This window comes from Ambystoma mexicanum, chromosome 7q, assembly GCF_040938575.1.
Source record: "Ambystoma mexicanum isolate Mex_15411 chromosome 7q, UKY_AmexF1_1, whole genome shotgun sequence".
NCBI classification, from domain to species: Eukaryota; Metazoa; Chordata; class Amphibia; order Caudata; family Ambystomatidae; genus Ambystoma; species Ambystoma mexicanum.
Window position 1 is genome coordinate 229,869,379 of NC_090941.1, and position 144,179 is coordinate 230,013,557.

Genomic DNA, 144,179 nt, shown 5'->3' on the forward strand with positions numbered 1-144,179 from the left:
GACATGACATTGAGGCGCTATTACCTAGAATAGTTTACTTACAGAAATAGTAGTATTCACTAATATATTATAAATTTCACAAGACATAGTAAAGATATTTTATTTTTGCTACAGTTAGTCATTCAATACAATTTGTTCATTAAGAACATATCACATGTACTGAACTGATACAATGTATCTTATGTAAATAAATTAGTTTAATGTTTTTACAGAAGGCACTGAGGATTTCAATTAAAAAAATCAATACAGTTGCAGTGAAGACCAGTTTCCTGAAAAGAAGCAGCCGAATTCGAAGAAGAAAGAAAAACTAAGAAGTTACCTGTTAATTTAAAAAAAAAGTAAGTAAAATATCACCATAATATTTATATTATTAATCAAATATACTATAACATTAATACCAGCTATTTTGGTTTCTTAAAATAGAGATTTTGTACCATTTTGTCCAAAAATGTCCATGTCGTAAACAGCGATTTACAACCAGAATGGCTCACAAATTTCTATTTTTGGACACACAAATTAGCCAACTGAACCACTACAATTTTCATATTATAGAACAAACAACTGTTTTAATTGTATACATTAGATTTACTATTTGTACTTTTCCACACCGCTAGCTTACTTTTTTTTTGTCATCTGAACCCCAGTTTAGTGACACATAAATTCAAGAATACCTATCCCTACTAGTTTTAGTTCCCAATGCACAATCACACACCATTACATACATCTTTATCATCTTACTCAAACACTCATGCACACAGCACACATACATTCCAGAACACCCCAACCCATATCTTCTGTATTTTTTTGAACAGACCCTAAAGAATGCCTACCAAAAGACAACTCCGTAGAAAGCAACGCAAAATTAGAGCAAATGAAAATAAAGGAGTCCAACATAAGCATCCATCTCTAGCAGAATTTGTAAAAAAAGTTGAAACAAAACAGCTAATGCAATCATTTAGTGAAACACAAGAAGTTTCAAGTACAACAACTTCGCTTCCTCTATCAAAATGTAAAACAAATCAAAAAACAATTAACAGAAAATCAGCTATCAGTACAGATAAAACTACTTCTTCAAATTTTAATGTAGTGCAAAGTAAGCATACCAAGAAAAGTATTTTAGCCAAAATATACCGTCACAAAGTCCTTCAAAATCTTATAAAAACAGGAGAGAAATCAAGTTCAAAGCTTAAAACCTATCGTAGGAAATTAATCTTAGAAGCATTGATGGACAGTGCAATTCTTTTCAAAAGAAATTTATTTATTTTATTGTTAAACAAAATGAAACCACTAACAAAACTAATAACTAAATTACAAAAAAGACTTCTCAATAAGCGAAATGTCAACAGAAAGAACTTCTTAAGTATCTGCGGAGGTGAATGGAATCACACTACGAGCACAGAACCATTTTTTAATGAAGAAGCGTACAAACAAAAGCAAACAAATACAATTGCCATAAATAGCAGTGGTCGAGGTTATGAAAAAGTAAATAATACCATAATGGAAGAAGAAGTACTCCTTACAAAAATATGCCCTGAAAACTTAGAATTACCCCTCCATTCAACTGAATCAGAAAGTCTAGTGTACAAATGGCCATGCACGTCAATGTGTAACATTCCCAAACAATGTTTCAAATCTTTACACCAATTCCTCAATAAATATGTAAAAAGCAAAGACAAAATCAAAATTAAATTACTGCAAAATATAGATACCTGCCCAGTGCGCAAGTACACAGGACTACAAGGACATTCATTGGCCTGCATTACAGGACCTACTTGTAAAACCACTTTCCATGATATCAAAAGGATATCAACACATCATTCAACTATAAGAAATCTAGTCTATAAACTGTACTATGCTAAAAGTCCTGCTTTAGCACTAGCAAAGTTAAATAACATCCTTCTACATGGTACAGCAAAAGACCTACTTGAAGAAATTCACTATATCCAGAAAAAATATTTTGGAAGTGAAAGCCATTTACAGAATGAAATAGCTTTAAACCAATTAAGCAACAATTCTACACATGGCAACCTTTTGCTAAACACATACAAAAAAGAAATACTAACATTTAAAAGTACATCAGCTGAAGTACCAAACCATGTATGTGTATGTTGCCGTAGAATTTTTAATAAAAGTAACACAAAAACTGTGGACCTATCATACAAAATAGAACACAATGAAGATTCTAAATGGTTTGAATTAGCTCTCTACCTTCTAGCAGAAAACAAATATGAAATAACTGAGCCCTTAATACTTTGCAGTTATTGCACTACAAAACTTGACAACAACCAAACTCCTTCACGTTCTATCACAAATAATTTGGAATTATACCCAGTACCAAAACCTCTACAACAACTTAATTTATACGAGAGCATCATAATTGAAACAGTACACCCATTTCCAGCAATAATACGCCTTCAACCAAAAACAGCAAAATTACCTCCCTCTGAATTGGTAAAAGGCATTTGTGGAAAAGTAGTTTATTTACCATTAAACCTAAAAGAAAATGTGCATACTCTAGGAGTGCAACGTCCAATGCAGCAATCTTTAATTATATTAGTAAATGGAGTACCTACAAAAGACAAAATAATATGGCAACAGCTGGTAGATTTATATAAAGTTAGACAAGACTTCCAATATCTTAAAGAGAATAATGAATATTACAAAGAAATTAATATTGAAGAAAACTTGAAAGATACAACTGAAATAATTCAAGAAACACAAGAAGCTGGTCAATTTGAGCTACTAGATCCTGCTACAATATCAAATACTTTAGACCATTATACAATTCATCCTTTGCACTGTAATGACACCGTACAAGATGTACTAGAAACTTACCAAATGCGTCAAACAAAAGGATCGCCAATCAGTATATGGGAAAAAAGTATAGAAGCACATGCTTTTCCTCTACTCTTTCCTACTGGCAAAGGAGGAAGGTATGATGATAGACCTATTCAAATATCAGCTTCAGAATACCGCTCATTACGGATGTATTCTGGAGATCCCAGATTTAGACAAAATGTGGAATACATATTCCACCTACTCTTTGAAAGTGAACTAGCAAGTTTATGTTACGGAGTTGCACACATATTAAAATCAGGATCACACTTTCAAAATATGACAGCTACACAATTATTAGAGAAAGTACAACAAAAGGATGAGGTTTTACAATCAAATATTACTAATCTTTTAGCAAATATGCGTGGTACTAAAGAGTACTGGTTTTGACGTCATGGAGATGTACGTTGTATGATCAGAAACCTTGGCCCACCCACTTGGTTTGTTACATTAAGTTGTGCAGAATATGCATGGGAAAATTTACATGATTTCCTACGCATATCAAATAAAAACAAAACAAACATAGATATTCTAACACCTGGAGAACTTTGTTCTTTGGATCCTGTTAATGTTTCAAGATATTTTCACCATCGCTTCATTGCTATGCTACATTTTATTTGTAATAAAACTGTTCCTCCCCTTGGATAAGTGCAACACTTCTTTTGGAGAAAAGAATACCAAGCCAGAGGAGCACCACATATCCACATGCTTTTATGGATTAAAGATGCTCCTAAATTTGGTCAAGACAGTGATGCCACTGTTTTACAGTTTATTGAAAAATATGTCACTTGTGAAATTCCATCAGAAGCCACAAATAGTGATCTTGGTGCACAAATTTTACAATTTCAAAGACACAAATGTGGAAAATATTGTCGTCGCAAATACAAAAACAAAGGCAAATACTACACCAAATGCCAATTTGGTTTCCCTAGACCAGTTACAAATACAGGTCAAGTAAACAACCTCATGTCTTCAGTTAGACATACTGTTAAAGGAAAGTCACCTAAAAATACATATTACATAAAAAGAAAAGAAGAAGAAAAATATATCAATGATTATAATGCAATCATTGCCCACTTATGGAATGCAAACATAGATGTGCAGTACATTGCAGACAATTCTACTGCAGTTGCACGATATGTCACAGCATACTTAACTAAAGCAGAAAAAACAGAGCTCCAAGACCTCTGGAATGACCTGTCATCAGATAAAATAGTATCTCAGAAATTATACAGCTTGGGCATAAAAATGCTCACCCATAGAGAATGTGGATCTTATGAAGCAACTGATCGTTTAACTGGTACTTCATTGTATGGTAAATCTGAAAATATAGTATGGCTAAGTCTTGGTCCAGCTAAATCTAGAAAAAGAGTTCTAAAATCATATGAAGATATAGAAACAATAGCCAAACATGATCCCAACAGCCAAGACATTTTAAAAAACAATTTATTGGACACATACTACCCAAACAGAAGTAATACTTTGGAAAACATGTGTCTATACCAAATAGCCCAAAACTACACATATAAAAATAATATGAAACCCGATGAAAAAAAAGGTAAATATAGAGTGACAGACTGTGAAGGCAGCTTAGTTAAACTCACTAAACCAAATTTAATTAATCATATCAAATTGTCATTGAAGACTCCTCAACATAAAGAAGTATATTACATGTCCCTGCTACAACTCTTCAAACCATGGAGAAAAGAAGAACAATTACTAGATATCTATGACTCATATGGGGATGCTTTCAAAGCAAATGAAAGCACTATAACTGATGTAAACTTTACACTGTACAAAACAATGTTGTACAATGAACAGCAACATGAAGAAGAACTCCAAGCCCAACTAGATAAGGATACTCCTGACAGTAGTCAATCTTCTGTAACAGGAAGCCAAGAACCACTGGGAGAACCACTAATAACAAATGAGGCAGAATTAGCTATGATAGAAGTAGGAAACACCATGTGTCAGTATGAAGATAAGGAAGACTTAACTATACTACAATCAAAACTAAACAATGAGCAAATTAGCATTTTTCAAGAAGTAACAAAACAAATTGCACATGGTGTAAAACATGAAAATAAAGAATGTTCCTGCCATAATTATAAACCTATACTACTGTACGTCAGTGGTGAAGCTGGTTCTGGCAAAACATTCCTAATCAAAATCATTAGTAAGTTCCTTCAACAATTGACAAACAACAAACTGTCAGCTGTTGTCACTGTCCCCACAGGTTTAGCTGCCTACAACATAGGTGGTGTTACATTACACTGATTACTACTATTACCAGTAGAACACCAGAACAAATTAGACTATTACAAACTTTCTGCAGAAGCTGCAATGGAATTACGCAGAGTATTGAAACAAAAGAAAATGCTACTAATAGATGAAGTGAGCATGGTCTCCAACCTGATGTTAGCTTTGATTCACCTCAGATTACAAGAAGTACTCAAAACAGACTATGAAGAGTTCTTTGCAGGAAAACACATTATTGTTTTTGGAGATCTGCTTCAATTAACACCAGTAAAAGGTGAACCTATTTTTAAAACATTAGGGCACAAACTCTGCCGTAAAACTGTTAGCAGCATTGGAAATGTCAACCTTTGGCAACATTTCCAATACAGAGAATTAACAGAAAACATGCGCCAATCAGCAGATCTAACTTATGCCAACATTTTAAAAAGTTTGAGAGTTGGTATACTTTCTAAAGAAGCAGAAGCAACATTGAAAACCCGGCACATTAATGCACTTTATGGCGATAATGCATGTGCTACAGATGTCATGGAACAATTAGCCCACAAAAATGTCAATTGTATGGCCTTAATGCCAACTCTTGCAAGCTGTTTCAAATTCAATGAAATCATGCTAAGTAAAGAAATGCAACCAATAATGAAAATTAGCGCCACAGACAAACTAGATGTACATGGTATGACACTACCCATGTGTGCCCAAGCCACAACAAGACTAAATAATTTAGAAAAATCAATCTCAAACACAGCAGGCTTAGAAAAGATGTTAAAATTATCCTTAAATTGCCGAGTAATGCTTAAACATAACCTTTACGTGGACCAAGGACTAGTTAATGGAGCACTGGGTACAGTTGTTGGCTTTCAAACATACCCACGTGACAACAAAATTCAGTTTGTCAATATACTCTTTGACAAACTTTCAGAAGTAAAATGGATAGGACGCTCAACAGCTAGATTCCTTCTCTTCAAAGATATGTATGTACGCAGAGAACAATTTTCTCTAACTCTTTCATACGCAGTCACAATTCATAAATCACAAGGTCTTACCCTAGACAAAGCAATGATAGATATTGGTAACACAGTCTTTTAAGAAGGCATGAGCTACGTAGCACTATCACGCTTACGTACACTTGACGGTCTATTTCTAATCAACTTTGATGCAAGTAAAGTAAACGCTGATATTCCTTGCATTTTAGAATATAATAGACTTCGCTCACTATACACTCCCCATCTAAACACATATTCTGTTCCACAAAAACTAAAACGTTGTAAAAGAAAACTAAATCAAACAGAAATGCAACAGGACGTCACTGCAAATCCTCCAAAGAGAGTAAAAGAAACTAATACTTCATCAAGTACCACAAACAAAAAAGAATCAATTAGAGAAAGCAAACCAGGTACTTCTTTAAAGAAGGAAGACAAACTCCAAAAAAGCAGTTAGATACAGTACTACCTGGACCATTTAAATTCTCAAATATAGTTGGTGTAAATTGCTATGCAAATGTAGCAATGAATATTCTATTTCAATTACCACCAATTGTTGACAACATTTACTCACACAGTACAGACCCATTGTGTTTGCAAATGTTAGTACTTCACAGAAATGCAGCAAACAATCCTGACAACACATATAGTGTTTTTGGAATAAGACGACAATTGGACTACTCTGCTGGAATGGTGAAATTCACTATAAACTCACAGGAAGATCCACAATAATTTCTAATGTACTTACTACAAGTACTGGAAAACAAAAACATACCTATAAATGAAATCCTTCTGATTTCATACATGTGGGAACATACATGCACTCTCTGCAACAATGTGACACAAGAAGAAATCCCCAATGAACGCTTCATATATATATCAATACCAAATTGTGAATCCATTCCATTTCAGCGACTTGTACAAAATGCAAACCATGGTAGATTATGCTCCACCTGCAATTCAGATAATCGCTCCACGTTAGTAATACAAACACATAGTAAATACGTAATACTAATGCTTCTACGTTACAATTCAGATGGTACCAAAAACAACTGCAAGCTGACTGGATTCACACATGGTCAAATATCACTTGGTAAGAAAACCTTCACAACAATAGGTATAATCTACCACGCAGGAGCCACAACCAATTCAGGGCACTACACTGCATACATAAAAAAGAAATGTGGATGGTTTGAATGTAATGATAGTACCATTACTCTAAAGCAGAGATTACCAGCAAATCTTACAAACGCTTATTTGATGTTCTTAAAACCAAAATTTGATAAATAAACTGTATTTAAACCTTTAAGTAAATTTGTGTTACAAAAATATAAACTGTTAGAATACTCCAAAAGCTATCTAACTGCTCAAAGATTCTACAACAACTAATCAGATAAATGAATACCACTAAATTAGACCAAAAAATACACAGTTAGAATATGCCAATTGGTATCTAACTGTCCCAAAATTATAAATTTGTGTTAAAATAATATAAACTGTTAGAATACTCCAAAAGCTATCTAACAGCTCAAAGATTCTACAACAACTAATCAGATAAATGAATACAACTAAATTAGGCCAAAAAATACACAGTTAGAATACGCCAATTGGTATCTAACTGTCCCAAAATTTAACAATATCCAAATAGGTAAATCAAAACCACTAAAATATATTAAAGAAATAGACTGTTAGAATACGCCAATTGGTATCTAACTGCTCCAAAATTTTATAATATCAAAACAAATGAAGAAGCTGTTACTGCTCCAAAAAAAATACAACAAAGCAAAGTATAAAGCATTAGCCAGAAACAACAAGTGAACACTGAAAACAAACAAACAAATAAACTGTAGCATAATAGAAAAAGGGTTTTTTTTAAATCCAACATGGATTTTTTTTTCTCCCACAGACCCAATGATTTTAGCAACAAATACAGAAACTGAGCAAATTGCACAGTACTCTGATTTGTACTCTACTAAATATGAGGGTCGAAAAAAAATAAAAGTATATTGCTTATACAATGTAATAAGTCATTACAAAATACTAATACTAACATGCTATTTTCTTTTATCACAGAAATGAAGAAGAAAAACATGGACTCCCATTACTAGACCAAACAGTAAGTATACAATAATAAGGACAGCCATAGCAGCATATCACATCCATAGTATCTAATACCTTTGTTCCTTATACATTTGTTTTTCACCCAAAGTTATAAGCAAATATGAATGTGATATGCTGCGGTGGTTGTTGCCAGGGCATAGAGTCTTGGGTGCATGGCCAAATGGCCATGCACCCAAGACTCTATGCCCTGGCAACAACCACCGCAGCATATCACATCCATAGAGTCAAACATTTCAACTATGATCTATGGGAAACTTTTAATGTCCGCGAACAATGTGAGTGTTCTTACAACACTTTCAACTTAACAACAAACAATACAGACAGCGTCCTAAGGACACCCCCTACGAACATCCCAGGACACCGGGTGTGTTCTTAGAAGCGTCTTCAGAACACCACCATCTTGTTTATTTGCGAACATTTCAGGACACCGCGAGTGTTCTTAGGACACATTCAACTTGACAAAGAACAATACGGACAGCGTCCTCAGGACACCCCCTATGAACACTCCCCGGACACCGGGAGTGTTCTTAGAAGCGTCTTCAGAACACCACCATCTTGTTTATTTGCGAACATTTCAGGACACCGCGAGTGTTCTTAGGACACATTCAACTTGACAAAGAACAATACGGACAGCGTCCTCAGGACACCCCCTATGAACACTCCCCGGACACCGGGAGTGTTCTTAGAAGCGTCTTCAGAACACCACCATCTTGTTTATTTGCGAACATTTCAGGACACCGCGAGTGTTCTTAGGACACATTCAACTTGACAAAGAACAATACGGACAGCGTCCTCAGGACACCCCCTACGAACACTCCCCGGACACCGCGAGTGTTCTTAGCAGCGTCTTCAGAACACCCCCATTTTGTTTATTTGCGAACATTTCAGGACACCGCAAGTGTTCTTAGGACACATTCAACTTGACAGAGAACAATACGGACAGCGTCCTCAGGACCCCCCCTACGAACACTCCCCGGACACCGCGAGTGTTCTTAGAAGCGTCTTCAGAACACCCCCATTTTGTTTATTTGCGAACATTTCAGGACACCGCAAGTGTTCTTAGGACACATTCAACTTGACAGAGAACAATACGGACAGCGTCCTCAGGACCCCCCCTACGAACACTCCCCGGACACCGCGAGTGTTCTTAGAAGCGTCTTCAGAACACCACCATCTTGTTTATTTGTGAACATTTCGGGACACCGCGAGTGTTCTTAGGACACATTCAACTTGACAGAGAACAATACGGACAGCGTCCTCAGGACACCCCCTACGAACACTCCCCGGACACCGCAAGTGTTCTTAGAAGCATCTACAGAACACCCCCATTTTGTTTATTTGCAAACATTTCAGGACACCGCGAGTGTTCTTAGGACACATTCAACTTGACAGAGAACAATACGGACAGCGTCCTCAGGACACCCCCTACGAACACTCCCCGGACACCGCAAGTGTTCTTAGAAGCATCTTCAGAACAACCCCATTTTGTTTATTTGCGAACATTTCAGGACACCGCGAGTGTTCTTAGAACACATTCAACTTGACAAAGACCAATACGGACAGCGTCCTCAGAACAACCCCTACAAACATTTCAGGACACCGGGAGTGTTCTCAAAAACGTCTTCAGAACACCCCCATTTTGTTTATTTGCAAACATTTGAGGACACCGCGCGTGTTCTTAGAACACATTCAACTTGACAGAGAACAATACGGGCAGCGTCCTCAGGACACCACCTACGAACACTCCCCAGACACCGCGAGTGTTCTTAGAACAGTTTCACTTTGCTTGCGAACAAAACGGACACATATTGACTCCTTAGAACACCCCCTAGTCAGTTTATTTAGAACATTTCAGAACACCCGTGATGGCCGCAAACAAATCTAACACAAAACGAACGTCTAACACATAAAAAACACAACTTTCATCCTATCTCATACACTCCCACCCTCCCCAAACACTCCTACACACCAACACACTCTACAAAATACACATTTTGAACAAAGTTTCACCGCGCTGTCCAGGGACGTCCGCGAATCCAATATGGCGGGCGCTACCGAAAAATCTGACGCGCTTCACGCTCCACGCCGTCCAATCAGCAAACACGTCGCATGTCCGCAGACATGACGGAAGCCCATGGGCCAATCGGGGTGCTGTCCGCGGAGTGAACAGGGAAGTCCGTCCGCGAAGCGAACGCAGATATCACTAATTTTTTTGCCTTACATTTTGGTCATTTTTAAAAAAACTACTGGACAGATTTACACCAAATTTACAAAAGCACGCTTTTGGGACCAGGCCGCCGCTCCTGCCGCAAATTTGGTGTAAATCCATCCAGCGGTTCAGGCTGTAGCCGTGCGCAAAGTTTTTTCCCATTCAGTCTATGGGAAAAAAAAAAGTTTTGGGACCCCCCCTATAACTTTTCCCCCCCTGGACGAATCCTCACCAAACTTTGCAAAATAATTCAGAGTGACCCAACTACTTTTTTTGCAAAGTTTTGTGAGGATCCGTCTAGGGAGAGCGAAGTTATAAGCCGCCCAAAAAGTGCTCTTCCTATGGAAACAGCAACTTAACCATAACTACATGGCCACTACCGTGGCCATGTAATATATCACAGCCACCACCGTGGCTGTGTAGTTATGGTTAAGTTGCTAATCCCATAGGAATAACACTTTTTGGGCGGCTTATAACTTCACTCTCCCTGGACGAATCCTCACCAAACTTTGCAAAGAAAGTATATGGCCCACGCTGAATTTTATTGCAAAGTTGGGTGAGGTTTGGTCCGGGGGGGCAAAGTTTTAGGGGGGGTTCCAAAATGTATTTTTTTCCATATACTGAATGGGGAAAAAACTTTGCTCACGCCTACAGCCCAAACCGCTGGACGGAATTTCACCAAATTTTCGGCAGGAGTGGCGGCTTGGTCCCGAAAGCGTGCTTTTGTAAATTTGGTGAAACTCCATCCAATATTTTTTTTTAAATGACCAAAAAGTAGATCACAAAAAATGAGTGATATCCATGTCTGCTTCGCGGACACACTTCCCTGTTCGCTCCACGGACAGGACACTGATTGGTTAATCGGCTTGCGTCATGTCCGCGGACATACGACGTGTTCACTGATTGGATGGTGAAGAGCGTGAAGTGCGTCAGATTTTTGGAAACGCCTGCCATCTTGGATTCGCAGACACCGGCCGGTGTCCGCGGACATCACAGTAAAAACATATTAAAAAACACAACATTGCACATGTCAAACTTATCAAATAATCTCTGGGGAGGTGAGGGGTGATGAGGATGGGATGGGATATGGCTGCAAGAAGCAAAAAAACTGGTGTTTTTTTGCCACCAATGTCTGCAAACAGTTTGGATGTTCGCGAACAGTCCTGAAAAGTTTGCGGACACCTCAGCATTACAGGGTTGGTGAAATGCAGTTCTTGGATGACTTATAACTTTGGCACCACTTAATGGAACTGCAGGAAATGTTGCATGTATATTTCTGACCTGATTCTGAGTGAGTGTGCAAAGTCTCGTGGGATTCTGTCATGAGGGAGCAAAATTGTAAAGACTTATAAATGAGGTGCCATTTGATGAATCTACACGTAATTTGGGAAACCGATAATACATTTAAATATGAATGTTTTTGCGTAGTTTGGTGGGATTTTGTGAAGAGGGGGCGAAATTAGAGGGGAGGGTCCCAAAATAATGTAAAGGCTTATAAATGAGGTGCCATTTGATGAATCTACACTTCATTTGGCAAACTGATAATAGATATAGATATACATGTTTTTGCGAAGTTTGGTGGGATTCTGTCAAGAGGTAGCAAAATTAGAGGGGGGTCCCAAAATATTGTAAATGCTTATAAATGTGGTACCATTTGAAAAATCTACACAAAGGTTTGCAAAAAGATTATAGATCTAGATATAGATGTTTTCGTAAAGTCTGAATGGATTTTGTCAAGTGGGGGCTAGATTATATGACGATTGTGTGTGCATACATTTGACACATTTGAAAAAATAAAACATGGGTGGATTTCCAGCAAACTTGCGTAAGGGGCATTGGCAAGGACCTACAAGCATGGTTTTGCAAATGTGCCAGTGTTTTAATATTTGACAAGTGTCATAATGTAGCTACAACAAATAGCGATATACCTTTAGTGACTGAGGGGTAGCCTGTGGCCATGGGCAGTGGCCAAATTGTCTGGGTCATGGAATATCCACCTGGGACTGGCTTTGTGGTAAAGTTATTCAAAATTAATATAGATCTGAAAGGGAAGAAAAATATGCTTGTGGTAATATGGTCATAGGGTTCTCTTTTTGCCCTCTGCAGGCTGCCATGGAAAGCAAAGAGGGGTCCTGTATGGATCCCTCGCCTTCCCTTTCCATGGTGGCCACCTTGGAAAAGGATTTTCCTTCCTAGACCGGGACGCCATAGGCGTCCCAATGTAGGAAGAAAAATCCTCTTTTTTAGCACCCTGGGTTCCCGCTTTGGGAACCTAGGGTGCTAATGGCCTTAATCCCCCATTTCAGGGGCTGGAATGGGGGGATAATAGTCCAGAGACCTTGTTATCCACCCTCGCTACGCTTGGGCTGATAACTTGGGCTGTGGGCCAGTATCCACCGTTCCAGTCCCTGGAACGGAGGATGAATGCCACAATATTCCCAGTAGCATAACACAAAATGCAATGGAAATGTTGGAAAATCTTACTGAGTCTATGTACTTTACTGAGAAATATAACATAGATAGAGTCTATACATGTTTTATTAGTTCTATTTTTTAACTGTGAAAGGTGGTTCATAAAGGAATATGTCTTTTGTTGTTTTTGGATGTATTTTTTGGCAGGATGGCTGAGAACGAAAGGTAGGGAGGGAAATGAGGGAAGAGGAACCAAACACTAATATGGAGGGGTAGGTGGACAAGGGAACATGTTGTGTGTGTGTTCTTTCTAAGGTAGGGGGCAATGTTTCTAATGCTCCTTGATTACAGCAGTGGTGGTGGCTCTTGGGGAGGAGGGATGGCATTAGATGATGTCATTTTAAGATAAATAGCAGTTTTGCTAAAAGTATGTACTGTGTACTAGATTGTTAATGGATAATGAGTAGGAATAGGTGTTGGAGCTGTGCAAGGGAAATTTTGAAGTTGAAAGTTCCTAGATCAGTAGAAAATGCAGTTCTGAACTGTCTGCGAAGCAGAGATCTTATTGTGAAGTGCGGACAGGTTCTCGGACACGTCATCATGCCGCGCGCCAGCGTATGGTCATGTGGCACTGTCCAGAAGGTCCGCTATGAAGTCAGATGTTCGTAGACGTCTACAGATGCAAAACTATTTGAAATAGTTGCAAAAAGTGTATGGAATTGTTAAAAATGATTCCAGGAAGGTAAGAAATGGCAGAGTTTTAAGGTGACAATTTGTAAATTGGACACAAACAAGTAAGTATGATATTAGTATGTTGTAGGAAAATAGCATGAACCGATAAAAACTATTGAAATTCACTGAACAAAACTTTGTTAAAGGGGCGTTATTGTTAAGTTGGTATAATAAAAACCTATGAAATTCAAAGAAACAACTTTGTTAAAGGGACATTATAGTTTAAAGTAAAATTGAAAAACCCCAGAAATTTGCCAGCTATGGTAAGCTAAACAACCATAACTCACGCCACCACCGTGCACTGCTAAAACTAACACCCAGGACATCAAAGATGACATCACAAATGTCATTGATGACATCTTTGATGACATCACATGTGAAATACATTTTGATGAAAAGTCCCTACAAGGAGATGTGTTTATATTGTTGGTAACAAGATATCAGGGGTGATCGGGATACCTATCACAAACTACTTAATCTATTAAAGAATGTACTCATCTAATATCATTGAATTGGAGTGTTGTCGTTAATACAGAAACCTAATAATATAAAACATAGGCAATGTTTGTCTGTTAATAGAGGGAATACTGCAACATACTGCATTTCCTGAACAATGCCTGTCGTGATGAATAGATCGCACATCATTCTGGGGAACAAGCAGCAGCAGCGATGGTGATCTGACAAGGTAAGAAGTAGCTAGTTCAGGGGGTCGAATGGGGGCAAAGCATTTTAGAGGGAAATGCCAAAGCAGTTGGAGAGAGGGGGCAGGGAGCTGGGTGAGCGAGCCAGTCTGTAGAAAAGAGTAAGTTGGGTGGAGGAAATTGGGGCAAAGAGCCTCCAGAGGTTGAAGTGTTAGAGTGACCACAGGCCCTAAAAAGTGCACACTGTGCCAAAGGCAGACCTATGAAATCAAGGCTTGGTAAACATGATCTGTGGAAGAAAAAACACATGGATCTCTTTCTACCATGCAGCAACCTAGCATCAAAAACATTAAATCAATAGTCAAATCTGTCCCCCAAAACTAAACCATAGCTAAAACCAACTTAAGTCACTTCTAAGTCAAATCCTAAGAAAGTTTTGCAGACCTTTTTTTAAAGGATCCCAAAATGCAGGATCCATTCTGCGAAACAGAGCATGTGCTTCTAAACCTTCAGCTCTGATCACTGCTCTTGCTCTCAGTGTTCTCCCTGCCAGAGGTCAAGTCCTAAAAATAAAAGTGGGGGGACTCTTTAACTTATGCAGTGGAGTGTGATGTCAGCAAAAATGTGCATATCAAGGTGGCATGCAAATTTCATTTAATTCACCTTCCATAACTGTACAAATTGCACGGGATGAATGGCATTTGCCTTTCATAAAATCAACACCCACAAAAACAAAGAGGATATTTTCTTCCAATAGTGTTTGAAAATGTTAAAAGGTGTGCATGTTTTAAACACCTAGAACCAATAACAATGTTTGCCCTGGAACATGCTGTACCGAAATATGTCATTTCAACTTCAGTTGTATTTTATTTTTCATCCGGTTATATGGTGCAGTGGTGAAGGGCCTGGCCTGCGAACGTTGTGACTGCTGTTCGAATTCCCAGGTCGACATAGATACAAAGGAGAGAGTCGAACGTTCTCATTTTACAAATTGATCCTTATTATAAGTTTGCCAGTCTGGGACCTACGGTACTGGTAAGCATGCCGGTACCATAGTTCCCAGACCGGCAAACTACAAGTTCTACTCGCGGGTGCCATTGCAGCCGCCAGGTCTGGCATGGCGGCCGTAAAGGCACCCGCGAGCAGAGCATGTCGGGAGCACCGGCACTGTTTATAATGGTGCCGTTGCATCCAGCTTCCCCATTCCCATTGAGCCCTATGGGGCTCAAATGGGAATAGGGAAGAATTTTTTCTGGAGCCCAGGAATGGGCAAATACCGGGTCCGGCAAGTCCATAATGACCCGGTAATTTCCCATTTCTTCGTGCCGGAAAAAAAATAATACCGGCGGCAGCCTCGTAATGACACCCGTAACCTCTAATATACCCAGGGGGACTTCGTCCACCCTATGAAGAAAGTGGGTGGTCTCTGTCCACCCGCGTATACCCTCGACTTGAGACCTGCTCCTGGCACACTCTCCCCTTGTACTCTTGTGCACAATTCTGTATGGAAATGCTCACGGTTCAGATATGTAAGAAATAATTTAACTTTAAAGATCAATACAAAGTACATTGTGACTTTCCTGAACATTGATGCCTGTGTTCTGACTTTGTTGCTGAACTGAAGTTGGAGTACTATGTGGTTCAGAAGAAACACAACAGCCAAAGGGGCAATCAAAACAACTCCCAGCATGTAGCACTGTGTTAAGTGCAGAATAAGGAACATCATTTATCCCATCTACTATACCAAATACAACTATTTGACAGCTACTTGACCTCTGGAAAATGACCATCAGTGATTTCATCCCTGTACGATTACATTGTGATTCCTGTATTGCAAGGAAAATGAAAATGTGCAAATAAATTAAGCAGATGCAGGCAGAAGTACATCAGTGGAAGCAGCAGCAAAACAATCATTAATGGTCTCTCAGACTGTTCAACTAAAAACTTGGTGGTCTGAGCTGCGCAGAACGTATACAAATGCAGAAAAAAACAAGGAATGTATCACTTTTACATAGACACCATCTGTGCTTCACCAGCAAGAGTAGAAAACCCTTGAAACATTAGCTTCTTGATTTAAGTATTCATTCAACGGTGGGGTAGGTCAGAGCAGCATGCATGAATCAGGGGAGAGGTCAGATCGGTAATGCTAAATTAACTCTTCAAAGGCCTGAGTGTCTCTTACAAATATAATCACTGTCACCAATGCCCTCAAGACTCCAAATCTTTATCATAAGTTTTTGGACACTTAGAATACAGACATGCATGTTGGGAGCACTCAAGTCCTACAAGAAAATCTAGCAATCTCTATGAAGCTATGCACACTGATTTTTACAGTGACCCCTGAATGATCTGCAGAAGGATAATTCTCAGGCTGCGACATGTTTTCTTGAACAATTAAGTTCTCATTTGCTAACTATTGTGCTAACTTTTGATAAGGGCAAGATGTAGGTGATACTTTAAAGGTTTATTTTTCTATGGAATAGTCTGCGACAAATCTTTTGGAAATTAAGCCATGATTGGAAACAAACCTTTCAGAGAACATTCGTTTCCAAACATGAGAATGTGACAGGATTTTTTGAATCCCCAATGAGCTCACATTGGGCTTTAAGGTTTCATACAATTATTTATTATCCAGTCCTGAATGGTAGATCTTGTGATTCATAATAGGTTTATTTGTTGGCTTAGTGTACCAATAGCGACACCTTTGTATGACTCATCAGGTTTGTCTAAATTTGCACAGCTAAACAGAGGGGAAACATCTCCTTACAGAAATATGCGGCCCAGCACACTTTATTTGTGGGTTTTAGTAGGGGTTCAGGAAGGTAATACACAAGGTAGACTCACACTTGTAGTGTTGTTGGTGGTTTTGGAGAGAACATCTCTGGGTGAGAGCTTTCTGGATCGTTACATAGTATCTTGTTGTTTAGTGTGTTTATGAAGCCATGCATCTGTCCTCCTTTGTCTAATTGTTCATTATACAGTGTGGTGGTATCTTCTGTTAGTTTACATTCATGTAAAATGGAAAACAACATGTTGTATCTTTTCCTCTTTTGCCTTTCCCCTATAGTCTCTATGTATATGTATAATACTTAAAAAATCCAAAGAAATTCAAAACGACTGTCTGTTTCCTCAAAACAAAAAAAAGCACAAACCATACACTTCCCCTCTGTATGCCTGTCATTTACAAATGTGTTATAGTGCACTGTAGTTGTAGAGTGCAGATTGTAGGTTGTAATTGTAGTTTGCTTGTTCCCTTTTTTTCAATTTGGGATTCAGTTGGTTCTCACATAAATGGTTATTGGCCTTAGTGATAGCTGGAATGGCATCCTGGCTGCCATCTTGATGGAAGAAGGGAAGAAATCTGAAGGGAGGTTTAGGATGAACAGCATTACTCCTCACAGAAGAAAGAGCACTCCGATCTCAGAGGAGGAAGAGGATTTTTGATGGTGATGGGTGTAACCTTCTGCACTTTGTGGGCTCCAGTTCAAGGACCTGAGCCACATGTGACTGCCAATCCTCTGATACATTGGGTGAGGCAGAGACATTGGAAGAGGCCTGTTTAGGGGGCACAGAGGAGAGATGTTGTCTACACATAGTAGGGAAATTGTGCCACTGGGGATGAGGGATAGGACTGTCAGAAAGGGCCCCCGTGGGAAGACCAGCTTGCAGAGGTGCCACAGCAGGAGAGGAAGATACAATTAGGTGGTGATGGTGGACTCCTAGGGACCAAGGCAATGAAAAACCCAAAGTTCTGGTGGCACACGAAGATATATAAAGTGCACTTCCTCAGAGGCCAGTGATTAAAAACATGGGTAGATACCATACAAGCGGCAACCAAAGAGGCACTCCAGAGGCTCCAACAAACCAACAGTCTTACTAACCCTCTTCCCCTTCCTGCTCCTCCAACATAACCAACACCACTACACTAGACCCTGGGGTAGACAATTTACACATAAAGACACCAAGAATCAATTATATGTTCACACCCACCATCTCTGAGATTCTGGAAGCACACCTAGAGTGAACCAACTGCCACGTTGTCCATAAAACCATCAACAACACAAGTACACACTGAAACACCAGTCATACTGCAACACCCACCTGCGACTCTAGATCCACTATGGACACAATCCAACCAGGACACACAACCACAAGCCACCTAAACATCACACAACACTCTAATAGCAACACAAACACTAGCACACACCCGAGGCACTGAGTCTTCCCCATACATTTACAATGCGCAGGGCCTCCCACACCAACTCCCACATGCAAAACAACACTCACAGATGCCAGTTCCTCCTGGGTCTGAACCTATCTTCTCATCCTATCCTCACTAACCTCCCAACCCCTTGCCCCCTTTTGCAGAGCCACACGAGCGCCTGGAGACTGCCTGTGTGTGGTAGTGGTGCGTGGTAGAAATCAACATAACATAACGGCATCCACCACCAGCCTCTTCAGTCATAGAAAAGGGGTGTAGCACAGAAGTGGCATTAGGGAAAAGATGCCAAACCTGTGAACTCCTCCAGCCTGCCTAATCGGTAAAAGTGACACTGTCATATGGGGCTGGCAGCTGGCCCATTTTTCCAGCTCAACCCCACAAGTGTTTGGAGTGAGGATTTTTTGGCAGCACCCCTGGATGTGATCATGCAGCATTGGGGGGGCCTACCTAGTTTAATTTGGGTAATTTGGCAGTGGTGGCTAGCTAGACTAAGCAGTGCTATCCAACAGCCTGATCAGGCATATGTAGCCAATGTAAAAAGGGACACTCCAGGTCACCCTACACAATATGTGGGTGTATATGGGCTGACGTGTGGGGTAAAAAGGCAGCCCCAGGGTGACAGAGATGGAGAGGCCATGCTAGGTGCCATTGTGAGAGTGAAGCTGGATAAATGTGGAGTTCCATTGAAATATAAAAGCCAGTACAAAACAGTAATTTCAACATGAGGCCTACTGAATGAGCGAGAGTGGGCCTCCCTCAATTTTGTTAGAATGTACAGGCACTCAGCTGAAAAAAAGTGTGACTCAGAACTGTACTATTACTAACATTGTCCAGCGGATTCCAAAAAGACATGTGGCATCCTAGATGCTGACTCCGTGTAAAAAGGGAAAATGCCCACTTCGACAGATTCTAAACTGCAACAGTGCACATGGAAAGAAAAGATACATTTTAAACACCGGTCATTTGGATGTGAAAAAGGAGGAATGATGCCTTACATTTAAGAAATAAAGTAGAATGACAGACTGCGTTTTCAGGAATAAAGAGACTTAATTTCAGCACATAAAATGACAACATGTATAGGGAAAGGCCTATTTTGTTTATTGTAAACGTGAACGCTGGTTTCTTATGTAACTATGGCCTATCTCTATCATTTCTGTCCTGGGCAAACTACTGGGAAAGCTGGCCATCTCCCAGATTAATCTTCACACCAATTCTGTGGGTTGTCTCCCTGACCATCAGTCTGGCTTCATAGCAGCCAGAAGCACGGAAACTGCTCTCCTGCACAACCGTGAAGACCTGCTCTCTAACCTTGATTCTAATCTCCCATCTGTCCTCCTTTTACATCATCTCACTCCTGCCTTTGACACGGTCAACCATGCCATCCTGCTCAACTGCCTTAGTGATAATATGGGTATCACTGATCAGGCCCTGGCTTGGCTGACCTCCTTCTTCTCTGACTGAACCTCCCAGTCCTAACTTGGGCCCTTCCGTTCATCTATCTCACTCTATACTTGTGGTTTTTCCCGATGGTTCTAACCTCTCTACCTGGCTTTCCAACCAATACCTGGCACCCTTGGCCCACCACGTTGCTGCTCTCTGCTCCAATTTTGAGTCCTATGCAGATCACACTCAGCAGGTTTTCAGGCTCCCCTCTGCCACCTCTTCTACCTCACTCAACTCTGACTGTCTGTCTGCAATCCAGGAGTGGCGTGCCGCCAACAACCTCTGCCTTAATGCCAGCAAGACAGATATCCTTCTCAGTGGCACATCTGCACCTTCCTTTCCTGCCACTCTCTGGCTGGCCTCCCTTGGCCCTCTCCATGCTCCCATCTGTGAGGCTAAGAACCCCGGGGTCATCTTCAACTCCATGCTTTCCTTTTCTCTACACATCCCTGACATCTCTAAGAAGTCAAACTATCAACGTCACCTCCTTAGAGGTATTGTTCCTTTCCTCTCCTTCCCCCAGAAGCTGTCTCTAGAGCTCTGGTTCTCTCGAGGCTGGACTTCTGTAAGAGCTCTTTCTAAATCTGCCTACACCTACTCTCCGCCCTCTGCAACTCATCCTGAACAGGACTGCAAGATTTGCCCTTGGCCTCAAGCCCATGGATCGTATCCCTCCAGCCCTGAAATATCTTCATTGGCTCCCAGTGGCAGCAAAGAATATTGTTGAAGACCCTTTGCATTGTCCACTAAGGCCAACTGGGGCCTGGGTTCAAAATGCCTTCAACACTCCTTTCGGAAATACCTTCCTACTCGAGCTCTTTGCTCCTCCACCTCCAACTCCCTCAGAGTTAGTTGCTTCTCCAAGCAACAAGTTGGGGGTAGATCTCTTTCTTCGGCTGGGGCCTCCCTCTGAAACAGCCTCCCTGCCTCTCTGAAACTTGAGGAGAACCATCTTCGGTTCCAGAAGTACCTCAAGACCTTCCTCTTTGCTTCTGCCTTCGCTCTTCCTCTCACCTACTGATCTCTGTCTGCTTTGGCACTCAACACTTGGCTACCCTCTGATTTCGGGCCTAGATCACTGCCAAACCAGCCACAGACCCACTCTGCCTCCTGGCAACCCTTGTACTTGGGTCTGTATCTGCAACCCTACAGTCCCCTTCCTGCACTTATTGAACACCCGTTGTCTGTGCTTTATTCTTGCACTTACCACTTACTGGCCGCACTACCTTTTTTTTGTTTTGATCACATGTTCAGCACTTTCCACTGCTCACCTGCAGCTTGCCCTTTCCCCCTTCCCTCGCTGCTGGACTTGTGCATTCTCAATGTCACTGGGCCTAGTTTTTTTGTCCTCCCCTCTACCCCCCCCCTTGTCTCGTCGAGCCCTGAACACTTGTGTATAGGCTTGACTATTGTAATGTACTCTTCCTAGGTACATCCAACAAAAACCTAGAGAGGTTACAAATCATTCAGAATAGCGCTCTCCGGGCAGCCCAAGGCATTGCCAAACGAGAACACATCTCGGAAGCCAGAAAACGAGCACACTGGCTCCCAATAAAAGAAAGGATCATCTTCAAAACTCTTACACTGACTCACAAGTGCTTTCACCTTACTGCCCCCGACTACCTCTCCCAAAGGATCCACCCCGTCTCTACTACGAGGCCAACCAGATCACCATATACTAACATGCTTTCTGTGCCATTAGTAAAAAAAGCCAGAGCTGGCGGCTCCAGCTTCCCATATCTCGCACCCACTCACTGGAACGCCCTACCTCCTATAATCCGAGGTGAGGCCTCCCTTTGCACCTTCCGCAAATCCATAAAAACCATCTTATTCACATAAGATTCCTCGCACCAGCTGAATACATCTCCTATGTTCCATTGCATAAACTGTTTGTAATGACCAACTATACCAACCAAAACAGCAGATCTATGCCTGTTGAATACATAATGTACTGATGAATGCTTCTTTGCCTGTAACTAAGCTCTTGCAAGTAACAGCGCCTCAATGCCCATGGGTTACTTGCGCGCTATATAAATTTAAATAAATAAATAAATAAATAAATAAATAAATAAATATAAAAAAATTTCATATATCATATCATTCAAATACCGTCAAATATGTTTCTGGAGAAAACCTACCAGTTGTCTATCCAAGCACCTGGTGGTGTCATACTAAGCTTGATTCCCACCAGTCTTCCATGCTACCACCATCATACACCAGTGAAATAGTGAACACGTCCAGACCCTGGCTCTTCTTGCTGAGGTGCATGTCTATAAATTGTTGGGTTTCTGAGGGTTAAGAGAAGAAGTGAGCTTTATACATCTATAAACATAGGTTTTGTCGGATAAAGCATTTTGCATTGAGTGTTATGTTACTGCAGAGATGTATTGATATCCAAAAAGGTCTAGTGTGTTTCTTGGTCTGGAGGGCTGAAGTTGGAGAACATTCTCATCTGTGCACTGTAATCTTTGATTTCAGCCAATTCCCTTGCATGCTACAGATTCAGGTTGTGATCCCTATAGCTAAATGCTTATCAGCCTCGAGGGTTGACCTGGAGCTGGCTTGGGCCCTGACGTTCTATGCTCTCTTTCAATGTGGAATTGCTGGGAGAAGACTGTTTTTCTAGCACCTCATTTCAGGCAAGAGCTTCTCCATAAATGGTTCTAGGGGGCCATGGACTACTGTTTCATGGATCTAAAATCTAAATCTTTATGTTTTGCTTTGATCTCAGCAATGTCTTTCCTCAAGGATGTTGGTGTAACTGTATGTGCCTCTATTTTGGGTTATGCATCTGCTATTCTGCACTGTGCCTCATTTAAAGGTGTGCAGATCTGCACTACTTTATGTTGCTATGCTTCCACTCTCAGTGCTAGTGTATCTGGTTTCATGTTCACTGATTTAATTGTGGATTTTAGCTCAATGAAGAGTTCCATCAGGCAGTCTGTGGCACCTGCGGCCTCTCGCTTTGTGACAGGTTGTGGCAAGATGATTGTTCTTGGCTCCCTTGATTTTTGCCCTTGAAAGCCTGGCTTTGTATCTTTAGAGGGACTGTCTAGAGTTTGGATTACTTTTCGGCCTGAGTTGCACATGTTGTGGGCTGGAGATGTCTGCATTAATTAGCAGTGTGCTTCACTCTTTCCTTTCCTCGTGAGTTCTTTGCGATATTGCTAAGGGGTCGGTTCCTCACGCTTCTCTGCCTTCCTTTACTTTGATCCTCAAAGATGCTGTGCAGTGGGGATTTGTCAGTCCATCTGGAAGCAAATTGTGTTCAGTCCATCTTGTTTGATCATTGAAGAAGACAGCATCTCTAGCGCACAGTAGCAGATTCCTGAGGGGGTCTGTTGCATGCCTCTGTGCTCCATCAACTGCCATCTCGGGTCTGGCAATCCACTTACTGATGCGCTGTCTCCCTGGTAACAGTGGTAGTCCCAAATTATCCTCAGTTCCAGTGAGCCAGTGCCTTTATGAATATTCTCTGTGTTGGGGGCTACCTGCACAAGGCTGCACCCGCCGAGTTAGCCTGCCAGCCCTGTTTGATCATGGCTGATGCTTCACCCCCTCTACCTACTACATCTTGTTCTTCAGTTCCACTCCACATGGTGTGTCTGCTGCACTCAACAAATCAGCCTGCAGCCTCTTGCTCACACCAAGAAGGATGTTTGTTCATGTGAACACCCAGCTCCCCACCGCCAGCCTTGTAGCACCTGCATCACTGGCGACTCATTGTCCCCAGCAGCAGGGTACTCTCTGGGAATCTTCAGCTAAAGGAAATCATGGCGCAGGCTGTCCAATCGCTCAGGACAGTGGCAGTTGCATGGCTTCTCTAGACTTGGTGCCGCAAATCTTCATACCATGCTGCCCACTGACTAGAGGCTGACTGTACCATAGGTTTCGCCCAAAGGAGCACTTCACCATGCTCTTCATTGTTCCTCCGTTCTTTGCTGTCTTACTAGTCTCCTTTGAGGATTTCTCAAAGATATTAGGATGATTCTATTTGGGATGTGCCACGCGAGTGCCCCTCCTTAATTGCCAAACTTTGCCACTAAATTCTAGATTAATTTGCCAAGGAGTATTCCTACTCGCTCATTCAATAGACATTGCACATCCACCAGAGATGCATACTGATCTGAAATCATTATCCAATTGCATCAGGCATTTTCATTGGCTGCACTGAATTGTGATGACCTATCCACTTGAATCATATAGTCTTAAACACCCTGTGATGCTGGAAATGCATTGGAGGGACATGCCCTCTCTGTCCTTGTCCTGTAGTCCTTTTTCACTTATCGTCTGTATTGTTTTCTGCCCCAGAGTCTATTTGGGACTCCTGGCAGTGCAGCTCTTCCTGTTTTTGGTTTGGTGTACAGATCCATGGGATACCCTTATGGCACCCATGGGTGGGGGTGCAACCCTGTGCCCCTAGTGTGGCCCACAGAGCAGAGTATGGGCTGCTGGCAGCTCCATGCTGAATTTGACAGGTGCTCTGAGTATCCTCCATTTTGGGATACCCAGGCCCTGCCATTGGAATCAGTTGATTCCTGTTAGGAAACAAGATGGCCCCTGTGATCTCGCGCTTTCTATTGCCTGTTACCTTGTTTTCCCAAAATCCTGGGAAGCCCTGACTCTGTTCCTTCCCCCTGACTGGCTGTTGGGTGGAAGGTCCATATATGGTGTTGTTGTGAAGTCCAGGCCAGACTGGCTGGAGCCTTCCCAGTGACTGCATGTTGTGGGTACACCCTGTGGGTGGGACGAATATGCACTTCTTGTTGTGGCTGTCTGGTTTCTGGCATGAGAGACAAAGACTGAGACAGCCCTGCCCGAAACTGGTATGAATGCAGTGTGTAGTGTTGAATGACTGGCTACTTGTCCCAATACACATTCCTTGTTGTGAGTGTTGAGAGGGAGAAGTATGGCCTGAATGCACTGTATGCCTGATTGGCTGAATCACTGCATGAATGCCCTTCTGTATGATTGGCTGCTGAGTGTGACCCAGCAGTGTGGATGAGAGGCAGAATAGTCTATCTGGGGACCTCTCACCACTGGAAATTGTTCAGAAGCTGTGTCTGCACTTGAAGAGTAACTGGAACTGCTGATCCTCGACGTCCAGCTGGAAGAAGAAGAACTGCTGCTGCATTTGCTTTGACTGATCCGAAAGCTGTTGTGTTCGTCGAGGACTGATCTGAGCGAGGACCTGGCTAGGCACCCTCTTCCCGTGCCCTGAGGGACCATCGAGCACCGCTAACCTTTGCCGAAGCTCTCTGGAAGACATACCCTAGAAAGGCTGCCGACCGGAGACGGGGACCGCCGAGGAGAACGAAGTGAAGCACCCGGACATCGATGCCGTCGAAGTCCATTGCCATCGACAAGGGTTCAGAGTATCACCGTAACCGCTGGAGGCACGTCGAAGCCGCGTTGCCCAGGAGAGGGGACCGCTTGACGCCATGCCGACGACGACCGGAGCAGCCCGCTTTTTTGCCTAAGACTGTTGAATCGAAGGCCTCCCTTGTCCGCATCGACAACCGCTTTATCCCACCGGAGAAAGTCGAGGACGCCGACACGCAGAGGAGAATCCGCCGGTGGGTTTCCCGCCACCCAAAGACCACAAAGAATTCGATGACTCGACGCCCTTGTTGGGCCACAGTTCTTCAGAAACTCTTTGCGGTCCTGAACTATCCAATGCCGAGGTGCCCCGCACACCTCATCCTCGCAGGACGTTGCCGACGAGCACCGCCTGGATTGACGCCGTGGTTTTGGCACCCTCAAACTCTTTATCGACGCCGTCGACACAGAGTTCACCTTCTTTGACGCCTCTCGATGATCCGTGGCTCCTGCTTTAAAGGGAGTCACTAAAGAAGAATCTCTCAACGCCTTTTCGAAGAATTCTGCTCCACCAGTTACATTGGGGGGGTAGAAACCTTATAGGAGGAAATAGGACCTATAGAACAATATATGGACTGGGCTTGTGTCATATCTTTATTTCCAGGTTGCCCAGGTGGGGGGATCTCCACAAAGATCTGTGCCTAGGTGGTAGGGGTCAATATTCTGCCAATTGTTCTAAACTACTGCCTTCCTCCTATATTTATTGTTGGTTACTTTTATTCCTTGATCTGCGTGACATTTAACCAGAGTATAGTTGATGCACTTTAATGAGATCTGATAATAATTGTGGCACCACTTTAGAACTGTATATATTTGCCATTGTAGATTTTCTGAGCGCAAAGTGAGTTATTGTGATAGTGTACATAACCTTGAATCTTAATTATATAAAGACTGTGTTTTCCGTAATACAATGTGTGGACATTCCTTTGTGGGGGATTGGGGACTACACTGTACTTAAGAACCAGCCTGCATCACCTCCAGTGAAGCTAGGACTTGATTGCTCGTCCATTGCTACTGTAATAGAGAATCTTGCCTGGGGTCCTCTGTGCCTCTACTCTACCATATAGAGAGCGGAAGTACAGACCCCCCTCCAGTCTTTACACACACATAATGCACATACTGCACAAAAAACAATGTCTTGCTATATGTCTGTTTATACAGCACTGGAGATTGCATGAAGCTATGTGTCTAATTAAAGATTAACGATTTTAGCTTGTCAGAGCAGACAATAGGAAACCCGAACATCCATAATTGAACCTTCCAGAAATGCTCAATGTTGAAATGCAAATGAGAGGGTTAAGAAAGTAAAATGTGTTAGTACTTTTTAGTAAATTATCTACTTGAGTCTTAACTCCCAAAGGACTCGATTTTTACTGATGTTTCCCAGGGGCAAACGAGATAGGATAGAACATGGCACTGCCCCCTGTTTGCTGCTAAATCAACAATACATATAGTGGTAACATCAGCCCACTTTTTCTAGGATGTATATAGAATTACTAAGGGCCCTGGCAGGGTTACATGAAATCCCCATTTAGGAAGGGACTTGTTTTCAAGTTCTCTTCTGAGAAACTATGCAATAATGGGAACTTAGTAATTTCTTACATTTCTAAAACTACAAAAGCTGCCAAGGGTAGAATGGAATGCTCTGGCCAAGTACATTTTCCAAACACATACTTTTTTTGAAGACGGAGCAATACTGTAATTACAAAAAAAAATGACTGCAAATGTAATGTTCTCTTAAGGCAATATGATCGTTTGAATGACTTATTTTCAAATTGAACAGATTATTGTATTGTTATATATGTCTTATATGTTTAAATATACGCGTGAAAAGTTAATCATTGTAACTCACTAAAACAAAAAAATAACATATGATTCAAGACATTCATTGGTACCCATTCTATAATGGGATTGCTTGGCATAGCAATAATAATCTGAATTCTTCAGGAGACAATCAACCGCATTTCAATTGTGATATTCAGATTGCAATTATTTGTTTTCATGACATTTTCGTTTTCACCAGGGGTTCCAGAGTAAAGAAAGATGTTTGGTGAATTACCCACATGGACATCTGGCTGATATGTTTTAAATATTTCTCCTCTGTGAAAGATAGTGAACTGAAGACTCTGGGTAAGTCTCTCATAACCGGGACTAATGTCCGGCAGAGGGACTCTCAGGACTCCCCTTGTTTTTTAGACATGAAGACACCATGAGGAATGGACAATGTGCTGGTTGGGATGATGAACCATATGAGGAAGAAATTGGAGAATCTGATAGGTGGGTAAAGATTGTAAAATGATCAAACAGGCAAGTAGAAATGAGTTTAAGACAATACAACAGTTTCTGCAGGGTTGGTCATGTGAACAGAGTAAAGGATTGGACCAAAGGATAAGCCAGATGGGAGAAATGCACATGCCGGTAAGTGGGGCACTCTCCTGTGTTAACAATTTTGAAGGCAAATTTTCTATTGTGGAAAAGACAAAACAGCACTGGTACGAATAACACCTATGATAAAAACCCGCTGCTCATTCTGAAATATGTGTCTTTTTGCATTAATCCGCAGGTACTGGTCACTTGTGATGTTGTAACCTTGACTTTAACACAAACAAAAAAAAATGCTTTCATTAAAGATGTTTTTATAGGAACAAAAGGCGGCAACATTCTGCGCTCTCATGCCTCAGGGGTCTTGTCCAGCACTTTACAAATAAATTAAATAAATAAATATTAACATTATACAAAGGAATAAGACGTGTGATATGATGTTGCATGGCAGCAGGCTCAAAAGAGTGGCCTTCTTTGCTTAGGAGTGTCATGTTGTTCCTCGCAGGCATTCATTTGATAGTCTTCATATTTTGAAGCAACTGTATGGAAACAAATCGAAAGGCTGCTTCTGTGCTATTGTCTCAAAAACTTGAATATGTTGTTTATGATTTGTACAAATATTGAGTCAAATCCCATACAAAAATGTATGTATCTTACGTGGAGGTCCGATGCTTTTCGTTGATTCATGAAATTTCGCCATGCGGGAGTACTGTGTATTTTCCCATTCCAGTTTACTATTATTGTACAAACGTTTCCTGTTATGTTCTGGATCCAATGTGCATTTTTGTCATAGTGTGCACTGCCAAACCACACAGTTTCGTTAGCTACTTGTGAATGATATGATATGATATGATATGATATATGATATGATTGTTTTTTTATAATGCACCTATACACAAGGTATCGAGGTGAATGTGTAATCATTTACTTAAAACCTTTCCACGCCACATCAAGAAAATGAAGCACATGGAAAAATGAGGGAAGGACATTGATTCTTCAACCACATTACCACTGTTAACTTCAAGAAAGTCCAATGCTGTTGAATTCAAGCTTGACAACAGTAATCAATAACGTCGGCTGAATGGTATGCGGATTGAAATTCAGGAGAAAGAATGTATGACAAATATTGGACATAACTGTTTTATACTGGTGCTACCAGTTTGTTTATTTTGTTATTCTAGCAATATTGGCACCATCCATTTTAACTCTAGTGTCCACGTGCACAAACCAACAGGATTACCCCAATGTCAAGTCTGTTTTCTATGGACAGCGAAGAACACACCTTTTCTCCTCAAATTGAAAAAGTCATTCAATTTGCCAACCAGCTGTTTTTATATATATATAATGTTAATGCAGGCAATAAACACAAATTCCAGAGAATCTATGGGATAAATGCCAAATATATGATAATTGTCACCTCATGGCATGTGTCTATGGCAGCGGTATTCAAACTGTGGGCGCGCCCCTGCAGGGAGCTGTGGGTGCATCCCTGGGTGGCTATGAGAGCCCAGCATGAAATGTAAAAAATATATATATATATATATGTATATATATATATATATATATATATATATGTGTGTGTTTTTTATTTTTTTTATTTTAGTTTGGAAAAAATGGCCAGGGGCAGCTCACATGGTCGGGCTGAAGCATGAAACTGTCTCAGGCACCAATGACAAAGTGGCCCGCAGTTGTAAATGGATCTTCATTTCTTTAGTCACAGACTGTTTCAATAGTACTCAAGGCGGTGCTTTGTGTTAAAATGTAAGTAAATTGTGATATTTAAAGAATTTTTATTCAGCAACAAAGGTCAAAATGACTACCTGCATAGTGAAGTAGCTCATCAAACTGGCCCACATTGGCCAAAAAGGTGGCCCATTTTGACTGGCCCACATTATCATTTTGCATTTTTGGTACACGCATTGCCCTATTGCCCTATAGGCCAGTACGAGCCTGTCAGCTCATCCATAATGGCGAGGGGGCGCCCACCCAGTGGCCCCCTCACCAATTATGTAGGAGCTAAGGGGCCAGCCCAGTGAAACAGTAAGCACTCCCTCAGTTGATTTTTCCAGCTGAGGGAGTGCTCATGGGTTGGCTGAACAGTCAAAGGGAAACACTATTTCCCTTGTGTGAATGATAGAGTGGTTGCTGTATGAATGTGTTAGTGTATCTGTGTGTGTGTGTGTGTTAGTTTGTTTTGATTTACAGATACTATTATTATTTATTAATGTGATATAGCTTAACATAAGCTTTTCACATAGCATAAATCATATTACAAAAGTAAAATACTATTATAGTTTCATACAGCATATTCATAGGAACAAAAACAGAAAAAGACATTAAGTATCATAGTTGACCAAAGAAAGAATGATAAAATTACAGTAATCATAAAATGTCATAATCACCTTATAGCAAAATGTCCAAAATGGCGAATAAATTTAAAATGTCATCATACTGATGTTTCGACATGGCGTAACATTGTACTTAATTCACCTGTATATAGTACATTTACATCAGATTTGTATTAAAACTATAAAATTCTTGCAGATTAACTGCAGATGTAGACGCTTAGACATACAGTACCAAATTTCGTCCCATCAGTAGTTAGGCGAAGGAAACATCTATATAGACATGTCAATAGCTTCTCTATTATCCCAGACACTATATAGAAGTGTCCAGTAGTTTCTCCATTTTCAACCACACGTTGTATAGTGCCATATAGAGTTCCATACCAGTTGCATTCAGCGCCCTCAGCCAAAAGTCTTCACTGCTGATATGATCCATAGGGTGGACAAAGTCTCCATAGCATATTATGTACGTTTTTTGCATCGAAGGGCATCTAGTTAGAATGTGTTTACCGGTTTCATTGGCAGATCTATTCATGCAGAGCCGGCAATAGCAATCTGGTTTGATCAGGTTGCTCATAATTCTGCTAATAGCCAGTACCGGTAATTGATCAATCCTCAATAGAATGATAAAACGTCTCAGTCGTGGTGAAGGGCACAGAGATAAATAACAAGATGGCTTCTTAAAGTTGTATCTCATATGTTGAACAAATTTACAACGTTTCAGATCTTCTAAGTGTGCAAAATTGTCAATCCAGTCGTCCAATTCAGACTTTTTGGTCAAAGCGCAGAGTGCATTGGCTTGATCTCTATAAGGCCTATTGATCCAGCCGATCTTTTCCAGATAGTTAACCATCTGTTTTTTCATAAATGAGAATGTGGCAGATTTATTGATTTCATTATACATGGCATTCAATAGAGAGTTTTCTGCTTGCGGTGACATCTTTAAATATAGTACAGCCCTTTTCCTGAGTACATGAGCTTTCAGCGAGATGAGACCCAGTTCCAGTCTGAGGATAGCCATAGGTATACAGTTCGGCAGACCAAGTATTTTTTCCAGAATTTCCCCTTAAGTATCTGGAGCCATCCCAAGTCCATCTGCTGTAAGTCTTCTAGGCCATAGGTGGTCATGGGGGTTAGGACCTTTTGGTACAGTTGTCGTGCAGCCCAGACAGTATACCCACAGTGAGACATGGAGAAACGATACATCAGGGCACTAATTTGCACAGCACACGTGATTCGAGCTTCCTTACACATGGTGTAATGGCCTTTGGGTTCTATTTCAATGCCCAGATATCTATAATGGTGGTCAGTCAAAATCTCGAAAAAAACATTTCGAATGCCAAAAATGTTGAAAAAAAATCTCCCCAAAAAAAGTGGAATTACTCTTTTTTTAATTATATATTTATTTTGGGGTCCGTGATTTTAAAATAATGGGTAAAAAAAAAGGGGGGGTTAGGGGGAACTCTCCATTTCGAATAAAAAACGGCATAAAAAAATTAGACTTTTTTTTTTCGAGATTATTTTCGAGATTTTGACTTTTGAGATTTTGACTTTCGACTTTTTGACTATAAACCATCTATAATAGGGTGTGTATAGTATTGTAGACCCATGTCTTTTGATGCTCGTTTGGGCTATCTTCTTGCTGCTAAGGACCATCATCTGTGTTTTATCCAGATTAATAATAATAATAATATAATTTATCGTGACTTAGTTTACAATGAAACTTTACACATTAAAATGATTCCTAAATGGGAACAAAAATTATAATGAGAAAACCATCAATAATTAACAAACATTGCATAAGAAATTACCACAAAAGACAATACATTAAATTCTCTAAGTATACATTTCCTAAAAACCATATAAAACAACTTTGTTTTAAGTTCACATTTGCAATAGTTCAGGGACCAGATCTAACCACATCCTACCATATGTTCTCCATTAAAAATTTCAGATGGAATATCAGTCTAATTTCAGTGTTGTTACAGTTCCTATATAAATAGGGGCCTGTGTTAGCCAACATCCCCTCGTGGGTTTCAGCGATGGCTATACATCAACTCCTATTTATTATCCAGATTAATTGTCAGGCTATTTCGTAGGGCATAGGTCCATAGTGTCTCTGCCGAGTTTCGAAGCCCACTGATTGTATAATCCATGATGACTAAGTCGTCCGCATAGGCCAGAACCGAACAATGGGTCTGGCCTATCTTAGGTGGACAATTGTGGACTGCTGCTATGGCTTTAGGTATGTTGTCAATGAAAAGATTGTATAATATCGGGGCCATCACGCATCCTTGCTTTACGCCACGTGTTTGATCAATCTTGTGGGTCATATGACCCATGGCGTCCAGTTTCAGAGAGACTGTAGTAATAAAGTGTAGTAATCTAAAATAGTATAGTATACCTTATAGCCCAAGTTCTCAAGTTTGGTCCACAGCAGATCTCTAGGTACTAAATTGAAATCTGCCTTAAAATCAATGAATAGTATATTTAATGGTGGATTCCCTGGAGATCTGGCCTTATTGCGGAGCATGTCCATTAAAATCAAATTATGCACTGTCGAATATCTGCCCCTAAAGCCACATTGGAATTGGTCTAAGATCTGTTCACGATCCATCTTTTCTTGAAGTTTGTATAATAGGTATGTAGCAAACAACTTTCCCGTACAGTCTAACATGGACAGTAGTCGATAGTTTGAAGGGTCTGTCCGGTCTCCCCTCTTATAAATAGGGACCAGGGTTGCTGTCTGCCATGACTCCAGGATCCACCCGTCATTCAGAGTCTTATCAAATAGTATTGAGAGGACCTCTGCCCAATATTCAGGATTGTTTTTTAGTATAACATTGGCAAGGCCATTTGGCCTCTCGAAGATTTCAACTTTTTTATCATGGTAGTCATTGATTCCGCGGATACCTTGAAAGGGGGAGATGGATGATCCAGAGATGTCTTCTCTTCAGTCAGACCTGCTGGGTAATGATTGCGACTTCTCAAAAATTCCTCCTATTGGCCCACATCAATGGGATTATTAAGAGAGCTACTCGTATCACCTCTGGCCTGTCTCAGCAGTCCCCATAGAGAGCGAGAGTTTCCAGTGCAGAGTATCTGGACTGTCTTTTGCCACTTACCTAATTTGGCTGCATAACGTTTCTGCCTAAGCCAATATCTAAAGGCATTTTAGCGTTTCTTACTTGCAGTCTGGTAGCTATCCCATGTGATGGAGTTTTTACGTAGCTTCTTGAGTTCTGCTCTTAATGTTCTTTTGGCATCTCTGATTTCAGCATCAAATATGTTAGTTGTTTTGGCATCAGGGGCTAGAATGTTTATGTTAACGGTTGCATAGTTTTGTGTAAATGATGTTATCCACTCTTCAATCTCGTTGCCAGAAATAGTGTGGAGGGCTTCACAGTCCATAAGTGTCATATCATTCGTGGCTTCTGCTGCTTTCCTGATGTTTTTGTCGGACCAACGGATGTTAGAAGTGGTATGGTTCGTTCTTAGTTCACCAATCGGTCTGGGCTGGGCATGCTGTACCGCAAAATTAAATAATAACGTGAGAGAGGCATGATCACTCCAGTCATTGTTGTTGATCCTCATATCAATGGCCAATTTTGCCATAGAAGGACTTACAAAGATATAGTCTAGTGTGCTTCTAGATCTGGTGTTACTCCATGTAGGTTGACCTGGATAGTCACTGATGGTTCTGCCATTTAATATTTCAAAGTCCCATGCCTTCAAGAAGTTTAGCCAAAGTAATCCCTCAAGGTTCTCCTCTGCTTGCCACATCCTTCCAATGTTCTTCAATAAGGGATTTTTACTTTTCCCCGCTGGACCCACTATGTGACAGTTAAAGTCGCCTGTCATTATTACTAGATTATGTTCAGCATTGATCATCCAGTTAATCAGCACATCGTGGCAAGCTTCCTGGATAAGATCTCGGCAGGAGGAATCAGGAGGGTTGTAAAGATTGATCAAAAGCATCTTGTCCACTTTATCTTTACCGGGGAGTTCTATCTCAACTACGATACAAACTCATCCATATTAGAGTGCACCTAGTTGATTTTAGTGGGTGTAATATTCCAATACGGAGACCTTAGTAGGGTCTTCCCCTGGGTCCTTTTTTGGCTAATTCCTGGTGAATAGAATAGCCGTTTAAAAGGGCCCGGGAGGTAAGCCACGTCTCCTGTAGACAAATGCAGGTGTGACCAACTAACATGGGGGTTGAGCCATCTGTAGATAATAAATGGCTAAAACCACAACAGTTCCATGTAACTAGGCTTTGATCTCATTGGGTAATTGACAGAGCAGGGAGAGACTCAGCGAGCCATTTAAGAACATTCTGTACATCTGCTAACTGTATTGAGTTGCCTTTAGGTATCTGTGGAACCGTAGTTTCACTGGATTTAGTGCATGGCGTTTGCAGTGGCCACTGTGGATCGATTATGTTAGGATCAGCATCTACTTCGATGTCAACTTCCCGGAGATTGTCTTTGTAGTTACGTATCAGATTAGCTGTTGCTAAAAATTTACAGTGTATTGCTGATATGTTGGAATTCCTAGCTTTCAATGGTTCAATGAATTCAAAGTCTTCCGATCTCAGCACTCTCAACTGTGGGATGAAATGTAATCTAGTCATCAGCGCAGATCTCGGGATCCAGTCATGGTCATTATTCTGGTAAATGTTCTTGATAATGCAGGTTCTTCCACCTAGTGGTGATATAGTGTTACTTTTGTCATCTTGTGGCGGCACAATTAACGGAGCAGGTGTAATATCCATTTGAGGTGGATTGGTTGGTTCAATAATTACGGCGTTCAAAGCGGAGTTCTCCTCCGGCTCATTTGGGCAATATGAGGGCTCTAAATCAACTTCAATCGCTAATTGTGATGTGTAGCTGTTGTTTAGGTCTTCCTCCTCAGCCGGGATTACCGCTGTGCTCTTATCGAGAATGAGCCAACTTGTCAGCTTACTCTCCTTGTCTGCAATACATTTGTTTGTTCGGGCCGCTTTCCTTTTGGATTTTTTCTTGTTCAAGTTTGGAGTGCTACCTTTTGCAGGTCTGGATATTTCCTCTTCCAGTTCTGCTGTATCCGGTAGTATTATGGCTGCCACTTGGTGTTTTTTTCTTGCAATCGCTCTTTTGGTCATTCGCCGCTGTTTGCATGAGAAATAAACAACCGCATTCGTTGTTGTATTTAGATCATGCTCTGCAGTTTCTGGGCCTACTGGTACTGTGGAGTTCCCTTCATTTTGCACAGTCTCCAGGTTCCTGCTGTTTTCTGTATTTCCTGCCGGTAGGGTAAGAGTAACTTCCAGTATCCTCCCGCACATCTTTAATAGAATATTCAAGGCACATTGTAGAGATGCGATCGAGGATTGCAGGTACCCCAAAGTAGTTTGGCTTTCCTCTTGTTCTCTGCTACTATCTGGTGCCGATGATTCCAAGTGTACATCCAGATTAGGCGACGCAGATAGATTATCAAATGTTGCTCGTTGGGAGTGAATAGACAAATGTTGGTTGCTATTGATTTGATTACCCTGGTTGCTACCTAGATGAGGAGTCATCGATCTCTGCATAGATAAGCACAGGTCCAGAAGTGAGTTGTTATCTATTGCACTTTCTCCTAGTTCCTCTATGGTTTTATTCATACTTTGGTTTCCTGTCGCCTTTTCCGCAGGGAGCGGTGAAATTGTTATATTTGCAGTATTTGCAGTATCAGGAATCGTGAAAAAGTCGGTGATTGCACCTTTCTCCACAGGTGCTATTTTAAGTCCTTTGCATCCATTCATTTTTGATATCGGTGTTCTGCTTCTTTGATTGTGAAGGTTATATCTCGTCGCTGAGCACTTTTTGACTGTCAGCATTGTGAGTCAAGTGCCTCCACTCAGATCGGTGATCTCTCGTATATCTGTGTAGCATGGTTATGAGTAAAGGGGCAGTATTGCAGGGAGGGCTAGTAAAACCATAGTTTAAATGCACCTTTCCCAAAGTCCAGGCAGGTCCAGGTCATGCTAATAGTAAGGGCCTGTTAACTTTTGTTTTTTTATTTTATTTTTAATCAATAGGGCACCTTAATCCTTATTCAAGTGCGCCTAGTGTCATGCTACAGGATCTGGGATGATGTCAGTAGTCTGCCTGTGACAAAAATCTGGAGGTAAAAGTCTAGAGCTTTGCCTTCAACTATTGGTGCCTTGTATATATTGCCAGGATCAAAGGCGCTGCCCGCAGTCTCCTGGAAGGGCTATCGAGTCACTAATAACCCGTATGCTGAAGTGCGATAATTCATTGCTCCTTTGTCCCTCTAATTTATAATATCCCTGATCCTTCCTCCTTTACCATACTGCTCCAGCTGGAGCCAAAGGGAAGTGACTTGGAGATGACAAAGTGCCTGTCTATAGGGCACCCAAGTCTACTTCTGCTACTCCACAAAGTTGCTGGGATCCCTAATAGCTAGGGTTAAAGATCATCGAGTGGTCACCGTGTAAAGTGCAAGCGTTCACGTAAAATGTCCAGAACTGTTGCCAAGTAAGGTAAACCACCAAGACTAAAGGTGCCTTTTCCAGAGGGGGTACAGAGGGGTTCCAGGGGTTACCGGGGTTACAGAGATTGCAGGTAAAGGGGGGGAATGCAGGATCCAGTAGGAGCGTATGGTGAGCGAGTAGTGAGCGAGTAGTGGCCGTGCTCGTATAGCTCGTATAGCTCGCTTGCGTGTCGCATTCACACGCGTCGCACCTCACCTCACCTTCCTGATGTCCCCAGCGGAAAGCGAGTCGCCTAACCTCACCTCCTCGTTTCTCTTGCTTGAAGATGGTGATGGCACTGGGGGGTAGACGTCTCGTCCCGACAGGCTTCAGCTCCACTTCACTTCCACCTCACTTCCACCTCGGCCTCTGCTAGAGGAAAGCACCTAACGGAGCGTAACACGTGACGAGAGAAGATCGTCAAGCCACGCCAACGAGGTTTCACACTGTAGCCGTGGAAACAGTGGCCGCTTCCGACAATCTGCAGAAATCCCAAGTAGGCCAGTGGGTTTCCCGAAGAATGCAAGAATTAGATATCTTTGTTAATTTGTTTTGGTCCGTTGAGCTGAATTTGGCAAGTGGTGGATAGAGGGGGGAAGGAGGGTTGTACAACAAAGGCATTTTAAAAATGCCTAAATGCCTTTGTTGCACAATCCCCCTACCCACCTGAGTGGTTGCTGTATGAATGTGTGTGTGTTAGTTTGTTTTGTTCCGTTGCGCTGAATTTGGCAAGTGGTGGATTGAGGGGGGAAGGAGGGTTGTACAACAAAGGTATTTTAAAAATGCCTAAATGCCATTGTTGCACAATCCCCCTACCCACCTGCCAAAAAATCAGCTCTCCTTCTGAGGCGCTGTGGAGCCCAGGGGACAGGGATTGTATTTTTTTTACTGGATTTCTATCATAGATGTCCAGTGAAAAATGTCATGCATACCCCCTGGCCCCCCAGCACCAATTGCAAACTGTTTGGCTATTTAACCATTTTTTTTATTTTTAAAGTATGCTCTACAATGCAACATTTTAACTCATTATTTTCAAAAAAATTAATGGGGGGAAAACCCCCCGAACCCTCTGATTGGTTTAGGCTCCCTCACTACACTCGCTTGCTATGGCATTTTTGGGGGAAATAGTTTTGCCCCTCCACTTAAAAAATTCACCAGGCCACTAACCCTCGGACTGTGTTGGGAATGGGATGGGGGAGCACAGGGACTGTGGTGGGAGCAGGATGGGTGGGAACCATGGGATAGTGGTGGGAGCAGGGTGGGGAGAGCCCAGGGTGTGTGATGGGGTAGGAGGAGCCCAGGGACTGTGTATGGGTATGATGAGGGAGCCCAGTAACTGTGATGGGAGCAGTTGAAAGCGCACAATACATACTGTCCATTTGGCATTTTTGGGGGGGGGCCCGGCCTGCACACATTTTGCTCATGGCGGGCACAGGCCAAAAAGTTTGAAGACCACTGGTCTATGGTCTTCATTTACAAAAGCGTTTTTGAATGGGAAAATCTCATTTAAAAAAAAAACTGCTAATGAAGTTCTATGACTGTGTGAATTCTGTACACTATACTGCATTGTTGTTCTTACTTCATGATACAGGTTAGCATAAACACCCATATCACGCTATTGACTGCAGCATGGCATGCCCAATATTACTCTGGAAACAATTTCCACCAATTGTTCTCCAAATGGAGCCACTGATTTGGAACCTGAATAGTCAACTTGATTTTCATAGGGTATTGCATATGAAATAATGTTTCTGGTAAGAACATGGTAATGTTAATGGTCCCCATTTTAGTTGGTATGTGAATTGTTGTATGGCTTTTTGGTACAACCACAGAATAACTAACCAATCTTTCAGGGGCCTACAGTGGACTGCTATTGGCTTGAAGTATCTCAGTTTAGCAGAAAAGCCCCAATCTCAGTATTGAATTACAAATATGCTGTCGAATCATAAGAATCCATCATAGGTAAGATAACATGAAATAGCTCCAATACAATGCAAATGCACATGTTAGACTTTGTCTAATTGCTGGTTGTCTCTAGTTAACTCTGCCACATTCAATTGCTTTAAACTTCAATCTTATGTATGATATTTTTTCTGAGCCTTACACTCATTAATTAGTATGTGCAAACTTCCCAGAAATAGACGGCCTATTGTACTTTTTGATTTCTTTAAAAAGTGTACACTCCCCTTTTCATATATGTTGGCAAGCCTGAAAAGACAGAAATGCCACTTAACAATGACATGAATGGCAGTAAATGTGATTTGAATATGCAACCAAGCACACTAACATAACACTTTCGCCAAAATAATATAGTTGACAATGTGCACATCCCCATACAATAATACGAATTAATAGTCTGCAGAATACTTAGTAAAGTACACACAAAACCTTCCCGATGACCCTAGTGCCCGTCTCCAGAACCAGCCCAATCACAAAGCTCTAACAGCCATTTCCCCCCAATACTCACGTGTATTCACATGAAAACAAGCAGAGGCAACAACAAATTGATGAACAACCTAAAAACCACAGACAAAACTGGCAATGCCATTATACTCAACAGTACACCCACAATTTCACACTTTACAGACACATTCTGACTCAATTCTGGTTCATTTAAGGCAGATGTGCAAATCTCCTTGGAAACAGGGTCCATTGCACCACTTCAAACCTTAATGGATGTTCTACTGTTTCTAAATTACAACACCCGAGACAAGACAAGACCATCCAGATGTACATGGGGGTTGGGAAGGGAGAGGTGTTTTCTTTCATTGCCTGTTTCCATTTTAAAACGAAAGGTTAGACTATGGCAATTCGTTCTATGCAACCTTTGCAAACTTACAATGCCACCAACTACATAGTGAGGAAAATGTTACTGACTGATTTACCTGGGAACTAAGGATACAATGTCATATTTACATTGGTGAATGTCCACATCAATGTGGTATTAAAACTAAATTGCTGGGACTGGCACCTTTCCATAGTGGCAAGCTTCTGTATTCACAAGCACTACCCAAATTCCCCCAACCCATCAAAAATCATTTAGCTGTGCTGGACAGCAAACTCTGGAGCTAGAAAACCGAAAATCTCATCTCAGTGAAGTAGACACTGAAACCATTGGGTCTATTTTACAAAAAGTTTACAGCAAAGCAACGTGAATTTGTACTGCAAAAGAACCCTTTGCACTGCGCTAAAGTGGCCAAATTTAAACAAAAAACATTAAGTAGTTAGCTCAAGCAAGAACATTTCGTGGAACAAATCTACTGCAGTGGGAGTCGATTCATGTAATCAAAAGCATCCAGAAACGTGCAGGGCAAAGAACAATGAGTAGCACCTGGCAGGGGCACAAAACACCACCATGGCAAACAGAACATAGCACTGTAGAACAACTTTTGCGCTGGGGTCATGGGAAATAAGTAATCAAAGATTACTTACAAGTATTCACCATTACTTCCACACCACTCCTGTGACCGACAAGTCCTCGTCCCAGTACCCCCTCTAATCTGTGCTCCTAAATCCACATCACACTATGCCCACTCCTCTACCACAAAGTACTTGCCCCAACAAGGTGCCACATCACAATAATGCACTCCAAATGCACATTACCCAAATGCACACTGTTACTCTTTCAGTGCACAGTGCTGTCACCAGGAATTGGTTGAAATGTGGAACATCTGACTGAATATCCATTGAACCATCTTGCTTGAAGAGGACCATGATGAATCCCCAGTCACCCTAACTAGACCGCATACACTCCACTATAATTTGGCTACAACACTTGCCTGACAGCAGCTCACAGGATGCCCCCCCCCACATCTATTCACTGTGCCTACAAAGTGATAAACAGGCTTATAGACCTTGTTCAGTAAGATGGTGGTGGTTGCCTTACAATTGTTGAAACAGCAACAACACTTGCCAGCTACGTATATTGTATTGCACACCAATGGCCCAGTTCAATGTGGAACACTTAACTTCCTCAACTTATCTGGCCTGCATCTTCCACGAACTACACCTGGCAGACATCCACCTCCAACATGAACACTTGGAAGCAGTCCTGGTGAATCCAGGACAGTCACCTCGTTCATGGATTCCCCTTGGATCCCACTAAGCTGCACATCAACAGCCAACCAAATTGTTACTGCAGCTGCACTTTGGTCCCTTGATGTTCAGGTAAGATAGTCCACATGGAAGGTGTGTAGGCCAGTGAATCAGAGTTAGAATACATCCCTTCTCATCATCCCCAAAGCCAATAAGCTATACCTGTTTTTGAAGTGTGTGTACATCCACAGGGACAACCATGTTCCAAAAGGCCACCTAAACAGTTGTGGTAGCAAAAAGAAACACAACGTCCAAGAAAGTGAAATCCTGAGAAGTGAATGGGCAGAGGTGAATGAGCTGTCAACCAATACCTCAAATATGTCTGCTCTGTGAAACATCTGGCCAGACACCTAAACAAATGAGTACCCATCCTCACTTAGAGAGCCAACACCTCATCATGAAACATAACTCTCATCTCCAAATGTCTCCCTGCATCGCCACCATTAGACACACAATACAAATCATACACAACCAACACTGATACACCAACAGCATACATGCAATGTCCCTGCACAAGGAGCGTAATCATGCAACTATTCCTTGCTATCCCCACCTTTACAAATGTCACTCCCCTACTTGTGAAAGGAACCCGTAGAAAATGTTGAAAAACAAAAATGTGTCGTAGAATTGTTCGAATTTCAGCGGGTACAAAAATTACTTACAGATGGAAATTCTGAACAATTGCACCGTACGTCAGCATTATAGCGAACAGGGGTCCCCCACTTTCTAAAAAATAAAGTTTAGTAAAGAAATGGACTCTGCAGCGCCGATTCCTGTCCATGTATGTGGAAGGAACTTGCGTTGAAGGGAGACAGGGGAGTTGGAGGCACACAGCAAAGTGTGCCGCCAAAACGTAACTAGGGTGAGGGGGAAATAGGAGAAATGGGAAAATGTCAAAAGGGAAATGCGGTTAAATGAACTTCGGTTTTTCCTCATGTGGACTTCTCCCTTTTGACATTTTCATGTATATCCCTTGTGAAACCCACCTTCACATGGACATATGGGCAAGTCAATCAAAGACGTGCCACCATGCCTACCTCATACAACCCCCAACATGACTGAACACCCATAAACACATGTACAAAGGAAGTGCCACCTTAACCACATCATACATGTTTCACACACCCATGCACATCATGTACATTACTGACCAACATGCCTGTAAAGCAGAGCATGTAAGTAGCCAAGCAACAGATGTGAATGACAAAGATGCGAAACGCATGCAACTCCAAAAATGTCATCTCCTCAAATCTACCTTTTTCCACATAAATACATTGGTCTTAAAGGCATCAAATTAAGTATCACACTCACATGAAGAATGCACATATGTCACCCTGCAAATAGGCAAGTACCAACATGATCGCAACGTGTGACCCAATCACATATGACACCAAAGGACATATTTAGTTAGAGTTCATGTACATGCAGACGGTGGCCATGGACAAAGAAGCACAAACACATGCATACACAACAAATCAACATATGTCGCACATGGCACAAAGAGATGGCAAACAGTGGTGTTGAATAATCAGATATAACAATATTGATGCATTGAGTATTGGAGTCCATGCCATCAGGATTGTATCATCTGCATAAGCTAGAACCGGCAACATCTTGTTGCCGATCCTCGGGGCATCAGCTCCGAAGGCCAATAAACTGTTGTGCAGACCGTTTATATTTAGAGAGAATACATGTGGAGCGAGCATGCAGCCCTCTCTGACTCCTGTTTCCACCGGAAATTAAGGTATGCAGTGCCTGTTTGTTCCACTCTGCACACAAACCTTATTCTCTGAATGAATTTTAATTTTAATATGTATTTTCCATATGTTGGAATTTGTATTTTCGATATGTTGGAAGGACATCCCATGGGCCTGAGCACTTCCCATAGTTTAGATCTATTATTTTTGTCAAATACACTGCTCAGGTCCATGAAAACCAAATAAATTAAGATAATTATTAAAACATGTTTAAAATATCATATACATCCCTCCTGGTAAGCCAACTGATCCTCATGTCTGTTGCTTAGGAGATAGCCAATGCAAATAGAATCATAAACTCTCAGGGCACTAATACCCATTAGACCCATAGATGTGAACAAATACTTTCAAATTGTGGAACCTTTCCCAGCACTATAAATTATAACAAGGTCCTCACAATATCTTCCAATTTGAATTACACAGTTCCCTTGATTTATGAACCCAAAAGACCTTCAACCCTGGAAATGGAGAAATAAAATGGATGACAGCGGGTTGACTCTATTAAAAAAAATGGCAGCCTAGACATTTTGAATTACTGTGGAGGAAATCAATACTAACGTGTGATCAGATTTACTGAATGCAAAAACATGTTGAAAGAAATGTTTGCCATTTACAACAAGATGTGAGACCTGCAACAAACAGTACTTGATCCTGACACTTACCCAACACTAGCAAATAACATTGTCTCCTAATTGTAAACGAAAGATGCATCTATTCCTGGGTGTGTTGAGAAGAACATAGATTGACCATCAAAACTGCCACTAATGAACTTTAATACCTTTACATTGTCAGACCTGATGTCCTGTTAAGAATTGGTAAAACCATGAAGGCCATTCTTGAGATGTGTATCCATGCCCTGTCTAACTGTCTAACGTACAAAAAAAAAAAACATTAGGAACATGTCCGTACAACTAGCAGAATTATGTATTGCAACCACTGAGGTACATCAATCTTAGAAATCTACACACAACAAAAATACAATTTTCCCAAATACAGGAATTTGGGGAAATTGTAAAGATGTGGTAGCAAACAATATGCAGTGAGGCAGAAACACATTTTTCTTTCTCCTGTCAATATACTCTGCCCTGTGCTGACCTGGTCTAGTGGAACCTCCCAGGTCACTCTGGATAAGAAGGGGTGCTGCTCTTCTCCCACATCCAAGTATCGTGCAACTCTACCTTCTATCTAACTTTACCATCCTCCTCAACACATTGTGTTGGTATTCACTTTCTGTAGTGATCTCAACTCTTCTGCTACATATAATACCCTCTAGAACATCCAAACCAACTATCTCTCAATGCACTAAACAATTTCCTACCAACCTCTTCACTATAACTCTCTCCACATGGTAACTATCTCTCTTCAGTATGACCTATTCACTCCCGCCTTGTTCTCCTAAGACTCTGCTAACTTATAGAACTCTCTGTTCATGACCATGCCCATGCCTGAGCCAGTTCCTTTTTCTAGCACTGACGCTCAGCCTATACAGACTGTTAGTAATCTCTTTCAGAAAAATGCTCTTCCATTGCCTCTAGCTGTTCTCCCTCTCTTACTGTTGATGGGTGCTATTCTTCAAACAACCTCCTTTAGTCTACCTGTCTTTCTTGGTCGCTTGCCTGAAGGAAACTATTCAGTGGTTTCTCCCCCCTTATGATGTTGTTCCTGCTACAGGCCAAACCCCCACTCTCTTTGATGGTAACCTCGCTCCTCCTAATTCTCATCCAAGCAATTCTCTCCTGTTTCCCTCCAATCTTCACCCGAATATTCCCCACTGAATATTCCTCTCTCTCCACTCTCAGCTAAACTCCTTACTCCAACTCCTACTCAAACTAGACACAATCTTTGAGCAACCTGTCTCTTGAAGTCTGTTCTCTCCTCCCATTGGGTGGTGCTCAGGCACATGAATTGCAACTGCATAATATAGTTAGTTCTGCTCTTTGATTAGACTATCTGTCTATGGTTATGTGGGCTGGAAGAAGATCAGTCTGGATTTATGCTAATGCCTGCAACAATCATGAATCAGTAAGCAGCACTGGACATGTTAGTGGTTTCCTTCCATCATCGTTGAGTCCTTTTGACACACCCCAATCTCCAGTGTGTAAATCAATTGCAGGGACACCCCTCTAGAGTAGCTCTGTATGTGACTAATATATTTGCTCTGTGGTATTCTGAAGGGGACTGGAGATTACCCCTTTCCCTGATTGTCATTGATGCTTGTGGGTGGGGTTGTGCTACAGTGACTGTTCCCTGCATCCCAGTAGTTCAGGGATACAGTGGGTATATTCTTGGGATCCCTATATATATACATATATATATATATATATTGCATCTGCCAACGTGGGGTGGACCCCAGTCCTTATCGTCACCCCCCCACTAACTGTACTCAAGGTTAAGCAGACAACTTCGTCACATTCTCTATCGCTAGTTGGAAAACAAAGAAAGAGAAAGAAGGGTAAATATGAGTGCTATAAATAGAGGCAGTAAATTAAATGTAGTTTTACTACATGACTGATCAGCAACAATTTTGTAGATGCTCTAGATGTTCTAAGCCATATAATTGATGTTGGTCATATATCCTACTAATAAACTGCAGCATGAACCCACACATGATAGTCATGTTATTCTGACAGACTCTCTTTAGTAAACTCATGTCTTGATTGATGTGATGGCCTACTTGATTTTGGAGCCACAGGTCTAGTCTCTGGAAATGGCGGTGTCATATCTAGCCATACTTTTACCAGTAACAAACAAGTGAGACACGTGGAGGGAAAGAGTACATGTTGTTTTTCGTCGTGGCAAAAGGCAATTAGTCTTGTTGTGCACTGTATGTAGAATCGAGTTGTCTCACAAATATAGGCAAAACATGGTGATCAATACATTAACATATGGGGGCCCAATGTAAAATCAAAAGCTAGACCCATTCTGTCCTGATGTGGTTTTGTATGCAGTTTCCTACTCATATATATGCTACAATCTGTTTCCAAGGAAATATTAATGTTTTTGCAGCTCTTCAAAAGACATCAAGTCCAAATTCTGAATAATAAACACTATGTTCATGTCCTTCTCAACTTCAGGCATTTGTTATATTAACATATAGAGTTTTTAATTTGCTAATTGTGTTATATGTATAGTATCATAGTAGCGATTAACTTTAGTGTTAATTCTTGACAATGTCACAGCACATCCATGCAAATGCAATCTAATGTCCTTGGATTCATTTTCCCCCAAAACCTAAAATCATAAAATGTAAATGTGTTTTTTTTATGTATGATGAATGTTAGGAAAATCTAGTGGTGACATAAACATGCCTCTGTCCAATGGTTGACCATTAGTAGTTTCAGAAGTATGTCAGCTACAGGCTCCCATTGTTGTAGAACAGTCTCATCCACCTTCATGGTAAGCTGCTGTTTTTATCTCTTTAAAAGTGATGTTAAGGGCCTGTGCTATTGGATAAAATAATGTGTTGGATTATAATAAGCAAGGAGTGTTCTAAATAAGTGAAGATAGAGATATGTGGCAGGAATATCATTGTTAATATATTGTTTCTGCTGATTAATGTAAGTGGCAAGGTATTCAATCGGCAGAGTTTACTTGTCGTTTAGGGTTCATTGTCATTTTGTTGAGGAATGGCTGATAATTAATATCCTATATTGTCTATTCTTCATTTTGGAGTTGAACTCAGATATTATACGCTTCCCTTGTAGTATATTGTGAGGCATAATAAAGTATATGTACTAATTATGCTCCAGCAAATTCATATTTATGTCAGCTATTTATGAGAATGTTTAATCAGCAGCACCTGGTTTAGAAGTTATTTTCAATCTGCAAACGCTGCTACAGTGCCAGCCAACATTACTTTCAGTATCCCAATGTGATTTCAGAGTTCCCTCGGATCATTTAAAGTTAATAGCTTGCCTTTGATTTGGGTACATCATTTGTTCTTTGTTTTAAATATTTCTGAATTCCGGAACCTATGTGCACACTTGCGGGAGATTTTTATCAATTCAAGACCCGGCAGGTATCATTGCAGAGTTAATAATGTTGTTGTTATTAAGTACAACTAGCATGATAGGCCAAAAGATGCTGAATTGTTTGACATTCAGCAGTCAGACGGACAGTGTCAGCTCAGAATGCTGGTAGGATAGGATGGCTGATGGTTTGATCTTGCCTCTTTTACAGTTGTATCTATGACAACGATAAACCAATTGCATTATAACTTCTGGGGCGTATAATCGCCAAGTATAGGGATCCTTGGGGTCGTATTTAAGGAAATCCTTCCTGGACTGATGCCAGTTAAAATGACCACTAGCCCGTATTCTGGCAAACCATACACTGATGAAGGAATTATGTCAATGTGGCATATACACAGACACACCTCTGGTGGGATTTCAGGGAATCCACTCAATATACATGTTGCTCTCCATCCCGAGGATGATAAAATTGCCACTGTACAATTTCTGTTTTGTACAGAAGAGTCAAATAGGACTATTTTATGTGATACACGGTAAAGATGGTGAGATGGACATGAGTGAGGCCAATTTTTCATCCCTTTTTATTTTGTCCATACAGAAAGCATGTCCCCTATATGGTAAGGAAGCAAAACGCTTGCACTTCCATTCTATATGAGAAAAATCTTATGATATCATCAGAGAGCGTTTTTACAAGTGTTTCCTCCACCTTTTGGGCGAGGGTAAAAAGGTGAGTTGTTACATGGTGAACCTTGAAATTACGCTGTATTTACAGATTACAGTATTCCCCTACCTCTGAACGAAATTCTTGCAGACTAATTGAGAATTTGATATGTAGTTGTTCAACGTATATAATTCAAACATCAGTAAAGAGATTGCCTATCCTCTGAAGTATTTTCGTTTCTGTATATAAAAAGAACATTTGTGAATATGTGTGTGTGTGTCTGTTCGAAATATTCAGCATACTTCCCAACATGCTACAAACCTGAAATGTGGCATGTGGATAGGTTCCATGGTGTAGACAATGTAAATAGTATAACATATAAATGTTTCTATTTTAAGCGGTCTGCAATGCTTGTATATGTGTATGTATCTGTTTGAAATGTTCAGCATACTTCCAAACATGCAACACACCACGAAATTGTGCATGTGGGTAAGTTCCATGGTGTAGACAAAGTAAAAAGTATAAAATACATGTTTCATATTTTTTTTTAAAGCGATCTGCAATGTTTGGTTGTATGTGTGTGTCTTTTCAAAATGTTCAGCATACTTCCCAACATAGTACAGACCTGAAATTTGGCATGTGGGTAGGTTCCATGGTGTAGACAATGTAACCTTTTTCGGATTTATTTATTATTTAAGTGGTCTGCAATTATTACCCCTGCCATATGGACACCGTAGTTCTCCTATAGTTCCACGTTCATTGTTCCTAAAGTTCAGCAGTTCATGAAAACATAAGCAGTTCATTGTTCCTAAACTTTCCACACTGTCAGTATTCTAGCTGACATTAGCGGCACTCACTTTTGAAGTCATGCGGGTGACACAAACCAGTGCTTTTGTAGTAATGCGAGTGACAGGAAACAGTGCATGTCTTTTCAAAAGTGTCCGCAGTGACGTTGTCTGTCGCATCGTGGCAAATCTCTCATGATAATTATAGAAACTACATTTCCTACAGAGGTTGATGAATGTGTGCCATCTCAACAGTACAAAGCTTACATGCTTCAGCCGTACATGTACAACATTTATGTTAGGGTTGATGCTGCCTCGGCTGTAGAACTGGACACCAATAATGTTGCTGCACAATCTCATTGCTCCAACTCAAAGTAGCTGGAATCGATTTATGGGATTGTTGCTTTTCTCAGGTCAGCTTTAAGTGGCTCGCTCCAGAGTAAGAAACAAAGACAATTTGTTCACACTAGCTCTTACACGAAAGACTAGCAATATTTTCTACAAAGGAGCATTAGTTTAGTTAATTAAATAGAATTAAAACTAGAACTAAAGTAGGAATTACCATGCAAAGCACGGGTACACCTGCTTGTTTTACCATAACTTTATGTCAGTATCCTGAATATATTAGGCAATGTATAATTTGCCAGGAAGCTATAACTTCTGCAAAATTCAGAATTTGCAGGACCTATTTGTTATCCTTCCAAACTCTGGAAATACTTCTGTTGTCTTATATTTTACTTATTTCTAAAAATTAGATTGCACATGTTGCAGTGGGAATTTGTTTTTCTCAGTAGTGTGTTATTAACTCTAGAAGGCTTACTATTTTCAGCAGTCTCAATAATCCAATTTCATCTGAAGACTAGAGTAGAAATGAAAATTAGAAATATCCCCTCTTTTTCAATTACCTGCTGGTCTCATATATGTATTTGTTGTCCTGGCATTTTTGCACAGTCATCCATCTAGTCACAATCATTATTATCGGAATTATCTGTGGATGGTAGTGGGGGAGATTGGTAAATGAGGTTTCCATTTAGATATTTGGCATGAGTTGGATGATCCCTTCAATTGACCACATGTAATTCTGGTGTCCCCTTTGCCCGCCACAGGTGTAGCAGGAGTGAATGGACCATGACCAGCATGTCTATCTTCCTCTGGCTATTTAGAGTGCAGAGGTGTGCTTCCAGTTGTGTTGTGCACTCATTGACCATTGTGTCACCACCTTCCTAAACTCTCTTTTACTCCCTCAAAGCAAAATTAGGAGAGTGTGCCTCTCACACATTTGCCATCATTTATTTCCAGTTACTCCCATTCATACTGTCAGGTATCAGAGAATGGCATGTGTATTGTCCACTCACTTCCAGAGGCAAATACTGCCCAGTTTGTCACTCAGCTTCCTGCTTCTCAGCTGCTCCCTCCCAGAAAAATCAAGTGAGCGTGCCTCTCCTACAAGTTGCTATCTCCTCCTGATTCTCCTCTTAGGTATCAGCTGAAAGAGCAAGTCTTGTCTACTTTCAATAGGGGTCATACACTGCCTTGTGTGTCACCCAACTCTATGAATCACTACTCCTCCCTCCAATAAGAAACAGATGAGAATGATATTGCCACAAATTGCTCTGTAGATTCACATCTCTATCTAATACATGAGGCTTCCTCCAGCAAAATCAGGCAATCACGATTACACCACAAGCTGTCTTTGAGAATTCCAGCACCCAAAGGTGTCACTCAATGGCATGGGTCCCACCACTCTCGTCAAGAGAAGAAAACTGACTGTTGTGTCACCTGCCTCAATCACATTCGGCGACTCCCATCCAAACAAATCATGACAAAGTGTCCCTAGAAAAAAATGTCCTTAGGAATTCTTGACTCCTACTGCTCCTCCTCTCAGGTGTCACCAACTGTGACGTGTCATTTGCACTCACTTCAAGAGATAAACATTAGCTGGTGTGTCACCTTCAACTGCAAATCACTGTTGCTCCCTTCCAGAAAAATCAGGCTAGTGAGACTCTCTCTTTGAATCACACCTTCCGCCACTCTTCATCCCAGGTATCACCAAATGGTATGTGTCTCTTCTAGTCACTTCAAGAGAGGGAAACTGACTTCCCAAATTTCTGCTGCTCCCTCCCAGAAAAAAAAAACAGGTGATTGTGTCTCTCCCACAAGCTGCCCTCAGCAATTCCCAGCTCCTCCTGCTCCTCCTATTATGTATTATCCAAAAACATTAGCCTGTCCACCCACTTTAAGATACAGACACTGGCAGCTGTTTCACCCTCCTTACTGAACTCCCTTGATCATTGTTGCTCACTATCAGCAAAACCAGGTGAGTGTCAATCACCACAAGCTGTATTCACAATTCTTCATACCCCTCCTCCCAGGTGCCACTTGCTGTACTTTTCACTTCCACTCACTTCAAGAAACACTGACTGGTGTTTCACCCACCTACATGAATTCCTGCTGTTCCTGCAAAGCAATATCAGGAAAGCATGTATCTAACCGAAGCTGAATTCAGAGAATCCAGGGTAGTCCTTCTCATCCTCCCAGGTGTCAGATAAAGCATATTTTCGCGCCACTCACTTGAAGAACAGACACTAACAGGTATGTCACCTGACCTACAGAATATCAGCTGTTTCCACACTGCAAAATCTAGTGAACATGTCTCCTGCACAACTGCCCTCAGGGATTTCCTGTTCTTCATGCTCCACCTCCCAGGCACATGGGTTATCCACTTACTTAAAGAGACAGACAATGACTGGTGTATCACCCACATCGTTCAATCCCAGCTGCTTTCTCCCAAAAAATTTAGTTGATTATGAATCTCCCATAATCTGCTTTCATTGATGTCCAGCTCTGTATGCTCATCTCCAGGATTGTCACTAGACAGCTTATGTCCCATCCGCTCATTTCTGGAGACACTGACCGGTGTTGCCGCAGCCTCTGCAATTCCCTAGTGATCCCTCCCACCAAGGTCAGGCAAACATGTATCTACAACAAACTGTGTTTAGGGATTCCAGGCTCCACCTGCTCCTCCTCCCCGGTGTCACACAATAGCACGTTTCACCCCGTTGGCTTCAACAGCTGGACACTTAGCGTATCATCAATCTTAATGAATCTCAGTCGCTCCCTCACAACAGAATCACGTGAGCATCTCTTTCCCGCAAATAGCTCTCAGAGCTTCTAGATTTTCCTGCTTCTCCTTTCAGGTGTCACTCATTTCTGCTTCTCTTGTTCACTTCTTTGAAGAGACACACAATGACTGGAATGTCACACGCATCACGGTATCAATGTGCTCCGTCCTATCAAAGTGAGGTGATCAGGAATCACCTACACACTCTGTCCTTGTGATGTCCAATCCCAGTCCTCCGCTCATGAGTCACTCGAGTGCATATGTCTCATACCATCACTTCAAGAGACACTGACTGCCTCCTGCCTCCTCAAATACCTGCTGCGCCTTTCCAGCCAAATCAGGTTACCATGTTTCTACAACATTCTTCTCCTGCTCCTCCTCACAGGTGTCAGACATTGGCATGTGTGTTGTCACTCACTTCAAGATACATACATTGATGCGTGTTACTCACCTTGCTGGATCTCAGCTGCACCCTCCCAACAAAATCATGCAAATGTGTCTTTCCCACAAATCACCCAAATTAATTCTCAGATCTTTCTGCTCCTTCCTCTCCAATGTCACTGATTGGGTCATGTTTTGTCCACTCAGTTTAGATATATACAATCAATGGTTTGTCATTGTCCTCCTTGAATCTCTGCTGCTCTTTTCCAAAAAATCAGTCAGGCGTGACTCTCTGACAACCTGCCCTCCTCTCAGGTGTCACCTGATGGCACATGTGTTATTCACTCTTATCAAAGGAGGGGCACTGGCTGGAGCTTCACCCACCTCCGCTATCTCTACTGCTACCTCAGGGCAGAAACAGATGAGTACCTCTCTCCCACAAGCTACACAGAGGGAGTGCAGGCTACTTACACTCCTACTTCCAGGTGTTAATTTGTTGCATGGGTCCTGTCTACTCATTTCAAGAGACAAATACTGACTAGTGTTCCACCAGCTCCCTACACCATCCCCCAAAATCCCTGTTGATAGATTTGTGCTGTTCTCCCACTAGGAAATACTGCATGACCCACACAGCAACATGTATGCAAATCCTACCCTGAATCTAGTTCTCTGGCTATGTCCAAATTAAATAGCTACTATTCCCCACCCTGTTTGAAATTCTCGACATGATCACCAGTTTATTAAGCTCCCTCTACATTTCCTAATCCATCCTCCATCATACTCTCTTACATCTCTGAAAGCTGCCTGAGACTGAAACGGAGCTACAGCCATGTGCCACCATTTAATCTCTTAAAATGTTGTTCTGAATTTGACATTTCGAATCACCTGAACATCAGGTGGGTGGATGTTTGCATGGTAATGTTCATCCAGGGCTTCCTAGAAGTATTGCCTAACTCATAATTGGGCTCAAGGTAAAACGGTGGTATTTATACATATTGTGCATTAAAAATGATGATGACAATCTAATTGCAAGTCAACATGATGCAATTAACGAATGTGTGTTTGATTGGAAAGATAGGCCTCAATTCAGTCGAGATATGGAATCCATCTTCGATGGTATGTATTCAAACAAAATAGAAATGCAAAACATTGCAAACAATGATGCACTTACTCGCGCGTTTGAAATTGCTACACTAGCACCATTATTTAGAGGAACACTTTCACTAAAAATGATATTAAAACACAGAGATAATCTGTTTTCGTGCTACCCTGTTAAGAAGTCTCCAAAGCTTAATTGTCCTTGTTTGCTGCTGCAAAGGTATATTGCGTAGACTTACAATTTCAACCTGGGTGTCCGAGATGGCCAGCTTCACAGAATTAGGTGATATGTTATATTGAGAAGGCTAGCCCTCATCAATGACATCATGATAATATAGCACTTGCTATTGTCACACAGTAGGCATTGAGCGACAAATTGACCAGACCAGGGAATCGTGTTAACAATGGATTGTATTACTAAAGGTATGCAGCATGTGCCAAAATAGACAAATATGGTCTGAATTAAACTATTGTCGGTGGTAGTGCTGTAGGAAAACCTATCCAAAAAAGTCTCTCTTGTGAAAGTAAAGTGTTCTAACAAAGATTCCACTAGTGCTCTGTAAGTTCAAGAACTAGATATTCCCCAGAAAATCCACACAATACTTGTGTACTCACAGTCTCATATCTTAGGTTGTAAAGAGTATCCACACCCTATTTTCCACAGTTCTCGAGGTCTCTTCTCTTGAGTTCTCAGTCTCTGGTCTTGCTCCTTCCAGTCCATTGCCTTGCTTGAGCCCAAGCTTGCAGGGTATGTCTTTACCGGTGCAGCGTTCATTCATCGGCAGTGTTTTTTTTTCGATGTGTTTTTTGCCAAAATGTATCTTCTCAAAAAAATGAATAAAAAAATATAGAGGGTTGTGGGTAAAGGTATATAAGGGGTGGGGGTCGGAATAGTGTACAATTAATACGGGAGGGGGATTGGGGTGGTGAAGCCACCAAATGATCTAAATAAATAAACTCTTTTGATTAAAAAGAAACTGTTGATGAATGAACATAGAACCGTCTTCAGCAGCCTCCTGCGCCCTCCTTGCAGACACCTTTATTTGCCTTAACCCAGCCTACTGCATCCCTCCACCAGTCTGTTGCCTCCTAGTCTCCCAGGCTCCAGGACCTTTGACTTTGTCTTCTGCCTTCTGATTCCCACAGGCTCCATGGGCTTAGCCCCTTTCCTCAGCTCCTTCTTTTACTTTCTCCAGTCAGCACTCAGGGATCTCTTCCTCCTTGGCTAGTACCATTTAATTGAGACAGTGATGTTGTATAGGATTTTTGCCACTTCCTCCAGCTTCACTCATGCTGGTGGAATGAGGATCAGCTCTAATGGTTTTGCATGGGGAGCTTGGGAATCATAGTCCTCTGGGCCTGGATAAATCTGGACTGCAGCTTTCAGAACCATGTCCACCATATTATCATTCCTAACTCCCTCGCTTTCCTTGAGCTGCTGGCTGTCTGACTGTCCTGGGGATATCTCAGTCTAGCTTAGGTCCCTCTTTTTAATTAAGTGGCTTCTGGAGCAGAAGCCGGGCAAACAAACGATGCCGGCCCCACAGGAACACCACTCCTCATCTTTTTTAAAGTAGCAAAAGTTGCAACTTGTATACTCTGATGAAGTGCCCCTTTTCCGACTCTACCATCCACCAACTCAGTCAAACAGGGCACCTTGTCACACTATTCAAACAAATGTAACACAAAGATATAAAGAGTGGTCATTTTAGTAAGGCAGAGGATTCAATTGGAAATTATACAGCGATCTGTTTTTGTTCTTGTCTGTGTTCACTTGCTGTACAGCTATTTTAGATTTGATGACCTAATGTATCAATGCAAACCCGCACATGATTTCTGCTACAATTTGGTGGAGAAATGTAACACATAAAGATAGTTGGTGAACTTTTCATAAATAACCATGGGTCCCATCAGAGAAGGTAAGGCAGTTTTGCTTTAATGGGAAGCACACTGAAAGAAGTGCCCATACATCGTGGAAGCCCTTGATCATCTGGGTGATGAGCTGTCTTCTTATTCAGAGGTTGATTTGTAAAAAAATGCAAAATGTTGACTAGTCTATATTTGTTTTATCATGTCATCTCTGTTAATTATTATTCTGGGAATGTCAGGAAGAGAGCTCTTAATAGCTGGGCCAGGAAACAGCCAGCTTTCACACAAACCACTTGTATCAATACAATTCACTAAGAAGGATTTTTCTACTGTAAAGAATCTGTATTCTTGGGTATTCTTGAATGTTGCTTGGTTGAATGTGTACAAATATATGTGGTCTGTGCACAATTTAAACCAATTGCACAACCTCCGCACCAACCCTGTGAGTACCATCATATGTTATACCCGGGCTTGGTTGTCATACAGGAGTCGTGGCAGAGAATACTGCATGGTTGTCAAATGTTGCCCATGTGGAAGAGTTTATGAGGCTCTCTGTCACCTCTTACTTGCAAAGGCATAGCTAGGATGCCTCGCAGAAGGGAACTTTGGTGAACACATTCTTCCATTCTCAAGTGGCCTCCTTTCCTGTGTTCTGCTAGTGGAAGGTGCATTAATTTCATCCTTTTTTTCTCTTTATGTGTTTAACTGGACCTTATGCCAAGGTCTTATTTCCTCCCTTGCACCCTTGCACCTTGAAGTTCTAAAAACCAGCCTGCCTGGTCTACTAAATTAAGTTATAAAGAAACCTTACATTTTAGGTGTGCATTTTCTCCTTTTGCTCTTTGGGTTTTTTCACTGGCATGGCCAGTGTGGCATAACCCTTAGGTAGCACCCTCATTCAGATTACACATAACAAATATGTCATTTTCCCGTATTAACGAACTTACAGATAAACATGCTACAACATTAGCATTTGATGCAAATGAGGCAAAACATATTCTCTAAATCATTCCAGAGTACCAAACACCCTGACAGATTGATCTTCCAACTGGAGAAGTTAATTAGGAGAGAAATATCACAAAAACTCCACGCTTCAACTCTTGTTTGGAGTATTTCAAATCTCAGAGAATCCCACATGGATTAAGGGTATACCTAAGACCTACACTGTGCAGTGAAAGCAAGTCATTTGTGGCTAAGTGGGACCAAAACCTCAATAAGTGTTCCCTAGATTTGATCCTCCTAACCATTGAGGCACTATCCAAATCACTGACATCATTAGACACTGAAATTACTTCTTTGAAAACTCAACTCTCTGAATACAAGTCCAGCCAGGAACTATCGCAACTTCTGGAAGACATCAATCAGAAACTCACTGGGTATTAATCTGACATTGAACAGAGGAAGCTTAGAAAATTCAAGAGATACATTTGATTACTTAAACAACATCATTTACAACTGGCAAGAATACTATTAACACCGGAATCAAAATAGGAACAAACCATGTAATCCAAACATACCTGATTCAGGTAGTGATAGTAGCAGCGGGAGCATTGGGGAGGCCATAAGACCCGACAGGGCACAACATCAACCTAACAACCAGGAGGGTACATCCGAAGACACATCTTTAAGAACTGTTGACCCGAACCTGAGTAGCACTGTAGAACAATCAGGGGCTTTTTTAGGCCTACGGGACAAAGCAAAAGAAAAACCGTGAGAGGGAAAAAAAAACCAAAAAAAAACAAAAACGAAGGAACAGGTAGTCAAGAACCTGATGGTGAACATCTCCAGTAAACCATTGACAAGCGGACAAATATATATTCTAAACCGTGGGCTTTCCTTTGTCCCAATCAGTAATACTACATTATTTGAAGAAAAAGTTTGTTTACACAGACTGCTGAGAAAACTCAGGCTTAAGATATTTTTTGAAACAAACATGGATGAACGTATCCCTTCCAGAATTGATGATAACTTGGAGATGCGTCCTAAAAGCACATATGATCCACATACCCAGAATTCCATCCTGGATCTTTTCGAAAAGACTGTCTTGAATGATCTAAAGCAGATCAATTATCAAAGAAGTACCCCTATCAACATAAAAAACAACTTATTGGACCACGTGGAATTACTTGCCAGGGATGAATACTTACAATTAAACCTACAGATAAGGATGGTGCCATAGTTGTAATGGATTCATCGTTCTATATTGGCAAATGCTTGGAACTCCTTGGGGATGCAACAACCTATGTTAAACTGGACCATGACCCCATTCTGAAAATTAAAACCGTCATTTCAACAGCGATTGATAATGCAATAGAGAATGGATGGATAAGCGAGAAGACCAGTCAATACCTCTCTAACCAGCATCCTATAACTCCAGTCTTCTTCGGCTTGCCTCAGCTCCACAAGAATCCAACAAATCCCCCTCTACGACCAATTGCAGCTCCAACCAATAGCGTATTTGATACACTTGCTATCTACTTTGATCTCCTTCTCCAACCATTAGTACAAGCCATCCCTACCTATTTGAAGGACACAACAGAGTTCCTTAATTGCCTACTGGAAATCCAAGCCCTCAGCGAAGAATGCATTACCTTTACGTTAGATGTGTGAAGTCTTTATACATCAATTCCGCATGATGAAGGAATTCAAGCAGTTTTATGGTAACTCTCGAATTCACCGGAAATAAGAGGAAACCCCAAATCTGCTGTTGAACCTTTGGAATTGAGCTTGAAAAATAGCTACTTTCGATTTTAGTGTAGATACTATGTCCACATTACAGGCACCTCAATGGGATCAGCAATGGCTCCTGTCTATGCCAACACATTCATCTATCACTTTGAGAAGAAATATGTACTGGACCATCACCAATGGTCACCTCAGCTGCTAACTTGGAAACGGTATATAGATGACATTTTTAGGATTTGGTGCGGAACAAGATCTGATCTGGACCTATTCTTCGACTATCTAAACAAAGTACATGAGAAAATAAATTTACAATGGAAATAGGAACACCATCTCTCCATTTCCTGGACGTTGAATTACAAATTCAAAATGGGCAGATCACCACCTCAGTGTACCATAAGCCTACAGACGCTAACAATCTATTACACTAGACAAGTTTCCATCCTAAACCGATGCTGAAAAGTCTACCATACAGCCAAATGTTACGCCTTGAGAGGATCGTCTCAGACCCATCAGGTCTTGACCTAGAACACTCTAAACTTATAGATCGATTTGGAGCAAGGGGTTACCTGGAGGATATCCTAGATACAGCTGTTGAGAGATCAAACAACTTAAGCAGAAAACAACTACTTACACCTAAGGTTAAGGATAGAAACACACCCCTCCTCTACATCTCTAAATATTCGCGACAGAGCTTCGAGATAAGCAAAATCATGAGAAAACATTGGACCCTACTGCACAACGATCCTTCACTCCTCAAGTTGTTTCCCAGAACACCTACGATGGCCTTTAAGCGAAGGCGCAATCTAAAGGATAGACTAGTCAGAACTGAAAGACCGCTGAAGGACAGTCAATCATTACTAAAGACCAAGAATAAAGGCTCATTTCCATGTTTAAACTGCAAACATTGTAATAACATCATAAAGGGAGATACTATTTCTCACCCTCAAACTGGGAAGAAATTCAAATTACATGACTTTGCAACCTGCCTCTCTGCAGGAGTGATCTATTCAATCAAATGCCCATGCGGTAAACTATACATTGGTCAAACCACTAGACCAGTGAAAGACAGATGGACCGAATACAAGTCCACAATTAGGTGCAAAAACAAACGGTCAGTAGCACATAATTTCCTTGAGAAACAACATTCAATTGCCCAAATAAAATTCCAGATAATTGAGGTTGTAAAAACAAAGGGGAGGTAATTATCTTGCACTCCTCTCTAGGAGAGAAACATTCTGGATTGATCTGTTGGATACTTTACAACCGAAAGGGTTAAATGACGAATGTTCACTGAATTGCTATATCTGAATGTTATACCAATGGATTGAGTGGTCATCAAATTTCAAGGTGACCTAATATATGTACATAATGTAGATTGATTGTAATTCCACCTAATGAATTTGAAACTTATGCAAAACCTATATAGAGTTTGTGATGAATAGGGCTCTATTTTTGTAATTATGTAATTACATATACATATTGTCACATGTCAAGCCGTAGATATAATGAATCTAGGTTTCATTTGTAAATTGTTTCTAGTATGAACGGACTGTAACCAATATGCAAACACAGGTCGGGGAATGTACTTGAGCTAATTCATATTCAATTTTGTTTATGTACAAACATCTATTTGGAAGTTGACATAGACCACTAGCTTGCCTTCTAATATTGAGGGACGTTGAGTCATCATTAATTAATTTGATTACTTATGAAAATGATAAATCTCCCTGTATCTTTCTTGGACCATTACCTTGCCAAGATTTGAATTATGCACAATATGAATTCCTAAATGTATTATTATTGCAACTGCACTTACACCTAAATCACCCGTTATAATTATATGATACATTCTTACAAATTCACATCACACTGTAGACCAGTCTATAACTTTGTCATGACCGTTATATTGATTTATCTCCAGTATGTAGTGACTGCCTGTGACACATTGTATCTAGGGATTGAGTTAGCCTTACTTCTTTTACAACATACAACCTTTTAGTATACTTACCCCTTTAAGCATTTTCCTTATGAACAGACATTGGTTTGATGGCTTCGCTAGTATTGATCTTCATGTACCCACCATTATACCCCTTATTCTGTACTTTATCTATTTCTAGTTCCAGTTTTGCCTGTGAGTGCTCCCTTTCTAATGGCCCATTACACTCCAAGATGGCTGCCGCTGTGCATACTAACCATTGAATCTAGTCCCCTCTCTATTTTTATCCAAAACTCGACGCGCCTATCTGTATACGTGATATCTTTTCGAGCTCCTAGTTGCTATCTCAAAGGACGCATTGGGCATATTTCCTTGGCCTCGCGCCTCATCTCTCTGCGATCCTCCGATCTAGAGGTAAGATCATTAGACATATTTGAATGCTGGCCTTCCAGAGTGTGTTTCCTCGTTAGCTATTTTCGCTAACTGTAGCCCTTTTGTCTTTAAATCATAGTGGATTTGCGTTGTACTTCGGAGTACACTGCTTAGACCACGCCGTTACTTACAGCCCCGAACGCCTGTCCCTTTCACAATCAACATTTTTTGAACACTTACCGGGGCATAGAGGACCCGTCACCTCTCTTCTGGTGAACCAGCACCATGTAAGAATATTTTCTTAACGTTCCTACATCCCGTAATTCTCTTTATTTAAAAGTGTTAGTAGCTACCCCTGTATTTGCTTACACAGCGCCATTTGTCCTTTCAGTATACTGTTGATTTGTGTATTGATGAAATGCATTTGGATACATCGGCATACGACAAGCTGTCTTTCTAAGCCTGTACCTTTCACCAGTCAGACCGTGTGGATGCGGTTAACTTCTTTTTTTCCTTGTTTAAGGTAGGGAATAGTTTTTGTTGGATATTTGGCTGTCCTGTCTTGATAGCCACACGCATTTTCTCCTTTTGTCTAGTCTTTTTTCAACACGTAATGTGGTCCTCACCACCTGTTTATATTCGTACGGCACTGTTTATCCATTGACATATATTACGGCTAATTCATTAATCCTCCCTAAGCTTTAGATAGGTATGAATTATTTGGGAACGAGACCTTATGTGTCTGTCCTCTACAATGTTTTTTTGCTAAATGTATCCGCAGACTCCATCTCTAAACCTTGAGTTAAATATCCTATTTTTCCCTGTTAGGTTCCGAAGTTGAGCCTACTATGCTCTAAAGAGCATCAGCCGTTCTGGTCACCTTCTAGTTCTCTCTACACTATTCTATCTGGGCACCATTAACTAAGTGATTATATCTATTTTCCATTTTCTCTACCGTCCTCTGTTTTCATCTTTTGAACATTCGACCCAGGACCTTACATAGCATCAATGGGTCTTTCTTGACTCTAATTTCCTCTAATGGTCGGCCTTATGGTTTTAACCTATATGGTACTAGTTGACATATATTACTTCCATTAATTTAGTTCTTACCCATTTTTAATACCTGTTCCATATCCTGTGAGACATTCTGAAGATCAACATCCACAAATGCACTTAATCCATCTGGATGAACAGATGCTCAACACACCTAGATTGTGATTTCTTCTTTGCATGTCTTTCTCCCTTAAATTCTGTATAAAATCTACATAGGACAGTACTTATGTTTTAATGGACCATATTGGCCACCTGTCGATGTAATTATGTGATTTGTCAAATGTAAGAATGTAAATTGTTACAATGATCAGCTAACCTGACATACATGTTATCTGATTGTTTTTTTTCTCCAATGCATCCAATTCAATTCAATTATCCACTACTCCCTGTGTATTATCTACAGTTCAAGCCTTGCTTCTGAAGAAGAGGGAAGACCCTCGAAACACGTAAAGCCACAGTACCTTATGTCTTGGATTTATGAATTACATGTTTGCCTATGATCACTGTTTGTGATTAAAAAAGAACTTTGTGTATTTTATTGAATACATAGTTTCTGGAATGTTTTCTCTTTATTTCCATTTATGGAATAGTGCTTATTGAATCCTATTTGACTTATATCTGTATATCTCTACCTAGAACTAGTTACCACCTCTCTGGTGGATTGTTGACAGTGTTTGAGGGATGGGAGGATTCCTATTGTTGGATCCTTTTTTTTCTCTTCATGTGTTTAACTGGACCTTATGCCAAGGTCTTATTTCCTCCCTTGCACCTTGAAGTTCTAAAAAACAGCCGCCTGGTCTACTAAATTAAGTTATAAAGAAACCTTACATTTTAGGTGTGCACCTATTTCTCCTTTTGCTCTTTAGGTGCATTCATTTTAGTAACCCTAGTTCCAGGGGTTTCTGTAACGCAACATCAGGGACAGAGACAGTCTTCTAGTCCTTTCTCTAGTCTATATTTCTGCGGTTCCTATACTAGTAATGACATCTGATCAGGCCTTTTTGCTTTTCACCCTTGCATGTGTATCCGCCTCTCCATGCCTACGCATTCTCGAAATCAATATTTGGAATATAGATTATGTCTCATCACTGTCTGGTGGGGCAGGAAAACAAAGTGGCAGTCATGAGCCATTGTCCGGCCTAGGGGCGTCTTGGCTCAGTTGCATGTTATCTTGTGAAGAGTAGTAAGGACTTCCTTATAGGCCATGCCTTGCTCTAACCCTGTGACACTCCCTCCTGAAGTGACCCCTGCTCACTTTATATGCATAAGATATCCACCCATGACTTGCAAGTTTCTGTATCAATGGCACAATTTGACTTCACAAGGCAATTCACAAAGAAAGGTGCATTTGATTTACACATGCCTTGTTACCTACAATAAGCTCTAGAGTCGCAGTAGCGAAAGTCCACCACAGAGAGTGGGATGCCCTTTTCGACCGCCATACCAAAACCATCAAGAGATGCACATAATCTCAGACCCAGGCCTTCAAAGGTCCCAAAGAGTAACTTCAAAAGAAATATAAAGAACTCAAGGCAGAGGAAGTGAATTTGTCAGTCCCAAAAAAAGTGTGTTTTCAATTTTTGAAGGTTTTCCTAACACCCCACCCCAACAAAATACAATTTAAGACAAATGTATGTGGTCAGCAATAGTTTAGTGACTGTTCATGCACCATGAGGCTCCACTGATATGTTTACCATTGTCCAAAAGTTCCCTAAACGATGCAACTATCATGTTAAATTCCAAGAAGATATTCAGGTGATATTATAACTCCACTTCTGCCCCGTGTAGTCAACTCTTTCAAGCTGCTATCCCTCCAGGAACATTCTCTTTATTAGAGCAGAGTAGTAATCTGCCATTAGAAGAACCTCCAAGACCAAACTGGACTGACGTGTCCACACCATTTTAGGAATATACTGCAAAAATACTGAGTGGACCAAGATAAATTCCTGCATCCTGTGCAAACATGGGAATCCGGCCACCACCTAAAGAAGATTAAATGCTGTTTTGATCAATATTCAGGGATCCACATCATGGCACAAACCATGCAGCACGCTGTGGTCTCAACATTTGTGATGGGGCTGCATCCCAACATTTCTGAATGTATTGAATTGGTACGTATTAGTTGAGAGAACAGGAATGTAAACAATGTACTCTTAGCTGCTCAGCATTGTCACAAAAAGGCAGAAAGGAAGATTGCTCAAAGAACATACTAAAGGCTTTACAGATTTAACAGCTTCGGCCTTTGCAAGGCAAGATAGGACATTTGGCAGGACTGTCCTCCAAAGGAAGAGGAAAGTCTAGAGGGAAAGGAATTCCTGTCACCGGAGCCTGAGATAGACAGATGTAAACTGTAATTGTTTAGATTATTCTGTCATTGGGAAGATCACTGCTTGTCTACTTAATAATGGAACATGTCGCTCAACTTTAAAAGCTTCTGAATTCGTCATGCCTCATGGTAAAATGAAATGGTGAAATTTAGTGGGTATTGGAAGGCAGCCTATAACTTCCCCTGCTAAATCACATGTGACTATTACCCTGTGTACCATTTCTAAACATCATGCTTTCTAACTTAGTTCTTCTATACCTGTGAATGTTTTAGGATTGGATGTGCTGTTCAAAACAAGTTGCAGTATCCCCTGATGGTGTTTATTTGAATGTTTCTGTACATAGATAATTGTATTTTTGGTTGTGTTGCAAGAGTCTTCAATTGAGGGAGAGACAAACAATGGGAAAATAGATCCTGTTTTGTTTTCAACAGGGATTCTAAAAACTAAATACCTCTGCAATTGTGGTCCATACATGCAAATGTAGCTGGACCCATATTAAAGGTGAAACCTGTGGGTATCAATCAGAACAAAGCCAGTACCCTTCCATATCTCCTGCAATATCCCATTTCAAAACAGGCTGAAGAAAGTATAAATCCTGTTATTGAGTCTCTGCTCCAGCAAGGAAGTATTGTCCCTAATCTCAACCCTTCCAGTACACCTATTCTCCCTGTTACAAAGCCATGCAAGGAGACTTGCTGATTAGTACAGGATCTTTTTGCAATGAATGCAGCTGTTCTACCAGGTTCCCCGTTGTTACAACCTCATCACTATTCTATCTTGTATCCCTGGACCTGGAACCCATTTTATGGTAGTAAACTGGGCACTGCATGTTCCTGTATACATATGCATCGCTCTAGTCAATATTTGTCACTTTTACTTATGGTAATATGCTGCGTAAGTTCGCAAGGCATTGCCAAGGATTCTTAGAGCTCCCAGACCTTCATTCCTCAGATTTAGAAATAAGATATTGCTTCATTTGTGTTTTAATGTGGTCCTGTCATAATCCATTTTGTGAATGCTCTCTGACTTGGAACCCCTTCTCAAGTCAATCGCCTGCTAGAGTCTCTGATTTTTAAACAGCTCTTGCGTTGAAGGATCAGAAATCCTCAATATAAAAGCTTCAACTGTGCAAGACTTGTGCAAACTATTTTTGACATGACATCTCAGCTGGAGAGAGACACCTATCTTAGGCCTGAATGAATGTCACTCTCTGGGTCCCCAACTTCAAACCCATTAACCGATAAGAGGATGTCTTGAAATGGCTAGTAATTGGTGTTAGTGGATAATTGACTATGATATGCTTCAATAGGAAAGCCACTACAAAGTCTTAAGTTTGATTGAACTCCTGATCCCCTTTTTTGTTTCCCAAAGAAGATGGGAATGCATTAGCATCAAATAAGTGCTGTCAAAGGCCCCACCAAGTGTTTGAATTGCCAGATTATCTAAAGCTGCTACGAGACCTCGATACAGATATTGTTTGGTTCATGTGTCCAATTTACACAAGAAATGCAAACAGGGGGAGGGGTCAAGCAGGGTTGTCTCCTTGCCCCTGTCCATTTCTGATATGCCCAAACATGTAGAAGGTTCTGCACAAGAGATTCCCACAATTGTCAGGAAGCAGGTGTGCATATGCACATGACTCATTCCTCATCAGAATGCCAAATGCAGTCAGAGCCCAACTGCAGGGTGTAACAACGCACTGGACTTAAAAAAATCTAATCTTGCATAAGTCTAAATCCAAAGTTATTATCATTGATTTTTTACTGGGTGGCAAATCCAAGCCCTGATTTAAACTGGATGGCAAATCCATCGGGGTGGTTGATCGATTCTCGTGTATGGTTGTAGTTATTGATTTTAAGCTTGCCTGGAAAGTCCAAGGGGAGTCAGCTACTAGGAAAGCAGCAATTGCAAGGAGAGACACTTGGCTTTATGAGTGCCTTCCATGATCATTTTGGCCTTGAAATAGAGATGGTTTTCCATGAGAAATTTAAAGGTTCAGTTGCCTACTGCACTGAGCTATGGGGCCTAGAAAAGACTGTTAACTGAGTCAGCATATTTAAGGGAATTTCTGGAATTATCTTTTATATTTAAGAAAAAATCATTTCCATCTACTGTTTTACATGTTGATGTTGGTTCCCTTTTGCAATGGCGCAGACGGTGGTGTGGAAGGTTGCTCAGAGCAACGCCAGTGGTACAGATTCATTCAAAACCTTCCACCCATCACTTTTCTGGTCACAGTTCATCTCACTATGTGAGAGAGGGTATGCCCAGACGTGGGCCCCTTGCTTGCTGTGCCATAGGGAACCAAGCTGCACCTCACTGAGCAGGACCAACAAGGCCGAAACATGTCTGGGGTTGCTGGTGTTTCCGTGTAGAGGGGACCTGGCCTAGCGGTTCGGGCTGTGCTGGCAGTACCAGACTGATTTGCATATGGCTGGACCACTTTTGCAATGGCGCAGACGGGATAAAAAACGGTGGTGTGGAAGGTTGCCCAGAGCAACGCCAGTGGTACAGATTCATTCAAAACATTCCACCCATCACTTTTGTGGTCACGATGTTGGTTCCCAGACACAGCAAAGAAGGTTAGAGGATTCCACGGGAAGATACGCAGTCAAACTTGCAGTCTCATGGACAAGCGAGTTGGTGGAACGGGCATGGGAAGAACATTTGTCCCAAATCTTTAATTCCTCCTATAGAAAACAATTGTCAGTGGACCTTACAAAGGTGGGTGTAGGCTGCATTTTGGATCCTTTGCACCATCCCACTGTTTCTCAAGGTTCTCTGTTGTCAAAAAGTAAAGAAGCCTAAGAGATAAGGTCAAGGAGGGTGGAAGAGGGTGAATTGGTCAGTTTGCACTGCAGGGGCTGGGCGGATATACTTCTGCTAGGTTGAGGCCACCAACTCTATCTGTCCACCATTGAACCCCCAGATCGGAAGACTTTTTGCCCTCACCAGAGCTGATGTTCTACAATTAGATCTTACCATCGGTAAATGGAATGGTTTGAGTCCAACCAATTCAAGTGCGGCTCTATCTTTTCTTTTGGGGTATTGCAATAGATAAATGACCCAAACATCTGCAAGATACATGTATGGGGCCTGGCAACAGAGAACATTTAAGATTAGCAGCCTCAGAGTACTGGGCGTCTGGTATCTTTGGCTTTCTGGGGCTTCGAGCTAGGAAGCTACATTGAGGGTTTTTTTTGTTTTTCTTTCTTCTTGCTCTCCCCAGTAGGCAATAGTTATCTACAGGACGGCTTATGGCTGTGGTCTTTTTTCTATGTATTTTATGATTTACGTGTTTTAGGTTGCATTTTGCATTGCATTCTGTGTAATGTATTTTATTGTATTTAAATTGCATTTTAAAAGTGTATACTTTATCTTTTGTATGTTGCTGCCACGAAAGACCTAACCAGCCAAAAGTGTAAATAAAATCTAATTTAATCTAAAGCTATACATTTTTTTGGGTGAACATCATAAAAGGGTTGCTTTGGGAGTCTTGACTCAAAAGTTTGCTAACCAGCGCCATCCCTTTGCTAACTAAAGCACAACAATGGATCCATGTGGAGTGGACTTGCCACCTTGTTTGCATTCAGTCGCTGAAATTGTTTTGCTATTTGAAAAAAAAAAGACTTCTTAGTCCCAGGCCAATCAGGCACCGTAGTTTGTCTCCATGAAGTGTTAGTGCAGAGGGACATTTGAAAAGGATTGGCTGCAAAGAATATAAAATAACATTTTTGCACCAAATAATAATTTCCTGAATACCTATGGAATTTTGTGTAGTCTTTGACACTGCTCCTGTTATTAAAAATGAAGTATTCATGTGCATTTGCATTGAACAATTACACTTTTATTTCTGTAGCAAACTGATGTCATTTTATTCTTAGGCATAGGTATGTTTCACTCACACATGAGCCTGCCCAGGGGTATATATACTGTATATTATTATATCATGGTATATTGCACACAAAATCGGAACCATTTGCTGATTTGCACACTTCCTTGGTACAAAGTTTGCAGATGGTACACACTTCCACTTAAAAAAGAATGGAGTTATATTTAGGTTTCCGCACTCTTTAGTGTAGATAGAAACTCTACGTACCTCTTGCACAGATGAGGTTATAATTATTAAATTTTTTAACTAACAAAGTGTAACCCCGCCCAAAAATAAATCTTGTTGAAACATAAGCTAACATTAAATGCAGACGACTTTTGATATCTATTATTTTTGCCAATTAACTTGCTCGCGCACTTTCTCGCTTTCACCCTACTAGAGTATTTGACAACTTGACAGACCAAGTAGTCAAACGAATAGCAGACAAGGAAATAGTTTAAACATTCGCAGTTTGACATTTTGTTGACCTTATTGAATAGATGTCTTGCTTCATGCCAAGAATTTGTATGCGCAGCAAGTTACTAGTAGGAAAAGAGATGCTGCTGTCAGGCAGTTCTACAAGCGAGGTTAAATGTGGCTAATGGCAATCTTGTGCTGTCGATACTGTAATAAACACAACTCGGTGTCAAGCTTTTCCAATATTCATCATTCTCTGTCACGCTGCACAAAGAGTATACATGTTTCCTTGAATTTATTTTAATTGCAATTCACATAAAACAAATGTTGGGCATGTTTTTGTAATGGTGTTGTAGATGCAGACGGCATTACTTTGCATTACATCCTCGAATAGAGATGACAGCCTGCAATACTTTACTGACAAATGTGTAACTCCGATTTTTTCCGCTATCTCTATCATCTTAAAACAACCTGACTGTGGAGCTCCTGGGCCTGATTTTCAAGCCTTTTTCAAAGGGGTTTTCCCATTCAAAAGTGCTTTTGTATATCAGGCCCTGTCTCTCTATAATGGTCTCGCTTTAGATGCAAATTGCACTGTGCATGAGTAAAGGTGTTGGTTAATTTAGCTAAGACCCCATTTTCTACTTTCCAGTTCTTCCCCAAAATGGTGCACAGTGCGTAAAGAAACACTGTCCAGTGGGCAACATTTATAGAACAATGGTCCTTTCAGGCGGGATAGACCTTAAATTAACACATCACTGCTTGACTGTCCTCCATGACACGCAAGGAGGGAAAACTTAATTAGACCCAAATCTTAAGAAGCATTTGAAAAAATACACAATTTTATTTCATAAGTAAATTGATAAAATATATTAAATCTGTTTTGACCCATTATGCATATCATATTAGGTCTTACTCAGTAAAATACTGTACATACAAATCAACGTGTTACATATGTGATAGCTCTTAATGCACACTCAAACTGTCCAGTATACTAAAGAGAAGGTAGGCTCAAATTGGGCCTACATTTATAATACCCCATACATCCCCCTCAGTCTTTCCAATATGTAATAAGAAACATATAGGCTCAGGGTGCTACTAGAACCTTAAGGAGAACCTGGCAATGGGGTCCACGTTCCACATGAACAGTTGGGAAAGCAGTAATGTGTTAATTTAAGATCTATCCCGCCTGACAGGACCATTGTTCTAAAAATGTTACCCATTTCTCCCCCCCTGTCGGCGTTGTAGGGGATAACCATCTTTTTATTCAGAGCCCAAAGGGCAAAAGTTATGAGGCTCCCCATCGTCAGAAAGCTTTTAGGGTGGCTCATAACTTTGATGGCGTTTGGCAAATCTGCATGAACATTTGAACGACTATACGATTCTTCTTAAAAATGTGTTTGAATATGCCAAGGTGGTGCACAATTTAAGATTGGGCACAAAAAGTGAACTTTCTCACCATTTCTCTATAGGCAAACATTTGCTGTCATCTGTAGCCTGGACCCCTGTGCAAATCTGTACCACATTTGCAAATAATATGTATCATATCGTTAAAACATGTCTCTGCAAATTTGGAAGTAATCTGTGAATCAGTTTCTTTAATAAAAATAAAAAGCCTAATAGTCAAAAACGGTTAGCTATGTATTGATTCGATTTCTATTATCACAATATCCACATATGGACATTTGGACACCCTAGTCACTATTGGGATCAACAGTCCTTTTTCTGGGTGACCAATAACCTATGTTCATAGAAAGAGAGTTGTGGCGATTTGAAGTTAAGAGGAAGGAGTGAGTAGCAACCTTTTTATTAGCATGGCACCTCCTGCACAGACCACCGCTGGACGCAAGCCACACCATTAAGTGAGTAACAATCTTTTTATTAGGATAGCACCTTCTGCACAGACCCCAACTTCCCACCATTGCTCCCAACCCTCTTTGAACCGTTCCACTGCAACGTTCCACATTATACACAACCCCAACATGGAATGAAGACAGATGCCAACAGTGTTAACTTAAGCTCAAAACAAAACTAAAGAACTGGAACACTGGCAACTATGTACAGCATGGCCTCAACAGGGGTTGTGAAAACCTGACGGCTCAAAGGATAACTGATGTGTAATCACCCAACCACATAATCATTCAACTTCGTGGGAGTTACTCGCCTTCTTTGATTATGCCCGACACACACATCCTCTCCTTCGCACTCACTCTCAAGGGTATTGAGTGAAATTCATGTTTTATTATTCCCAAAAAAAAATCAATACAGAAAGGCTGCACTGAGACCACACAGAGCGGTCATTCTAAATTGAACTGTCACACCTCTACTGCACACGGGTGTGTGCATGGTTTGACAGGCACTGCCGCAAGATGGAAGCCACAGGAGAATTGTAAGTGTGTGTGTGTCTGCGTGTCTTTGTGTATGTTAAGGAAGAATGTAACATGGCAGAGAGGGTGAAGGAGCAGGTGATAAGGAATGTGTGTGGTGTTTCAGTAGCAGTCGAGGATGAGTGTTTATGGCACGCAAAAGGAGCAGGTGAGTACCTGTATGTGTTTCTGTTGGGCTAGTTGCGTCTGTGATTGGGGTATGTGCAGTGATGTAAATTGTGGGGAGATGGTATGTGAGGAAAAGAGTTTTTGGGGGTTAAACCACCCCATTTTAAGGTGACTCCATTTTAAGGTGTGAGAGAAGGGGTTCAGGTGATAGGGGGAGATCAGGGGGTAAATACCCCCACAATTATAATACATTCTGAATATTGAAGGCTGTGCCGAATCAGCACAACAAAAACAGTCTTTTTGGTGTGTGACTGTCAATATTTGGAAATATCACATAAAACCACCCTCAACACCCGTTCTGACTGCTATGTCATCCCCACATTTCATTAAATCCTTCTGAGACCACACTTCACCACCTTACAGGACAATAACGCTTCGTCTCACAGCTGACACTTTCCTAGGAATGGAAAAGTTCTACTCTTGTTACTTTGCATTCAACCTGTGATTCCTTACCAGTACCATATCATACACTTTAAAATGCTTCTGAATGACACTATGTCACAGATTATATCCTTCCTTATATTGCTTCTGGGTGGCATTCACAAATTACCTTCCTGCTATCTACACTAACAGCCTTAGCTAACCCCCTCCATGTGGGGCACAGGCTCATACCTGGATTCCTTCGCTTGAGTAACGCAAAGCGTGACACACCTTTCACAGAGGGTGGTGTGTTGCAATAACTCCACAGCATCTGGTGAACTACCCTTCCTCATGGTATACCGACCTTTATCGCTAACTGCCTTTATCGCTAACTGTATGCCACCTTTGGTAAATCTATCCTCTGCACGGCCCATTGTCCTGGGGATGGGATAGAGCAGTTCTGAAATGCCGGATGGCATACTTCCTAAGGAACTCTTGCATTCTTATGGTTGTGAACTGCATGCTATTGAGGAACTTGTTGAGGCAAACCCTCTATAGAAAACATCTCTTCTAGGAAGAAAATCATCGCTCATGTGTTTGCTAGGCTTATCGCTTTCCATTCCACCCACTTGGAATGGCAATCCACCTGTACAAAAACAAATTGGCAACCCAGCCAAAACTATGTACGGTCGCATGCCATCAATAGCATCCTTGCTCCAAGGCTCACTTGGAACGGGAACAGGACAAAACAGAACCTGTTTACAACTTTTACTATTGTGAGCCATGATACATTCTCTGCTCTCCTAGGTCTTCCGATCCATCATAATGTCCATTCCCGTGCACCAAACAAAATCCCAAAATCTTTTTTTTCTAAGGCTGTGGCCCAAGGGTACCACTGTTTGCCAATGAGCTCTCTCAGGCCACCAGGCAGTTCCACCTTTTGCTCCTTCTCAATGTTCAATCTATCACACACAGCTAATTCCTAACCTCATGCCAGACATCCTTTTCTAGACCCAGGGTATTCCTATTAGGCCACCCGCTGACTGTCCACGCCTTCAAGCATTGGAGAACTCTGTCTTCTATGCTTGTTGCCAGATATTGCCATCAGCGGCTGGTAAATCCAGCTTGTTATTACCACTTCCACATTCTTGCAATCTACAGTGCACTCCTGTATTTCATAATTCAATTCCACTGGTAGTCTTGACAAACAATCAGCACTGCTTTCTTTTCTTCCATCAAATATGTCACAATAAAGGTGTACCCCTGCAACCCCACCACCCACTTGGACATTTGCGGATACACATGTTTGCCCCTGCACAATGAAAAGATTTGAACCAATGGCTCATGGTCAGACCTTACGGTGAACACACAGCCTCATAAATAAAATGTGAAATAGTTAGCTGGCCAAAAAACTGCCAAGGCTTCCCTATCAATAACAGAGTACTTGCTCTCGGCCTACTTTAGTGGTCTGGAGGAAAATGTCACTACGCTTTCACGCGATGTAAAAACTTGGGTGATGGTGGCTCCCATGCCCTACCCACTGGCATCTATAGTCACAATTGTCTTTTTATTTTCTTCATACCGAAACAATGCACGTTCAATTGCTATGCCCATTTTGTTGTTCTGGAAGGCATTATCACATTCAACCAACCACTAAAATTGAGCTCCCTTTTTTAATAATGCCCTCAGGGGTGTAGACCTTGTTGCAACATCCTTCACAAATTAGGGAAAATACTCAGCTAGACCTAAAATAGAGTGTACTTGCTTTTTATTTAGTGGTGTAGCTCCTGGTGCAATTGTTGATAACAGTTTCTCTCTTGGTCTCACTCCCACAGGTGACAACTTGTGACCAAGGTACTCAACCTCCTCCACTGCCAAATAAAACGTGTTCCTTTGTTCTGTCCGACCACCTTCCTTGAGACAATCCAACACAGCATGTAAACATGTCATGGTGCTGCCTATCATTTCCACGAACAAATATGTAATCTTGAAAAACCATATGACAGCCCCTTTGGAGTGTTCTCCCTGACCCGATGAAATACTGTCACTACTGAAACCAAACCGAAAGTCATGGAGCATAATTTGAACACTCCCATAGGAGTGAGGAACCGAGTCAAATGCTGGCAATCTTCATTCAAGCCGATTTGGTGATATGTAGATGATAGATCTATCACACTGAAAACATTAGCCTCACCTGACATAGCCATTATTTAAGAAATCTTTGGGAGAGGATGCCTGTCAACTCTTATTGATCTGTTCAGGTGCCATGGACATGAATATTTTGCTGTTTGGCATGATCACAATCACAATGGGGTCTAGCTATTATGACGTCTTCATTTCTTCAATCACCATTAGTTGGACCTGTTTCCTTAATTCTTCACTCAAATATTCTTGCATTTTCCATGGAATGGGGTGCACCTTGTGTATAATGGCAGATCATTTTATTTGAGGACAATGTGATGTCTGAACCCCTTCAACTCTCTTAGCTTATCTGAAAATACCTCTGGACATCTCTCTGTCAATTTATCATTCACCACAACCACTGGGGTGGGTGAAAATGCCTTTATACTTATTTGTAGTGAATTCCAATATGGCAGCTTGTGTACTCCCACGTGACTACCTTCTCTCATTCTGCCTTCCCTGTTAAACTGTGGCATTGGGGAGAAACTAATCTGTCGGTCTGCTACCAGACTTTCTTTTATGGACACTGCCTTCGAGCAGTCGAGTGCTCCCGCGGTTATGGTCTCTTCATAGGCATGTTCGTGTCCATCGGGAAGGTGGTGCCATGGCCCTACTGTCCACAGTGCTTACCCCTCATTGCCAATGTGGAGATTTGAGGATGTCATGAAGAACGCAAGCCACACCCTCGAGTGAGTCGCAACTTTTGTATTAGTTTGGTACCTTCTGCAAAGACCCCCGCTTCCCACATTCCTCCTAACTGTCCCACTTTCTCTCACCACCTCCCTCTAACCATCCGACCACAATGATCTATATTCCACAAGAGTCTAATAGGCCGATTCATGGAATTAATGTGCGCCGAAAATTCTGGTGCAGAGGTGCCAAAACGTGCGAATCGCAGTGCAAGTGCGAAAATCGGAGGGAAACCAGCGCACATCGATTCATGGAAGTCCGTGCGTGAGAAAAATATTGGATGTGCGCTGAAAAAGTGCGTGGCGCACGCCGGCGCACGGGTCATCCAACGGCGTGCGTCACGGCCACAGCGAAATCGCACATAGCGCGGCGCACATAGCAAAAGTAGGCGGAACACGGGGCGTAACACTCTGAATGGGGAACAATGCGTGAAAATATGGGCGTCACGGGGGAAGTACAGGAGGCAAGTGTGCGGAACGCCCACATGCTCGCCTACAACTCGTATTCATGGAATCGAATAGGGCAAACCAGCGCACGGGCAAAGACACGCACAGGACCAAACAAGTCCGCCACAAGAAAGAAGGCGGTAGCGTCCCTGAGCCTGAAATAAATGTGCGCCAAAATGTGCGCTAACAAAAAGAACCTATATACAGCTATGATGAATGATCCATACTAGGACAAATGAGGTGCAAAGGGGTACCGAAAAACACGGACACCCGCTGTGTGAAAAATAGCGTGTGCGTGTATAGACGGGGTGCGTGGGAAGTTCCACACGCGATTGGCCTGGGTACGTGTATTTTGGGATGCGCGGGAAGTTCCACACGCGATTGTCCTTGGTACGTGTATTTCGGGGTGCGCGTGAAGTTTCACACGCAATTTCAGCAGGGTACGTGTATTCCAAGGTGCGCGGGAAGATTCACATGTGAATTTGCAGGGTACGTGTATTTCGGGGAGCGCGTGAAGTTCCACACGCGAATCCAGCAGCCTACGTGTATTTCGGAGGTGCCGGGGAGTACTACACGTGAATTGGCCGTGTGGGTCCTCCCAGGTGTTCCCTTTACACCCTCCACAGCCCCTGCAGGCGGCCCACACCACAGGGGACTACCCTGCACCCCTGCACATGTCCCGCAGGCAGCCCATCCACCATGGCCATGCCACCCAGCCAACCCACATGTCACCTTGCACTACTGCCCACCAACGCATGTCTCCCAGCACCCCCACCCCCCAGCATCCAGGGGCACCCTCCAACAGGCCCCCACTCATGTCTCCCACCCACCCCACCCCCCAGCAGTCAGGGGCACCCTCCACCAGGCCCCCACTCATGTCTCCCTGCACCCCCACCCCCCAGCATCCAGGGGCACCCTCCACCAGGCCCCCACTTATGTCTCCCAGCACCCCCACCCCCCAGCATCCAGGGGCAACCTCCACCAGGCCCCCACTCATGTCCAACTCATGTCTCCCTGCACCCCCACCCCCCAGCACAGTGGGGCACCCTCCACCAGGCCCCCACTCATGTCCAACTCATGTCTCCCAGCACCCGCACCCCCCAGCATCCAGGGGCACCCTCCACCAGGCCCCCACTCATGTCCAACTCATGTCCCCCTGCACCCCCACCCCCCAGCAGTCAGAGGCACCTTCCACCAGGCCCCCACTCATGTCCCCCAGCACCCCCACCCCCCAGCACTGTGGGGCACCCTCCACCAGGCCCCCAATCATGTTTCCCTGCACCCCCACCCCCCAGCACTGTGGGGCACCCTCCACCAGGCCCCCACTCATGTCTCCCTGCATCCCCACCTCCCAGCATCCAGGGACACTGTTAGGCGGAAACCTGTGCAGTTCCCTCTGGGACCACTGCAAAAGATTTAGCACTACAGGCGTTTGGTAGTGAACCCACTTGGTAGCAGTCTGTACCACACAGATTCACTTGGTAGCTGTGGCTGAGCAGTCAGACCTCTCTCAAGAAAAGTTGAGCAGTATGTGGAGTATACAGAATAGGGCAATTCTTCACAGTAAGGCAAGCAAACACGCAACGAGGCTTAGTGTAAAGATATTAAGGTATTTATTTATAACCAAACATCTATGAAAAACACTATAGCAAATTCACGGCAAACAAATCAAACACAATTACTCTACGAAGCAGAAAACGATCAATCCCCCTAGCAATATTTCGACAACTCTAGGTTCTACTGGTACCACTTATTTTCAGACAGAGGTGTATACCTCAACCTAGATGACACTCGAACATTAGTTAGGACGGGAGAGAAAAAGATAGGCAGGTTATGAAATCAACACAGTTCAATCCTTCGCGGATAAAATGCAAGGCAGGAAGGCAAGAATCACAATAGATCATAAAGTTCAGAGGCCAGGCCCACTCGGAGAGAGGCAAGGCGCGATGTCCCAAAAAGTCTCTAGTGGAGATGCATTCAAGTCTTTGTAGCAAATTGTTATCGGCAGATTGAACCAGTTCAGAACAATAAATGAGAAAAGCTTGGAGGCGACCCAACGGAACGGAGAGGATTAAGACACCTCACTCGAACCGATCGAAAGGGAAGCCAGGCGGACACGGTACCTTGTTGTGGAGGGCAGCTCCGGCGGGGGCAGTTGTTCCTGGTGGTGGATGCACGTCGGGTCTTTGCCAAGAGTAGAGATGTTCTCGTCGTCGAAGAAAAGTGAAGTCCGGTGCACCACCAGGGAAGAGACCAGCCGCGGAGTGCTCCGTCACAAGGCACCACCTTTTGGTCTCGGTACAGGGGTAGTGGCTATCCGGTTGCCGAGGTGCTCTGCACGGGCAATTCGACCACTGTGTCCTGAGGCGAATAAAAAGCAAAGGGGACTGTTTGTTCCCACCAGCCAGGGGAAGAGACTCTCCGGCAGGGAGATCTCCTCTGTCGTCGGGAAGTGGTGAGTCGGTTCCGCAGGGCTCCACCGGAGGTGTCGTCGTGCAGGTCGGCTCAGCGTTACCCTCGTCGGATTCTTATTTCCTGTGGCGACTTCTGAAGATCCAGTCCCAAAAGCCCTGCTTTTATGCAGAAAACCCCCATTCATTCAGCCTAGCTGTCAATCAACACATGCTAAGTGGTGTGCGTGAAGGCTCACCACTTGGGCCAATCACTCCAGAGTGCGAGCGGAGTTGGCAAGGCAACTCGGTCCAGGGTGCCTAAACCCCCTCCCACACCCCTGTGGTAACCCAGACAGAATGGCACCACTTTGGAGGGTCCCTGTCCAGAGGCCCGCCAAAAGTGGAACAAAGGGCTCAACGTTTGGTTTAAGAGTCACAGAGACGAACACAGACGCCATTTTACAAACCGAGTTCTGGCAGAAAATACCATCCGATAAACTTATTTAAGATAAGTAGACCGGTGGTACGTTAGAGATTAACGAGAAAAAGGGTCAATCTCCAACAATGGGACGAATCCCATAGGGTTATGTTCGGGGTCGAACATAACAAGTAGTTTCCACTGCCACCAGCCAAAACTCGACGAGGGGGGACGGGACAGTGCCCCCTCGAGTAACAGATCCAGGAGTAATCGAATTACCCCTACTAGTACGTCCACAATAAGATGGTTTGCACTAGTTCTGTTAGTAAATTTAGGTCTAGTGAAGCCAATGGTGACTTTACATGCCCGGGGAGACAGTAGTCAGTCCCCGGGTATGGAGTCTATGGTGGAGGTCCGCTAGGACGCCACAGTGTTACGGCACGTAGGGTGCGGTGTAACACACATAGAAAAACATATGAGACCCTAAGGAGTAAAAGACCCCATAGCCGATCGAACACATTGACATTAAAAGGAATTACACACATACATGTCCAAGAGTGGGAGAAAAAGAGTCTCACTCTTGGCAGGATGGAAAAAAACAAACTCCAGAAATCCAGCAAAGCTGCTGGGGGACTCACTAGGTTAGGAAATTCAGCCTAAACAGAGAATTCTCCCTAACACTCACCCCTCCAGACTAAGGGACAGGAGGATTTAATCCACTCCTGGATGAATCTCATACCTCTAGTCGATGACATACATCCTAGAGCGACCATCAGCATTTTGGTGGTGACATCCTGACCTGTGCTCAATGGTGAAATCAAACCCTTGCAGGCAGATCGACCATCTCAATAGTTTTGGGTTTTCCCCTTTCATTTGCATTAACCATCTCAAGGGTTGGTGGTCAGTCTGAATGACAAAAGTAGAACCATACAAGTACGGCCTAAACTTCTTCAGAGCCCACACGATAGCAAAGCACTCTCTTTCGATTGTTGCCCACCTTGTTTCAGGATCCTTCAGCTTGCGGCTGATGAAGCAAACGGGGTGCTCCCTACCTTTCCCATCCAGTTGACTGAGTACGGCACCTATTCCTACATTTGAAGCATCTGTCTGCACAATGAAGTGTTGGCGGTAATCAGGAGCTCTGAGTACTGGGGCTTGGCAAAGAGCCTTTTTCAGGTTTTCAAAAGCCTGATTGCACTCCTCGTTCCATTTAACCTTTTTAGGGAATTTGGGCGAGGAGATAACATTCAGTGGAGAAGCTATGGTCCCATAGTTATCTATGAAATTCCTGTAATACCCAGTGAGGCCTAGGAAGGCTCTCACCTGGGTTTGAGTAGTCGGTGTTGTCCAATTTTGCACAGCTTCAATCTTACTGAGCAAAGGCCTTATTTCTCCACCGCCTACCTCATGCCCAAGATAGACTACCTTACTCTGTCCAATTTGGCATTTGCTCGCCTTTATGGTCAGATTGGCTTGTCCAAAAGCCTGCAAAACATCTCTCAGGTGGCTTACATGTTCTTCCCAGGAATTGCTGAACACTGCGATGTCATCCAAGTATGCCATGCAGAAGTCCTCCATCCCATTCAGAACCTGGTTTACCATCCGTTGAAACGTAGCAGGTGCATTCTTCAATCCGTAAGGCATTACCTTAAACTGGTATAAGCCAACGGGGATAGAAAATGCAGTTTTCTCCTTGGCATGGTCTGTCAGGGCTATTTGCCAATAGCCTGACGTCAAGTCAAATGTGCTGAGGAACTTGGCGGCGCCAAGTTTATCCACCAACTCATCTGTTCTTGGCAAAGGGTGGGCATCAGTCTTGGTGACTGCATTAAGAGCTCTATAATCCACGCAGAATCTAAGTTCTTTAGATCCGGCCTTTGGTACTAACAAAACTGGGCTAGACCATGGACTAGTAGAGGGCTCTATTACCCCGAGATCGAGCATCTTGCTGACCTCACCTTTGATGTGGGTTTGTACGTTTCCTGACATACGGTATCCTCTGCTTTTGACTGGCAGACAGTCACCAGTGAGGATGTCGTGCTGGCCCCAAGGGGTCAAGCCTGGTGAAAGCGAGAACAGAGAGGCAAACTGATTCAACATAGATTTGCACTCGTCTTGTTGCTCGGGTGTCAGATTGAAGGAGAGATTTACTCCTTCAATTTTTTCGTCTAAAGGCAAGCCTCTGAGGAGATCCGGAAGAGCTTCACTCTCTTCTTCTTCCTCGGATGATGCTAGAAGCAACGCTCCTACATCAGGTCATGAGACATACGCTTTAAGTCGGTTGGTGTGAAAGACTGTCGGAGCCTCCTTGGGATTGCCCAAGTCCACCAGATAGTTAACCTCTCCGAGTTTACCCACAACTCGGAAGGGTCCCATCCACTTATCTTGCAAGGCCCTCTGCCTTGTTGGGATCATAACGAGAACGAGCTGGTCTTGAGCGAACTCAACCATGTTAGCCTTTTGATCGTGCCAGTGCTTGACCAATGCTTGTCCAGCTTTCAAGTTATCGCTTGCTTCCGTCATCATGTTTGACATTCTCCTCTGGAGACCTATCACGTAGTCAGTCACTCTGACTGGCTTGGGGGAAGGAGCACTCTCCAACCCCTCCTTTTTCAGGGCCAATGGACCTCTGACGGGATGACCATAGAGTAGTTCGAAGGGCGAGTAACCTACGTCCTCCTGAGGGACTTCTCTATAAGCAAAGAGAAGGCATGGCAGTAGAAGATCCCACTTACGCTTAAGGGGTTCCTCTAAAGCACCTATCATGCTCTTCATGGTTCGGTTGAACCGTTCTAACAACCCATTGGTTTGTCGGTGGTAAGCTGTTGAGAACTTGTAAGTAACTCCAAAGGTTTTCCACATGGCTTTCATGTAGTGGGACATAAAGTTTGACCCCCTGTCAGAGATTACTTCCTTAGGAAACCCGACCCTAGTAAAAATACCAAGGAGGGCCTTAGCCACAGCCGGAGCTGTACCAGTCCTCATAGGAATTGCCTCAGGATACCTAGTAGCATGGTCTACTATAACAAGTATAAACCTGTTGCCTGAGGAGGTTGGAGGATCAAGGGGACCAACGATGTCAATCCCTACTCTCTCAAATGGGACTCCCACGACGGGGAGAGGCACTAACAGTGCCACATTCTTGGAGCCAACCTTACCAGAGGTCTGGCAGGTGTGGCAACTCCTGCAGTGTTTTTCTACTTCGGCCCCCATCTTTGGCCAATAGAAGTAGAGAGAGAGCCTTTCCTTAGTCTTCTTGAAACTCAAGTGACCAGCCAAAGGAATCTCGTGGGCTAACTGCAAGAACTGTGGTCTGTTCCCTTGGGGTACTACAAGTCGTTTGTAGTCTCCAGGTGCAGACTCGGTCGGTTCACTGTAGAAGAGGCCATCTTCCCAGTGCAACCTGTATTTTCCAGGCTCTTGCCCTTCAGCCTGAGCTTCTGCCTGGTGGCGAAGACCTTCCAGAGTTGGACATTCTCTCTGTCCCTTACTGAAGTCTGCCCTGCTGGGTCCACCTTCTGCCAGTAAAGACTGCAGCTCAGGATGGTCAACAGGATCCAGATCTCCAATGAGTTCCTGGCCTTCCATTAGTTCTTCCTCAGAGTCTGATTCTACCACACAGGGTTGTACCTCCCTCTCAGCCTCAGCTGGAGGTGGAGTCACGGGTGTAACTTTGGACAACCGCGGGGAAGTCCGTGTTGGCTGCACTGGAATGCTGGCTGCTGGTTTCGGGATAGAAGTCTTAGGTTTCCCTTTCGCTTCTGATTTCTTGGAGACAGCGGCCGACAATTCCAGTGGAGCAGGAGTGATATCTTTCTTCATCATCTCCTGGAGAGTTCCGCGCATTGGTCCTCTCTCTTGCGGGTCTGGTTAGCTCCTGTAACCGTTTACTAGGAGGTCTGGGAGTATGCGATACAACTCCAAAAGTTATTAAATCGTTACCCAACAGTACGCGCCCTGGTACCTCACTCTGTATGCTGACAGGTATCTTCACAGTCATGTCGTTACACTGGATGAGAACTGGTAATTGGGGAAGCATCTGCACAGGCCCTCCAGCTAACTTGGTGAGGCGTTTGGGTGCCTTAGCAACATCCTCAGCCTGAAAAAACGATTTATCCACCACTGTTATGCTGGCCTCAGTGTCCCTAATGGCAGGAGTCTCCTGACCATTCACCTGGACACTGTCCTTATAATACTCTTTAGTATTATCGGGGATAGAATTATAGACATCTAAATTCTGTTGTTCCCACAACCCCAGAGATACTAAAGAAACGCTGGCTGAGACTCCAATGGGTTCGTCAGCTAGCAGTAGAAAGTTTCCACTTGCCATTTGGACTTCTTCCTCTGGAGCGAAGGCTAAGGAGACAAGCTGGACCCCTGAAGGTTTACCCTTACATCTGGGATCTCCTTACACGTGGTCAGTCGAGCCACAAACAAAGCATTTACCGAATGCTTTCTGGAATGGTGGCTTGTTCTGACCTCCTTCCGGTTTGGCACCAGAAGACACACTATTCTGCTGTGGTTTTCCCGGTGGCTTACCCTTCTGGTTTTGTTTGGGGCCCTCTTTGGAATGTGGGTTATTCGAATTCTCTTTTGAGTCTTTTTTAGGCTGTTTTCCCTCATCCTTTTTCTGAGTTGCCCCAGAATCCTTATGAGTAGCCCTGTTGGCAACCCACGGGTCAGCAGCCTTAGCTAGCTCCCTGGAATCCAATTCCTTCGAATCAGCCAAGTGCTGTCTGAGCTCAGGAGAACAGGATTCATAAATAGACTCCAACATAAAAAGATTCCTCATACCCTCATAAGTGTTCATTTTGTAACCCTTAATCCATCCCTCTAAGTTTTTCAACCCTTCACTCACCCAGGTAGCCCAAGGGGTACCATCATGCTTTTTGAGGGTTCTAAACCTCAAACTGGGGGTCTTCCCGAATCTAGCTATCAAAGCTAGTTTCACACTTTCGTAATCCGTCTTATCCGCCTCCCCCAACTCCATTACCACATCAGTCGCAACAGGAGGGAGCCTAGAGAACAACCTGGGAAGCAAAGCATTCCCGGTGATGTCCTGGAGCCCATGATTATATTCAAACAGTTTCAACCAATCCAACACATCCAATCTCGGTTCATACATACCCACTAATTCCTTCGGCATCCGGTGTCTTTTGGGACTGGAGCTCCTAGAGGAACCAGAGGAGAGAGAAGCATTTTTACATAGACAACTTTTTCATCTCTAACCCATGATTAAGTTCTATTTCCCTGAGTCTTAACTCAGCTTGCTTCTGCTCAGCCAGGGCATTCATCCGTCTGAACTCGAGCTCTTGGTTTCGTTCAGATTGAGCCAAGAACCGTTTATATTCTAGTTTGAGCTTCATTTTTTCAAGTTCAAAATAAGCAGGGTTACTTGTGGGACCTGGTATGGGCCCCGTAGGCACAGCTGGTAAGGCAGGTAGAGGAGCAGGGGAGACAGTTTCGTTAGCCTCTCTGTCCTCGTCAGCCTCTTCATCACTATCATCAGAATTACGATTCATATCAACACCATCACTGTTATCTACAGTTGCTGGAGAGATTGGTTCCTCTGAACCGGTACCCAGACTTTGGTTTGCCAGCAATCTCTCTATCAGTTCTAACTTCTTGCCTCTTACAGGAAGATTCTCTTGCCTACAGAGAGCTTGCAGACTCTCAGTATTTTCACCTGACAAGGACTCTTGACTGTAAGTTTCCATCGTAGACATGTTTTTTGAAAGTTGCTTTTTGTGGAAAGTTTTGTGGTTAGTTATACTACAGTGTCGAAAAGCACTCTAAACTGTATACTCGATACAAATCCCACCGCTGCCACCAGTGTTAGGCGGAAACCTGTGCAGTTCCCTCTGGGACCACTGCAAAAGATTTAGGACTACAGGCGTTTGGCGGTGAACCCACTTGGTAGCAGTCTGTACCACACAGATTCACTTGGTAGCTGTGGCTGAGCAGTCAGACCTCTCTCAAGAAAAGTTGAGCAGTATGTGGAGTATACAGAATAGGGCAATTCTTCACAGCAAGGCAAGCAAACACGCAACGAGGCTTAGTGTAAAGATATTAAGGTATTTATTTATAACCAAACATCTATGAAAAACACTATAGCAAATTCACGGCAAACAAATCAAACACAATTACTCTACAAAGCAGAAAACGATCAATCCCCCCTAGCAATATTTCGACAACTCTAGGTTCTACTGGTACCACTTATTTTCAGACAGAGGTGTATACCTCAACCTAGATGACACTCGAACATTAGTTAGGACGGGAGAGAAAAAGATAGGCAGGTTATGAAATCAACACAGTTCAATCCTTCACGGATAAAATGCAAGACAGGAAGGCAAGAATCACAATAGATCATAAAGTTCAGAGGCCAGGCCCACTCGGAGAGAGGCAAGGCGCGATGTCCCAAAAAGTCTCTAGTGGAGATGCATTCAAGTCTTTGTAGCAAATTGTTATCGGCAGATTGAACCAGTTCAGAACAATAAATGAGAAAAGCTTGGAGGCGACCAAACGAAACGGAGAGGATTAAGACACCTCACTCGAACCGATCGAAAGGGAAGCCAGGTGGACACGGTACCTTGTTGTGGAGGGCAGCTCCGGCGGGGGCAGTTGTTCCTGGTGGTGGATGCACGTCGGGTCTTTGCCAAGAGTAGAGATGTTCTCGTCGTCGAAGAAAAGTGAAGTCCGGTGCACCACCAGGGAAGAGACCAGCCGCGGAGTGCTCCGTCACAAGGCACCACCTTTTGGTCGCGGTACAGGGGTAGTGGCTATCCGGTTGCCGAGGTGCTCTGCACGGGCAATTCGACCACTGCGTCCTGAGGCGAATAAAAAGCAAAGGGGACTGGTTGTTCCCACCAGCCAGGGGAAGAGACTCTTCGGCAGGGAGATCTCCTCTGTCGTCAGGAAGTGGTGAGTCGGTTCCGCAGGGCTCCACCGGAGGTGTCGTCGTGCAGGTCGGCTCAGCGTTACCCTCGTCGGATTCTTAGGTCCTGTGGCGACTTCTGAAGATCCAGTCCCAAAAGCCCTGCTTTTATGCAGAAAACCCCCATTCATTCAGCCGAGCTGTCAATCAACACATGCTAAGTGGTGAGCGGGAAGGCTCACCACTTGGGCCAATCACTCCAGAGTGTGACCGGAGTTGGCAAGGCAACTCGGTCCAGGGTGCCTAAACCCCCTCCCACACCCCTGTGGTAACCCAGACAGAATTGCACCACTTTGGAGGGTCTCTGTACAGAGGCCCGCCAAAAGTGGAACAAAGGGCTCAACCTTTGGTTTAGGAGTCACAGAGACGAACACAGACGCATTTTACAAACCGAGTTCTGGCAGAAAATACCATCCGATAAACTTATTTAAGATAAATAGACCGGTGGTACGTTAGAGATTAACGAGAAAAAGGGTCAATCTCCAACAATGGGACGAATCCCATAGGGTTATGTTCGGGGTCGAACATAACAAGTAGTTTCCACTGCCACCAGCCAAAACTCGACAAGGGTGGACGGGACAGTGCCCCCTCGAGTAACAGATCCAGGAGTAATCGAATTACCCCTACTAGTACGTCCACAATAATATGGTTTGCACTAGTTCTCTTAGTAAATTTAGGTCTAGTAAAGCCAATGGTGACTTTACATGCCCGGGGAGACAGTATTCAGTCTCCGGGTATGGAGTCTATGGTGGAGGTCCGCTAGGACGCCCCAGTGTTACCGCACGTAGGGTGCGGTGTAACACACATAGAAAAACATATGAGACCCTAAGGAGTAAAAGACCCCATAGCCTCTCGAACACATTGACATTAAAAGGAATTACACACATACATGTCCAAGAGTGGGAGAAAAAGAGTCTCACTCTTGGCAGGATGGAAAAAAACAAACTCCAGAACTCCAGCAAAGCTGCTGGGGGACTCACTAGGTTAAGAAATTCAGCCTAAACAGAGAATTCTCCCTAACAGGCATCCTCCACCAGGCCCCCACTCATGTCTCCCAGCACCCCCACCCCCCAACATCCAGGGGCACCCTCCACCAGGCCCCCACTCATGTCCAACTCATGTCTCCCTGCACCCTCACCCCCCAGCAGTCAGGGGCACCCTCCACCAGGCCCCCACTCATGTCTACCAGCACCCCCACCCCCCAGCATCCAGGGGCACCCTCCGCCAGGCCCCCACTCATGTCCAACTCATGTCCCCCTGCACCCCCACCCCCCAGCACTGTGGGGCACCCTCCACCAGGCCCTCACTCATGTCCAACTCATGTCTCCCTGCACCCCCACCCCCCAGCAGTCAGGGGCCCCCTCCACTAGGCCCCCACTCATGTCTCCCTGCACCCCCACCCCCCAGCATCCAGGGGCACCCGTCACCATGCCCCCACTCATGTCCAACTCATGTCCCCCTGCACCCCCACCCCCAGCACTGTGGGGCTCCCTCCACCCGGCCCTCACTCATGTCTCCAGGCACCCCCACACTCCAGCATCCAGAGGCACTCTCCACCAGGCCCCCACTCATGTCCAACTCATGTCTCCCTGCACCCCCACCCCCCCAGCAGTCACGAGCACCCTCCACCAGACCCCCACTCATGTCTCCCTGCACCCCCACCCCCCAGCATCCAGGGGCACCCTCCACCAGGCCCCCGCTCATGTCTCCGGGCACCCCCACACTCCAGCATCCAGAGGCACCCTCCACCAGGCCCCCACTCATGTCCAACTCATGTCTCCCTGCACCCCCACCCCCCCAGCAGTCACGAGCACCCTCCACCAGGCCCCCACTCATGTCCCCCTGCACCCCCACACCCCAGCACTGTGGGGCTCCCTCCACCCGGCCCTCACTCATGTCTCCAGGCACCCCCACACTCCAGCATCCAGAGGCACCCTCCACCAGGCCCCCACTCATGTCCAACTCATGTCTCCCTGCACCCCCACCCCCCCAGCAGTCACGAGCACCCTCCACCAGGCCCCCACTCATGTCCCCCTGCACCCCCACACCCCAGCACTGTGGGGCACCCTCCACCAGGCCCCCACTCATGTCTCCCAGCACCCCACCCCCCAGCACTGTGGGGCACCGTCCACCAGGCCCCCACTCATGTCTCCCTGCACCCCCACCCCCAGCATCCAGGGGCACCCTCCACCAGGCCCCCACTCATGTCTCCCAGCACCGCCACCCCCCAGCATCCAGGGGCAACCTCCACCAGGCCCACACTCATGTCCAACTCATGTCATCCTGCACCCCCACCCCCCAGCAGTCAGGGGCACCCTCCACCAGGCCCCCAATCATGTCTCCCTGCACCTCCACCCCCCAGCATCCAGGGGCACCCTCCACCAGGCCCCCACTCATGTCAAAACTCATGTCTCCCTGCACCCCCACCCACAGCACTGTGGGGCACCATCCACCAGGCCCCCACTCATGTCTCCCAGCACCCCCACCCCCCAGCATCCAGGGGCACCCTCCACCAGGCCCCCACTCATGTCCAACTCATGTCTCCCTGCACCCCCACCCCCAGCACTGTGGGGCACCCTCCACCAGGCCCCCACTCATGTCCAACTCATGTCTCCCTGCACCCCCACCCCCCAGCAGTCAGGGGCACCCTCCACCAGGCCCCCACTCATGTCTTCCAGCACCCCCACTCCCCAGCATCCAGGGGCACCCTCCACCAGGCCCCCACTCATGTCCAACTCATGTCTCCCAGCACCCCCAGCCCCCAGCATCCAGGGGCACCCTCCACCAGGCCCCCACTCATGTCCAACTCATGTCTCCCTGCACCCCCACCCCCCAGCACTGTGGGGCACCCTCCACCAAGCTCCCACTCATGTCTCCCAGCACCCCCACTCCCGAGCATCCAGGGGAACCCTCCACCAGGCCCCACTCATGTCCAACTCATCTATCCCTGCACCCCCATCCCCCAGCACTGTGGGGCACCCTCCACCAGGCCCCCACTCATGTCCAACTCATGTCTCCCTGCACCCCCACCCCCAGCAGTCAGGGACACACTCCACTAGGCCCCCACTCATGTCTCCCAGAACCCCCACCCCCCAGCATCCAGGGGCACCCTCCACCAGTCCCCCACTCATGTCCAACTCATGTCTCCCTGCACCCCCACCCCCCAGCACTGTGGGGAACCCTCCACGAGGCCCCCACTCATGTCCAACTCATGTCTCCCTGCACCCCCACCCCCCAAAAGTCAGGGGCACCCTCCACCAGGCCCCCACTCATGTCTCCCAGCACCCCCACCCCCCAGCATCCAGGGGCACCCTCCACCAGGCCCCCACTCATGTCTCCCTGCACCCCCACACCCCAGCAGTCAGGGGCACCCTCCACTAGGCCCCCACTCATGTCTCCCAGCACCCGCACCCCCAGCACTGTGGGGCACCCTCCACCAGGCCCCCACTCATGTCTCCCTGCACCCCACCCCCCAGCACTGTGGGGCACCCTCCACCAGGCCCCCACTCATGTCTCCCTGCACCCCCCCCAGCATCCAGGGGCACCCTCCACCAGGCCCCCACTCATGTCTCCCAGCACCCCACCCCCCAGCATCCATGGGCACCCTCCACCAGGCCCCCACTCATGTCCAACTCATGTCTCCGTGCACCCCCACTCCCCAGCAGTCATTGGCACCCTCCACCAGGCCCCGACACATGTCTACCAGCACCCCCACCCCCCAGCATCCAGGGGCACCCTCCGCCAGGCCCCCACTCATGTCCAACTCATGTCTCCCTGTACCCCCACCCCCCAGCAGTCAGGGGCCCCCTCCACCAGGCCCCCACTCATGTCTCCCAGCACCCCCACCCCCCAGCATCCAGGGGCACCCTCCACCAGGCCCCCACTCATGTCCAACTCATGTCCCCCTGCACCCCCACCCCCAGCACTGTGGGGCACCCTCCACCAGGCCCCCACTCATGTCTCCCAGCACCCCCACCCCCCAGCATCCAGGGGCACCCTCAACCAGGCCCCCACTCATGTCCAACTCATGTCTCCCTGCACCCCCACCCCCCCAGCAGTCAGGGGCACCCTCCACCAGGCACCCACTCATGTCTCCCTGTACCCCCACCCCCCAGCATCCAGGGGCACCCTCCACCAGGCCCCCACTCATGTCCATCTCATGTCCCCCTGCACCCCCACACCCCAGCACTGTGGGGCACCCTGCACCAGGCCCCCACTCATGTCTCCCAGCACCCCACCCCCCAGCACTGTAGGGCACCCTCCACCAGGCCCCCACTCATGTCTCCCTGCACCCCCACCCCCCAGCATCCAGGGGCACCCTCCACCAGGCCCCCACTCATGTCTCCCAGCACCCCCACCCCCCCAGCATCCAGGGGCACCCTCTACCAGGCCCCCACTCATGTCCAACTCATGTCTCCCTGCACCCCCACCCCCCAGCAGTCAGGGGCACCCTCCACCAGGCGCCCACTCATGTCTCCCTGCACCTCAACCCCCAGCATCCAGGGGCACCCTCCACCAGGCCCCCACTCATGTCTCCCAGCACCCCCACCCCGCAGCATCCAGGGGCACCCTCCACCAGGCCCCCACTCATGTCAAAACTCATGTCTCCCTGCACCCCCACCCCGCAGCACTGTGGGGCACCCTCCACCAGGCCCCCACTCATGTCTCCCAGCACCCCCACCCCCCAGCATCCAGGGGCAACCTCCACCAGGCCCCCACTCATGTCCAACTCATGTCTCCCTGCACCCCCACCCCCCAGCACTGTGGGGCACCCTCCACCAGGCCCCCACTCATGTCCAACTCATGTCTCCCTGCACCCCCACCCCCCAGCAGTTAGGGGCACCCTCCACCAGGCCCCCACTCATGTCTCCCAGCAACCCCACTCCCCAGCATCCAGGGGCACCCTCCATCAGGCCCCCACTCATGTCCAACTCATGTATCCCTGCACCCCCACCCCCCAGCAGTCAGGGGCACCCTCCATCAGGCCCCCACTCATGTCTCCCTGCACCCACACCCCCCAGCATCCAGGGGCACCCTCCACCAGGCCCGCACTCATATCCAACTCATGTCTCCCTGCACCCCCAGCACTGTGGGGCACCCTCCAACAGGCCCCCACTCATGTCTCCCAGCACCCCCACTCCCGAGCATCCAGGGGAACCCTCCACCAGGCCCCCACTCATGTCCAACTCATGTATCCCTGCACCCCCACGCCCCAGCACTGTGGGGCACCCTCCACCAGGCCCCCACTCATGTCCAACTCATGTCTCCCTGCACCCCCACCCCCCAGCAGTCAGGGGCACACTCCACCAGGCCCCCACTCATGTCTCCCAGCACCCCCACCCCCCCAGCATCCAGAGGCACACTCCACCAAGCCCCCACTCATGTCCAACTCATGTCTGCCTGCACCCCCAGCCCCCAGCAGTCAGGGGCACCTTCCACCAGGTCGCCACTCATTTCTCCCTGCACCCCCACCCCCCAGCATCCAGGGTCACCCTCCACCAGGCCCCCACTCATGTCCAACTCATGTCCCCCTGCACCCTCACCCCCAGCACTGTGGGGCACCCTCCACCAGGCCCCCACTCATGTCTCCCAGCACCCCCACCCCCAGCACTGTGGGGCACTCTCCACCAGGCCCCCACTCATGTCTCCCTGCACCCCCACCCCCCAGCATCCAGGGGCACCCTCCACCAGGCCCCCACTCATGTCCAACTCATGTCTCCCTGCACCCCCACCCCCCAGCAGTCAGGGGCACCCTCCACCAGGCCCCCACTCATGTCTCCCAGCACCCCCACCCCCCAGCATCCAGGGGCACCCTCCACCAGTCCCCCACTTATGTCCAACTCATGTCCCCCTGCACCCCCACCCCCAGCACTGTGGGGCACCCTCCACCAGGCCCCCACTCATGTCTACCACCCCCCACCCCCCAGCAGTCAGGGGCACTCTCCACCAGGCCCCCACTCATGTCTCCCTGCACCCCCACCCCCAAGCATCCAGGGGCACCCTCCACCAGGCCCCCACTCATGTCTCCCACCTCCCCCACCCCCCAGCAGTCAGGAGCACCCTCCACCAGGCCCCCACTCATGTCTCCCTGCACCCCCACCCCCCCGCATCCAGGGGCACCCTCCACCAGGCCCCCACTCATGTCTCCCAGCACCCCCACCCCCCAGCATACAGGGGCACCCTCTACCAGGCCCCCACTCATGTCCAACTCTTGTCTCCCTGCACTCCCACCCCCCAGCAGTCAGGGGCACCCTCCACCAGGCCCCCACTCATGTCTCCCTGCACCCCACCCCCCAGCATCCAGGGGCACCCTCCACCAGGCCCCCACTCATGTCCAACTCATGTCCCCCTGCACCCCCACCCCCAGCGCTGTGGGGCACCCTCCACCAGGCCCCCACTCATATCTCCCAGCACCCCCACCCCCCAGCACTGTGGGGCACCTCCACCAGGCCCCCACTCATGTCTCCCTGCATCCCCACCCCCCAGCATCCAGGGGCACCCTCCACCAGGCCCCCACTCATGTCTCCCAGCACCCCCACCCCCCAGCATCCAGGGGCACCCTCCACCAGGCCCCCACTCATGTCTCCCAGCACCCCCACCCCCCAGCATCCAGGGGCACCCTCCACCAGGCCCCCACTCATGTTCAACCCATGTCCGCCTGCACCCCCACCCCCCAGCACTGTGGGGCACCCTGGGCCAGGCCCCCACTCATGCCTCCCACCCACCTACCCCCCAGCAGTCAGGGGCACCCTCCACCAGGCCCCCACTCATGTCTCCCTGCACCCCCACCCCCCAGCATCCAGGGGCACCCTCCACCAGGCCCCCACTCATGTCTCCCAGCAACCCCACCCCCCAGCATCCAGGGGCACCCTCCACCAGGCCCCCACTCATGTCCAACTCATGTCTCCCTGCACCCACACCCCCCAGCACTGTGGGGCACCCTCCACCAGGCCCCCACTCATGTCTCCCTGCACCCCCACCCCCCAGCACTATGGGGCACCCTCCACCAGGCCCCCACTCATGTCCAACTCATGTCTCCCTGCACCCCCACCACCCAGCACTGTGAGGCACCCTCCACCAGGCCCCCACTCATGTCCAATTCATGTCTCCCTGCACCCCCACCATCCAGCACTGTGGGGCACCCTCCACCAGGCCCCCACTCATGTTCAACTCATGTCTCCCTGCACCCCCACCCTCCAGCAGTCAGGGGCACCCTCCACCAGGCCCCCACTCATGTCCAACTCATGTCTCCCTGCACCCCCACCCCCCAGCAGTCAGGGGCACCCTCCACCAGGCCCCCACTCATGTCTCCCTGCACCCCCACCCCCCAGCATCCAGGGGCACCCTCCACCAGGCCCCCACTCATGTCCAACTCATGTCTCCCTGCACCCCCACCCCCCAGCAGTCAGGGGCACCCTCCACCAGGCCCCCACTCATGTCTCCCAGCACCCCCACCCCCCAGCATCCAGGGGCACCCTCCACCAGTCCCGCACTCATGTCCAACTCATGTCCCCCTGCACCCCCACCCCCAGCACTGTGGGGCACCCTCCACCAGGCCCCTACTCATGTCTACCACCCCCCACCCCCCAGCAGTCAGGGGCACTCTCCACCAGGCCCCCACTCATGTCTCCCTGCACCCCCACCCCCCAGCATCCAGGGGCACCCTCCACCAGGCCCCCACTCATGTCTCCCACCTCCCCCACCCCCCAGCAGTCAGGGGTACCCTCCACCAGGACCCCACTCATGTCTCCCTGCACCCCACCCCCCAGCATCCAGGGGCACCCTCCACCAGGCCCCCACTCATGTCCAACTCATGTCCCCCTGCACCCCCACCCCCAGCGCTGTGGGGCACCCTCCACCAGGCCCCCACTCATATCTCCCAGCACCCCCACCCCCCAGCACTGTGGGGCACCTCCACCAGGCCCCCACTCATGTCTCCCTGCATCCCCACCCCCCAGCATCCAGGGGCACCCTCCACCAGGCCCCCACTCATGTCTCCCAGCACCCCCACCCCCCAGCACCCAGGGGCACCCTCCACCAGGCCCCCACTCATGTCTCCCAGCACCCCCACCCCCCAGCATCCAGGGGCACCCTCCACCAGGCCCCCACTCATGTTCAACCCATGTCCGCCTGCACCCCCACCCCCCAGCACTGTGGGGCACCCTCCGCCAGGCCCCCACTCATGCCTCCCACCCACCTACCCCCCAGCAGTCAGGGGCACCCTCCACCAGGCCCCCACTCATGTCTCCCTGCACCCCCACCCCCCAGCATCCAGGGGCACCCTCCACCAGGCCCCCACTCATGTCTCCCAGCAACCCCACCCCCCAGCATCCAGGGGCACCCTCCACCAGGCCCCCACTCATGTCCAACTCATGTCTCCCTGCACCCACACCCCCAGCACTGTGGGGCACCCTCCACCAGGCCCCCACTCATGTCTCCCTGCACCCCCACCCCCCAGCACTATGGGGCACCCTCCACCAGGCCCCCACTCATGTCCAACTCATGTCTCCCTGCACCCCCACCACCCAGCACTGTGAGGCACCCTCCACCAGGCCCCCACTCATGTCCAACTCATGTCTCCCTGCACCCCCACCATCCAGCACTGTGGGGCACCCTCCACCAGGCCCCCACTCATGTTCAACTCATGTCTCCCTGCACCCCCACCCTCCAGCAGTCAGGGGCACCCTCCACCAGGCCCCCACTCATGTCTCCCAGCACCCCCACCCCCCAGCATCCAGGTGCACCCTCCACCAGGCCCCCACTCATGTCCAACTCATGTCTCCCTACACCCCCACCCCCAGCAGTCAGGGGCACACTCCACCAGGCCCCCACTCATGTCCAACTCATGTCCCCCTGCACCCCCACCCCCCAGCACTGTGGGGCACCCTCCACCAGGCCCCCACTCATGTCTCCCAGCACCCCCACCCCCCAGCACTGTAGGGCACCCTCCACCAGGCCCCCACTCATGTCTCCCTGCACCCCCACCCCCAGCACTGTGGGGCACCCTACACCAGGCCCCAACTCATGTCTCCCAGCACCCTCACCCCCCAGCATCCAGGGGCACCCTCCACCAGGCCCCCACTCATGTCCAACTCATGTCTCCCTGCACCCCCACCCCCCAGCATCCAGGGGCACCCTCCACCAGGCCCCTACTCATGTGTCCCAGCACCCCCACCCCCCACCATCCAGGGGCACCCTCCACCAGGCCCTCACTCATGTCCAACTTATGTCTCCCTGCACCCCCACCCCCCAGCAGTGCGATTGGCCTGGGTATGTGTATTTCAGGAGTGGAGGGGTAGTCTTACACGCAATTTCAGCAGGGTACATGTATTACGGATCCGCGTGAACTTCCACACGCGATATCAGCATGGTACGTGTATTACGGGGTTTGCGTGAACTTCCACACGCGACTTGGCCTGGGAGAGTGGGGTGCGTGTATTCCTGAGGTGGGCGGGAATATTTACACGCGACTGGGCCTGGGAGAGCGTGTCACGTGTATTCACGGGGTGGGCGGGAAGGTTTACACGGTCGCCTACAACGCACCAAAAAAAAGGTCCAATCCGGAAACACGTACGCCAGCATGAAGCAGGCACACGCCCAGCGCAGCATAAAAGTGTGTGCAAACAACAAACAAGCTCAGACGCCAGGATGAATATACCGTTCCTAGCAGCAGTGGCCATGGGATACCGCAGGAGGAGGAGGAGGAGGATAGTCAGGGCCAGAATCTTTATACCCAGAACCAGCCTTTTTGGTATGCCTGATGACCAGGTGTATGGGAGGTACAGGTTTCCACCTCACATAATACTCGACCTGGTCAGTGAGTGGGAGGATGACCTCACATCACCCACCCTGTGCTCCCAAGCACTCAGCCCCCTGGAGAAGGCCCTCAATGTACTGCACTTCTTGGCTACAGGATCATTTCAGCGGACAAGTGCCATAGTGGGGGGGTTTCACAGGCCACGCAGTCACAGTGCCTACACCAGTGTTGGCCATCATTACTGCACGCCCATCAGTCCGCAGGCACATATACCTGCCCAGAACACCTGCAGAAAGGCAGGCTGTCAGCCAGGATTTCTACGGGGTGGCACAATTCCCCAAAGTGCTAGGTGCCATTGATTGCACCCATGTGGCTCTAGGTCTCCCCAGGGCATCTGAGCACATCTATAGAAACCGCAAGCACTGGCATTCCATCAACGTCCAGGCAGCATGTGATGCCAAGGGAATCATCACCTCAGTATATGCCAACTATCCAGGGTCCACCCACGACAGCTTAATTTACAGGATGTCAACCCTAAACCGGGACATGGAAGCTGGGCGGCATGGTGATGCATGGCTGCTTGGTGAGTATAAATGCCACAGCACATGCATGCATGACAGATACAGAGTAATGTCACTACCCCACTAATGATCCCCATCACCACTGCCCCAGGGGACAGTGCCAACCCTCTGAGCACCCACATGATGACGCCAATTCGGAACCCCATCACGCCCCCCGAGGTAAGATACAACACAGCCCATATTGCAACCCGGGGCATAGTGGAGCGCACATTCGGAGTGCTCAAGTCACACTTTCACTTCCTTGACCGTTCTGGCGGGCAGCTGTTATACGCTCCCCCAGTAGTGTGCAGGATCATAGTGGCAGCATGTGTCCTGCACAATGTTGCAACACGCCGGGGCCTGGCTGTGGACATGGTGGTGCCCCCACATCCCCAACCACATTCACCGCCGCTGCACATGGGAGGGGAAAGGGCACAGGGTGAGGCAGCCCGTACGCAGCTGGTGGCTAATTACGTCACATAGAAATCACACCCCTGTGGAGTGCACACAGCCCTGGCACATACCATCTGACAATCAATGATGACTCAATCTGACAATTTTGATGAATGAAGGGACAGTCAACTGTCAGAACCATAGCAGCCTGAGATTGTTCACCTGGAAGTGTGACAATGCGTGCATCCCTACCTACACAAACACCACCAATGCAGTGTCATCAAAAGACACACTTCTATGCAGCAAAGATGAATACCCACTTGCAAAATACAACATGAGAACATTGCCATGTCACCCAACCCCTCCCGGCACCGCCAGACAACACACCATGGCATGTCATGCTATGTGAGAGCAAACAAATTAATCCCCACAACATGACACAAGTGTCACAAAGTACAGTGTCCCTAATGGAAACTGGCCACACATGAAATGCTCACAGTAATGCAGGACCAACAACACACATTACCAAATATTTAGCAATAATACTAATCACCTACACAACCTCCAACCTACCATAAACATGACAGTACGGATTTAAAAAATTGGTAGTCTCACTACCTGATAATGCCAGCACTTCGACCACTTCCAACTGTACAGTGTTAGCGCCACGCAAAAGTGTAGGTGCACTGCTTACAACATGGACTCCATTTCCAAAGTAGACCGCCTTGTGAAGACATGAGGAATGGACCTGCAAATTAGGAGGATGAGATGGATGCAGAGGCACATATCAATACACCATGCAGTGTACAATACAACAACAATATGCACTAGGAATGTATACACAGTATTGACTACAGACTGCCCACACATCAAATGGGAGTCCAACGTCACTGTGTAAGTCAATGTCACTTGGGCACACCCTTTGCAAGCCCATGGAAACGGGAAGCAGGAGGGGTGTGTGTCACACAAACCTAAGCATCTAACCCAAATTCAGGACAAGCCTGTATGTGCCCAGCCACAATACAGCGTATGCCCACGGGAGCCACACAAGGCAACACACTGTATAAAAAATAAAAAATCAAAAATCAAAAATCAAAAATGGCCATGTATGGGCAAGGGGGGGTGGGGGAGGCCACCAAGGAGGTCCGAGGACAGGGTGCACACCAAAACCCACCTGTGTGGATTTTGGGAAAAAAATACACCTCCGTGGGCTCATGGCCTGCACGGCTACCCTATTGTGAGAGAATCGCTGCTGTCGCTCTCCTCACCCTCTGCAGCTGCATCAGGAGGTGGTGGCACTATGGGAGGCAGCCCACGCAAAGCCCTAGTCTGGTCCTCCATGGCAGCAAGCATGCGGGTGTGGAAGGTCTGGTTCTGGAGAATAATCGTGCGGAGGTCCCCATGCAACAACTCACGGGATGCCCGGACCTCCTCCCTAGTTGCCTGCATCTCAGCTGAGAGCGTACGTGTGAGCCGCTCCAGCTGCTGTTCTGTCCTCGTGTCAGTTGAAGCCTCAAGCTCAACAAGAGTCACCCTCAGCTGACGGAGTTCCACCCTCAGGGCTTCCCTGTGGCCCTGGGACTCAATAGAAATGGCTTCCCGCAGAGTCTCCAGTGCCGCCCGTCTGTCCCTGTTGGACAGAAACATGTCCTCCCTGTGTGACTGGCAAATGGAGTCTGGTGCCTGCTGTAGTTGTTCCATCAGCCTTTCTTGGGGGACAATGGAAGTGGCCACCCTATCCATGGCCTGAGCCATCATCTCAGATGATGCTGCCTGTTGGTTTTGCCATACCGTATATGGATTGCTCCCATGCGGTATTGCCAGGTGGCATACGGCCACCGTGTCGGCGGGTACCACACCTGTATGGGGCAAGGCGAACTGCCTTTGCTGTTGTTAGGCGGAAACCTGTGCAGTTCCCTCTGGGACCACTGCAAAAGATTTAGGATTACAGGCGTTTGGCGGTGAACCCACTTGGTAGCTGTCTGTACCACACAGATTCACTTGGTAGCTGTGGCTGAGCAGTCAGACCTCTCTCAAGAAAAGTTGAGCAGTATGTGGAGTATACAAAATAGGGCAATTCTTCACAGCAAGACAAGCAAACACGCAACGAGGCTTAGTGTAAAGATATTAAGGTATTTATTTATAACGGAACATCTATGGAAAACACTATGGCAAATTCACGGCAAACAAATCAAACACAATTACTCTACGAAGCAGAAAACGATCAATCCCCCTAGCAATATTTCGACAACTCTAGGTTCTATTGGTACCACTTATTTTCAGACAGAGATGTATACCTTAACCTAGATGACACTCGAACATTAGTTAGGACGGGAGAGAAAAAGATAGGCAGGTTATGAAATCAACACAGTTCAATCCTTCGCGGATAGGCAAGAATCACAATAGATCATAAAGTTCAGAGGCCAGGCCCACTCGGAGAGAGGCAAGGCGAGATGTCCCAAAAAGTCTCTAGCGGAGATGCATTCAAGTCTTTGTAGCAAATGTTATCGGCAGATTGAACCAGTTCAGAACAACAAATGAGAAAAGCTTGGAGGCGACCCAACGGAACGGAGAGGATTAAGACACCTCACTCGAACCGATCGAAAGGGAAGCCAGGCGGACACGGTACCTTGTTGTGGAGGGCAGCTCCGGCGGGGGCAGTTGTTCCTGGTGGTGGGTGCACGTCGGGTCTTTGCCAAGAGTAGAGATGATCTCGTCGTCAAAGATAAGTGAAGTCCGGTGCACCACCAGGGAAGAGACCAGCCGCGGAGTGCTCCGTCACAAGGCACCACCTTTTGGTCGCGGTACAGGGGTAGTGGCTATCCGGTTGCCGAGGTGCTCTGCACGGGCAATTCGACCACTGCTTCCTGAGGTGAATAAAAAGCAAAGGGGACTGGTTGTTCCCACCAGCCAGGGGAAGAGACTCTCCGGCAATGAGATCTCCTCTGTCGTCGGGAAGTGGTGAGTCGGTTCTGCAGGGCTCCACCGGAGGTGTCGTCGTGCAGGTCGGCTCAGCGTTACCCTCGTCCGATTCTTAGGTCCTGTGGCGACTTCTGAAGATCCAGTCCCAAAAGCCCTGCTTTTATGCAGAAAACCCCCATTCATTCAGCCTAGCTGTCAATCAACACATGCTAAGTGGTGAGCGGGAAGGCTCACCACTTGGGCCAATCACTCCAGAGTGCGACCAGAGTTGGCAAGGCAACTCGGTCCAGGGTGCCTAAACCCCCTCCCACACACCTGTGGTAACCCAGACAGGATGGCACCACTTTGGAGGGTCTCTGTCCAGAGGCCCGCCAAAAGTGGAACAATGGGCTCAACCTTTGGTTTAGGAGTCACAGAGACGAACACAGACGCCATTTTAAAAACCGAGTTCTGGCAGAAAATACCATCCGATAAACTTATTTAAGATAAGTAGATGGATGGTACGTTAGAGATTAACGAGAAAAAGGGTCAATCTCCAACAATGGGACGAATCCCATAGGGTTATGTTCGGGGTCGAACATAACAAGTAGTTTCCACTGCCACCAGCCAAAACTCGACGAGGGGGGACGGGACAGTGCCCCCTCGAGTAACAGATCCAGGAGTAATCGAATTACCCCTACTAGTACGTCCACAATAAGATGGTTTGTACTAGTTCTGTTAGTAAATTTAGGTCTAGTAAAGCCAATGGTGACTTTACATGCCCGGGGCGACAGTAGTCAGTCCCCGGGTATGGAGTCTATGGTGGAGGTCCGCTAGGATGCCCCAGTGCTACGGCACGTAGGGTGCGGTGTAACACACATAGAAAAACATATGAGACCCTATGGAGTAAAAGACCCCATAGCCCATCGAACACATTGACATTTCAAAGGAATTACACACATACATGTCCAAGAGTGGGAGAAAAGAGTTTCACTCTTGGCAGGATGGAAAAAAAACAAACTCCAGAAATCCAGCAAAGCTGCTGGGGGACTCACTAGGTTAGGAAATTCAGCCTAAACAGAGAATTCTCCCTAACACTCGCCCCCCCCAGACTAAGGGACAGGAGGATTTAATCCACTCCTGGATGAATCTCATACCTCTAGTCGATGACATACATCCTAGAGAGACCATCAGCATTTTGGTGGTGACACCCTGACCTGTGCTCAATGGTGAAATCAAACCCTTGCAGGCAGATCGACCATCTCAATAGTTTTGGGTTTTCCCCTTTCATTTGCATTAACCATCTCAAGGGTTGGTGGTCAGTCTGAATGACAAAAGTAGAACCATACAAGTACGGCCTAAACTTCTTCAGAGCCCACACGATAGCAAAGCACTCTCTTTCGATTGTTGCCCACCTTGTTTCAGGATCCTTCAGCTTGCGGCTGATGAAGCAAATGGGGTGCTCCCTACCTTTCCCATCCAGTTGACTGAGTACAGAACCTATCCCTACATTTGAAGCATCTGTCTGCACAATGAAGTTTTGGCGGTAATCAGGAGCTCTGAGTACTGGGGCTTGGCAAAGAGCCTTTTTCAGGTTTTCAAAAGCCTGATTGCACTCCTCGTTCCATTTAACCTTTTTAGGAAATTTGGGCGAGGAGATGACATTCAGTGGAGAAGCTATGGTCCCATAGTTCTCTATGAAATTCCTGTAATACCCAGTGAGGCCTAGGAAGGCTCTCACCTGGGTTTGAGTAGTCGGTGTTGTCCAATTTTGCACAGCTTCAATTTTACTGAGCAAAGGCCTTATTTCTCCACCGCCTACCTCATGCCCAAGATAGACTACCTTACTCTGTCCAATTTGGCATTTACTCGCCTTTATGGTCAGATTGGCTCGTCCAAGAGCCTGCAAAACATCTCTCAGGTGGGTTACATGTTCTTCCCAGGAATTGCTGAACACTGCGATGTCATCCAAGTATGCCATGCAGAAGTCCTCCATCCCATTCAGAACCTGGTTTACCATCCGTTGAAACGTAGCAGGTGCATTCTTCAATCCGAAAGGCATTACCTTAAACTGGTATATGCCAAAGGGGGTAGAAAATGCAGTTTTCTCCTTGGCATGGTCTGTCAGGGCTATTTGCCAATAGCCTGACGTCAAGTCAAATGTGCTGAGGAACTTGGCGGCGCCAAGTTTATCCACCAACTCATCTGTTCTTGGCAAAGGGTGGGCATCAGTCTTGGTGACTGCATTAAGAGCTCTATAATCCACGCAGAATCTAAGTTCTTTAGATCCGGCCTTTGGCACTAACACAACTGGGCTAGACCATGGACTATTAGACGGCTCTATTACCCCGAGATCGAGCATCTTGCTGACCTCACCTTTGATGTGGGTTTGTACGTTTTCTGACATGCGGTATCCTCTGCTTTTGACTGGCAGACAGTCACCAGTGAGTATGTCATGCTGGCCCCAAGGGGTCAAGCCTGGTGAAAGCGAGAACAGAGAGGCAAACTGATTCAACATAGATTTGCACTCTTCTTGTTGCTTGGGTGTCAGATTGGAGGAGAGATTTACTCCTTCAATTTTTTCATCTAAAGGCAAGCCTCTGAGGAGATCCGGAAGAGCTTCACTCTCTTCTTCTTCCTCGGATGATGCTAGAAGCAACGCTCCTACATCAGGTCGTGAGACATACGCTTTAAGTCGGTTGGTGTGAAAGACTGTCGGAGACTCCTTCAGATTGCCCAAGTCCACCAGATAGTTATCCTCTCCGAGTTTACCCACTACTCGGAAGGGTCCCATCCACTTATCTTGCAAGGCCCTCTGCCTTGTTGGGATCATAACGAGAACGAGCTGGTCTTGAGCGAACTCAACCATGTTAGCCTTTTGATCGTGCCAGTGCTTGACCAATGCTTGTCCAGCTTTCAAGTTATCACTTGCTTCCGTCATCATGTGTGACATTCTCCTCCGGAGACCTATCACGTAGTCAGTCACTCTGACTGGCTTGGGGGAAGGAGCACTCTGCAACCCCTCCTTAATCAGGGCCAATGGACCTCTGACGGGATGACCATAGAGTAGTTAGAAGGGCGAGTAACCTACGCCTTCCTGAGGGACTTCTCTATAACCAAAGAGAAGGCATGGCAGTAGAAGGTCCCACTTACGCTTAAGGGGTTCCTCTAAAGCATCTATGATGCTCTTCATGGTTCGGTTGAACCGTTCTACCAACCCATTGGTTTGTGGGTGGTAAGCTGTTGAGAACTTGTAAGTAACTCCACAGGTTTTCCACATGGCTTTCATGTAGTGAGACATAAAGTTTGACCCCCTGTCAGAGATTACTTCCTTAGGAAACCCGACCCTAGTAAAAATACCAAGGAGGGCCTTAGCCACAGCCGGAGCTGTAACAGTCCTCATAGGAATTGCCTCAGGATACCTAGTAGCATGGTCTACTACAACAAGTATAAACCTGTTGCCTGAGGAGGTTGGAGGATCAAGGGGACCAACAATGTCAATCCCTACTCTCTCAAATGGGACTCCCACAACTGGGAGAGGCACTAACGGTGCCACATTCTTGGAGCCAACCTTACCAGAGATCTGGCAGTTGTGGCATCTCCTGCAGTGTTTTTCTACTTCGGCCCACATCTTTGGCCAATAGAAGTAGAGAGAGAGCCTTTCCTTAGTCTTCTTGAAACTCAAGTGACCAGCCAAAGGAATCTCGTGGGCTAACTGCAAGAACTGTGGTCTGTTCCCTTGGGGAACTACAAGTCATTTGTAGTCTCCAGGTGCAGACTCGGTCGGTTCACTGTAGAAGAGGCCATCTTCCCAGTGCAACCTGTATTTCCCAGGCTCTTGCAATTCAGCCTGTGCTTCTGCATGGTGGCGACGACCTTCGAGAGTTGGACATTCTCTCTGTCCCTTACTGAAGTCTGCCCTGCTGGGTCCACCTTCTGCCAGTAAAGACTGCAGCTCAGGATGGTCAACAGGATCCAGATCTCCAATGAGTTCCTGGCCTTCCATTAGCTCTTCCTCAGAGTCTAATTCTACCACACAGGGTTGTACCTCCCTCTCAGCCTCGGCTGGAGGTGGAGTTACGGGTGTAACTGTGGACAACCGCGGGGAAGTCCATGTTGGCTACACTGGAATGCTGGTGCTGGTTTCGGGATAGAAGTCTTAGGTTTCCCTTTCGCTTCTGATTTCTTGGAGACAGCGGCCGACAATTCCAGTGGAGCAGGAGTGATATCTTTCTTCATCATCTCCTGGAGAGTTCCGCGCATGGTCCTCTCTCTTGTGGGTCTGGTTAGCTCCTGTAACCGTTTACTAGGAGGTCTGGGAGTATGCGATACAACTCCGAATGTTTTTAAATCGTTACCCAACAGTACCCGTCCTGGTACCTCACTCTGTATGCTGACAGGTATCTTCACAGTCATGTCGTTCCACTGGATGAGAACTGGTAATTGGGGAAGCATCTGCACAGGCCCTCCAGCTAACTTGGTGAGGCGTTTGGGTGCCTTAGCAACATCCTCAGCCTGAAAAAATTATTTATCCACCACAGTTATGCTGGCCCCAGTGTCCCTAATGGCAGGAGTCTCCTGACCATTCACCTGGACACTGTCCTTATAATACTCTTTAGTACTATCGGGGATAGAATTATAGACATCTAAATTCTGTTGTTGCCACAACCCCAGAGATACTAAAGAAACGCTGGCTGAGACTCCAATGGGTTCGTCAGCTAGCAGTAGAAAGTTTCCACTTGCCATTTGGACTTCCTCCTCTGGAGCAAAGGCTAAGGAGACAAGCTGGACCCCTGAAGGTTTACCCCTACATCTGGGATCTCCTTTCACGTGATCAGTCGAGCCACAAACAAAGCATTTACCGAATGCTTTCTGGAATGGTGGCTTGTTCTGACCTCCTTCCGGTTTGGCACCAGAAGACACACTATTCTGCTGTGGTTTTCCCGGTGGCTTACCCTTCTGGTTTTGTTTGGGGCCCTCTTTGGAATGTGAGTTATTCGAATTCTCTTTTGAGTCTTTTTTAGGCTGTTTTCCCTCATCCTTTTTCTGAGTTGCCCCAGAATCCTTATGACTAGCCCTGTTGGCAACCCACAAGTCAGCAGCCTTAGCTAGCTCCCTGGAATCCAGTTCCTTCGTATCAGCCAAGTGCTGTCTGAGCTCAGGTGAACAGGCATCATAAATAGACTCCAACATAAAAAGATTCCTCATACCCTCATAAGTGTTCATTTTGTAACCCTTAATCCATCCCTCTAAGTTTTTCAACCCTTCACTCACCCAGGTAGCCCAAGGGGTACCATCATGCTTTTTGAGGGTTCTAAACCTCTTAAGATACTGGGAAGGGGTCTTCCCGAATCTAGCTATTAAAGCTAGTTTCACACTTTCGTAATCCGTCTTATCCGCCTCCCCCAACTCCATTACCACATCAGTCGCAATAGGAGGGAGCCTAGAGAACAACCAGGAAAGCAAAGCATTCCCGGTGATGTCCTGGAGCCCATGATTATATTCAAACAGTTTCAACCAATCCAACACATCCAATCTTGGTTCATACATACCCACTAATTCCTTCAGCATCCGGGGTCTTTTGGGACTGGAGCTCCTAGAGGAACCAGAGGAGAGAGAAGCATTTTCCATAGACAACTTTTTCATCTCTAACTCGTGATTAAGTTCTATTTCTCTGAGTCTTAACTCGGCTTGCTTTTGCTCAGCCTGGGCATTCATTCGTCTGAACTCGAGCTCTTGGTTTCGTTCAGATTGAGCCAAGAACCGTTTGTATTCTAGTTCGAGCTTCATTTTTTCAAGTTCAAAATAAGCAGGGTTACTTGTGGGACCTGGTATGGCCCCGTAGGCACAGCTGGTAAGGAAGGTAGAGGAGCAGGGGAGACAGTTTCGTTAGCCTCTCCGTCCTCGTCAGCCTCTTCATTGTTATCATCAGAATTACGATTTAGATCAACACCTCACTGTTATCTACAGTCGCTGGAGAGATTGGTTCCTCTGAACCAGTACCCAGACTTTGGTTCGCCAGCAATCTCTCTATCAGTTCTAACTTCTTGCCTCTTACAGGAAGATTCTCTTGCCTACAGAGAGCTCGCAGACTCTCAGTATTTTCACCTGACAAGGACTCTTGACTGTAAGTTTCCATCGTAGACATGTTTTTTGAAAGTTGCTTTTTGTGCAAAGTTTTGTGGTTAGTTATCCTACAGTGTCGAAAAGCACTCTAAACTGTATACTCGATACAAATCCCACCGCTGTACACCAGTGTTAGGCGGAAACCTGTGCAGTTCCCTCTGGGACCACTGCCAAAAATTTAGGACTACAGGCTTTTGGCGGTGAACCCACTTGGTTGCTGTCTGTACCACAAAGATTCACTTGGTAGCTGTGGCTGAGCAGTCAGACCTCTCTCAAGAAATGTTGAGCAGTATGTGGAGTATACAAAATAGGGTAATTCTTCACAGCAAGACAAGCAAACATGCAACGAGGCTTAGTATAAAGATATTAAGCTATTTATTTATAACGGAACATCTATGAAAAACACTATGGCAAATTCACGGCAAACAAATCAAACACAATTACTCTACGAAGCAGAAAACGATCAATCCCCCTAGCAATATTTCGACAACTCTAGGTTCTACTGGTACCACTTATTTTCAGACAGAGGTGTATACCTCAACCTAGATGACACTCGAACATTAGTTAGGACGGGAGAGAAAACGATAGGCAGGTTATGAAATCAACACAGTTCAATCCTTCGCGGATAAAATGCAAGGCAGGAAGGCAAGAATCACAATAGATCATAAAGTTCAGAGGCCAGGCCCACTCGGAGAGAGGCAAGGCGCGATGTCCCAAAAAGTCTCTAGCGGAGATGCATTCAAGTCTTTGTAGCAAATGTAATCGGCAGATTGAACCAGTTCAGAACAACAAATGAGAAAAGCTTGGAGGCGATCCAACGGAACGGAGAGGATTAAGACACCTCACTTGAACCGATCGAAAGGGAAGCCAGGTGGACACGGTACCTTGTTGTGGAGGGCAGCTCCGGCGGGGGCAGTTGTTCCTGGTGGTGGGTGCACGTCGGGTCTTTGCCAAGAGTAGAGATGATCTCGTCGTCGAAGAAAAGTGAAGTCCGGTGCACCACCAGGGAAGAGACCAGCCGCGGAGTGCTCCATCACAAGGCACCACCTTTTGGTCACGGTACAGGGGTAGTGGCTATCTGGTTGCCGGGGTGCTCTGCACGGGCAATTCGACCACTGCGTCCTGAGGCGAATAAAAAGGAAAGGGGACTGGTTGTTCCCACCAGCCAGGGGAAGAGACTCTCCGGCAGGGAGATCTCCTCTGTCGTCGGGAAGTGGTGAGTCGGTTCCGCAGGGCTCCACCGGAGGTGTCGTCGTGCAGGTCGGCTCTGCGTTACCCTCGTCGGATTCTTAGGTCCTGTGGCGACTTCTGAAGATCCAGTCCCAAAAGCTCTGCTTTTATGCAGAAAACCCCCATTCATTCTGCCTAGCTGTCAATCAACACATGCTAAGTGGTGAGCGGGAAGGCTCACCACTTGGGCCAATCACTCCAGAGTGCGACCGGAGTTGGCAAGGCAACTCGGTCCAGGGTGCCTAAACCCCCTCCCACACCCCTGTGGTAACCCAGACAGAATGGCACCACTTTGGAGGGTCTCTGTCCAGAGGCCCGCCAAAAGTGGAACAAAGGGCTCAACCTTTGGTTTAGGAGTCACAGAGACGAACACAGACGCCATTTTAAAAACCGAGTTCTGGCAGAAAATACCATCCGATAAACTTATTTAAGATAAGTAGATGGATGGTACGTTAGATATTAACGAGAAAAAGGGTCAATCTCCAACAATGGGACGAATCCCATAGGGTTATGTTCGGGGTCGAACATAACAAGTAGTTTCCACTGCCACCAGCCAAAACTCGACGAGGGGGGACGGGACAGTGCCCCCTCGAGTAACAGATCCAGGAGTAATCGAATTACCCCCTACTAGTGCGTCCACAATAAGATGGTTTGTACTAGTTCTGTTAGTAAATTTAGGTCTAGTAAAGCCAATGGTGACTTTACATGCCCGGGGAGTCAGTAGTCAGTCCCCGGGTATGGAGTCTATGGTGGGGGTCCGCTAGGACGCCCCAGTGCTACGGCACGTAGGGTGCGGTGTAACACACATAGAAAAACATATGAGACCCTATGGAGTAAAAGAACCATAGCCCATCGAACACATTGACATTTCAAAGGAATTACAAACATACATGTCCAAGAGTGGGAGAAAAGAGTTTCACTCTTGGCAGGATGGAAAAAAAACAAACTCCAGAAATCCAGCAAAGCTGCTGGGGGACTCACTAGGTTAGGAAATTCAGCCTAAACAGAGAATTCTCCCTAACACTCGCCCCCCCCCCCGACTAAGGGACAGGAGGATTTAATCCACTCCTGGATGAATCTCATACCTCTAGTCGATGACATACATCCTAGAGAGACCATCAGCATTTTGGTGGTGACACCCTGACCTGTGCTCAATGGTGAAATCAAACCCTTGCAGGCAGATCGACCATCTCAATAGTTTTGGGTTTTCCCCTTTCATTTGCATTAACCATCTCAAGGGTTGGTGGTCAGTCTGAATGACAAAAGTAGAACCATACAAGTACGGCCTAAACTTCTTCAGAGCCCACATGATAGCAAAGCACTCTCTTTCGATTGTTGCCAACCTTGTTTCAGGATCCTTCAGCTTGCGGCTGATGAAGCAAACGGGGTGCTCCCTACCTTTCCCATCCAGTTGACTGAGTACGGCACCTATTCCTACATTTGAAGCATCTGTCTGCACAATGAAGTGTTGGCAGTAATCAGGAGCTCTGAGTACTGGGGCTTGGCAAAGAGCCTTTTTCAGGTTGTCAAAAGCCTGATTGCACTCCTCGTTCCATTTAACCTTTTTAGGAAATTTGGGCGAGGAGATGACATTCAGTGGAGAAGCTATGGTCCCATAGTTCTCTATGAAATTCCTGTAATACCCAGTGAGGCCTAGGAAGGCTCTCACCTGGGTTTGAGTAGTCGGTGTTGTCCAATTTTGCACAGCTTCAATTTTACTGAGCAAAGGCCTTATTTCTCCACCGCCTACCTCATGCCCAAGATAGACTACCTTACTCTCCCCAATTTGGCATTTACTCGCCTTTATGGTCAGATTGGCTCGTCCAAGAGCCTGCAAAACATCTCTCAGGTGGGTTACATGTTCTTTCCAGGAATTGCTGAACACTGCAATGTCATCCAAGTATGCCATGCAGAAGTCCTCCATCCCATTCAGAACCTGGTTTACCATCCGTTGAAACGTAGCAGGTGCATTCTTCAATCCGAAAGGCATTACCTTAAACTGGTATAAGCCAACGGGTGTAGAAAATGCAGTTTTCTCCTTGGCATGGTCTGTCAGGGCTATTTGCCAATAGCCTGACGTCAAGTCAAATGTGCTGAGGAACTTGGCGGCGCCAAGCTTATCCACCAACTCATCTGTTCTTGGCAAAGGGTGGGCATCAGTCTTGGTGACTGCATTAAGAGCTCTATAATCCACGCAGAATCTAAGTTCTTTAGATCTGGCCTTTGGCACTAACACAACTGGGCTAGACCATGGACTAGTAGAGGGCTCTATTACCCCGAGATCGAGCATCTTGCTGACCTCACCTTTGATGTGGGTTTGTACGTTTTCTGACATGCGGTATCCTCTGCTTTTGACTGGCAGACAGTCACCAGTGAGTATGTCATGCTGGCCCAAAGGGGTCAAGCCTGGTGAAAGCGAGAACAGAGAGGCAAACTGATTCAACATAGATTTGCACTCTTCTTGTTGCTCGGGTGTCAGATTGGAGGAGAGATTTACTCCTTCAATTTTTTCATCTAAAGGCAAGCCTCTGAGGAGATCCGGAAGAGCTTCACTCTCTTCTTCTTCCTCGGATGATGCTAGAAGCAACGCTCCAACATCAGGTCGTGAGACATACGCTTTAAGTCGGTTGGTGTGAAAGACTGTCGGAGCCTCCTTCGGATTGCCCAAGTCCACAAGATAGTTAACCTCTCCGAGTTTACCCACTACTCGGAAGGGTCCCATCCACTTATCTTGCAAGGCCCTCTGCCTTGTTGGGATCATAACGAGAACGAGCTGGTCTTGAGCGAACTCAACCATGTTAGCCTTTTGATCGTGCCAGTGCTTGACCAATGCTTGTCCAGCTTTCAAGTTATCGCTTGCTTCCGTCATCATGTGTGACATTCTCAACCGGAGACCTATCACGTAGTCAGTCACTCTGACTGGCTTGGGGGAAGGAGAACTCTCCAACCCCTCCTTAATCAGGGCCAATGGACCTCTGACGGAATGACCATAAAGTAGTTCGAAGGGGGAGTAACCTACGCCTTCCTGAGGGACTTCTCTATAAGCAAAGAGAAGGCATGGCAGTAGAAGGTTCCACTTACGCTTAAGGGGTTCCTCTAAAGCATCTATCATGCTCTTCATAGTTCGGTGGAACCGTTCTACCAACCCATTGGTTTGTGGGTGGTAAGCTGTTGAGAACTTGTAAGTAACTCCACAGGTTTTCCACATGGCTTTCATGTAGTGGGACATAAAGTTTGACCCCCTGTCAGAGATTACTTCCTTAGGAAACCCGACCCTAGTAAAAATACCAAGGAGGGCCTTAGCCACAGCCGGAGCTGTAACAGTCCTCATAGGAATTGCCTCAGGATACCTAGTAGCATGGTCTACTACAACAAGTATAAACCTGTTGCCTGAGGAGGTTGGAGGATCAAGGGGACCAACAATGTCAATCCCTACTCTCTCAAATGGGACTCCCACAACTGGGAGAGGCACTAACGGTGCCACATTCTTGGAGCCAACCTTACCAGAGATCTGGCAGGTGTGGCAGCTCCTGCAGTGTTTTTCTACTTCGGCCCCCATCTTTGGCCAATAGAAGTAGAGAGAGAGCCTTTCCTTAGTATTCTTGAAACTCAAGTGACCAGCCAAAGGAATCTCGTGGGCTAACTGCAAGAACTGTGGTCTGTTCCCTTGGGGAACTACAAGTCGTTTGTAGTCTCCAGGTGCAGACTCGGTCAGTTCACTGTAGAAGAGGCCATCTTCCCAGTGCAACCTGTATTTCCCAGGCTCTTGCCCTTCAGCCTGAGCTTCTGCCTGGTGGCGAAGACCTTCCAGAGTTGGACATTCTCTCTGTCCCTAACTGAAGTCTGCCCTGCTGGGTCCACCTTCTGCCAGTAAAGACTGCAGCTCAGGATGGTCAACAGGATCCAGATCTCCAATGAGTTCCTGGCCTTCCATTAGCTCTTCCTCTGAGTCTAATTCTACCACACAGGGTTGTACCTCCCTCTCAGCCTCGGCTGGAGGTGGAGTTACGGGTGTAACTGTGGACAACCGCGGGGAAGTCTGTGTTGGCTGCACTGGAATGCTGGCTGCTGGTTTCGGGATAGAAGTCTTAGGTTTCCCTTTCACTTCTGATTTCTTGGAGACAGCGGCCGACAATTCCAGTGGAGCAGGAGTGATATCTTTCTTCATCATCTCCTGGAGATTTCCGCGCATGGTCCTCTCTCTTGCGGGTCTGGTTAGCTCCTGTAACCGTTTACTAGGAGGTCTGGGAGTATGCGATACAACTCAGAGAGTTTTTAAATCGTTACCCAACAGTACGCGTCCTGGTACCTCACTCTGTATGCTGACAGGTATCTTCACAGTCATGTCGTTCCACTGGATGAGAACTGGTAATTGGGGAAGCATCTGCACAGGCCCTCCAGCTAACTTGGTGAGGTGTTTGGGTGCCTTAGCAACATCCTCAGCCTGAAAAAATGATTTATCCACCACAGTTATGCTGGCCCCAGTGTCCCTAATGGCAGGAGTCTCCTGACCATTCACCTGGACACTGTCCTTATAATACTCTTTAGTATTATCGGGGATAGAATTATAGACATCTAAATTCTGTTGTTGCCACAACCCCAGAGATACTAAAAAAACGCTGGCTGAGACTCCAATGGGTTCGTCAGCTAGCAGTAGAAAGTTTCGACTTGCCATTTGGACTTCCTCCTCTGGAGCGAAGGCTAAGGAGACAAGCTGGACCCCTGAAGGTTTACCCTTACATCTGGGATCTCCTTTCACGTGATCAGTCGAGCCACAAACAAAGCATTTACCGAATGCTTTCTGGAATGGTGGCTTGTTCTGACCTCCTTCCGGTTTGGCACCAGAAGACACACTATTCTGCTGTGGTTTTCCCGGTGGCTTACCCTTCTGGTTTTGTTTGGGGCCCTCTTTGGAATGTGAGTTATTCGAATTCTCTTTTGAGTCTTTTTTAGGCTGTTTTCCCTCATCCTTTTTCTGAGTTGCCCCAGAATCCTTATGAGTAGCCCTGTTGGCAACCCACAAGTCAGCAGCCTTAGCTAGCTCCCTGGATTCCAGTTCCTTCGAATCAGCCAAGTGCTGTCTGAGCTCAGGAGAACAGGCATCATAAATAGACTCCAACATAAAAAGATTCCTCATACCCTCATAAGTGTTCACTTTGTAACCCTTAATCCAACCCTCTAAGTTTTTCAACCCTTCACTCACCCAGGTAGCCCAAAGGGTACCATCATGCTTTTTGAGGGTTCTAAACCTCTTAAGATACTGGGAAGGGGTCTTCCCGAATCTAGCTATTAAAGGTAGTTTCACACTTTCGTAATCCGTCTTATCCGCCTCCCCCAACTCCATTGCCACATCAGTCGCAACAGGAGGGAGCCTAGAGAACAACCAGGGAAGCAAAGCATTCCCGGTGATGTCCTGGAGCCCATGATTATATTCAAACAGTTTCAACCAATCCAATACATCCAATCTCGGTTCATACATACCCACTAATTCCTTCAGCATCCGGGGTCTTTTGGGACTGGAGCTCCTAGAGGAACCAGAGGAGAGAGAAGCATTTTCCATAGACAACTTTTTCATCTCTAACTCGTGATTAAGTTCTATTTCTCTGAGTCTTAACTCAGCTTGCTTTTGCTCAGCCTGGGCATTCATTCGTCTGAACTCGAGCTCTTGGTTTCGTTCAGATTGAGCCAAGAACCGTTTGTATTCTAGTTCGAGCTTCATTTTTTCAAGTTCAAAATAAGCAGGGTTACTTGTGGGACCTGGTATGGGCCCCGTAGGCACAGCTGGTAAGGCAGGTAGAGGAGCAGGGGAGACAATTTCGTTAGCCTCTCCGTCCTCGTCAGCCTCTTCATTGCTATCATCAGAATTACGATTCAGATCAACACCATCACTGTTATCTACAGTCGCTGGAGAGATTGGTTCCTCTGAACCAGTACCCAGACTTTGGTTCGCCACCAATCTCTCTATCAGTTCTAACTTCTTGCCTCTTACAGGAAGATTCTCTTGCCTACAGAGAGCTCGCAGACTCTCAGTATTTTCACCTGACAAGGACTCTTGACTGTAAGTTTCCATCGTAGACATGTTTTTTGAAAGTTGCTTTTTGTGCAAAGTTTTGTGGTTAGTTATCCTACAGTGTCGAAAAGCACTCTAAACTGTATACTCGATGCAAATCCCACCGCTGTAAACCAGTGTTAGGCGGAAACCTGTGCAGTTCCCTCTGGGACCACTGCAAAAGATTTAGGACTACAGGCTTTTGGCGGTGAACCCACTTGGTAGCTGTCTGTACCACACAGATTCACTTGGTAGCTGTGGCTGAGCAGTCAGACCTCTCTCAAGAAATGTTGAGCAGTATGTGGAGTATACAAAATAGGGTAATTCTTCACAGCAAGACAAGCAAACACGCAACAAGGCTTAGTGTAAAGATATTAAGGTATTTATTTATAACGGAACATCTATGAAAAACACTATGGCAAATTCACGGCAAACAAATCAAACACAATTACTCTACGAAGCAGAAAACGATCAATCCCCCTAGCAATATTTCGACAACTCTAGGTTCTACTGGTACCACTTATTTTCAGACAGAGGTGTATACCTCAACCTAGATGACACTCGAACATTAGTTAGGACGGGAGAGAAAACGATAGGCAGGTTATGAAATCAACACAGTTCAATCCTTCGTGGATAAAATGCAAGGCAGGAAGGCAAGAATCACAATAGATCATAAAGTTCAGAGGCCAGGCCCACTCGGAGAGAGGCAAGGCGCGATGTCCCAAAAAGCCTCCAGCGGAGATGCATTCGAGTCTTTGTAGCAAATGTTATCGGCATATTGAACCAGTTCAGAACAACAAATGAGAAAAGCTTGGAGGTGACCCAACGGAACAGAGAGGATTAAGACACCTCACTCAAACCGATCGAAAGGGAAGCCAGGCGGACACGGTACCTTGTTGTGCAGGGCAGCTCTGGCGGGGGCAGTTGTTCCTGGTGGTGGGTGCACGTCGGGTCTTTGCCAAGAGTAGAGATGATCTCGTCTTCGAAGAAAAGTGAAGTCCGGTGCACCACCAGGGAAGAGACCAGCCGCGGAGTGCTCCGTCACAAGGCACCACCTTTTGGTCGTGGTACAGGGGTAGTGGCTATCCGGTTGCCGGGGTGCTCTGCACGGGCAATTCGACCAATGCGTCCTGAGGCGAATAAAAAGCAAAGGGGACTGGTTGTTCCCACCAGCCAGGGGAAGAGACTCTCCGGCAGGGAGATCTCCTCTGTCGTCGGGAAGTGGTGAGTCGGTTCCACAGGGCTCCACCGGAGGTGTCGTTGTGCAGGTCGGCTCAGCGTTACCCTCATCGGATTCTTAGGTCCTGTGGCGACTTTTGAAGATCCAGTCCCAAAAGCCCTGCTTTTATGCAGAAAACCCCCATTCATTCAGCCTAGCTGTCAATCAACACATGCTAAGTGGTGAGCGGGAAGGCTCACAACTTGGGCCAATCACTCCAGAGTGCGACCGAGTTGGCAAGGCAACTCGGTCCAGGGTGCCTAAACCCCCTCCCACACCCCTGTGGTAACCCAGACAGAATGGCACCACTTTGGAGGGTCTCTGTCCAGAGGCCCGCCAAAAGTGGAACAAAGGGCTCAACCTTTGGCTTAGGAGTCACAGAGACGAACACAGACGCCATTTTAAAAACCGAGTTCTGGCAGAAAATACCATCCGATAAACTTATTTAAGATAAGTAGATGGATGGTACGTTAGAGATTAACGAGAAAAAGGGTCAATCTCCAACAATGGGACGAATCCCATAGGGTTATGTTCGGGGTCGAACATAACAAGTAGTTTCCACTGCCACCAGCCAAAACTCGACGAGGGGGGACGGGACAGTGCCCCCTCGAGTAACAGATCCAGGAGTAATCGAATTACCCCTACTAGTACGTCCACAATAAGATGGTTTGTACTAGTTCTGTTAGTAAATTTAGGTCTAGTAAAGCCAATGGTGACTTTACATGCCCGGGGAGACAGTAGTCAGTCCCCGGGTATGGAGTCTATGGTGGGGGTCCGCTAGGACGCCCCAGTGCTACGGCACGTAGGGTGCGGTGTAACACACATAGAAAAACATATGAGACCCTATGGAGTAAAAGACCCCATAGCCTATCTAACACATTGACATTTCAAAGGAATTACACACATACATGTCCAAGAGTGGGAGAAAAGAGTCTCACTTGGCAGGATGGAAAAAAAAAAACTCCAGAAACCCAATGGGGGACTCACTAGGTTAGGAAATTCAGCCTAAACAGCTGTGCCGGCACTGCCTGAGGCTGCAGGACTACATTCCCCCTCTGATCTGCTGGCCCAGGATCAGATTTCGCGGAGTGTGACCCTGCATCCGTAACCACCAAAGGCGGACCTACCAACACTGACATCCCCGTTGAGGGTTCTACCCCTGGTGCAGGTGGGTTGGACAGTACAGAATCCCTCCCAGAAACACTTACCTGCGATCGCACATAGGTCTCATCATCCGAATCGACACCTGAATAGAGCTTGGGGGAGGTGCACCCAGAGACACCCCTTGAGATAATGGTCTGCAGCAAGTGTGGGTTCTCACCCACCACCACACTACGTCCCTCACTGGTGCCCGGTCGGGCCTGTGACCCCTCCTGGGTCTGCACCATCTCCACAACCCCAGCAGTATCAAGTGCGTCATCCCCTGCAAAGACATGAAAGAAAAGAAATGGGAACAGGCATTAGCACCATGGCACACGATTAGGGCTGAGAAGCAACATAACCAGTACTTCATTGACACATGTACCACATGACTATAACCCTCCCATGCATGCACTGTCACTGCGTATGAAGGGGCGGCAAATGGCACACATTGATGACACCAAGACGGAAGACCAACACATTTGCTGCATGCTGGCTAGCAGTGCCATCATACATTGGCCTGTGATTGGCATGTCCAATACACATACATGACACATGCCATCACACAGATGGCATGTACTATAGCCATGTCACACATGTGACAATAGGACTGAGAAATGCCTAGTGAAAGTGGTGTAATGCAAACAATCAGCCTGAATGAACACAGAATAATACGCAACAATGTTGTGGCAAGATGACACTTCAAGGGCAACTGGCGTGAGGTTGGGCTAAATGTCTATAGTTTCCAGAAGGGATACTGTAAAACCCAAATCCTGGTGCGCAGAATGTATTGGATGAAGCACATTGGTGACCCAAACCACTCAGGCACACACACCCTAACCTGGCACTCAATCAGAAGCCCTCACACACACACCATGCACATGGATGACACACACATGCATGTGCACTCACCGGACAATGCCTCATAATCTGGCAGGTCTCCTACACCTTGGATCTGTCCCTCTGTGACGTAGGTCCCAGCAACATACACATGTGGAGTGAGTTCAATGTCCTCTGCTGGAGACCCACCTCCAGTCACTAGAGTAGCGGCATGACTTGAGGCCAGCTTTTTTCTTTGCCCTGCGCTTCAGGTCATTCCAGCGCTTGTAGCAATCATTAGCTGTGCGCCTCACGAATCCAAGGGCACTTATGATGTCCATGATGGTCTGCCAGAGTGTCAGACGTTGTGCAGGCGTGGTCTTGCATCCTGCAGTAATCACCATTTCGCTGTCATGTGTGGACACATACTCCACAAGTGCATCAAGTTCGGCCTGATTGAAGCTGGGCTTCCTTGGCGGCCCGGACTGTGTAGCCGTGTCTGGGGCATCAGCCTGTACTGGACGAGCACTCTTCCTCTTCCGCTTGGAAGGTGGTGGGGATCCTGAGTGTCCTACACCGCTCTGGACACTAGGGGCAGGAGTGTGGATTAGGAGTGTGGGAATGAACACTCACCATGGGACTTGGTGCAGGCATTAGCTGAAGTGTGATGTAGTCAGGGGGGACGTCAGCAGGATGGACTGGGACCGACACTGTCCTGGCTAAGAGACTCAGAGCTGGGGTGGATGGAGCCTCAGCTGCCCCTGCAGCCTCCCCACCCTGTCTACTCGGGGCAGCAGATGACATAGCTGCTCCTGATCCACATGGCCTGGTGACACCAAAGTGCACCGCCACACGTGGCCTAGACCTGCTGACCTGGAAGTCAGCCATGGAGTCACCCTGTGCCAGGTCTGGTGCCACAATGGGCTGGTCCAACAAGGGGGGGGGCATGGGTGTCCCTGACTGGTCACCCACACATGGGGGGCTAGGGGCACCCTGCAAGTCCCGGCCACGTCCATACTGTATCCACCACACCCACCTCTTGAGGCTCAGCCACCTTTGCCACCCTTACCTCCTGCTCACCTCCCAACCATGGCACTGATGTTGTTGTGCGTATGAGAGTTGCAGTAAACTATTGTCCTGGGCAATTGGGGGTCAAAGGGGTAGGGTACTAGATGGAATTCGTACGCTAGTGCTCTAGCAAGGCTGTATGTGACCCCTGGGGGAAGATGACGGGTCACGCAATGCACAGGCACCCCAAAAAAGGGAGATAATGTGCACGCAACCCCTCCTAGACCACGTGCGTGGAAAAATAAACCTGCACTATGCTGTGGCACCCAGAAACACAAAAATGAATGTATGCGTATCACACGCAGCCTAGAATGACCTCTGAAGGGGTACGCGACACACGGGGCAAGCACAGATGTTAAATACGTGCGCGACTCACCGTCTGCCTGGAAAAAAAGCATGAAAAAGACGCGCATGTGCACGTTGGCAACACCCCCCCAAAAGAAGAATTGTACTCTGTCTGAGGAGACAGGACAACAGAAGAAGTGAACGCTGTTTGAGGAAACAGGCCCAGGAAAAAGACAAAAAGAGAAAATGCTGCCAGAGGTAACAGGGAGTACGAACTTGGAACGCTGTGAAGTAAATCGCGTGTGAACCGTACAGATTTCACCCACTCGCTCTCCACGAAAAGCACGTACAAGGAAATGGCATTCTACACGTACCTTTTAAACATGCCCACACGTCCAGCGTCACTTCCGCGTGTACGCGCTAAGGCCCTATCCTCCAATTACACGAGCTGACACTCTGACGTGCAGTCATTGGATGTGTAAAATGCACCCGTGTACAGGGAAACACCGCGCACGCGCGTCACAGACGCACATACGCACTGAGGCCCTTTCCACCAATTACACACTATGACACTCTGACATGCTTATTTTTTCTACGCGCCATGGAAAAACGCATGTGCGCGTAACTTCATAGATGCGCCTACACGCTGGGGGCCTTTGGGCCAATGAATTCGCGTACGTGTGCTTACGCGCTAAGGCCCTTTCTTCGAATTACACGCAGACGTGCTGGATTTTCACGTGCCAAATCACTCCGTATCAAGCTGGCCACGCGTAAGCACACGGAAGACCATGCTCCTGCCCAGAAGGCCAAATTACTGCCCCCCCAGAGCCCTGAGCATGCGCCCACCTGCCATCTGCTGCTGCCTGATTGCCTACTGCCCACGTGCCCTGCCATTTGCTGCCTGCACATCAGCCAGGGGTGCTGTTGCTGTGACCACCCCTGCTGGAACCGAAGACTCCCGACTGGGATTCCATCGCTCCACAGACCAGCCCCAGGACCCAGTTGCCCACCCGCTCCTGCCTCTGGGGTTGTCATGTCGGGCACTGCAACATCTGGCACCACTGGCAACCCCCGGCCAGAGAGGCAGAGGAGCATCAGCTTCACCGCTACCAAAGTTGGTGTCCTGTTGGAGCAAGTCCTGGGGCAGTATGACGCCCTCTTCGGATGTTTGCGTGCCGACAAGGAAGGACGGACTCGGATCTGGACAGACATCGTGACTGCCATCAACGCGGAGGGGGTGGCAGTCCGACTATTCCATCAGGTCAAGAAGCGCTGGGAGGACTTCAGGTCCAGGACCCTCAACAAGGCCCGGCGCCTCTTGAAGGCAGCCGATGCTAAGGGGCGCCGGGGCCACTTGTCGGGACATTGAGCAGGAGTTAGATGATGTCCTGGCCCGGAACATCCAGAAGTGAGCTGTTAGACTAGCCCGCTGCCCTTGTAAATAGTTATTTAGTGTTAAGTTTCCTTTCGGTTTTGTTTTGTTTTGGGGCACTTGGACGATGCCCCAACTTCTTCTACATAGTTATTCATTAGGTAGGATTTTATTTTATACGTTTCATTTAAAGGATTGGGCACATGGACCCTGGATGTTCACTTTGTACATAGTTTGACAATGGATTTGGATTGTTGATTTTTTTTCCCATGGATCAATGGTTTTTGATTATTTTTGCACCTTGGATTTAATTTCTCAGACTGACACTTTGGAGACTTGCTTTTGGATTGCTTTTCATTTGGATTTCATGCATCTTTTTCATTTATTGGACATTCTGAATTTCATTTTCTTCTGTTCCATTTCATTGCCTTGCTTTTCTGTTTAATACATTATCATTTGGTACTTCAATGTGTGGTATTCTCTCTTTGGTTTCATGCATGTCGCAATGTGTGTTTTATCATTCACATGTTGTCATTGTGTGGGTTTGACGGATATATATTGATGTGCAGACTAGCCTTTTGGGATGCATCATGTGCTGGTGATTTCTTTGTGGGGTGGATGTCTTACCTGGTGGTGTGTTCGGACTGGGGTGGAGTGGGCAGTGTATTGAGGGGGAATGGGGGCCATGATTATGGATCGTCATGAGGTGTTGGGGAGACATGTATGGGGGCCTGCTGGCAGGTGCCCCTGCACTGCTGGGGGGTGCTGGTGCAGGGGGACATGTGTGGGGGCCTGGTGGAGGGTGCCCTGCACTGCTGGGGGCTGGAGGTGCAGGGGGACATGATTGGGGGCCTGGTGGAGGGTGCCCCGCAATGCATGGGGGTAGGTGTGCAGGGGGACATGAGTTGGACATGAGTGGGGGCCTGGTGGAGGGTGCCCCCGGATGCTGGGGGGTGGGGGTGCTGGGAGACATGTGTGGGGGCCTGGTGGAGGGTGCCCCTGGATGCTGGGGGGTGGGGGTGCTGGGAGACATGTGTGGGGGCCTGGTGGAGGGTGCCCTGCACTGCTGGGGGGTGGGGTGCTGGGAGACATGAGTGGAGGCCTGGTGGAGGGTGCCCTGCACTGCTGGGGGTGGGGGTGCTGGGAGACATGAGTGGGGGCCTGGTGGAGGGTGCCCCTGGATGCTGGGGGGGTGGTGCAGGGGGACATGAGTGGGGACCTGCTGGCAGGTGCCCCACAGTGCTGAGGGGTGGGGGTGCTGGGAGATATGCGTTGTTGATCAGTAGTGCAAGGTGACATGTGGCTTGGCTGGGGGGCATGCCCATGGTGGATGGGCTGCCTGCGGGACATGAGCAGGGGTGCAGGGTAGTCCCCTGTGGTGTGGGCTGCCTGCAGGGGCCGTGGAGGGTGTAGAGGGAACACCTGGGAGGACCCACACGGCCAATTTACGTGTAGTACTCCCTGGAACCCCTGAAATACACATACCCTGCTGAATTTGCGTGTGAAACTTCCCGCGCACCCCTAAATGACGTGCAAAGGGGTACGCGACAAACACGGACACCCGCTGTGTGAATAATAGCGTGTGCGTATATTTCGTGGGTGCGCGGGAAGTTTAACACGTGATCGGGCCTGGGGGAGCAGGGTACGTTTATTTCAGGGGCTCGCGGGAAGTTTGACACGTGATCGGGCCTGGGGGAGCGGGGTACGTGTATTTCAGGGGCTTGTGGGAAGTTTAACACGCGATCGGGCCTGGGGGAGCGGGGTACGTGTATTTCAGGGGCTCACGGGAAGTTTAACACCCGATCGGGCCTGGGGGAGCGGGGTACGTGTATTTCAGGGGCTTGCGGGAAGTTTAACACGCGATCGGGCCTGGGGGAGTGGGGTACGTGTATTTCAGGGGCTCACGGGAAGTTTAACACGCGATCAGGCCTTGTGGAGCGGGGTACGTGTATTTCAGGGGCTCGCGGGAAGTCTAACACGCGATCGGGCTTGGTGGAGCGGGGTAAGTGTATTTCAGGGGCTCGCGGGAAGTTTAACACGCGATCGGGCCTGGGGGAGCGGGGTACGTGTATTTCAGGGGCTCGCAGGAAGTTTAACACGTGATCGGGCCTGGGGGAGTGGGGTACGTGTATTTCAGGGGATCGCGGGAAGTTTAACGCGTGATCGGGCCTGGGGGAGCGGGGTACGTGTATTTCAGGGGCTCGCGGGTAGTTTAACACGCTATTGGGCCTGGGGGAGCAGGGTACCACTCACCGTCTGCCTTGCGTGTAGAAGAACGCATAGCCAACACCCACCCGCTGTGAAGTAATAGCGTGTGAACCCCAACGCCTGCAGAACACACGCACCGCACCCCACGAAAAGCACATACAGAGCAATGGAAATACACGTGGGATCTTCAAGCCCTGCCAGGGTGTTAGGGAGAATTCTCTGTTTAGGCTGAATTTCCTAACCTAGTGAGTCCCCCAGCAGCTTTGCTGGATTTCGGGAGCTTGTTTTTTTCCATCCTGCTAAGAGTGAGACACTTTTTCTCCCACTCTTGGACATGTATGTGTGTAATTCCTTTGAAATGTCAATGTGTTCGATGGGCTATGGGGTCTTTTACTCCATAGGGTCTCATATGTTTTTCTATGTGTGTTACACCGCACCCTACGTGCCGTAACACTGGGGCGTCCTAGCGGACCCCCACCATAGACTCCATACCCGGGGGATGACTACTGTCTCCCCGGGCATGTAAAGTCACCATTGGCTTTACTAGACCTAAATTTACTAACAGAACCAGTACAAACCATCTTATTGTGGACGTACTAGTAGGGGTAATTCGATTACTCCTGGATCTGTTACTCGAGGGGGCACTGTCCCGTCCCCCCTCGTCGAGTTTTGGCTGGTGGCAGTGGAAACCACTTGTTATGTTCAACCCCGAACATAACCCTATGGAATTCGTCCCATTGTTGGAGATTAATACTTTTTCTCATTAATCTCTAACGTACCACCGGTCTACTTATCTTAAATAAGTCTATCGGATGGTATTTTCTGCCAGAACTCGGTTTGTAAAATGGCGTCTGTGTTCGTCTCTGTGACTCCTAAACCAAAGGTTGAGCCCTTTGTTCCACTTTTGGCGGGCCTCTGGACAGAGACCCTCCAAAGTGTTGCCATTCTGTCTGGGTTACCACAGGGGTGTGGGAGGGGGTTTAGGCATCCTGGACCGAGTTGCCTTGCCAACTCCGGTCGCACTCTGGAGTGATTGGCCCAAGTGGTGAGCCTTCCCGCTCACCACTTAGCATGTGTTGATTGACAGCTAGGCTGAATGAATGGGGGTTTTCTGCATAAAAGCAGGGCTTTTGGGACTGGATCTTTAGAAGTCGCCACAGGACCTAAGAATCCGACGAGGGTAACGCTGAGCCGACCTGCACGACGACACCTCCGGTGGAGCCCTTCGGAACCGACTCACCACTTCCCAATGACAGAGAAGATCTCCCTGCCCGAGAGTCTCTTCCCCTGGCTGGTGGGAACAACCAGTCCCCTTTGCTTTTTATTCGCCTCAGGACGCAGTGGTCGAATTGCCCGTGCAGAGCACCTCGGCAACCGGATAGCCACTACCCCTGTACCGCGACCAAAAGGTGGTGTATTGTGACGGAGCACTCCGCGGCTGGTCTCTTCCCTGGTGGTGCAACGGACTTCACTTTTCTTCGACGACGAGAACATCTCTACTCTTGGCAAAGACCCGACGTGCATCCACCACCAGGAACAACTGCCCCCGCCGGAGCTGCCCTCCACAACAAGGTACCGTGTCCGCCTGGCTTCCCTTTCGATCGGTTCGAGTGAGGTGTCTTAATCTTCTCCGTTCCGTTAGGTCGCCGCCAAGCTTTTCTCATTTATTGTTCTGAACTGGTTTAATCTGCCGATAACAATTTGCTACAAAGACTTAAATGCATCTCCACTAGAGACTTTTTGGGACATCGCGCCTTGCCTCTCTCCGAGTGGGCCTGGCCTCTGAACTTTATGATCTATTGTGATTCTTGCCTTCCTGCCTTGCATTTTATCCGCGAAGGATTGAACTGTGTTGATTTCATAACCTGCCTATCTTTTTCTCTCCCGTCCTAACTAATGTTCGAGTGTCATCTAGGTTGAGGTATACACCTCTGTCTGAAAATAAGTGGTACCAGTAGAACCTAGACTTGTCGAAATATTGCTAGGGGGATTGATCGTTTTCTGCTTCGTAGAGTAATTGTGTTTGATTTGTTTGCCGCGATAGTGCCGTAGTGTTTTTCATAGATTTTCTGTTATAAATAAATACCTTAATATCTTTACACTAAGCCTCGTTGCGTGTTTGCTTGTCGTGCTGTGAAGAATTGTCCTAATTTGTATACTCCACATACTGCTCAACTTTTCTTGAGAGAAGTCTGACTGCTCAGCCACAGCTACTAAGTGAATCTGTGTGGTACAGACTGCTACCATGTGGGTTCACCGCCAAACACCTGTAGTCCTAAATCTTTTGCAGTGGTCCCAGAGGGAACTGCACAGGTTTCCGCCTAACACTGGTGTACAGCGGTGGGATTTGTATCGAGTATACAGTTTAGAGTGCTTTTCGACACTGTAGGATAACTAACCACAAAACTTTGCACAAAAAGCAACTTTCAAAAAACATGTCTATGATGGAAACCTACAGTCAAGAGTCCTTGTCAGGTGAAAATACTGAGAGTCTGCGAGCTCTCTGTAGGCAAGAGAATCTTCCTGTAAGAGGCAAGAAGTTAGAACTGATAGAGAGATTGCTGGCGAACCAAAGTCTGGGTACTGGTTCAGAGGAACCAATCTCTCCAGCGACTGTAGATAACAGTGATGGTGTTGATCTGAATCGTAATTCTGATGATAGCGATGAAGAGGCTGACGAGGACGGAGAGGCTAACAAAACTGTCTCCCCTGCTCCTCTACCTGCCTTACCAGCTGTGCCTACGGGGCCCATACCAGGTCCCACAAGTAACCCTGCTTATTTTGAACTTGAAAAAATGAAGCTCGAACTAGAATACAAACGGTTCTTGGCTCAATCTGAACGAAACCAAGAGCTCGAGTTCAGACGGATGAATGCCCAGGCTGAGCAGAAGCAAGCTGAGTTAAGACTCAGGGAAATAGAACTTAATCATGAGTTAGAGATGAAAAAGTTGTCTATGGAAAATGCTTCTCTCTCCTCTGGTTCCTCTAGGAGCTCCAGTCCCAAAAGACCCCGGTTGCCGAAGGAATTAGTGGGTATGTATGAACCGAGATTGGATGTGTTGGATTGGTTGAAACTGTTTGAATACAATCATGGGCTCCAGGACATCACCGGGAATGCTTTGCTTCCCTGGTTGTTCTCTAGGCTCCATCCTGTTGCGACTGATGTGGTAATGGAGTTGGGGGAGGTGGATAAGACGGATTACGAAAGTGTGAAACTAGCTTTAATAGCTAGATTCGGGAAGACCCCTTCCCAGTATCTTAAGAGGTTTAGAACCCTCAAAAAGCATGATGGTACCCCTTGGGCTACCTGGGTGAGTGAAGGGTTGAAAAACTTAGAGGGATGGATTAAGGGTTACAAAGTGAACACTTATGAGGGTATGAGGAATCTTTTTATGTTGGAGTCTATTTATGATGCCTGTTCTCCTGAGCTCAGACAGCACTTGGCTGATTCGAAGGAATTGGATTCCAGGGAGCTAGCTAAGGCTGCTGACTTGTCGGTTGCCAACAGGGCTACTCATAAGGATTCTGGGGCAACTCAGAAAAAGGATGAGGGAAAACAGCCTAAAAAAGACTCAAAAGAGAATTCGAATAACTCACATTCCAAAGAGGGCCCCAAACAAAACCAGAAGGGTAAGCCACCGGGAAAACCACAGCAGAATAGTGTGTCTTCTGGTGCCGAACCGGAAGGAGGTCAGAACAAGCCACCATTCCAGAAAGCATTCGGTAAATGCTTTGTTTGTGGCTCGACTGACCACGTGAAAGGAGATCCCAGATGTAAGGGTAAACCTTCAGGGGTCCAGCTTGTCTCCTTAGCCTTCGCTCCAGAGGAGGAAGTCCAAATGGCAAGTGGAAACTTTCTACTGCTAGCTGACGAACCCATTGGAGTCTCAGCCAGCGTTTCTTTAGTATCTCTGGGGTTGTGGGAACAACAGAATTTAGATGTCTATAATTCTATCCCCGATAATACTAAAGAGTATTATAAGGACAGTGTCCAGGTGAATGGTCAGGAGACTCCTGCCATTAGTGACACTGGGGCCAGCATAACTGTGGTGGATAAATCGTTTTTTCAGGCTGAGGATGTTGCTAAGGCACCCAAACGCCTCACCAAGTTAGCTGGAGGGCCTGTGCAGATGCTTCCCCAATTACCAGTTCTCATCCAGTGTAACGACATGACTGTGAAGATACCTGTCAGCATACAGAGTGAGGTACCAGGACGTGTACTGTTGGGTAACGATTTGAAAACTCTCTGAGTTGTATCGCATACTCCCAGACCTCCTAGTAAACGGTTACAGGAGCTAACCAGACCCGCAAGAGATAGGACCATGCGCGGTACTCTCCAGGAGATCATGAAGAAAGATATCACTCCTGCTCCACTGGAATTGTCGGCTGCTGTCTCCAAGAAATCAGAAGCGAAAGGGAAACCTAAGACTTCTATCCCGAAACCAGCAGCCAGCATTCCAGTGCAGCCAACACGGACTTCCCCGCGGTTGTCCAAAGTTACACCCGTAACTCCACCTCCAGCCGAGGCTGAGAGGGAGGTACAACCCTGTGTGGTAGAATTAGACTCTGAGGAAGAGCTAATGGAAGGCCAGGAACTCATTGGAGATCTGGATCCTGTTGACCATCCTGAGCTGCAGTCTTTACTGGCAGAAGGTGGACCCAGCAGGGCAGACTTCAGTAAGGGACAGAGAGAATGTCCAACTCTGGAAGGTCTTCGCCACCAGGCAGAAGCTCAGGCTGCAGGGCAAGAGCCTGGGAAATACAGGTTGCACTGAGAAGATGGCCTCTTCTACAGTGAACCGACCGAGTCTGCACCTGGAGACTACAAACGACTTGTAGTACCCCAAGAGAACAGACCACAGTTCTTGCAGTTAGCCCCCGAGATTCCTTTGGCTGGTCACTTGAGTTTCAAGAAGACTAAGGAAAGGCTCTCTCTCTACTTCTATTGGCCAAAGATGGGGGCCGAATTAGAAAAACACTGCAGGAGCTGCCACACCTGCCAGATCTCTGGTAAGGTTGGCTCCAAGAATGTGGCACCGTTAGTGCCTCTCCCAGTTGTGGGAGTCCCATTTGAGAGAGTAGGGATTGACATCGTTGGTCCCCTTGATCCTCCAACCTCCTCAGGCAACAGGTTTATACTTGTTGTAGTAGACCATGCTACTAGGTATCCCGAGGCAATTCCTATGAGGACTGTTACAGCTCCGGCTGTGGCTAAGGCCCTCCTTGGTATTTTTACTAGGGTCGGGTTTCCTAAGGAAGTAATCTCTGACAGGGGGTCAAACTTTATGTCCCACTACATGAAAGCCATGTGGAAAACCTGTGGAGTTACTTACAGGTTCTCAACAGCTTACCACCCACAAACCAATGGGTTGGTAGAACGGTTCAACCGAACCATGAAGAGCATGATAGGTGCTTTAGAGGAACCCCTTAAGCGTAAGTGGGACCTTCTACTGCCATGCCTTCTCTTTCCTTAAAGAGAAGTCCCTCAGGAAGGCGTAGGTTACTCACCCTTCGAACTACTCTATGGTCATCCCGTCAGAGGTCCATTGGCCCTGATTAAGGAGGGGTTGGAGAGTGCTCCTTCCCCCAAGCCAGTCAGAGTTACTGACTACGTGATAGGTCTCCGGAGGAGAATGTCGTACATGATGACGGAAGCAAGCGATAACTCGAAAGCTGGACAAGCATTGGTCAAGCACTGGCACGATCAAAAGGCTAACATGGTTGAGTTCGCTCAAGACCAGCTCATTCTCGTTATGATCCCAACAAGGCAGAGGGCCTTGCAAGATAAGTGGATGGGGCCCTTCCGAGTTGTGGGTAAACTCGGAGAGGTTAACTATCTGGTGGACTTGGGCAATCCCAAGGAGGCTCCGACAGTCTTTCACACCAACCGACTTAAAGCGTATGTCTCACGACCTGATGTAGGAGCGTTGCTTCTAGCATCATCCGAGGAAGAAGAAGAGAGTGAAGCTCTTCCGGATCTCCTCAGAGGCTTGCCTTTAGACGAAAAAATTGAAGGAGTAAATCTCTCCTCCAATCTGACACCCGAGCAACAAGATGAGTGCAAATCTATCTATGTTGAATCAGTTTGCCTCTCTGTTCTCGCTTTCACCAGGCTTGACCCCTTGGGGCCAGCACGACATACTCACTGGTGACTGTCTGCCAGTCAAAAGCAGAGGATACCGCATGTCAGAAAACGTACGAACCCACATCAAAGGTGAGGTCAGCAAGATGCTCGATCTCGGGGTAATAGAGCCCTCTACTAGTCCATGGTCTAGCCCAGTTGTGTTAGTACCAAAGGCCGGATCTAAAGAACTTAGATTCTGCGTGGATTATAGAGCACTTAATGCAGTCACCAAGACTGATGCCCACCCTTTGCCAAGAACAGATGAGTTGGTGGATAAACTTGGTGCCGCCAAGTTCCTCAGCACATTTGACTTGACGTCAGGCTATTGGCAAATAGCCCTGACAGACCATGCCAAGGAGAAAACTGCATTTTCTACCCCCGTTGGCTTATACCAGTTTAAGGTAATGCCTTTCGGATTGAAGAATGCACCTGCTACGTTTCAACGGATGGTAAACCAGGTTCTGAATGGGATGGAGGACTTCTGCATGGCATACTTGGATGACATCGCAGTGTTCAGCAATTCCTGGGAAGAACATGTAACCCACCTGAGAGATGTTTTGCAGGCTCTTGGACGAGCCAATCTGACCATAAAGGCGAGCAAATGCCAAATTGGACAGAGTAAGGTAGTCTATCTTGGGCATGAGGTAGGCGGTGGAGAAATAAGGCATTTGCTCAGTAAGATTGAAGCTGTGCAGAATTGGACAACACCGACTACTCAAACCCAGGTGAGAGCCTTCCTAGGCCTCACTGGGTATTACAGGACTTTCATAGAGAACTATGGGACCATAGCTTATCCACTGAATGTCATCTCCTCGCCCAAATTTCCTAAAAAGGTTAAATGGAACGAGGAGTGCAATCAGGCTTTTGACAACCTGAAAAAGGCTCTTTGCCAAGCCCCAGTACTCAGAGCTCCTGATTACCGCCAACACTTCATTGTGCAGACAGATGCTTCAAATGTAGGAATAGGTGCCGTACTCAGTCAACTGGATGGGAAAGGTAGGGAGCACCCCGTTTGCTTCATCAGCCGCAAGCTGAAGGATCCTGAAACAAGGTGGGCAACAATCGAAAGAGAGTGCTTTGCTATCATGTGGGCTCTGAAGAAGTTTAGGCCGTACTTGTATGGTTCTACTTTTGTCATTCAGACTGACCACCAACCCTTGAGATGGTTAATGCAAATGAAAGGGGAAAACCCAAAACTATTGAGATGGTCGATCTGCCTGCAAGGGTTTGATTTCACCATTGAGCACAGGTCAGGGTGTCACCACCAAAATGCTGATGGTCTCTCTAGGATGTATGTCATCGACTAGAGGTATGAGATTCATCCAGGAGTGGATTAAATCCTCCTGTCCCTTAGTCTGGGGGGGCGAGTGTTAGGGAGAATTCTCTGTTTAGGCTGAATTTCCTAACCTAGTGAGTCCCCCAGCAGCTTTGCTGGATTTCGGGAGTTTGTTTTTTTCCATCCTGCCAAGAGTGAGACACTTTTTCTCCCACTCTTGGACATGTATTTGTGTAATTCCTTTGAAATGTCAATGTGTTCGATGGGCTATGGGGTCTTTTACTCCATAGGGTCTCATATGTTTTTCTATGTGTGTTACACCGCACCCTACTTGCCGTAACACTGGGGCGTCCTAGCGGACCCCCACCATAGACTCCATACCCGGGGGCTGACTACTGTCTCCCTGGGCATGCAAAGTCACCATTGGCTTTACTAGACCTAAATTTACTAACAGAACCAGTACAAACCATCTTATTGTGGACTTACTAGTAGGGGTAATTTGATTACTCCTGGATCTGTTACTCGAGGGGGCACTGTCCCGTCCCCCCTCGTCGAGTTTTGGCTGGTGGCAGTGGAAACTACTTGTTATGTTCGACCCCGATTCGTCCCATTGTTGGAGATTAATACTTTTTCTCGTTAATCTCTAACGTATCACCGATCTACTTATCTTAAATAAGTCTATCGGATGGTATTTTCTGCCAGAACTCGGTTTGTAAAATGGCGTCTTTGTTCGTCTCTGTGACTCCTAAACCAAAGGTTGAGCCCTTTGTTCCACTTTTGGAGGGCCTCTGGACAGAGACCCTCCAAAGTGGTGCCATTCTGTCTGAGTTACCACAGGGGTGTAGGAGGGGGTTTAGGCACCCTGGACCGAGTTGCTTTGCCAACTCCGGTCGCACTCTGGAGTGATTGGCCCAAGTGGTGAGCCTTCCCGCTCACCACTTAGCATGTGTTGATTGACAGCTAGGCTGAATGAATGGGGGTTTTCTGCATAAAAGCAGGGCTTTTGGGACTGGATCTTTAGAATTCGCCACAGGACCTAAGAATCCGACGAGGGTAACACTGAGCCGACCTGCACGACGACACCTCCGGTGGAGCCCTGCGGAACCGACTCACCACTTCCCGACGACAGAGGAGATTTCCCTGCCGGAGAGTCTCTTCCCCTGGCTGGTGGGAACAACCAGTCCCCTTTGCTTTTTATTCGCCTCAGGACGCAGTGGTTGAATTGCCCATGCAGAGCACCTCGGCAACCGGATAGCCACTACCCCTGTACCGTGACCAAAAGGTGGTGCCTTGTGAAGGAGCACTCCGCGGCTGGTCTCTTCCCTGGTGGTGCACCGGACTTCACTTTTCTTCGACGACGAGAACATCTCTACTCTTGGCAAAGACCCGACGTGCATCCACCACCAGGAACAACTGCCCCCGCCGGAGCTGCCCTCCACAACAAGGTACCGTGTCCGCCTGGCTTCCCTTTCGATCGGTTCGAGTGAGGTGTCTTAATCCTCTCCGTTCCGTTGGGTCGCCTCCAAGCTTTTCTCATTTATTGTTCTGAACTGGTTCAATCTGCTGATAACAATTTGCTACAAAGACTTGAATGCATCTCCACTAGAGACTTTTTGGGACATCGCGCCTTGCCTCTCTCCGAGTGGGCCTGGCCTTTGAACTTTATGATCTATTGTGATTCTTGCCTTCCTGCCTTGCATTTTATCCGCGAAGGATTGAACTGTGTTGATTTCATAACCTGCCTATCTTTTTCTCTCCCGTCCTAACTAATGTTTGAGTGTCATCTAGGTTGAGGTATATACCTCTGTTTGAAAATAAGTGGTACCAGTAGAACCTAGACTTGTCAAAATATTGCTAGGGGGATTGATCGTTTTCTGCTTCGTAGAGTAATTGTGTTTGATTTGTTTGCCGCGATAGTGCCATAGTGTTTTTCATAGATGTTCCGTTATAAATAAATACCTTAATATCTTTACACTAAGCCTCGTTGCGTGTTTGCATGTCGTGCTGTGAAGAATTGTCCTAATTTGTATACTCCACATACTGCTCAACTTTTCTTGAGAGAAGTCTGATTGCTCAGCCACAGCTACCAAGTGAATCTGTGTGGTACAGACTGCTACCAAGTGGGTTCACCGCCAAACACCTGTAGTCCTAAATCTTTTGCAGTGGTCCCAGAGGGAACTGCACAGGTTTCCGCCTAACACAGGGCAACGCCCATGCACGATACTTCACAGACGCGCTTACGCGCTAAGGGCCTTTGGTCCAATGGAATCACGTATGCATGCTGACGCGCTTATGCACTAAGGGCCTTTCCTCGAATTACACGCTGACGTGCAGAATTTTCACGTGCCAAATCACTCCATATCAAGCTGGCCACGCGTAAGCACACGGAAGACCACGCTCCTGCCGAAAAGGCCGAATTACTGCCCCCCAGAGCCCCGAGCAGCCACCCACGAGCCATCTGCTGCAGCCTGCCTGCCTTCCTGCTGCCACTGTGCCCTGCCATTTGGTGCCTGCACATCAGCCATCTGCAGGGGTCCAGTTGCTGTGTCCACCCCTGCTGGAACAGAAGACTCCCGACTGGGATACCATCGCTCCACAGCCCAGCCCCAGGACCCAGTTGCCCACCCACACATGCCATGTCAGGGCAAACACCATCCGAGACCACTGGCGACCCCCAGCCAGAGGGGCAGAGGGCCACCAGCTTCAGTCAGAAGGAAGTTGGTGTCCTGGTGGAGCTTGTCCTGGGGCATTATGATGCCCTCTTCGGATCATCACGCGCCGACAAGGAAGGATGGGACAGGATCTGGGAAGACTTTGTGGTTGCCATCAATGCGGAGGGGGTGGCAACCTGCAACATCAAGCAAGTCAAGAAGCGCTGGGAGGACTTGAGGTCCAGGACCCTCATGAAGGCCCGGCACCTCGTGGAGGGGGGCTGGGTCAGCATGAGTACCATTCAGCTGAGGGTCCTGGAACGCGTACGCCCAGCGCTCCATGCCCAGATCCTTGAGAGGCAGACCCGTCTGGAGTCGAGCGGTAAGTGGCCAAGCATTGCTGTGTGAGACCGGGCATGTTGCAGTGTGCTGGTTGTCTGATACTTGCCTATATGTGTGACATAGGCCATATACGCGTGTGTGTGTGCAGGGACATCATGGTTATGCATGTGAGACCAGTAATGTGTGAAGCACACGGTTGGTGTATGTGTTTAAATGCAACATGGGGAGCCCTATGCGGAATGGACACATGAGAGCATGCCAGTCTCTGTTCCTGGACATGGGTGGGGGTTAGGGATGGGTGCTGATGCCATGTAGATGTATGGTGTCCATGTCTGTGTGTCTGACCTGCGCGAATGCCATGGATGCATGACACATGTCTGTGACAATGTTCAGAATCACTGATACAGCCTAGTTATCCTTGCATCCACTGTGTCTGGGGTGTACGAGTCAAGATGGATGAAAGTACGGTGAAGTGTGTGCATGTGATAGGCATGACCCATGATGCATGTGAGTTCAAAAACAACATTGTATGTTTCAAGAGTCCTTTGGACATGTTTGCTAATGTCCATAGCATGCACCAGGCCTGTTACTGCATGTGTTTTGCCTGCACTGACCCATGTGTTGTGGAGGGACATGATGGAAGTGATCTTTGACAGTGCCACTCATCTGCTATTGCTTCCTGTCTAGGGGACCATTGTACAGTACCCTGATGCTTGTGTTCTATGTCTCCCTCTACACAGCGTAAAGTGAAGAAGAGGGCGGAGACGGCGCTGTGGAGCAAAGCGGCAGGGATGCCCCCATGGCTGCAGCGGAAGGGGTGGGTGAGCCCCCACAGGGGCTTGCAAAGGCGGAAGACGGGGTGGAGCCATCCAGGTTGGTGGTTTCCACAGAGGAGGAGGAGGCCGCTACTGAGCCGCACATGGGGCCTAGTGGGGGCACCCCTGCTGGTGCAAGTGGTGCAGTCCAGGGGCAGGGGCAGGAGGCAGCGCAGGTCGCCCTGGAGGTGCCTGTGTATGTCACTGTCCCTGACACTGTGACTGCACCACCATGCATCAGCAGGGATGCCCCATCCCAGGCCCGTCCGCAGGTAGGGGGGATGTCCATGTCATCTGACTCCCCTTCACCTGCGGACGAGGGTACCCCTGGCCGTATGGAGAAGGTCCTGATTGGTGTCGCGTTGCGCACGGGTGTCATTCGTGATGAGGTGCGTGCTTCCCGGGGGGAGCACGCACGTCATCACGAAGAGCACCGTGCCAACGTGGCCCATTTGGGAGCGGCCGTGGTCGAGGGGTTTCGTACATGTGTCGGACACTCTGGCGACCCTCGCCTCCTCTGTGGAGGCTATGCGCCAGTCATTCTCCATGCCGTCTTCCGGCCCAGATGCCACCAGGGCCCCCTGTGGACCTGCCCCGACCAACGCAGCCAACTCAGTGGGGATCCCATCCCTGCCACAGTCGGGAGTCGGAGGTCCAGCAGGGGTGGACACACCAGCAACTGGACCCCAGCAGATGGAGGATGTGACGGCATCATTGGGCAGGGCATGTGCACGACGGCGTCAGTGGATTCCATCAGCCTGGATGCCATCGTGCTGGCACAGGCAGTTGCGTCGGAGGCAGCGGCAGGCTCGACGTGGGAGGCATCATGGCTCGGGGCCATCAACATCAGGGGGGCAGGCATCGGCCGGAGGGCAGGAGAACCCTGGAATGGGAGTGTCTTCCTGTGGGAGCGGTTGGGCCAGCAGATAGGTGTGGAGCGGCAGCGGGCAGAGGAGGAACAGCTCACAATGGTCAGGGCGGAGCACTCCATGCGCAGGGCGCTGAGGCGGGCTGAGTGCCTCGAGGGTATTCGCAGGGAGTTGGAGCTGGACACTGCATTATCCCTGCGAGACCTCGGGGCCAGGGAACATGCCCGCCTCCAAGCCATTGAACAGGAGTTCGATGATGCCCTGGCCCATGACAACAACCAGTGAGCCGTCAGACTAGCCCGCTGCCCTTGTAAATAGTTATGTAGTTAGTGTTAGGTTTCCTTTGCTTTTTTATTTTTTTTGGACCTTTTGGACAATGGACCACATTTTTGTACATAGTTTTTTTATTAGGTAGTATTATTAGATAGGTTTCATTTCTTCCGTTGGGATCATGGACCCTGGATTGTTTTTCTGTATATAGTTGACTGTTGGATTTTATTTTTTTATTTGGAATTTACCCATGGAGCAATGGTTTTCGGTTTTGTTTTTCCCTTGGATTTACTTTTTTGAACTGTGACTTTGGACACCTTTCCTTTGGATTATAATTTGTGGTTTTTCATTATTTTACAGACATGCTGCTTTTGGTTTTTAATTCCCATTGTCGTTTGTTTATTTTTGATTCCATTTATGTTGCTTTTAATACATTTTTTGTATGGAGGTTGCCCCTGGATGCTGGGGGGTGGGGGTGCTGGGAGACATGAGTGGGGGCCTGGTGGAGGGTGCCCTGCACTGCTTGGGGGTGGGGGTGCTTGGAGACATGAGTGGGGGCCTGCTGGCAGGTGCCCTGCACTGCTGGGCGGTGGGGGTGCAGGGGAACATGAGTGGGGGCCTGGTGGAGGGTGCCCCTGACTGCTGGGGGGTGGGGGTGCAGGGGGACATGAGTTGGACATGAGTGGGGGCCTGGTGGAGGGTGCCCCTGGATGCTGGGGGGTGGGGTGCTGGGAGACATGAGTGAGGGCCCGGTGGAGGGTGCCCCTGGATTCTGGGGGGTGGGGGTGCTGGGAGACATGTGTGGGGGCCTGGTGGAGGGTGCCCCTGGTTGCTGGGGGCGGGGGTGCTGGGAGACATGTGTGAGGGCCTGGTGGAGGGTGCCCTGCACTGCTGGGGGGTGGGGGTGCTGGGAAACATGAGTGGGGGCCTGGTGGAGGGTGCCCTGCACTGCTGGGGGGTGGGGGTGCTGGGAGACATGAGTGGGGGCCTGCTGGCAGGTGCCCTGCACTGCTGGGGGGTGGGGGTGCAGGGGGACATGAGTGGGGGCCTGGTGGAGGGTGCCCCTGACTGCTGGGGGTGGGGGTGCTGGGAGACATGAGTGGGGGCCAGCTGGCACGTGCCCCACAATGCTGGGGGTGGGGGTGCAGTGGGACATGAGTGGGACATGAGTGGGGCCTGCTGGCAGGTGCCCCACAATTCTGGGGGGTGGGGGTGCAGGGGGACATGTGTGGGGGCCTGGTTGAGGGTGCCCCTGACTGCTGGGGGCTGGGGGTGCTGGGAGACATGTGTGGGGGCCTGGTGGAGGGTGCCCCACAGTGCTGGGGGGTGGGGGTGCTGGGAGACATGAGTGGGGGCCTGGTAGAGGGTGCCCTGCACTGCTGAGGGGTGGGGGTGCAGGGAGGCATGTGTGGGGGCCTGGTTGAGGGTGCCCCTGACTGCTGGGGTGTGGGGGTGCAGGGGGACATGAGTTAGACATGAGTGGGGGCCTGCTGGCAGCTGCCCCACAGTGCTGGGGGGTGGGGGTGCTGGGAGACATGCGTTGTTGATCAGTAGTGCAAGGTGACATGTGGCTTGGCTGGGTGGCATGCCCATGGTGGATGGGCTGCCTGCGGGACATGAGCAGGGGTGCAGGGTAGTCCCCTGTGGTGTGGGCTGCCTGCAGGGGCCGTGGAGGGTGTAGAAGGAACACCTGGGAGGATCCACACGGCCAATTCACGTGTAGTACTCCTCGGAACCCCCGAAATACATGTACCCTGCTGAAATTGCGTGTGAGACTTCCCGCGCACCCCGAAATACACGTACCCAGGACATTCGCGTGTGGAACTTCCCGCGCACCCCTGAAATACACGTACCCTGCTGAATTCGCGTGTGAAACTTCTCGCGCACACCAAAATGCACATACCCTGCAGTATTCGTGTGTGAAACTTCACGCGCACCCCGAAATACACGTACCCAGGACAATCGCGTGTGGAACTTCCCGCGCACCCCTGAAATACACGTGCCCTGATGGAATCGCGTGTGAAACTTCACGCGCACCCCTGGAATACACGTACCCAGGACAATCGCGTGTGGAACTTCCCGCGCAACCCTGAAATACACGTACCCTGCTATATTCGCGTGTGGAACTTCCTGCGCACCCCGAAATACACGTACCCTGCAGGATTTGCGTGTGAAACTTCACACGCACCCAGAAATACACGTACCCAGGACAATCGCGTGTGGAACTTCCCTCGCACCCCTGAAATACACGTGCCCTGATGGAATCGTGTGTGAAACTTCACGTGCACCCAGAAATACACGTACCCAGGACAATCGCGTGTGGAACTTCCCGCGCAACCCTGAAATACACGTACCCTGCTATATTCGCGTGTGGAACTTCCTGCGCACCCCGAAATACACGTACCCTGCAGGATTTGCGTGTGAAACTTCACACGCACCCAGAAATACACGTACCCAGGACAATCGCGTGTGGAACTTCCCTCGCACCCCTGAAATACACGTGCCCTGATGGAATCGCGTGTGAAACTTCACGTGCACCCAGAAATACACGTACCCAGGACAATCGCGTGTGGAACTTCCCGCGCACCCCTGAAATAGACGTACCATGCTGAATTTGCGTGTGAAACCTCCCGCGCACACCGAAATACACGTACCCTGCAGGATTCGTGTGTGAAACTTCACGCGCACCCAGAAATACACATACCCAGGATAATCGCGTGTGGAACTTCCCGTGCACCCCTGAAATACACGTGCCCTGATGGAATCGTGTGTGAAACTTCACGCGCACCCCTGAAATACATGTACCCAGGACAATCGCTGAAGGCCTGTCCCACTCAAAGTAGCCACTTGGTGTCAGAGTGGAACATGCCAAGTGGGCAGGACAGACCAAGTGGCCTTTTGGTGCCTGGCACAGTACAATGGGCATTGCAAAAACCATTGTGGTTAGCCACTTTGGGGCACAGTTGTCATTGTACCCTCAGGGAGGGTGGACAGGCCCTTGGACAGGCCTTTGGACATGCCTAAATATCATGACCTAAGCAAACAGCTGGTGACCACTGTCCACGTTCACAAGCCACATGCCCTGGCCATCTGCCAGGCCCAGGACTTGGCCTGTTCAAGGTCATCATAGTGTTCACATACCAAAGCTAGTGGCTTCTATGAGTGGAATTGGAGGTATTGGGATGAGACTAAAATACTTTGCATGGCAACTTTTGCATTGTCCATGACCACATACCACATTTAGGTGCTTTTTGGTAGGCAAGTGGGACACAGCCACTGCACTTTATGCATTACTTTGTAGAGTCAGTATTAAAGGCCCTGACCTGAAAAAATGCCCCTGACAGGCCATTCTAAGTTGACCAATTAAGTGGCTAGGGGGTTTCATTGGCAGTGCCATAGGCCATTCCCACGTAACAATGGTTTGCCTGAGACAGGGTCGAATACCATGTCACAGTCAATATAGGCAGACATTAACAAAAGACACATCAGAGTAGGTTGTGGGAAGAACTACAGGTCATGCACAGTCGTCCTGTTGGATGCCACATGCCGTGTGCCATTGAAAATGTGATGCATGGTCCATGGCCAAATGACATGCCCTAATAAAATAATTCACTGGGCATGACTTCATCCATGGCGCAGCTGCACAGTGGTTGACTCAATGGTTCCTGAGGCAGGGGAAAGTAGAGCTTGAGGTCAATTTAGACACAGATCATGGTCACAGGCCATGGCAAGTGGATCCATCATTGGGCCAGGATTTCTTACGGCAGGGATGAGTGGCATGCCCCTGTCAAAGTGTCAAACCCCAGGCAAATGGCCCAATAGGAATGGTCTTTGTCAATCTGGCGGGAAATGTATCTACAATCCTGTACATCATAAAAAAATAAAATAGGCAAAAAGATGTTTAGCTAACTAACATCATGCTTCAGTTTCCCTTCCAAATAATATAATATTAATAATATGAATAATATACAGTAATATATACTACTGGTGGTATTTTGTGGTAATAGGTTATTTAGTGGTGATAGGTTATTTAGTGGTGAGCATAATTTTCCTTCCCTACATTATGGCCCCATCATACACAAAACCTTCCTTACTATTAGAATACTCCTAGTGATCTATAGAGAGTCTTGGACCTACGTCCAGGGACACCCAATACTTTTACATAGAGTGCCATCTACAGCCTGTGGCCGGCATCACAGGTTTATCCACACCAGTGATCTATGCCCATAGGCATTGCTGGCACATAGACCCCCAGCAATCTATATTATATTAGATGCTCTCCAACAACATGCAAGGAGAGCACACACGCACACCTGTTTATCACTGCTTATTCTTGTTTATTATTCTATCTGCATGGGCAAAATGACAAATGTATTACCAAAGAGGATACATCTCCCCTGTGTAAAAATTACACTCCCAAATGCAATAATAAAAAAATAAAAAAACTATACACTATCTGTTTTTATATATTATTTGTATTGCAGATAAATACAATTCACAATAAAATCCTACCATGTACATGCATCGTTATCTGTGACAAAAGAAGAGAAAATACAGAGACAGAGCAAAATTCACTTTGTAACATTATAACATGACAAACTAAATGCAGGGGATTTCCTTTAGCTACTCTCCCTAAATGCACTTTATTTTATAACATTATAACATGACAAATTAAATGCAGGGGATTTCTTTTGACTACTCTCACTAAATGATATTTTTAGATCAGTCATTCGTCAAACAATGGCACACAGTAACCTCACTTCAACTGTGTGTGAGCTTACCAGAAAGATTTGTAGCTCTCTCCCCCACACAACCTTCTTTCACTTGCCTCAGAAGAACAGGCCCAGTCAGCATGAATTGTCTCTGTAATCTTGGTGTCTGAGATGCACAACGAAACTTCCAAGCCAGTGCCAGCGACAACAAGATCATCTGTCTCCCGAGCCCAGCAAACATGAACTAACTTCTCTCTGACAGTCTTCCCCTCAGCAGAGTTCTGCACCTACCCCCTTTGCCTACGTGATTAATCTGCAGCCACTTAGATCCAATCAGGTTGAAAGGCAGCATCAGCCTTCACTTTTACACAATAGACTCTTTAGCCAGGGAGCAACTGTATCTAATATAATTTCCTGGTATTCAGGCTCTCTGCTTTTCTTCAAACTGAACACAGTAGAGAGAGAAAAAATATGCAAGTACACTTTTAAAAACACATTTTCTTTTTACCTCATTTTGCACACAGAGATTACATTATACTTTTAAGGAGTTAGTTAGTTAACATTAGTGATTAGCAATTGTTAATTAAATCAGTCAGTTATATAAATAATGTAGTCTCCTATGCATGAGGTAGTCCAGAGAAGAGAGAAAAAAATGGTGCACTTTTACTCTTTGCAGCTTCACATTGAGCTTTTTTTTTACTGTATTATAAATCCTGTAAATTGCATGCCTTCAGCCACATACTCACATGTTATACTGGCAACATAAAACTGGCTATATGTGTGTGCCACATTATTGCAGGCAACAAAATTCCACCACATTCAGTGAAGCGCTACAAATACTATAAAGCACTATATATATGTTCTGACTTGAGTGTTGTGTAGACCGATGAGACCTCCGTCCCCAAGTGACGCACAGGGGAACAAAATAGAAACCCGCTGTGCGACCCTTGAGGCCACAGGTGAGAGATGTCTTCCCAGATCCACGGAGCCTCTGGAACACCGATGCTGCTGTCAAGAAGGAATGAGGTTAAGCACCAGGCAATCACAATACAGGCAGGTAAACAAAAGAATCTAAAGTGTCTTACCTATCTGGTGTAAGGGAGACCCAGGTAACCTAGTAGGGAGGTTTGAGGCTCAAAAAGATACAGCGGTCCCTGGAGTGGTAGAACCGCAGGTAAGCGTGGATACAGGTAGACCACCTGTAAGATAGGGCTTGACTTGGGCGTAGAAGTACCGCAAGATACTCAGGGATGATCCAAAGACAAGTCGATGTGCAGTCCAAAAATCCGGCAACAGGTAAACAGTTCCAAGCAAAGGTACAAGGGGTGTCCAAGAGAGTCCAAGATCGAGTTCCGTGGTCGAGGTAGCAAGGAGCAAGTAATAACGCCAAACAGGGTCCGAAGCCAGCTGAGAAGCAATGATCGTCCTGCCTCTCAGTTCTTTATACTGCGTGTCCCTGGGTCATGTGACGTCTCTGGGCCATGTGACGTCCACCAAGATCACGTGAGGAATGCCACACTGTATCACGTGACCGACGTGATGACGTAACGCCGTCCCTTCTGCGATACATCCTCCAAGGCAGTTGCCAATGCAGGAAAGGTTGTAAACGAGCCCGTACACCAAAGAAGGTACGGTGTTTTCGGTTCTGTGGGTTCACCGAATCCCTTGAGCCTCGAAGCTGGGGTGGAGATGTTTGGGGAATGTGAGCAGTGTTCTGATGTGGGGAGGCCTGATGTGCTGAGGATCGCCTAACAATATATCACTACATTATCCCTCCTTTTCCGACAAGAAGGCAATGTTCCAAGCCACAATTGGAGGAAATCCAAATTGCTCCTCTTTTTCTTTCCATCATAACAACTCAATAAAATAATATTAAAATTGTTCACAATAAATCACTGCTTAACCACCACAAAATCAAAATTCATCTCAAATGAGTCCATCAGTTCTTAGAAAATATTGTACACATTTCTTCCCAACTGAAGTGGCCATAGTCCAATGTCCAATGTTTTTGTTTACTTGTGAAACAAACATTTAAGTTCAATAACAAAATAATAAAATAAAATAAATAATTAAAACAGCGAATTAACATAACTAATTAAAATAATTAAATAAAACAATAAAGTTGTGGGACTCCATCGCCCATGCTTCCAGGAAGCATCAAAATTAATGTACCCACAATGCTGCAGGTTCAGTTCAACATTGTTCCATTAATGATGTCCATTCTAAGACGTCCCGACCATCAAATTCACATCATCTGGTTCATCTGGTTCATCTGGTACATTCTTTCATCCAGGAACTCTTGGATGCTTTCCATAGGAATCATCTCTTTTCGTGTCCCGGTTTCTTTGTCTTTACCTCCATCCGGAGGCATTACTTGATCTTCATCCCGTGGACTCCATTATTCCATCCTCTCCCGTGTCCTTCGGCCCTGTGACCTCCGACCGACGTTTGCCATCCACACGGGCCTTCATAGCAGCCTTTGCTTCAGTGAGATGAACCACTGTACTAGCGTGTAAGGCAGAAAGATCCCTAAGACATGTCGTGGCCGCAGGGTTCGCAGAATCAGAAGCATCAGGGACCGGCAAGACCTTGGGATGTTGGCCATATAGGGCATAAAAAGGAGAATAACCAGTGGCTGAATGAGCCGCATTATTATATGCGAACTCCGCAAGCCGTAAAGCGGCCAACCAAGAGGTCTGATGTTGCAATATAAGGCAACGAAGGTATTGTTCCATAGATTGATTCGTCCTTTCGGTCTGTCCATCGGTCTCAGGATGATAGGCCGAAGAATACCTGGTATCAATGCCCAATAGCTTCGTCAGGGATCTCCAAAACCGAGAGGTGAACTGTGACCCTCGATCAGATATAATGACCGAAGGAAGACCGAATAGCATGAACACATGTTCAAAAAACAAATCCGCTAATACAGGAGCCGAAGGGATCCCTTTGCAGGGAACAAAACGGGCCATTTTAGTGAACGTGTCCACCACCACCCAGATGGAGTCGAAGCCCTTCGACTTGGGGAGATCAGTAACGAAATCCATCGTCAACGTATGCCAGGGCCTGGGAGGTACCGGAAGCGGAAGCAACAACCCAATTGGTCGACCCCTTTGATGTTTAGCCTGAGCACATACTGCGCATGATCTAACATAACATTCTACATCGCGCTTCATAGAAGGCCACCAACACCAACGCTTGAGAAGATCTAAAGTGTGCTCTTGTCCGGGGTGAGCGTTAAAGGGAGCGTCATGAGACCACTCAAGGGCCAGATTACGTGTGTCAGGTGTGGGAAGGAACAGGCGTTCATGTACGAACGGTAATCCATCAGAAAACACTGGGTCCCATTCTCGCAACTGGTCAGAATGATCGCTAGTCCAGGATCGAACCGAGTCTATCAGTGACAATGAGGGAGTACAGAGACAAATCACATGACTCTTTCCGAGAACAGTGTCGGGGAATGTAGGCAATTGGACCCCCCCCCGGGGAACGTGACAAGGCATCCGCCTTCCCATGTGCCGTTCCAGGACGGTGCATAATACGGAAGTCAAAAGAGGAAAAGAAAAGATGCCATCGGACCTGTCTGCTATTAATGCATTTCAGAGAGGCCAAATCCTGTAGATTCCGATGATCGGAGTATACTGTGATGGGATGTTTAGCCCCCAGAAGATGATGACGCCAAACACGGAAAGCGTCCATGACGGCCAAGAGTTCTTTTTCCGTAACGGTATAATGAGACTCAGTACTGGAAAACTTACGGGAGTGGTATGCCACTGGATGTAATTTGCCTGTATTAGGACATGTTTGAGATAGTACCGCCCCGAGGGCAAAGGAAGAGGCATCTGCCTCGACTATGAACGGAAGATCAGGATTGGGATGTTGGAGTACCGGTGCGGTAGTAAAGGCGGTTTTCAAAGTCTCAAAAGCCTCCTGCTGTTCTCTCTGCCACTGATATGGTACCCGAGGACTAGTCAGGGCCGTGAGCGGGGCTACAATCGTAGAAAAGGAAGAAATGAAACGCCTATAAAAGTTGGCGAATCCTAAAAAGGCCTGCAAGGACTTGAGTGTTTGAGGTACTGGCCAATCTAAGACTGCTTTGACCTTAGACTCGTTCATGGATAACGCCCCAGGGGTGATGTGGAAACCCAAAAACTCAACAGAGGTCTTATGGAACTGACATTTCTCAGGTTTGGCAAATAAGGAATGTTTGCTTAAACGGGTTAATACTTCTCGGACGTGTTTTACATGGTCATCAAGATCACGAGAGAAGATCAGGATGTCGTCCAAATACACAACCATGTACACATCCAGAATATCCCTGAAAATGTCATTCATGAATCGTTGGAACGTGGCCGGGGCGTTACATAAGCCAAAGGGCATGACAAGATATTCGTACAAGCCGTAACGAGTACAGAAAGCAGTTTTCCACTCGTCTCCCTCGCGAACGCGTACCAAATTGTATGCGCCGCGTAGATCAAGTTTGGTAAAAATGGAAGCATGTGTTAAATGATCTAAGAGTGGAGTAATTAACGGGATGGGATATCTATCCTTCTTGGTGATCGCGTTAAGACGCCGATAATCTACACAAGGACGTAAATCCCCCTCCTTCTTGGGTACAAAGAAGATAGGACTAACCGCTGGTGAAGTGGAGGGGCGGATGTGTCCTAAACGCAGGGCGTTCTGTACATATTCCTTTAACACCAGTTCCTCCGAAGGAGACAGAGAGTAGATCCTGCCCGAAGGAACAGTGGAATCAGGAAGCAATTCGATTGGGCAGTCATAAGTTCTATGTGGAGGAAGTACCTCAGACGAGCCTCGATCGAAAACTGATTCGAAAGCCCAATATTCTGGCGGAATCCCAGACATCAACCCCCCAACAGTATGGGACTGTATGACTTCTGGATCGTCAACTGTCAGTGTGAGTTGTGCTAAGGCTCCCAAGACCCGAGAGGGTGTGTCAGGGGCTTGATGGGTCGGGAGACAATAATTCTGACAAATATCGGACTCAAAGAGTACAGTGCCTGCTTGCCAATTGATCAGTGGATTATGTTCACGTAACCAGGGAATCCCTAGTATGATACCGAATTGAGGTGCGGTGATCAAATCAAAACTTAAGGTTTCTGTGTGTATGTCTTGTATGTTCAACAAGAGGGGTGCAGTTTGATGTCTAACAGGACCAGAAACCAATGCGGAGCCGTCTACGGCTTGGACATGTTCCGGTCGTGTTTTTACCAGTAAGGGTAGATTGAGGGAATGGGCCAAATCAATATCTATGTAATTACCAGTGGCACCTGAATCAATAATGATATTGACTGCATGAAGAAGGCCAGTAGAGGGACATAGAGTAGCCTTTACGGAGATGGGTTGAACACGAGCAAAGGCAAGAGGGGTACCCGGAGAAGATGATGGGACACTCGACCTGGTCTCCGGTTCTAAGGTCGAGCCATCCGAAAAACCTGACTCTTCTTGGGGCGTCGAGGACACTCTTTCACGAAATGTCCAGTGGTGCCACAATAAAAGCACGCATTATCTACCCTTCTACGTTCCCTCTCAGATGTTGTAATAGGACTGCGTAACCCTCCCACTTGCATAGGTTCTTCAGTACCGGAAGCAGGAGTATTAACAAGAGTAGCAGGGGAAGAGGCCCCCAATTCAGCTCTACGCTCCGATCGGCGTGCATCTACCTGCAGGACGAGATCAACCAATTCCTGATACTGAGTAGGCATAGAAGGGATCACTGCTAAAGCGTCTTTCATGGTGTTACTCAACCCCCTATAAAAGACCACCGCCCGCTTGTTTTCTGGCCATGATGTTTCCGCAACTAGCTGATTGAACCGTGTGATGTAATCTATCAGAGTTCTTTTGCCCTGAGTCAATTCCAACAACTCCAAATCCCTAGACTGTGCCTTGTGTCGAGTATCGAATACTCTGGACATTTCTAGGACCAACAAATCAAAGTCATAAAGAACTGGGCTATTGTTTTCTAACAGGGGATTAGCCCAAGCGGCAGCTGTTCCAGCTAAATGGGAAAGGGCGAAGGCGGCCTTAGCAGTGGATGTGGGAAAAGCCAAAGGCCTGCATAAGAAATGTAACTTGCACTGGTTAACAAAGGTTCTGAATTTCTTGGGATCACCCTGGTAACGTTCAGGAGCAGCCAGGGGGGAAGGAGTTGGGAGGATTATTGGAGTCGGGACTGTAGAAGTAGCCAAGGGAGGGGGTGTAGTGGAGGAGCTGCCATCTCCAAACTCAGGGTCTGCAGGAAGGGAATGCTGAACGCTCTGTATGGTATCCAACCTTTGATGGATCACTGTGTTCGCGGCGGCCATATCTGCCCTTAATATTGTAATTGCCTGAACTAAAGCAGTTATGGGTTCGTCCGTGGATCCCTGCATCGTCTAACACGACTATACGGCTTCTCAGTCTGTTCTGACTTGAGTGTCGTGTAGACCGATGAGACCTCCGCCCCCAAGTGACGCACAGGGGAACAAAATAGAAACCCGCTGTGCGACCCTTGAGGCCACAGGTGAGAGATGTCTTCCCAGATCCACGGAGCCTCTGGAACATCGATGCTGCTGTCAAGAAGGAATGAGGTTAAGCACCAGGCAATCACAATACAGGCAGGTAAACAAAAGAATCTAAAGTGTCTTACCTATCTGGTGTAAGGGAGACCCAGGTAACCTAGTAGGGAGGTTCGAGGCTCAAAAAGATACAGCGGTCCCTGGAGTGGTAGAACCGCAGGTAAGCGTGGATACAGGTAGACCACCTGTAAGATAGGGCTTGACTTGGGCGTAGAAGTACAGCAAGATACTCAGGGATGATCCAAAGACAAGTCGATGTGCAGTCCAAAAATCCGGCAACAGGTAAACAGTTCCAAGCAAAGGTACAAGGGGTGTCCAAGAGAGTCCAAGATCGAGTTCCGTGGTCGAGGTAGCAAGGAGCAAGTAATAACGCCAAACAGGGTCCGAAGCCAGCTGAGAAGCAATGATCGTCCTGCCTCTCAGTTCTTTATACTGCGTGTCCCTGGGTCATGTGACGTCTCTGGGCCATGTGACGTCCACCAAGATCACGTGAGGAACGCCACACTGTATCACGTGACCGACGTGATGACGTAACGCCGTCCCTTCTGCGATACATCCTCCAAGGCAGTTGCCAATGCAGGAAAGGTTGTAAACGAGCCCGTACACCAAAGAAGCTACGGTGTTTTCGGTTCTGTGGGTTCACCGAATCCCTTGAGCCTCGAAGCTGGGGTGGAGATGTTTGGGGAATGTGAGCAGTGTTCTGATGTGGGGAGGCCTGATGTGCTGAGGATCGCCTAACAATATATCACTACATTATCCCTCCTTTTCCGACAAGTTGGCAATGTTCCAAGCCACAATTGGAGGAAATCCAAATTGCTCCTCTTTTTCTTTCCATCATAGCAACTCAATAAAATAATATTAAAATTGTTCACAATAAATCACTGCTTAACCACCACAAAATCAAAATTCATCTCAAATGAGTCCATCAGTTCTTAGAAAATATTGTACACATTTCTTCCCAACTGAAGTGGCCATAGTCCAATGTCCAATGTTTTTGTTTACTTGTGAAACAAACATTTAAGTTCAATAACAAAATAATAAAATAAAATAAATAATTAAAACAGCGAATTAACATAACTAATTAAAATAATTAAATAAAACAATAAAGTTGTGGGACTCCATCGCCCATGCTTCCAGGAAGCATCAAAATTAATGTACCCACAATGCTGCAGGTTCAGTTCAACATTGTTCCATTAATGATGTCCATTCTAAGACGTCCCGACCATCAAATTCACATCATCTGGTTCATCTGGTACATTCTTTCATCCAGGAACTCTTGGATGCTTTCCATAGGAATCATCTCTTTTCGTGTCCCGGTTTCTTTGTCTTTACCTCCATCCGGAGGCATTACTTGATCTTCATCCCGTGGACTCCATTATTCCATCCTCTCCCGTGTCCTTCGGCCCTGTGACCTCCGACCGAAAATATTTGTTAATTGTTCTAAATTAAATAGAAAAAGACAGATTAAGTACATAGCACATAGCACAATACCAACTTCATCCTTTTTACCAAAAATAAAATATAGTCAAAAACATTTCGCTCTTTTTCTTTGGTCCCTGAAACTAAGCACATGTTAAAGAAAAACAAACATATACACAAAGCATCATTAAACATTAAACATATTTCAACATTGTAATAAAACAATACCATTTGCTTCAGCCACCCTTTTTTTAATGTTTATCACATATGTTATTTTTATTTACACCTATTCCACTTCAAGAATCACATCTATTTTTTATTTATCTGGTATTGGGCACTATAAATAGAACCATGTGTTTTTTTTTTAATGTATTTAGGGCCCTTGAGTCAATTCTACTGGCTCAAGCCTCCGTACTTCATGTTTGGGATGACAGGGCTTAATTTGCTTAACATGAACAAATTGCTCTGTTACCGTTTCACCCTCTGTTCTTAATATTTTATATACCACTGGCAACACCGTTTCTATAATTTGAAAAGGCCCTTGCCAGGCCACCAGAAATTTAGAATTTTTCTGTTTACCTTTTCCAAAATGAAATTTATATACCTAATCACCTACACTATACTCTTTCACAGATGTCTTTTCATCATAATATGATTTTGCACTGTCAGCAGCCCTTTCCAAAATACGCTGCACAAAAGCAAATGCATGTTATAAATGCTACCTCAGTTCTCCCATATGTTCATGAACTGTAGATGCGCTTACCAGTGTCTGTTTATGTGTTCTGTACAACAAATGTTGGGGTAACACCATTTTCCTACCTATCAATACCTCATGAGGGCTGATACCTGTTGCTTTGGAAGGAGTTGATCTGATTGCCATCAAAACCAGAGGCAAACCTAAATCCCACCAGGAACCTGCCTCTGCTACAAACTTCTTCAATATATCCACAACAGACCTGTTGCAACGTTCAACACCCCCAGAAGAGGCGGGTCTGTATGCATTATGCAGTTTTCTTTGCACCCCCAGTATCTGCCACACTTTACTCATTAAAGCGCTTGTGAAATGACTTCCTCTATCTGATTCTATTCTTTGTGGTAACCCAAATTTTGAAAATATATGATTCACCAATAATGTAGCTGCTGTTTTCGCACTACAATCTGGTGCAGGAATACACTCTATCCATTTTGAAATCAAGCAAATCACACTCA